Raw genomic sequence first — 144,179 nt, 5'->3', positions numbered from 1 at the left:
CTGGGATTACAGGCGTGAGCCACTGCACCCAGCCAGTATTAGCAAGTTATAGAAAAGAGTTCCTGTAATCCCAGCACTTTGGGAGGCGGAGGCAGGTGGATCACAAGGTCAGTAGATTGAAACCATCCTGGCTAACACGGTGAAACCCCGTCTCTACTAAAAATACAAAAAAATTAGCCAGGCGTGGTGGTGGGCACCGGTAGTCCCAGCTACTCAGGAGGCTGAGGCAGGAGAATGGCATGAACCCGGGAGGCAGACCTTGCAGTGACTGGAGACCTTGCCACTGCACTCCAGCCTGGGCGACAGAGTGAGACTCTGTCTCAAAACAAAGAAAAAGAAAAGAGTTGAGGAGCCGTTAATTCTTCCTAGGAGCTAGTAAGGAAAAGTCACCAAGAAGACAACATTCAAGTAGGGCCTTAAAAGATAGAAGTTCAACAGACAAAGGAGGAAAGGCTATTCAAATCCAAGAAAGAAATAGCAATGGCCAACTTACAGGCATAAACATAAGAATTTTGAGAAATGCATACATTTCAGTTTAGCTAGGTGGGGATTTGGGGGTGGCCTCATTACCACTGGTTGGAGGTAAAAGTCCCAACTCTCCACTTGGCCTTGTCTGACCGTTCCACCTGAGAAGGGAGGGGCACCTCTTTGCCACTAGGTACAGGTGAAATTCTGTGTTTTACATGTGGTGGGCTGACAAGGGTGAGAGGCAAATATTAGAAGAGGGCCTTGTTACTGTCCATTGAGGATAAAAGTCTAAGCTTCCCCCTCTGTCTTCTCTGACATGAACCCAGAAATGGAGAAAGGCAGTTGGGTGGTCTCATTAGAACCTGGCCTTTGCTGGTGGGGTGGGGGTTGGGTTGTAGTTTTTTTCCGGTGGTACTTATCTGGAGTAGAGATGTTATCATCTAAAAATGTTCTGTCTTGCAAAGCTGCTCCTTTCCCAGTCCTTTGACTAGACAGAGCAGGCTTTTCCAAGGGCTTTAAAAAAAAAAGAAAAAATGCTGTGCCCATCAGCATTTCTGGGTTGCCAGCTTTTCCAGTACCCAATCTGGGATATGTAAGAGAAAACCCAGGGAACTCACTACTGAGTATTCCTTGGGTCCCAGGTCCTTAGATGGTCTGCCTTCTAGTCACCTTTCAGATTCTTCTTATGTTTGTTTTATGTATAATGTTTTACATATAGTGTCCAGGGTTTTTAGCTGTACCTAAATGAAGGAATAGGGAAAAGTAAATATACTCTATCTTTCTGTAAGTGGTGGTCTGAGGTCAATTGATTTGTTACAAAGCTGCCAGGGCAATGCTCTGTGAAAGCCACCATTAAAAGAATGCAACAGTGGGCAACAGACTGAGAGAAAAATACTTGCAGAACGCTTATCAAACATAAGACTTGTATCTAAGTAAGAAAACAACCCCATTTAAAAATAGGCAAAAGACACTTCACCGAAGAGAATATATAGATGGCAAATAAGCACAAGAAAACATGCTGAACATGATTAGCCATTAGAGAAATGCAAAGTAAAATCACAATGTCAGAGCTGGGTGCAGAGGCTGTCTCCAGGTGCTGAGACAGGAGAATCACTTAAGCCAAGGATTTCAAGGCTGTAGTGTGCCGTGCTTGTGCCTATGAATAGCCACTGCACTCCACCCTGGGCAATATGGTGAGACCCCACCTCTTAAATTGAATAAAATCATAATACAATACCACTACCCACCTAACAGAATGGCTGAAATAAAATACACTGACAACACCAACTCCTGGTGAGGATGCAGAGCAACTGGAACTCTCATACATGACTGATAGGAATGCAAAATAGTATGGCCACTCTAGAAAGTAGTTTGGCATTTTCTTATAAACTTTCAAACAGTTACCATATGACTCAGCAATAATATTCGTACACATTTTGCCTAGAGAAATGAAAAAGTTCACATAAAAACATATATGAGTGTTTAGAACAGCTCTGTTCATGTTCACCAAAAACTAGAAATAACCAGATGTCTTTCAGTGGGTAAACAAGCAAACTGTGGTACATTTATGCAATGGAATACCACTGAGCAATAAAAAAAAAAAGAGGTAAGAAACACACAAGAAATTGGGTGAATCTCAAAGGCATTATTCTGAGTAAAAGAAGCCAATATCCAAAGATTACATATATATGATTCCATTTATATGACATTGTCCAAAAGGTACAAATATTGCAACAGCACACAGATAAATGACTGCCAAGGGTTTGGAGTTGGGGGAGGGTGATGGAACTGTTCTGTATTTTGATTGTAGTGGTAGTTATAAAAACTTCGTTAAAATTTATAGAACTGCCAGGCACAGCACTTTGGGATGCTGAGGTGGGCGGATCACAAAGTCAGGAGTTCGAGACCAGCCTGTCCAACATAGTGAAACCCCATCTCTACTAAAAATACAAAAAAGTAGCCAGGCGTGGTGGCAGGCACCTGTAATCCCAGCAACTCTGGAGGCTGAGGCAGGAGAATCGCTTGAACCCAGGAGGTAGAGGTTGCAGTGAGCTGAGATCATGCCATTGCACTCCAGCCCAGGCAATAGTGCGAGACTCCATCTCAAAAAAAAAAAAAAAAAATTATAGAACTATGTTCCCCAAAAAAGTGTTTTTCTTACTGCATTTTAATTAAATTTTAACATATGTTAATTTAACATAACAGTGGCTCACGCTTGTAATCCCAGCACTTTGGGAGGCCAAGGCGGGCGGATCACGAGGTCAGGAGATCGAGACCATCCTGGCTAACATGGTGAAACCCCGTCTCTACTGAAAATACAAAAAATGAGCCGAGTGTGGTGGCAGGTGCCTGTAGTCCCAGCTACTCAGGAGGCTGAGGCAGGAGAATGGCGTGAACCTGGGAGGTGGAGCTTGCAGTGAGCCGAGATCGCGCCACTGCACTCCAGCCTGGGCAACAGAGCAAGACTCTGTCTCAAAAAAAAAGAAAAAATTCTATACCATAAAAAGTATGTGATGCTGTATGTAATATTTTAGAATTTATTTACTATTTTTATTTATATTGCTAAGAGTCATCCATATTATCACATGTTGCTGTGGTTCATTTATTCTAACCGTTGTTTTTCCATTGTGTGAATTTATCCATTTTTTCAGCCATTCTCCCATTGATGAACATTTTGTTGTTTTTGTTCATGTGAACAGTTTGCTCTGAATATTCTTGTTCATGCCTCCTATTGAAATTATGCATTTCTCTAAGTCATTTGAACCCAAGAGTGAAATTGTTGGGTCAACTTTTCTCCTAAAGTTAAATATTCATGTGTTCAATTTTACGAGAAAATGCCAGGCCATTTTCAAATGTTAGACATAATATTTGACACTGTGAGAATGAGAATAAGAGTGTAATAGTGGAAGTATGGCGATCAATATTTGGGATGCTCCCACTGCACTATGCCCTTTATCCAAGAGACTTTGCCCAAATTCCCTCTTTTTTAGAAGCCTCCCCTCCTCCCACACCAGCCACAGTGAGTTTTCCTCCTGTAGGTTCCCAAGGCACCTGTTTCATGCAACACTTTAGGTAACTATCAGACTGTATTGAGATAATAATTACTTCTAGCAGGTAGGGAGCTTCTAGAAGGCATAGGCCAAGAGTCTTTGTATTCTCCATGCCTAGGACCTACACGGACACAATAAATATTTCAGTAAATGAACATTCTTCCTCAAGTCTATACCCCTACTTTCCCAGTATCAGATAATGAATGAAATTTATTCTTTCTTTAATAATATAGAATATAATTGCTTGTTTCCATGGTAGTTGCCAATGCCAAAGCTCCTTGAAGGAAGGAACTATACCCCTTTTTTATTATATCCAGCCTTTAATATAGTGCTTGGCAAATTGTAGATGCTTGAAAAGTGTATTGAATATATTTAATAAATTGAACCTTGCAGCATTTTAAGAGTGTTTATTCACAGCCTGGGCAACATAGTAAGACTCCATCTCCACAAAAACATTTTTAAAAAATTACCCAGGTGTGTGGCATGTACCTGTAGTGCTAGCTACTTGGGACTGAGGCAGAAGGATTGCTTCAGCCCAGAAATTTGAGGTTACAGTGAGCCATGATCATGCCAATGCACTCCAGCCTAGGCAACAAAGTGAGACCCTATCTAAAAAAAAAAAAAAAAGTTTATTCTGAATGTCAGTTACCATGATCTAATGCTGGAGATAAAATGTAGAAGATTTAGCTACTAATAAATATGCCCTGATGACCATAGAACGTATTCATGCATATGGCTTAAAAAACAAAAATAAAATAATTCTTGGATATCAAAGGGTGAGATTTCATTTATATTATATAAAGTTCAAAAGCAGTTGAAAATAATCTATAGTGATAGAGGTCTGAATAGTAAATACCTTTGGGGAGTTACCACTAGAGCATGTGGGAGCCCACTAGGATGCTATCAATGTTCTACATTTTGATCTGGGTAGGGGCTATATGTATAGATATTGCATATGTAAAAGTTTATTAGACTACAAAAATGATTTATGTGCTTTATATGGATTGTATCTCAATAAAAGTAAAAAGCACTATAATGGTGGATTCATGGCATTATACATTTGTCATAACCCATAGAATGGACAACACACAGAGTGAACCCTGGTGTAAATGATGGACTTTCAGTGAGTGATGATATGTCAGTGTAAGTTTATTGATTGTAGCAAACATACCACTTTGGTGCAGGATGTTGATAGTGAGGCAGGTTGTGCATGTATGGAGATGGGATGTATACAGCCTCCTCAATTTTGCTGTGAACTTAAAATTTCTCTAAAAAATAAAGTTGATTAATTTTTTAAAAATTAAAACAGGGCAGGCATGGTGGCTCATGCCTGTAATCTCAGCAGTTTGGGAGGCTGAGGCAGGAGGATCACCCAAGCCCAGGAATCTGAGACCAGCCTGGGCAACATGACAAAACCCTGTCTCTACAAAAAAAAAAAAAAATCCATGTTTGTTGGCATGCACTCATGGTCCCAGCTACTTAGGAAGCTAAGGCAGAAGGATCACTTGAGCCCAGGAGGTGGAGGCTGAAATGAGACATCCGTGTTTATGCCACTGCACTCCAGCCTCAAAAAAAGAGAGAGAGAGAAAAGAAAACAAAAAGCCCATCTATACCAATAAGGCTTTGTTTTTCTTTTGGTGACAAACGATGAATGAATGAATGAAAGGGTTTAAGAAACAATGGATGGCCGGGCGCGGGGCTCAAGCCTGTAATCCCAGTACTTTGGGAGGCCGAGGCGGGTGGATCACGAAGTCAGGAGATCGAGACCATCCTGGCTAACATGGTGAAACCCCGTCTCTACTAAAAATACAAAAAAACTAGCCGGGCGTGGTGGCGGGCGCCTGTAGTCCCAGCTACTCGGAGGCTGAGGCAGGAGAATGGCGTAAACCCGGGAGGCGGAGCTTGCAGTGAGCGAGATCGCGCCACTGCACTCCAGCCTGGGTGACACAGCGAGACTCCGTCTCAAAATAAAAAAAAAAAAAAAAGAAACAATGGATTAGCTGGACATGGTGATGTGCACCTCTAGTCCTAGCTACTCAGGAGGCTACAGCAGGAGGATGGCTTGAGCCCAGGAATTTGAGCTTACAGTGAGCTATGTTGTGTTTAGATGACAGAGTGAGACCCTGTCTCTTAAAAAAAAAGAAAGAAAATGTTTGTTGTTCACTAACTGAAAAGTTCTGGGATAGTTTTGGCTTCAGGCATTACTGAATCTAGGGATTCAAACAGAGCTAGTCTTAGTATCTCCTCACCTCTGAGCTCTGCCTTCTGTGTTCGCTTCATAATCAGGTTCCATCTGTTGGTTCCCAGCAGCCCCAGTTTTACATCATGCACCCTGCTTACAGCCTTAGCAGAAAAGAGCACCTACCATCTCATGAACAGTCTTACCAAAATCTCCTTGCTCTGTTGCTATGGGCTCCATCTGGGTCACATGCCCATCCCTGAACTGTAGACAGGGGCATGTAATGCCCTGATCTGCCAGATCTGAACCACATGTTACTCTGGGGAGAGAGGAAGCGATGTGGGTAAAGTCATTTATTCCCAAAGGACATGGAGTGAGTGTGAAGGTGGGCTTGGTTTCCCTTAGGAAAACTGGGGTACTGCTGTCAGAGGAAGGTGAAAGAATGCTGCAGAGCAAAATCACAGTCGCTCACTGAAATACACCATGGAAATGTATAATAAGAGTCGCTCAAATGTTCATACCCTTCTATGGGGCTCAGAACACACTACCCCAAAATATGGCATTTTGGCATATTGAATATTTAAGCTGAAGGAGCTTGAGAAAATGACTGATGCAGGAAGATCTCTCTGACCTCCTCCCACCCTTCTCCCTGAAGCAGGTCATAGGACCCTCTTAGCACTTGTGAGAGGTGCTATCCCTAACATCCTTTTCTCCAAGATGGAGGGACACCAAGAAGAATCTGAACAAACAGACCTTGCTAAGTTTCCCCTGGTTTATTAACCTTAGTTTATATCCCTTTCGTCCTATCATACTTTTCCAGTACTTTCTACTCTTCATCAAACCTAGCATGAAAATGCTTAGGTTTAACTATTTATTTGGGTCTTTATTTCCTTATGATGGCTCCTATATCATGTAAAACTTACATTAAGTAGATTTGGATGCTTTTCTTTTGTTAATCTGTTTTTTGTTACCAGGACCTCAGAGCTTAGAAGGGTAGAAGGAAAAGATATTGTCCTCTGCTGTACCTTTGCTATAGGATTCCTATTGGTGGGAATAATCCAAAAGATGGAAAGAGTTATATTTACAGGGATTTGAATTTCAATGCTATCAAAAACTTGAAGACAACCTAATTATCTTGCAATAGAAGAGTATTTACCTATCCCAAGCATCTACTCAGTATGGAGTCATTTTAAATTAACATTACAAATAATTGACATCAAGGAAAATGCTTATGATATGCATATGCATGTGAAAAGCATATGAGGGCCGTGCGCGGTGGCTCAAGCCTGTAATCCCAGCACTTTGGGAGGCCGAGACGGGTGGATCATGAGGTCAGGAGATCGAGACCATCCTGGCTAACACAGTGAAACCCCGTCTCTACTAAAAAATATTTTAAAAACTAGCCGGGCGAGGTGGCGGGCGCCTGTAGTCCCAGCTACTCGGGAGGCTGAGGCAGGAGAATGGCTGAGGCAGGAGAATGGCGGGAACCCGGGAGGCGGAGCTTGCAGTGAGCTGAGATCCGGCCACTGCACTCTAGCCTGGGCAGCTCCAGAGCAAGACTCCGTCTCAGGAAAAAAAAAAAAAAAAAAAAAAAAGCATATGAAAAGCATATGGATATGAATATAAAAACAAAATGGAAGAGGCCGGTGTAGTGACTCACACCTGTAATTCCAGCACTTTGGGAGGCCGAGGCAGGTGGATCATGAGGTCAGGAGTTCGAGACCAGCCTGACCAACATGGTGAAACCCCATCTCTACTAAAAATACAAAAATTAGCTGGGTGTGGTGGCGTGTACCTGTAATCTCAGCTACTCAGGAGGCTGAGGCAGGAGAATCGCTTGAACCAGGGAGGCAGAGGTTACAGTGAGCTGAGATTGCGCCACTGCACTCCAGCCTTCGTGACAGAGCGAGACTGTCTCAAAAAAAAAAAAAAAAAAGAAGAAAATACGTCCAAACATCAGCATATTAGGGTAGTGGAGCTATGGATTATTCTTTTTTCTTTTCTCTATTTCCAAGTTTCCTTTTAGGTATTTATATTATCATTATAATGTCATAATGTATTTTGTGAAACTCTATCTTATTAAGAATATTTCATTCTCCTAAATATGGAGTAGAGCCAAAATAAAGAAACCGTGACATCAGCCAACTAATGATTCTGGCTAAGGATATAGAACCTCAGAGTTAGAAGAAACCTCAGAGATATTCCACTGTAACTGCCTCATCTTACATAAGAGACGTCTGAGACCTGGAAAGGTGAGGTAATTTGTTCTAAGTCATGCAGGAACCAGGAAGCAGGTCTCCTAATTTTCAGGCTAGTATTTCTTCCACTGATTGAGCCAGTCAATTAAGTTTTAGAACTTTTTGAGATTGCTTTCCTGAAAATGCATCCTCAAGTTCAAGTTGATATCCATTCTTTCATTACTAATTCAGATTAAACCGGCTATTATTGCTTTTGTTGGGAAAGTGATGTTTTAGAAATAGTATTTAAAACTAATATCATGGCCTTTTAGGTCCTTCTCCTTCACATCCTTGCACATGTTTCTTTATAAGCAATTTACTGAATAAATGCAGAGGAAGCCCAGATCTGACTAAATTAAGTGGACCAATGTAAAGTCTCTTCACTTTTGGGGGTATCAGCTTCCTCATTTATTCAAAGAATGAGCACCAGGCCCCATTCCATGCTAGGCCCTGGAGACATGAAGATGAATAAGGAACAACCTTTAGGCCAGGCAAGGTGGCTCACACCTGTAATCCCAACACTTTGGCTGGCTGAGACAGGAGGGTTGCTTGAGCTCAAGAGTTCCAAGACCAGCCTGGGCAATATAGTGAGACCCTGTCTCTACAAAAAAATAAAAAATCGAGGCCAGGCGCAGTGGCTCACGCCTGTAATCCCAGCACTTTGCGAGGCCCAGGCAGGTGGATCACCTGAAGTCAGGAATTTGAGACCAGCCTGGCCAACATGGTGAAACCCCATCTCTACTAATAATAAAAAAAAAAAAAATAGCTGGGCATGGGGACACATGCCTGTAGTCCCAGCTACTTGGGAGGCTAAGGCAAGAGAATCACTGGAACCTGGGAGGTGGAGGTTGCGGTGAGCTGAGATCACACCACTGCACTCCAGCCTGGGCAACAAAGCAAGACGGTCTCAAAATACACACACTCACACACACACATATATATATAAAAAGTATCTAGGCATGGTGGCACACACCTGTAGTCCTAGCTACTCAGGAGGCAGAGGCAGGAGGATCACTTGAGCCTGGAAGGTCAAGGCTGCAGTGAGCTGTGATTGTACCACTGCACTCCAGCCTGGGTGCCAGAGCAAGACCCTGTGTATAAAAAATACTAAAAAGATACAACGTTTATTCTCCTGGGGCTCATAGTTGAGTGGGGAAGATGGGATGGGAAGATAGACATGCAGATAGCTGTATACATTATAGAAGAAGGTAATAACACAGGATGTTCCTAAAGGTGCTGTGCTATGAGACTAGGGGAATAAAAAGAAGGATTCTTTCTATCACAAAAGGCTTCATAGCAGAGGTGGTGGCATTTGAGCTAGACCTCATAAAGTGAACAGCATTTTACTAGGCAGAGTAGTGAGGAGAGAGTATCAAAGATAGCAAGGCAGAGGAAATAGGAAAAACAAAGGCATGAAGACATAAAAAAAAAAGTACACATAGAATGGGGATCTCGAAAAGCAAGATAAAGGATGTTAGACTCTTAGTGGTCCTCAACTGGGAGTACTTGTCAGAATAACTTGCAGAGCTCTATTAAATTTTAGAAGATTGTGATGTACATCCTTGAATAAAAACCTTACATGGCCACTGAAATCTTATCTATGCCCTAGAACTTTTTGGATCTATGTTTACCATAGTACCACCACACTTAGTACCACAAGTTATTACCATTTAATCCATGTTGGAACCCAAGTGGCAAAAACAATGCCTGTACTCTGGATGGTGAATTGACACTGATGAATGGCTTGATCATCAGAAAACCAAAGGGGATTGCAAATGAAAATAGAAATAAAGACATAGTCTCACACACTGAGTTTTCCCCAGTTCATTTTTTGGGGAAAAAAAAAAAAAGCCCTGTTTTTAAAGGTTCACCCAAGTGCTAAGATGCCTCAGGTGAGGAGTTGATGATAATCAGTAATTATCCAAGGTGAAATTCAAGATATTTTATAAAGATGGAAATAATAACCCTGTCAGAAATGGAAATCAGCTATCATGGGGTATGGGGCTATAAATCCAAATATAATATCCAACTTGTCTTCACCTCAGAGAGTTTCCAGCTGTTGATGACGTTCTGCTGTGATTTGCCAGAGATGAAGTGCATTTTTAATAAAACTCTGCTCCAGCCAGCTAAATGAAAGGCTTGGAGCCATACTCTCTTTCAAGAAGTGTTGAGCACTTGTGAAGTCTGCAGAGAAATGGTAGAAGGTGTCCACTTTCTTGTCAGTTCCAATTAAGATCTTTTCTTTGCAACCCCAGAGTTGAGCATTATTTTCTAAGCGAGCTAATGGAAGATCAAGTCAGGTCTTTCTCGGGTTGAAAGGACACTTGTTGAGATGCTATGGGCTTTAAACTTACTGCTCCAAGTCCAGTAGTTCAAATTCAAGCCTTGCTGAAGGCAGAGGTAATAAAGGAACACACGCTTATGGAGAGCCCAGGGAGTATATATGTGTCAAGAAATAATTATGGGAAGGAAATGGTCCAAATAATGCTTGAATATGTGCATAAACACGCACACACACACACACCCCTTGTGCTGAAACATACAAGGCAACCAGTAGTAATGGCAGTTATCTCACCAGATCATAATTAGATTGGAGACTCCTTGGGAGCAAGGACTGAGGCTTTTTGAGCTCTGAATTCCCCAGCAGTGTTGAATTGATGATTGGCCTGTTGAATTTGAGAAGACAGTGGTATGGGCATGTGGCAGTGTCTTCCCACAGTCCCACTAGACTGCCTACAATGCTTCAAATAAGCCTTGCCACCTTCACACCCTGCCCTGTGGCTGTACCCCTCTGATTACTCCTCTGCCAAGCACCTTCTTGCACCTCTGTGGCTTTCAAAGTCTGTCAAATTTCTTCTTGTTCTTCATAATCCATCTCACTGTCTTTTGAAAATAATTCTCCAAGCACAAGGGGGAGCAGAAAATGTTCTTGGAAGTCAGAGAAATCTAGATTTGAATCCCAATTCTACCTCTTTCAAGTTCTTAAACAAATTACATTACCTCTTTGTGCCTCAGTTTCTTCCAGGTGGGTTATGGGGAAAATTTATTTATTTATTTATGAGATGGGGTTTTGCTGTATTGCCTAGGCTGGTCTCAAACGCCTGAGCTCAAGCAATCCACCCACCTCGGCCTCCCAAAGTGCTGGGATTACAGGTGTGAGTCACTGCACCTGGCCAGTTTTAGGGAAGATTTAATGTGATAAAATATGTAAACTACCTAGCTCAGTGACTGGCACAGGATAGATTATCAGTGCATGATTGTTAGGCTTATTCACCTTCCTCTGTGAAACCTCAGTGCTTAATAACTGTTAGTTTCCCCTGCCTATACATCCTTTAACATCTCTCTTAGGTTTCTTCCCCTACTCTACCACCCCTGTATCAGCTGTTGCCCCCTCCTTTTTTCCATAATCCCTTGTTTATGCCTCTTTTCTAGCACTATATGCTGACTTGTGCTGTAACTCATTGTGTTACCCTCCTGGGTAGCTGAAAACACCTCAAGGCACTATCTCCAGCAACTAGCAGAGGGACTAGTTTAGGACAGACATTCCATAAATGGTTTTCTAATTGAAATATAACATTTAATCCAGCTTTCCAGAAGATAAAGTGAGCATGTAACATGTCTTCTCCCAGCAAGTGCTGAATGGTCTAAGTAGCAAAGAGAAAGTTTCCCTGCAATTAAGTGTTTCAGAGTTGATTGCTGTCTATCCAGCCCAAGTAAGCAGAGCCTCAATTTCCAGATGTTTTTGTTTCTCCCACTTCCAGTCTAGCCAGGCCAGAGGAGCATTCCCATAAGGGTAACCCAATATGTGCTTTTTGATGATCTGATTAGAGTGTGAAATACTTTCTTTGGAGTAAATGCACAAAGTGAGGTTTTTCTCTGTTTTTGTAACAGACTAAAGGTGACGGAGTGGGAAAAATCGAAGCCAGAGGAAAATCTATCATACCCCAAGAGATGAAGAGCACACAAAGCCAACACAACAGATATTGTCCTGGGTCAAAACTTCAAAGCCTGGGCCACAAATGACTATACACCTTTGAAGTGACCATAGGAAAAGAAACAGAAGCAAAAGCAAAAGTTTCCTAGAAGCTGTTCTTTGCAGTGATACCTGTACCACTAAAGAACCTAAAGCAACCTGAACATCAATCAACTGAACAAATATTTTCTGAACTACTAAATGCAGGGCACTGGAGTTACAGATATGTTGGTGAAGCTAGACTTCTGACCTTAGTCCATTGTTCTAGCTATTCGATTACCTTCTTTTTTGTTTTCTTTCTTTCTTCTTTTCCTTTCCTTTTCTTTCTTTCTTTCCTTTTCTCTCCTTTGTTTCTTTCTTTCTTTTTCTTTTCTTTCTTTCTTTCCTTCCTTCCTTCGTTTTCTTTCTTTCTTCCTTTCTTTCTTTCCCTCCTTCCTTCCCTTCCTCCCTCCCTCTCTCCCTCCCTCCCTCCCTCCCTTCCGTCCTTCCTTCCTTCCTTCCTTCCTTCCTTCCTTCCTTCCTTCCTTCCTTCCTTCCTTCCTTCCTTCCTTTTCTTTCTTTCTTTCTTTCTTGACAGGGTCTTGCTGTGTCACCTAGGCTAGAGTGCAGTGGCAACATCTCAGCTCACTACAGCCTTCACCTCCTAGGCCAAGCGATCCTCCCACCTTAGCCTCCCCAGTAGCAGGATTACAGGTGCACACCACCATGACTGGCTAATTTTTGTATTTTTTGTAGAGGCAGGATTTCATCATGTTGCCCAGGCTGGTCTTGAACTTCTGTACTCAAGTGATCTGCCCATCTCAACCTCCCAAAGTGTTGGGATTACAGGTGTGGGCCACCACATCCAGGCTTCAATTACTTGTTTCACTCAGTGTTCATCTAAGGAAACAGAACTACTATGAAGTAATGCGTAAGGAATTTGTTATACGAATTAAAACTAATACAGTTGTGGGTGCAGCTGGGAAAGTGCCACTCTGAACTTGGAGGGAGGCAGGGATCGATGGAGTCACTGAAGAAGTCAATCCTAGCAGCCAAACACACTCAAAGGTTGTAAAGGGGCTGCAGAGGAGGAGCTGATGGAGACATCTACAGAAGGCTGTGGGTCCACTGCAAATGTCTGGTGCTAGGTTTGGAGCTACGATTGGTCAACAGGGTCAGCAGTCAGGAAAAGCTGGATATGGAGTGGAGGAGAGTGAACTTGCTCGTGCCTCCTCGCCTCTTGTTGTAATGAATCCCCATGATCTTCAGAGAGCAGTGGCTGCTGATTCACTTTTGCCTCCCAGATCTCGAGCAACCATCACTGTTTTGTTTTGTTTTGTTTTGTTTTGTTTTTTTAGACGGAGTCTTGCTCTGTCGCCCAGGCTGGAGTGCAATGGCATGATCTTGACTCACTGCAACCTCCACCTCCCGGGTTCAAGCAATTATTCTGCCTCAGCCTCCCAAGTAGCTGGGATTACAGGCACCCATCACCATGCCCAGCTACTTTTTGTATTTTTTTTTTTTTTTTTTTTTTTTTTGAGATGGAGTCTCGCTCCATCACCCAGGCTGGAGTGCAGTGGTGCGATCTCGGCTCACTGCAAGCTCCGCCTCCCAGGTTCACGCCATTCTCCTGTCTCAGCCTCCCGAGTAGCTGGGACTACAGGCGCCCACCACCACACCCGGCTAGTTTTTTTTTGTTTGTTTGTTTGTTTTTGTATTTTAGTAGAGATGGGGTTTCACCATGTTAGCCAGGATGGTCTCGATCTCCTGACCTCATGATCCGCCCGTCTCGGCCTCCCAAAGTGCTGGGATTACAGCCATGAGCCACCGCGCCCAGCTACTTTTTGTATTTTTAATAGAGATGGGGTTTCACCATGTTGGCTAGGCTGGTCTTGAACTCCTGACCTTGTGATCCGCCCACCTCAGCCTCCTAAAGTGCTGGGATTATAGGAGTGAGTCACCACGCCCAGCTGCAACTATCACTCTTAACCGACTTTAACCTAGAACCATACAGTTGCATTTTAAGCAATCTGACACATATAAATTTTCTCCATAACCATAAAGTGATTTCTGTCTTCTCCCAGTTTCCTACAGTGGGAAAAAATTGGACTTATAAGTCTAACAGTGCTAGGCTCTAATTCTGGGCCTGCACTTCTGTAGCTGTCTGACCTCAGGGAAATGACCATTTCTGTGCCTTAATGAATCTGGAGCCCTTCCTCTGTGCTATCATAGTACCCATGTGCTGCTTTCTGTTGTGTATATATTTCATTTTATTCTCATTATCTATTTATGTGTCCATTTCCTCCATTAGACCTTAAGCTCAAGCACATGGGTCATATCTGATTCCTCTCTATATTTATGATGCCTGACAGTGTCTGGCACAGAGTAGATGCCCAGTATATGTTTGCTGAGAAAATTAGTTCTTGAAACAGAGAAACTCATCAAACTATCAAGCTGGTAGCAGAACCCAGTACTAACATATTAAGGCAGTGAGACCCACCTCTGTGTCTGTCACACTCTCAGCACCCTGAAAAATCAGGCCCCAGACACCCTCACCTCATCCACAGCTTATATCTTAAACCATTCACCGCATTTCACTTTCAAACCTGTTTTAATTATCCTGATTCCTGAATCCTGAGCTTGACCTCTGTTTATGACCTGCTATCACCTCTTAGACCTTCCGATGTTCAGGCTTCTGGCTATCTTATTTGAATTTTCATTTTTCCCATCTGATTAAATACTTTCACTTTCTTGGCATATTTCTCACCCCAAACCCTAGGTTCTCAGGTCGGAGACTATGAAAGTCCCTGCCCTCAGGGAGTACTCAGACTGGTGAACAACAGACAAGGTGACCAGCAATTCCAGGATGGTATGGTAAGAGATCTGGATGAAATAAGTTTAGGGTACTATGGAAGCATAGAAAGAATGAAGAGCACCTAAACTTAGAAAGAGAAGGGTAGTTGTCAAAAGAAAGTGTGGATTGATCTGAGTAATGAGAAACTGCATAGGAGATTCCCAGGCAGAGAAAGGGAGAATATGCATTGCAGACAGAGACCAGCAATGCAGAGGTATGAAGACAGGAGAGATCAGGATGTGGGCACCACAGGTGGGTTGGTGTGGCGAGAAGAGTGTGAACGTGCAGTTGAGAAGTGGAGGGAGATGAATAAATGTCAGGCGACGGATGGCTTGAGTTCTAAGCTAATGAACTTAGACCTGACCCCGTAGGACAGAGATGGTAAATTATCAGGATTTGGCCCAGAGATCCTCCTTTGTTCGCCCCACATACTTTTTTTACATTTGCTTTCCCAGTATTTTAAAACTGGAAAATTTTACATAAAATTCTGGGTTTCCAGCTTCTGTGGAAAAATCAGGTGATCCGGCCACACTAGGCTGTCATTCGTTGTTTGTCCTTCTTAGGTGCTATATGTGTTTTGTAACTCGCTAGTCTGTACCACACCTCTTTGTCCTCATACTCCTGCACTTTTGTTTTTCTTTAGGGGGAGAAATATTTCTCACTACCAGTATCTCTGTGAAAAGTAAGGAGTTGAAGGTTAGAGTCAGGCATTTCAGAAAATGGGGAACAGCATGTTTCTTTGTAGAAATAAAGAAACAAAGTATATCCATTAAAACACTGCAACCTTCTCTTAAACCACTTCTTTTCACTTGTTTATGTTACCTACAGGATTTGCTGTATAAAGAATGATGACTTCACCAGGCCACCTTACTTCCATAAAAGCTTGTGATGCTCACAGACCGTCAAGCAGGAATGTGCTGGGTATTCTAGTCTTAAAGAAGGTGTAGGAGACATGTACATGTCTGGCCAGAGATTGTCAAAGACTCTCAGAGTCTTTGGCCAACACTGACTCTGAGAGCCTCAAATAAGTGATGAATCAAGTAGAAAGAAATTGGGAGGACACAAGAAAGAGCTCGTCGGGGGCCACAGGCAGCTAATGCAGCCAGTGACAGAATAGAGGAAATGCAGCATAACCCCCAACTCCAGGATCTAGGGCCTAAAGGCCAGAGCCACTCCCTGTAATCATGCAGAACTCGCCCACCTTCTCTGTAAGAGGGTTGCTGGGTCCTTCAGACTCGCCCCTGCTTCTGCCTGCCCCACCCTCACATCCTGGGACTGCACCGCACTTCCACTAATCCGAACCCTCCTGCCCTCCCAGAGTCTTGAACCGCTGCTTCTGAGCTCCATGTAGCTGGTGAAAGGAGGCTGCCTTGGGCTCTTTGGGGGCCTCCTGTCTTCAGTGATGATTCTCTGCAGCTCAGCTCCTCTCCCCATGTAACTGATCCCAGTCCTCTGGTTCTGTCAGCGCCTCTGCTGTGTACACTATGACATGTGTGAGTTCCCAGCTGGGTGGGAACCCTGAGTGAGGTGTGAGTTTCCTCCCAAGCCACTGAAGTTGGCTTTCTGCAGTAAGCCAGACACTTGGGCTCTGCTGGTCTTAGAAACAGTGTTTTCACTACATGGTCAGGGAGAAGGGATCCCCTAAGTCTTCAAATTGATCTCTCTGCTCCCCCATCTTTTCCCACCTCAATTCTGCTTGTACCCATGGAATTACTATACATTAAAACATAATGCTAAATATGTCATGTTTCTAATCAAAAACCTTGAGCAGCTCCTCATTTCCTACCAAATTCAAACCAAGTTATCTGCCCTGGCATGTTGGACCTGTCCCAGGCTGACCCCAAATGCTATTTTCTAGGCTTATCTCCCACTATAAATAACAAATGCTGCCAGGCACAGTGGCTTATGCCTGTAATTCCAGTATTTTGGGAAGTCGAGGCAGGTGGATCAACTGAGGTCAGGAGTTCGAGACCAGCCCGGTCAACATGGTGAAACTCCGTCTCTACTAAAAATACAAAAATCAGCTGGGTGTGGTGACACAGGCCTGTAATCCCAGCTACTTGGGAGGCTGAGGCAGGAGAATCACTTGAACCCAAGAGGCGGAAGTTGCAGTGAGCCGAGATTGCACCACTGCATTCCAACCTGGGCAACAGAGTGAGGCTCCGTCTCAGACAAACAAATAACAACAAAAAAATGCTCCAGCCAAAATTTCACTTGGCCTTCTCTGCAAGCAAGGAGATTTCTTGCCTTGGTTCTTTTCTTCCTTTGTGCCCAGCTGTCCAAAGCCTACCCATTCTACAAACTTCATCTCAAGTCACCTCTCAAAACTCCTAATGGTTCTAGTCGCATGTCGCTCTTGCTCAAGGTACCTGCCATATATTGTTCTCCTTGTTTAACCCTAGGTATAGTCTATTTCTTTTTTTAATTATGGCCACACACCTTAGCCTTTTTGCAAGGCTGAGCTTAGACAAAAGGGGTTATGTAATCACCTGTATCACCATTCCTTGGACAGGGCCTGGTGAATGCAAGATGCTCAGAAATATTTCCTTGAATTGTGTTCATTCTTCCTGCCATATTTTTTGGTGGATTCAAAAAAATCTACCTTCCTACCTCTCCATAATCCTCAACTCTTCACAAAGGAATGGCTCTTAACTGTCATTGTGTCCAGTCTTGCATTTGATGATAGGTATCTCTTCCTGACATCCCTGCCAAGAGAGGATGCCAAGTAATTTCCCACTAGAGCAGATGGAAAAGTAGTGAGACCCATCCAGGTGAGACTAAATACCTGGGCAAGAGAGAAATTTCACACACAAAGTCATCAGAGTTAGTCTAATTGTGTCTCACTGGGGCCTGGATGTCCCTTTTTTTTTTTTTTTTTTTTTTTTTTTGGAGACAAAGACTGGCTCTGTCACCCAGGCTGGAGTGCAATGGCGCCATCTCGGTTCACTGCAACCTCTGCCTTCTGGATTCAAGTGATCCTCCTGCCTCAGCTTCCCAAGTAGCTGGAATTACAGGCGCCCGCCACCATGCCTGGCTAACTTCTGTATTTTTAGTAGAGACGGAGTTTAGCCATGTTTACCAGGCTGGTCTTGAACTCCTGGCCTCAAGTGATCCACCCACCTTGGCCTCCCAAAGTGCTAGGATTACAGGCATAAGCCACCGTGCCTAACCCAGGCTATCCATTTTGCCAGATGTTCTCAAGCCACAGTAGTAAGAAAGGCCCAGTCCACTGGTAACAGAGGACCAAGACCAAGCCAACTCAGGCGTCATTTGCAATCATCCTCCCCTGCATTGTGTAGCTAGCCTACCTCATCCCATGGGGAGTGATGGGACATAATATTTTAAGTACCATACATCATAGATTCAAGTTTATTGGAATTTCATCCCATAAATTAGGAGGCAATAAAACACGAAGGAAGGAGCATGGCCTTTGGAGCCAGCCAGACCAGGTTTAATTTTCATTGTTTTGCTTAGTATGATGTGGTTAAGAACTCCAGAATTAAGCAGAACCAGGTTGAAATGCTATTATGCCATTTCTTATCTCTATAACTTTGGGAAAATTACCCACCTTCTCTGAGCCTTCATTTTCTAATATGTAAAACAGGGACAATAACACTATCCTCATGGATTTTTGGTGAAAATTAAATGAGAAAATACATGTGTGTCAGCTAGGATGTCTTTAGCTCCAAGTAACAAACCAAAACTCGAAATGGCTAAAACATGGCAGAATACACAAGGAAAATGTATCATCTCATATAACAGGAAGTCTAGAAGTAAGGAAGTTTCAGGATTGGTTAATTCATCAAAAACTCTTCTTTTCATCTTAATGCTTTTCCAACCTTGGTATATAGCCTTTTCTAGGCTGGCTTCCCTCATGGTCATAAGATGGGTGCCACGGTTCCCAAATTTATATCCAGATGCTACAATATACAAAGCAGAAAATGGTCATCTCTTCCTTTTGTGTCTTTCTAAAAATAAGAAAACCTTTCCCAGAAACATCTCACTGATACTCTCTCCCACATCTTTGGCCAGAGCTGGGTAATAAGCCTGCCTTTAATCCAATCGCTGACAAAGGGGGAATGGGATCACCATGATTGGCTTGGCCAATTATACTGGAGATAGAGCCCCTTTTCCTGCCAGATGAATTGCTGGGTAAAATTAGAATTCTGTTAGCAGAGAAGAGGCAGGATAGCTACTGGGTAGGCAAGCAACAAGGTCTGTTACAGCATGGAATCTGGCACATGGTAAGCATTTAAGCATTTAACTCTTGTTATTAACTCTTACTAGCTGTATGAACTTATTCAAGTCACAAATCTCATAGATTCCCAATTTCTTAATGTGAAAATGGGAGTAGGATTATCAGCTTTGTTGGATAGTTAAAAAGTTAAACAAGATGACACATGTGAAATCTTCAGAGCTTAGTAAATGATAGCTACTTATAGTTGTATATAATTATTGCTAGAGCACTTGGGCAGCAGGCTGACATCTTCAGCAAAGGTTCCTGGGGTTAGCACCAGGCTGAAAAGCTCAAAAACATGAGCACTAGAAACTGTACATACTCAATTTTCTATAATTGTGATTCTGTGTGTTAATTTGCCAGACCTTAATCCAGTTGCCCGTGCCCATTAGTTCTCCCTTCATGTAAGGAGATCCAGTAAGAAAATGATTTCTGCTAGGTGGTCCTCTGCCCTTGCCCCTAGAGGGCACTAAAGGCAATCCGGCCTCTCCTGCTGGATTTGATGGCCCAACACCAACATCAACTGATCCAAGATCCCTCTTCTTGGGCTTTGAGCCCTCAACTCAGGATGGGAGCTTGATTCTTCATAGCACCCAGGGCTATAACTGTGTCAGACCCTGATTCCCATCCCAGCTCTGCCACTTATGAGCAGTGTGACCTTAGGCAAAGCACTTAACCTCTGTTTGTTTGCTTGTTTGTTTGTTTGACAGAGTCTTGCTCTGTTGCCCAGGCTGGAGTGCAGTGGCCCAATCAAGGCTCACTGCAACCTCCACCACCCAGGTTCAAGCGTTTCTCCCACCTCAGCTTCCTGGGCAGCTGGGAGTACAAGTATGCACCACAATGCCCGGCTAATTTTTGTATTTTTAGTAGAGACTGGGTTTCGCCATGTTGGCCAGGCTTCTCTTGAACTCCTGACCTCAAGTGATTCTCCCACCTCAGCCTCCCAAAGTACAGGGGTGAGCCACCATGCCCAGCTGCTTTACCTCTCTTTGAATATCATCTGCTAGACCTGTAAAATGGGGTGCAACCTCATGTTTGCTACCTTTCCCTCAAACTCAGGCCTCTGGTCACTTGAAATGATCTGACATTACTGAACAGATCACAGTATCTCCCCCTCCAAGCCTTTATAGATTACTTTCCCTTCCGGAATCAATGCCAACCCCATTTCATCCTCACCAATCAGGATGGGGTTTAGGAAAGCATTTCCTCTTTCTCCACCTCCTGCCCACAGCTCAAATGATCCTAAAGCACCTTGGACTTACTTCTTTTGTTCTTTTAATGGTTTATCAGTATTGTTTTCAATATTTTTATTGATACATAATAGATGTATATATTTTGGGGGTACATGTGATAATTTAATACATTCATATAATTTGTAAAGATTGAATCAGTATAATTGGGATATCTGTCACATTAAATATTTGTCTTTTCTTTATGCTATAAATATTCAAATTATTTTCTTCTGTTTTGAAATATATAATACATTATTGTAAACTATAGTCACCCTACTGATCTATCTAACACTAGGTTTTATTTCTTCCATCAAACTGTGTGTTTGTACCCATTAATCAAGCTCTCTTCATCTCCCTTCCCTCCTGCTCTTCCTGTCCTCTGGTAACCACCAATCTGCTCTCTATCTTCATGAGATCCAGTTTTTAAGCTCCCACATACGATATTTTTCTTTCTGTGCTTGGCTTATTTCACTTAACACAATGACCTCCAGTTCCATACATTTTGCTGCAAATGACAGAATTTGATTCTTTTTTATGGCTGAATAATATTCCATTGTGTATATGTACCACATATTCTTTATCCATTCATCTGTTAATGGATACTTAAATGGATTCTGTATTTTGACTGCTGTGAATAGTGTTGCAATAAACATGGGAATGCAGGTATCTCTTTGATGTATTGGTTTCCTTTTGGATAAGTACCCAGTCCTGGAATTGCTGGATCATATGGTGGTTCTATTTTTAGTTTTTTATGGAACCTCCATAAAGTTTTCCATAGTGGCTGTACTAATTTACATTTTCACTAACAGTGTATAAGGGTTCCCCTTTGTCCACATTCTTTCCAGCATTCATTATTCCCTATCTTTTTGATAAAGACCTTTTTAAAAATATTTATTTATTTATTTATTTTTATTTTTATTTTTTTTTGAGACAGAGTCTTACTCTGTTGCCCATGCTGGAGTGCAGTGGCACAATCATGGCTCACTGAAGCCTTGACTTCCCAGGCTCAAGCAATTCTCCTATCTAAGCGTCCTGAGTAGCTGGGACTACAGGCATCCACCACCATGCCCAGCTAAGTTTTTGTGTATATTTTGTAGAGACAGAGTTTCACCATATTGCCCATGCTGGTCTCAAACTTCTGGACTCAAGTGATCCACCTGCCTTGGCTTCCCAAAGTTCTCGGACTATAGGCAGGAGCCACCACACCCAGCCTATAAAAGCCATTTTAACTGGGATACCTTGCACGTATTGCTATAATTGCATTGCTCTCCCAGGATGGGAACTTTTACTTGTCTTTCTTAACCACTAGGTTGTGAGACCACAAATTAAGAGGAAGGTCCCTGGACTTACTCATTGCTTTATCCTCAGAAAAATAAAGAGTGTTGAAATGTCATCACTGCAGTGAAGTGTTGTCAGTGAAGGGGAGCTCTAGTTTCCAATGAAGTTCCATGGGTGTTGCCTGGAGCCCCAGTAGCACCATGGAATCATTCACCTCCCTCCCTTCTCACCCCTGGAATCCCAACTTCAACAAATAGCAAGATGATTTCCTTCCTTGGGAGCTATCCCAGCAAGTGGAGCATTTCAATAAACAAATAATAAGTGTGGAACAAATGGAAGAGGGAAATGTGAGACCCCAAGAGGAGGATTGGAATGAGACTTGGCAAGAGGCTGTGAATACATCCAAGGCTGATAGATTTATTATTGAGAAGTTTGTTTTTCCTCATGGATCTTTCCTACCTCCAGTATAACAGCACGCAGGGCGGGACATAAAGCCAAAGTGATCTGGAGGAAGCAGGACACCTAAATTCATTTGACTTGGAAAGAGCTTTAAATTTTTACATTCTGTCTTCAAACACAGAGTTTCCCAATGGTCTTAGGGGGATGCGTGTACATTTATGCACATGTTCATCCTAGATTTTTGTTTCTTTCTCACAACATGCACACACATACATGCACACACACTTGGATACGCAGAGATTGATTTTTTAAAAACAATCACATTCCCATGCTTCTCCAAGAAATTAGGTAGAAAAGAGACCCTTAAACTTCTTTTTTAAATTTTTTCTGGAGCTCAGGAGGATTTAGGCATTCCAGATTCTCATATTTCTCCAAGGTGAACCAAATGTTTCACTTCCATATTTCAGGGTCCCATTTCTTCCCATTTAATGCTCTAACTTTCCTGTAAGAAACTTGAGGCACCTGTGATTTCTACGAACATTGTAATTCTGCACCCACAGGATTAAAATTTGGGTTTGACTTTCAATGATCTTAGTCCCATAGCTATAATAGATTATATATTATATAATTAATGTCAATATTAATATAATTAACCTATTTATATATAGTTTTGTATATTAGTTATAAATACATATATATTTTAAAGCTATAATGGAAGCTCTCTGGTTCTCTGAACACGCCTAGAACTGAGAGTTTAGAATGCTGAGCTTGAATTTTTTTTTTTTATAAGAACTTTGGCACCGTCAGAAGCAACTGATTCATCTTAAAATCCTTGGTCACAATTCTCACCTTAGTAGTGCATTTCAGCAGCCATTTGGTCTTCCAAAGACTTGCCTTTGAAGGCATTTCATCCCAGTTATTCACAAGGTGCTAGTTTAAGTAACTTTTGCTATTGCGTGCCATGGACTGCCGTGGACAGTTGTTGGGAAATACAGTTTGCCGACCTCCAAATATCCTTGTATATTCTTGTTTGTCCCAAACAGCAAGGACTAACCATTTTCTGACCCTGAATAGTTTATATAATTAGTCACAAAAGCAGTTAGGTAGGTAGGTCAAGGTGACCACAATGTGCAGCAATTCGCTCTCCAGGGAAAGGAGACTGGCTTGTGAACTGCTTGCTATAAAAGGTTCTGCCCTTAGCCCACGATTCCTTGGTGACATGACAGCCCCAAGGCACGCATAGCTGCCATCTGGGCCATTGTATTGACTCGTGGGATTTGAGGGCAAGGAAACTCGCTCTACCATGCTCTTGGCCCTTTTGTTTGCTATACTATCTTTTTCTGATCCACTGGGTCTTGCCTACTTTCAGCTCCCATAGAGTTGTGTCAAGCCAATTTGGAGTCCTGTTACTCTTTGTCATCTTCCATGAGGTTGGAACTCTTCCCTGATACAGTATCCCATTTTCTACTGGCAATGAAGTCATCATTGAATTCAAGCCCACTCAGGTCATATTACAATCCCAGATTCCTATCATGGAGGGTCAGTTTCCCATGACCGCTTTCATATCAAGTATTATATCAGCAGCTTCCTGTCAGGAAAACACATCATTCTAGATCTGTGCTGTCCAACACGGTAGCCATTAACCACGTGTGGCTATTAACATTTAAGTATTAAAATTAAGCAAAATTATATGTTACAAATTATATATCTTGAACAGGGCTCTGGGGCCCCTGGCTATATGCCAGGTACTGTCTTTTTAGTAACTGGATCTGATGGATCCTGGGAAGTTCCAGGGAATTCTAAGAGGCAGGGGGAGGGGGTGGGCGGGATGGCTGGTGCAGTGGCAACAGGGTACCCAGGGAGCTTGGGGGTGGTTACTATTTACTAGCCAGTATAGAAATATTTCAACACTTTAATAACCAATACAGTCGAACGTACCTAATGCAGTCCTGTTGGCCGGGGTTATGACTATGTAAATGTTATTCATAATTAAGCCATATAGGGGTCTGTGAGTATATTTCCATTCTTGTTAAGATTTCAGTTTCTCCTACATTAATAATTGCCTTTTTGTTTTCTTTTGCTTAGTTTCTGTATCTCCATCACTAAGTCTTCTCTCAAATTCTTTGAAAGAACAGTATGATGACCAAATCTGTCAGGTCCAGCTATATCTCAGGCATTATGATGGCTTAACTATGGCTATCCATCAGATCCAGCTACTAAAAAGACAGTACCTGGCATATAGCCAGGGGCCCCAGAACCCTGTTCAAGAGGCCAGCGTTTGTTCAGATCAGTCAGTTTCTGTGCCAGTCAGCAGCCTCCAGTCCCTCCTGGGCACTGCCTTTGGCTCCCCTAAAAAGGCTGACCTGAGCCTTGCTTGCTACACCTACCTGGCCCAGAGCCCCGCATGAGAACCATCCTGAGACTGTTCTGGTGCCACCTGGCTGCCAGGTAATAGCCAGCTACCCTCACTTCCCACATATCAGCCCCTGTCCCTGCGTGTTCCACCTGCCCCCAGGAGGCTCAAACCTCACCAGGAGAGACAGCAGCCCCGGAAGAGATGTTGGTATCTCAGAGGACAAATACATTTTAATGACTTCTGTGGTCATAATGTATAAACACTGCAAAATGATTAACCAAAAATTGTTAAATAATTGTAGATACAATTATATTAGATAATGGAGGAGGGAAGCGCTATTAGAGAAACCTTCCATTGTTCAAAGTCAGTAGATAATGTCTGAACCTTGGTGTTTCAGGAATACCCTTAAAAAAAAAAAAAAAAAAGACTAGGTCTATAATAAAAAGTGACGAACTCTGCTTGAGGGGATTGGAACTGGTTCACAGAGAAAGGGGTGTTTGAGCTGGGTCTTGAAGAGAGTATAGAAGTTCTCAGTTCCACAAAGGTTGAACTCTAAGGTGAGTGGGTATCTTAAAGGAAGAAAATTCTTGGGCAAGGGTGGTGAAGAATAATAGGAAGTACAAAGGCACAAAAGCATGGGAGCATCATTTTGGGGACAAACAATGAACTGTCCCATGGAGTGAGAAGTTCAGGAGCCATGTTAGGAGAAGACAATGGTAGAAATAAAGCAGAGACAGAAGTTTGTGACCAGAGCCCAGCAGCCTCCAATGTAGCCCAAGTGGTCCCCTTCCTCAAATTGGTGGCAGCATAACAGGTACAAATCCGAAAAGCAATTTGGAAATACACATCAGAAACCTTGAAAATGTTTCTATCCTCTATCCCAGTGATCCTACTCCTGGGGATTGTTCCTGAGAAAATACAATTTTTAAACCATAGAGTGAGCAGCACACACTGGTATTTTTTTTTTTTTTTTTTTGCATCATTATGGGAAATAGTGAAAAACTGCACAAAAACAAAAGTTTCATCAGAGGAGAATACTTAAGTAAAAGATAGCAAATTCACCCAGTGAATAATAAATATGCAGACTGGTATGCCTGTCATAATTTAGGTGGGCTCACCCAGCGGGCCTGCTGGGCCCAGTACCATAGGATGGTACTAATGCCATCCCCATCTTACAGATGCGGCTCAAAGAGATAGAATGATCTGCTCAGGGCTAGCTGGCTTCAAAGTAGAGGAGCTGAGATTCCAACCCACGTCAACATGATGGCAGAGCAGTCGGTGCTTTTCCTCTGCCACATGATGCCAGTTGTCGATGATGATCATGTTACCTGTGGAAAGTCCCTTTACATGACCCCTGGCATATTTCTTCAGTCTTGGGAGAACAATGCTAAGCCAGTGTGGACACGAGGGGCTGGCAATAAGTAGCAAAAGAGAAAAAAACTGTATGATACAAGGCTAAGCAATAAAAACAGAATACGTAGTTGTATCAGAAATAAAAGCGGTCAGAAAAATTATGCTCATGGACAACAGCAGGAAGGGGTAAGGAGAAATGGAAACAGATAATGTGTGAGTGGGTGCTCTCTTTCCTCTTTCTCTTATTGAAGTTTCCGTTCTTAACACTGTATTATTTGCACAATAAAAAAACAATTCACAATGAAAGATAGAAAGACAGAAAATACGAGTCCCGGGGGTGGCCCACGGCCATGCCTTGAGTCCAGCTGCAGCTCTAGGATTTCCAAAGCCATTCTGACAGCAGCACTCATAAAGAAGAAGCTAGTTCCTTTTGGATGAAGGGGGGAAGGAGAAAAATGTAGCGTGTGACCCATGCCAAGAGGCTTAAGTTCCTTGCCATCATGCTCCAGGGTTGGTGTCATTGCCACATCTGATCAAGCTCTTACCCTGGCTGGGGAGGTGTGCCTGTGACCTGGCACTTCCCAGTTCAAGAATTTTTGCATCTAATGGTATTGTTGATCCCTGTTCATTTGTTTCACCTCTGCTGGCTGGGGCTTGGGTTTGGCTTTGCTGGAGGAAGGGCCAATGTGGGATTCTCTCTAACTGAGGAACAGAGGCCAAGATGACTTTAGCCAGCAAAGAGAACAGTGAAACAGCAACATTTATGCCTGGGGTGCAGTGATTTTTCTTTGGTTCATGCTCACACCCCATACCTCATTTGATTTTATTCTACCCTTTAGATCACCATTCCTTTCCAGATTTCATACATTTGCCTATGCTGGTCTCTCTGTCTGGAATGCCCTGTCTCATTCTTCCTGACAGAGCTAAGCCCTGCCCATCCTTCAATACCACTTCATTGATGAACCTTTTTCCAATCTCCTTTTGGGGAATGAATCATTCTATCCTCTGGCTCCCAAAACACTTGATTTGTATCTTTCCTATGGCAATTGCATTTGTCTACAGCACATTATAATTATTTATGCCCATGTCTGTTTCTCCTACTAAATGGTGAGCTTCTCAAGGTGGCCAAGAAATATGTCTTATCCAACTCTGATCCCTCACACAATGTCTGGCATGTGGTAGGTGCTCAATCAATGTATGGAATGACATTAATTTACAATGGTTGAATTCTTCCTCTTTCTATGCATGGGCTCTCTGGGAAAGCTGTTGAGATTATAGGCAGATGACCAATTGGTTTTTATGTCCATTTGAAAGAGGCAGGAAGAGGAAGAGAGTTAAAGCTATCTGTGGATCCATATTCCAGAGATTTCAGCCAGTGCTCCTTAGGGGGATGATAACTGGAATAATAACTAACACGTGCAGAGGCTCTTACTTACACTTTCACACCCATTAACTCAGTTGAGTCACACAAGGGCTCATGGAGGTAGGTTGGTTGGGCAGTATTTGGCCTGTTCCAGTGTTACAGCTGAGGAAACCAAGGCTCAGAAAAATGAAGTGATTTGCAAGATTACATCAACTCAAAGTAGGGCTGGGACTCAAACCCAGATCTGTTGACTCCAAATTCCATGCTCTTGGAAATGCTGAGGTGACAAGGGCACAAGCAACTCTTCTCCTTGATAAAGGTTTGCAGAAGGAAGAAAGGAAGCCTGTGGTTAACCTTGATGAAGTATACTTGCACCAGGCCCCAGTTGTTACCCTCATACATATTTACCTCTCATCCAGGGCAGAGACCATGCCTTCTCCATCATTTCTCTCTCCAAAGTTCAGGTCTTTGGCAAGCCTCACACTTTTGCTGGGTCTTGATTTTCAGGTCTAAAATGAGGAGGCTGAGCTAGAAGTTTAAATTGGGTCACATTCACACTGGCACCCAACACAAAGCCTGGCGCACAGTTTCCATCACCCTCTCCATGGATGACTCCCAGTTCCAACACTAGAGGCCTCCAGGACTCCAGCTGACATGATGCAGTGTGTACCCTGCACGTTGCAGCCTCTTCCCAGGCTGGCTGTGGAAACTGAGCCTCCTCCAGACAGCAGGGCTGCTCCGCTCACGCGGATCAAGTCCGGAGCCTCATTAGTCATGTCAGATGACATAGTTAACACTTGGGGCCGGTACAGCCAGTTCATCAAAAGCTCCTATGTGCCTGGCTCCATCACCGCAGCTGAGGAACTACTGTATGTGGAGTAGGCAGTACATCAGAGGAACAGCGCCAGAGTGCTTCCAAATTGGTTTTGATTAATTGCATAGACCTGTCTTTAATTGGTGCCAGTGCAGCAGCCAGAGAACTTATGGGAAAGCAGGATGTTATGCTTTCATTCCCTGAAGTCCCATAAAGCAATGAAAGATGAGGAACAGAATCACTGCTCGTTGAAAATTCATAGACCGTGCAGACCTAGAAAACACAAATAAGTATCTGAATTGAAACCTAACCTCATTTTCCCAACTCATTGGAAGCCATGCATGTTCCCCTCTGCCCTGCCTGCCTGCCGAGATATGCAGCTGAGCAAAAGGTGTGATTTCTAAGAAACAAGTGCTTTAGCACAGAGACAGCATCCTCACCGCTCCCTCCTGGAATCGATGCCTGGAGGTATTTGGGAAGGTGCCTCCCCTCAGAAACGCCTCTCTTCAGCCCATCTCCATCCTATGAACTGTTACCAGAGACTGATTCACTTTGGGTGAAGCATTCATTCACACATTCATTCTTTCTTTTCTACCTCTTGGAGATTTAAGACATATGTATTGACCACGTACTAAATACAAAGCACTGTTCTGGTGTCATAAGGAATATAGTAGAATGAAAAAAACAAAAAAAAAAAGATGCTTTTCCCAGGAAAATTATTATATAGGAGAAAAGAGAGGACAGATGAACTGATGCATGATGAGTGACATCACATAAAAGAGGAACCATTGGGATTTGGCATCAAGAAGACTTGCGTTCAAATCTCAGTTCTGTTTCTTCTTACTGAGCCACCTCAGATAATCACTTTAATTCTCTAAGTTCCTCTCTTTTTGGGAGGCTGGAGTGCAGTGGTGCAATCACAGCTTACTGCAGCCTCCAACTCCTGGGCTCAAGTGATCCTCCCATCTCAGCCTCCCGAGTAGCTAGGGCTACAGACATGCACTACCACACCCAACTTTTTCTTATTTTTTTTTTTTTTTTTTTAGAGATAGGGGTCTTACTCTGTTGCCCAGGCTGGTCTTGAACTCCTGGGTTCAAGTGATCCTCCTGCCTCAGCCTCCCAAAGTGCTGGGATTACAGGCATGAGCCACTGAGTCTGGCCTGAGTTTTAATTATAGAATAAAATAATGATACTTACTGCACATGTCGACTGTGAGACTTGTAAGAATGAGCAGGGTGGAAAGTACCCAGCACAGGGCCTGGCACTGATCAATAAATTGTTGCCAATTCCAAATAAGCATCACTAGTGAGGCTCTGATAGGGTGCTGGGTGACAGTTCAGTATTCAAGGAACAAACTATTACTGATCACAGACTCTATGCCAGGTTCTATCCTGGACATTAGGGATTTAGATAGGAAGCTCAGTCCTGCCCTTGAATGAGACTGAGGTCCACTAGGGAGTCACAGTGATTTAAGGTGGTAAGAATGGCAAAGTGTCACAGGTGTGTTCACAGAAGTCTACTCAGGGAGCAGTGAGGAGAAAAGGAGATACGGGTCACCTCTACCTGGGAAATCAGGATAGATTCGCCTAAAGAGGCAATGCTGGAACTACGTCCTGACACATAAGAGGATTTTCATTTATAGATAAAGAAGGAAGCATTTTCCATGAACAAGGCCACAGTTTCCTTCCTTTTGTTCCTAGAGCAATCAGGGGTTACCCCCAGAGAATCTTGGAATTAGCTGTTCTCTTTGTATAGAAAGTTCTTCCCCTAAATTTTCCCAAAGCTGGCTCCTTGACATTTATAACCCGATATTTTATTTTTTCGTTTGTTTATTGTATATCTCTCCTACTAGAATGACAGGTCCGTGAGAGCCTGAGATCCTGGCTATATTTTCCTCCACTCTGTTACCACATCTAGAACATTGCCTGGCATATAGTAGGCATTCAGTATACATTTGTTGCATAAATAAACAACAGGAGGCACAGGAGGGCATACTGAAATTGAGGACCTATTCTAAGCACACTGCCTGGCACGTAGCGGACACTGAATTTTCTTTCGTAAAATTAAATAATGGGAAATGCCTGAAGCATAGGCCAGAGGAACTGAAGTGGAAGGTAATAGAAGAGGTGGCCTCTGAGCTGCACCTGGGAAGAATGACAATGTGATAGGGATGCTAGGAAGGGGATCGGGAGGATTAAATCATAGAACTTTTAAGTCCCTTCCAATCTTGAGCTTCTGAGAATTTCTCCCGAACAAATAATCTCTTGTCACCCTTCCTGATCCCCTCACTCACACCCCTCCTTTCCACTCCACCCTGTCTGGAGGCTGTAAGGACATCTGACGCACCATTTCCTGCCAATGTAAATCATAGACTGCTGTGTGATACTCATTCGCAGGTTTTACCATCCCCAGATGGAGATGGCCCCAAATCTCAGGGTGGAGGCCTCAAGCAAAGCCAGCCTTACCACAGGGTGGCAAATAAGGGGGAACTGTTTACCCACCAGCACCTTCCTGGCCCTGCTCCCAGATAATTTTATTTCCTCTGGTCCTGGATCTGCTCCTTAGTTGGATGCACCTCAGTTCACTTGCTGGAGCACTGATGTGTGACTGTTTAACTGCTGCTGCTTCCTGTCCCAGGGATCCTGGGCTTCAGGGAGCATGGGAAAGAGACAAGAAAGAGAGCTTTATATGAGGTAAGCCTTGACAGTAATCATAAAAGTCAAAGACTAACTTACACTTAGATAGTGCTTCACAGTTTACAAAGCCCTAGAGGACCCCTATTCATCCTTCAAGGCCCAAACAAATGTTACCTCTTTTCACTAACCTTCAACTCTCCCAGGCAGAGCTAATCCTTTCCTCCACACTTGATAAAACCTCCATGATAGCCCTTACTGCTTTGTAATAAACGTATCTGTGTACGTGTCTCGTTTCCTCCACTAAACCATCAGAACCCTGGGGACAGATCTCTTTTCTCCCAGTAAAACACATTTCTTTCTTTCTTAAAAAGTAATTTTAATGTTCATTATACATATTTTCTAACTATAAAAATAATATTTACAGTTATAATAATAAAATTATATATATAAAAGCATAATGAAGCAAATTGAAAATCACTTATAATTTCATCACCCAGATCAAACCACTGGTAACGTTTTGGATATATCTTGAGGGCTTTTTTTTAGCATACAGAAAGTAAAAATGGGACCATATAATGCATGTGGTTTTATAGTCTGATTTTATCACCTATCTTATTGTGAACATCTTCAAACATCATTGACAGTTCTTTAAAAACATCATCTTAAATAGCTGCATTATTTCTTTTTCTTTTTTCTTTTTTTTTTTTTTTTGAGACGGAGTCTGGCTCTGTCGCCCGGGCTGGAGTGCAGTGGCCGGATCTCGGCTCACTGCAAGCTCCGCCTCCCGGGTTCACGCCATTCTCCTGCCTCAGCCTCCTGAGTAGCTGGGACTACAGGTGCCCGCCACCTCGCCCGGCTAGTTTTTTGTATTTTTTAGTAGAGATGGGGTTTCACCGTATTAGCCAGGATGGTCTTGATCTCCTGACCTCGTGATCCGCCCATCTCGGCCTCCCAAAGTGCTGGGATTACAGGCTTGAGCCACCGCGCCCGGCCAGCTGCATTATTTCTCTTAATGAGTATGCCATAATTTTCTTAACAATTTCTCCATTGTGGGGTATTTGGGTTATTTCCTTCTTTTTACTATTTTCACAAATAAGTCTGCAATGAATAGCTGTTACATAAATCTTTGTCTGCATCTCTGTTTTCCTAAGAAAGATTCCTAAGAAATCTTCCTAGAAGATTCATTCCTAGGTCAACTGGTTTAAATTTTTTTTTTTTTTTTTTTTTTTTTTTTTGAGAGGGAGTCTTGCTCTGTCGCCCAGGCTGGAGTGCAGTGGCACGATCTCAGCTCACTGCAAACTCCACCTCCCGGGTTCAAGCGAGGCTTCTGCCTCAGCCTCCTGGGTAGCTGGGATTACAGGCATGCACCACCATACCCAGCTAATTTTTGTATTTTTAGTAGCGATGGAGTTTTACCATGTTGACCAGGCTGGTCTCGAACTCCTGACTTGTGATCTGCTCACCTTGGCCTCCCAAAGTGTTGGGATTACAGGTGTGAGCCACTGCGCCCAGCCCGCTTTAAACTCTTTAAAGCTTCGTGATGCTCATTGCCAAATTGCTCTGAGAAAAAAATATCAATTTATAAATTTCACCAACGCAACAACATGTCTCACCTGACCAACATTATAATCCCATTTGTATCTTTACCAAGTCCAGTGTCCTTTTCACAATGTCTCACAAGTTAAGTAATTTTTCTTAAACACAGCAGAAATTATACAACCAAACTTAGAGGTATCCTCTTCCAAGATGTCAACCTGGGTGGGCATATTTATTTATTTATTAATTCATTTTATTTTTTTGAGACAGAGTCTCACTCTGTAGCCCAGGCTGGAGTGCAGTGGTGCTATCTCGGCTCACTGCAAGCTCCGCCTCCGAGGTTCACGCCATTCTCCTGCCTCAGCCTCCCAAGTAGCTGGGACTACAGGCGCGCACCTCCACGCCCGGCTAATTTCTTGTATTTTTAGTAGAAACGGGGTTTCACTGTGTTAGCCAGGATGGTCTCAATCTCCTGACCTTGTGATCCACCCACCTCAGCCTCCTAAAGTGCTGGGATTACAGGCGTGAGCCACCGCGCCTGGCCCGGCATATTTATTTAAACAGTGCTTCCACTGCTTTAAACATTTCTTTTTTATTTGAAAATTGGCTGCAAAGCAGACAACACATTTTTTTGCATCTAAATTACAATACTCTCTGTCTTCAGGGAATGATTTTTGATTTTTGGCAATAGTCAAAAGTCACTTGAAGTTCGTGAGATGAGAAGCTACAGCTGGGTTTGGGGTCAGAAATGAAGTGCAGTATTACAGTAATGAGATTGAGGTCTTTTGCAACTTGTAAAGCAAGTCCCAGAGGAGTTCTGGGCAGTAGTGGCATCATCAGAATAAAGGCTGAGCCTTTTAGCATGACCATTCCAAAGCGGCTGCACTCAGGTGGAGGAATGACTCTAGCACACAGTTATGGAACCTCCTCTCATGACTTCATCGTTACTCTGTGGATAGCCCCAGGACCAGGTGTCAACTTATTTCAGAACTGAACTCCAGGCCAGGTGTGGTGGCTCACATCTATAGTCCCGGCATTTTGGGAGGCCTAGGTGGGTGGATTGCTTGAGCCCAGGAGTTTGAGGCCAGAGTGGGCAACATGGTGAAACCCTGACTCTATAAAAAATGCAAAAATTAGCGGGCATGGTGATACATGCCTATAGGCCCAGCTACTCAGGAGGCTGAGGTGGGAGGATCACCTGAGCCCAGGAGGTAGAGGCTACAGTGAGCTGTGATTGAACCACTGCATTGTAGCCTCAGTGACATAGGGAGAGCCTGTCTCAAAAAAAGTAAAAAAGAACTGATCTCCAGACCAGGCATGGTGGCTAATGCCTGTAATTCTAGCACTTTGGGAGACTGAAGTAAGAGGATCACTGGAGCCCAGGAGTTCAAGACCAGCCAGGGCAACATAGTGAGACCCTGTCTCTACAAAAAAAAATTTTTTTTAAATTAATTAGCCAGGCATGGTAGCATGCACCTGTTGTCCTAGCTACTTGGAAGGCTGAGGCAGGAGGATCACTGGAGGCTGCAGCGAGCTACAATCCACTGCACTACAGCCTGGACAACAGTACTGATCTGATCTCCTTCCCTCTTCTTTCTTCCTCAAGTCCACTCGGACCTGATGTGACTCCAAGACAATATTTTAGAGGGGCAGTTTAAGGGGAGGGCGGAACATGGCATGGCAATGGAAAGAGCCTTCAGACTTCAGTCAGAAAGAAATGAGTCTGTTGTGTGGCTCAGCCTGTGCCTTTTGCCAGCTGTGTGATAGGTCCCATTAGTAAAGGAGGATGCTACCTACTTCCAAGGACTGTTTGGGAAAATGGAGAATATACATATAACCACACGTAGACACACAAACACGCACAGGCATACCAAATAGCTAATGCTTATTGAGTACCGACTCCATGCCAAATACATACTGTGCTTCCTATGCACATGGCAGACCCTGTTGACTGGCTACCCAAAAGTCATTTGCTCCTTGTTACCTACCACTGCAGCTCCCTTGGGCCAATGAGATTTAATAGAACTCTGCTGGGAGTTACTGGGAGAGCTTTTGCTTTCCTGATGAAACAGGACTGCTGAGTCTGAACTGTCTGTGCCTCCCAACCCCTGCTTGCCTTGAACTTGGAGGTGAGGGCTGGGTGTCACAGTCATCTTGTAACCAAGATGGAAAGACCAAAGTAGCACCTTTGGAATTCTTGTTATGCTAGAAAATAACTACCTATTTAAGTCACTGTTAGTTATCATTACTTGCAGCTAAAAATATTGCAATATACATGCATAAAAAGTGTCCACACATAATCAATGCTCAATAAAGGGTAGCTATTTATACTCATTAAAGTTCCCATCCTGTAGAGACTTGAAATGCCTTCTTTTTCTTCAGTTAGACCTCAGTCATCCCCATTGATCCCCTGCGCCTTTGCAGGGCACCTACTCAGGACCAGGCTTTGTGCAAGATGCACAGGGTAAGAGGTGCCCCCAATCTAAGGAAGGAAGTGAAAAGCCTGAGAGTATGCCAGTCTCTGCTAAGACATGGCCCAAACCCAGAAGGACTCAACAGGTAAGTCCTACCGTGGCCTGGGCTTCCTCCTTCTGCCTGAGGCAGACCAAAGATTATGCGTGGGATGCTTGGTACGTCCCCTTCACTGCCCACCTCCTGCAGAAGCTTGGAGATGCTTCTGGGTGGTGGAGGAAATGCTTATTGACTTCCACATCTTTCCAGCCAAATGCTCCTACCAGGGGCTCCCAGTCTCAAGACAGCCTGGCTTCACCTGCTTGCTGTTTACGCCCATAGGAAACAGCAGGAATCTTTTTCAGAATATTTGCTCCAGCAAAAATTGTCCATAAAGGCTAACAATGGAGAGAAGGCAGACGTACTGAGCTACCTTTTAGATGCCTGGATGTCCCACATGGGATTTTATAGAGAAACAGATTGAACACAAAACCTATTTCCGCACTTAAAGTTGTATGGCTTTAAGCAGTTTAGACAACTTTTCTGAGCTTCAGTTTTCTTATTTGTAAAATGGAGATGGCTGGTCCAAAGGTAGTGAGTTATCTCAATCGATTGTTCACAGTCAATCACAGATTGAACTCCTCGTTCTACTCCTTCCCTCTTTCTCACTACTAAACTTAACTAGTCTAAAATAAATAAATAAATAAACAAACAAAATGGAGATGTGACAGCCAATTTTGTGTGTTCACTTGACTGAGTCCTGGGGTACTCAGATAGATTGGAAAACATTATTTCTGGGTGTGTCTGTGGGGATGTTTCTGGAAGAGATTAGCATTTGAATTGGTAGACTGAGTAACGAAGAGGCACCCCTTCATTAGGATGTGCATGGACATCATCCAATTCATTGAGGACCTGAATAGAACAAAAAGATAGGAGAAGGGCAAATTTGTTCTTGCTTCTTGAGCTGTGACATCTATCTTCTCCTGCCCTTGTGCACCAGCACTCCTGGCTCTTCGGCCTTTGGACTCAGACTGGAGTTTACACCTGGTTTTGGCTGGGCATGGTGGCTCATGCTGATAATCCCAGAGCTTTGGGAGGCCAAGGCAGGAGGATCCCTTGAGACAAGGAGTTCAAGACCAGCCTGGGCAACATAGTGAGGTTCCGTCTCTACAAAAAATAAAAATAAAAAATTATTTGGGCATGGTGGCACATGCCTGTAGTCCCACCTACTCAGGAGGCTGAGGCGGGAGGACTGCTTGAGCCCAGGAATGCAAGGCTGCAGTGAGCTAAAATCGTGCCACTATACTCCAGCCTGGGTGCCAGAACAATATCCTGTTTCTAAACAAACAAACAAACAAACAACAAAACCCACTAAACTCTAGTTCTCAGGTCTTCGTCTTTGGGCTTGGACTAGAACACCACCATTGGCTTTCCTGGGCTCCAGCTTGCAAATGGCAGTTCAAAGGACTTCTCAGCCTCCATAATCACAATAAATCATATGACAGAATAAATCTATTTACATATATCTCCTAATGGTCCTATTTCTCTGGAGAACCCTAATACAGGAGATTATGTCTACCTCCAAGGCCGGGAGTGGTGACTCATGCCTGTAATCCCAGCACTTTGGGAAACCGAGGCAGGCAGATCATGAGGTCAGGGTTCCAAACCAGCTTGACCAACATGGTGAAACCCTGTCTCTACTAAAAATACAGAAATTAGCCGGGTGTGGTGGCACGCGCCTGTCTCCTTTTCATGGAAGAAAAGCAGACTGCCCTTTCTAATAGTGCGATGTATTTTATCCCATGTATTTTATATATCTATATATATATAAATAAAATAGAAGGCATAATAAAGGATAATAAAGGAACAGAATAGTATGGAGGAGAAAGAGTTGGGAAATTTGAAAAAGAACCATATAGAACTTCCAGAAATAAAAACATAATTACTAAAATTAAAGACTCAAAGATGAGTTAACCTACATATTCGAGCTAGCTGAAGAGGGAATCTGAAGAGACATTTTGAGGACATGACCCAAAATGGAGTAAAGAGAGATAAACAGAGAAAATCTGAACAAGAATTTAAGAGAAATGAAGAATAAAAAGAGAGAGCCAAACAGATGTCTCATAGGAGTTCCAGAAAGATTTAACAGAGGGACCGGGTGCAGTGGCTCATGCCTGTAATCCCAGCACTTTGGGAGGCTGAGGTGGGCAGATCACCTGAGGTCAGGAGTTCGAGACCAATCTGGTCAAATGGTGAAACCCTGGCTCTACTAAAAATACAAAAATTAGCCAGGCGTGGTGGCGTGCACCTGTAATCCCAGCTGCTCGGGAGACTGAGCCAAGAGAATCACTTGAACCCAGGAGGCGGAGGTTGCAGTGAGCTGACATTGCGCCATTGCACTCCAGCATCGGCGACAAGGGTGTGAGACTCCATCTCAAAAAAAAAAAAAAAAAAGGGCTAGGCGCAGTGGCTCACGCCTGCAATCCCAGCACTTTGGGAGGCTGAGGCAGGAGGATTATCTGAGGTCAGGAGTTCAGGACCAACCTGGCCAACATGGTGAAACCCTGTCTCTACTGAAAAATACAAAAATTAGCTGGGCGTGGTGGCAGCTGCCTGTAATCCCAGCTAATCGGGAGGCTAAGATGGGAATTGCTTGAACCTGGGAGGCGGAGGTGGCAGTGAGCAGAGATCACGCCAATGCACTCCAGCCTGGGTGACCAGAGCGAAACTCCATCTCAAAAAAACCCAAAGATTTAACAGAGGGAATGGTGGAAAATCATTATTTAAAATATTATGGGGTTCTTCAGAGAAACAGGAAACAGAACCAACAAGATGTGTGTGTGTGTGTGTGTGTGTGTGTGTGTGTGTGTGTGTACAGAGAGAGAGAGAGATTTATTATAAGGAATTGGCTCACGCAATTATGGAGGCTGAGAAGTTCCAAGATCTGTACCTGGCAAGCTGTAGACCCAGGAGAGCCAACAGTGACTTTCCAGCCTGTGTCCAGAGGCCTGAGGAAAAGGAGAGCCAGTGGTGTAAGTTCCAGTTCAAAATCCTGCAGTCTTGAGACCCAAAAAAAAGAGCTGATGTTTCAGTTTGAGTCTGGAGGCAGGAAAAGACTGATGTCCTATTTCGAGCAGCCAGGTAGGAGGAGTTTCCTCTTACTTGCAGGAGAGTCAGCCTTTTTGTTCCATTCAGGCCTTCAACAATTGAATGAGGCCCCTTCGCATTATTAGAAAGGGCAGTCTGCTTTACTCAGCCTATTGATTCAAATGTTAACGCATCCAGAAACACCCTCCCAGACACACCCAGAATAATTGTGTGACCAAATATCTGGGCACCCCGTGGCCCAGTCAAATTGACAAATACAATTAACCATCATGAATTATTGATAATATTCCAAAACTGGAGAAACATACCAAGACAGTAAATAAACAGTCCAGGCACGGTGGCTCATGCCGGTAATCCCAGCACTTTGGGAGGCCAAGGTGGGTGGATCATTTGAGGTCAGGAGTTCGAGATCAGCCTGGCCAACATGGTGAAACCCCATCTCTACTAAAAATACAAAAATTAGCCAGGCAGTGGTGGTGCATGCCTGTAATCCCAGTTACTCAGGAGGCTGAGGCAGGAGAATCACTTGAACCTGGGAGGTAGAGGTTACAGTGAGCTGAGATTGTGCCACTGCACTACAGCCTGGGTGACAGAGTGAGACCCTGTCTCAAGTAAAATAAAATAAAATAAAATAAAATAAAATAAAATAATAAATAATTACATGACTAGTCACATACTGATGAAACTGCAGAACCACAAGGCAAATACAAAAGTCTGCAGTGACAAGGGTCAGATTATCAAAAGGAATGTTAACTACAATGAAATCAGCTTTCTCATCAGCAACATGGGAACCAGGAGACAGTAGGATAATATCTTCAAAGTGTGCACAAAAAACAGATCTCAAACCAGAATCCTATACACAGTCAAATTAACAAGTGAGAGCCAAACTTACAGACATTTTCTGATGAACAAAGACAGTTTACCTCACAGAAACTTGCTGGAAGTATTTTAACACATTAACAGATACACTTCTATAAGAAAATTGAGGCCGGGTGCGGTGGCTCAAGCCTGTAATTCCAGCACTTTGGGAGGCCGAGACGGGTGGATCATGAGGTCAGGAGATCGAGACCATCCTGGCTAACATGGTGAAACCCCGTCTCTACTAAAAAATACAAAAAACTAGCCGGGCGAGGTGGTGGGCGCCTGTAGTCCCAGCTACTTGGGAGGCTGAGGCAGGAGAATGATGTAAACCTGGGAGGCAGAGCTCGCAGTGAGTTGAGATCTGGCCACTGCACTCCAGCCTGGGCGACAGAGCGAGACTCCATCTCAAAAAAAAAAAAAAAAGAAAAGAAAAGAAAATTGAATTCAGGCTGGGCATGGTGGCTCATGCCTATAATCCTAGCACTTTAGGAGGCTGAGGTGGGAGGATCGCTTGAGGTCAGGCGTTCAAGACCAACCTGGCCAGCATAGCAAGACCAACTCCATTAAAAAAAATTTTTTTTAAAGAAAATTGAGGCCAGGCACAGTGGCTCACACCTGTAATCCCAGCACTTTGGGAGGCCGAGGCAGGCAGATCACCTGAGCTCAGGAGTTCGAGACCACCCTGGGCAACATGGTGAAACCCCGTCTCTACTAGAAATACAAAAAATTAGCTGGGCGTGGTGGTGTGCACCTGTAGTCCCAGATACTCGGGAAGCTGAGGCATGAAAATCACTTAAGCCCTGGAGGCAGAGCTGCAGTGAGCTGAGATTGCACCACGGCACTCTAGCTTGGCAGCTTGGGTTACAAAGTGAGACTCTGTCTCGAAAGAAAAAAAAAAAAAAAAAAAAGAAAATGTAATGCAGAAAGAAGTAGTAGCATGTAAGGTGTGGGATACAAGTGAGGCACTGAAGCTAGATCTCATCAGCCCAGATAGCAGACTGTTAAAACTTTCAGGAATTTTGAGAATTGGTTGTTACACAGTCATTTTCTTTCTTTTCTTTTCTTTCTTTTTTTTTTTTTTTTTTGAGACAGAGTCTCACTCTATGACCCAGGCTAGAGTGCAGTGGTGCCATCTTGGCTCACTACAACTTCTGCCTCCTGGGTTCAAGGGATTCTCCTACCTCAGCCTCCCAAGTAGCTGGGACTACAGGCACAAGTCACCACGCCAGGCTACTTTTCATACTTTTGTAGAGATGGGGTTTCACCATGTTGGGCAGGCTGGTCTCAAAACTCCTGACCTCAGATGATCCACCTGCCTCAGCCTCCCAAAGTGCTGGGATTACGGGCATAAGCCACCTCATCCAGCCCATTTCCAAAAATTAAATTATGTAAACTTACAGTTAAATGAATCACTTTAAATATAAAGGTCAAAAATCCTTACAATACATGTCTTAATTATTTTACCACATTATGCTATTATCCATGCAACTTTTATTTGTATCTCCTGTGTTTATACAGTAGACATACTATGGAATGGTGTACTGCTCTGCATCTCTTCCCAACTCTACATTCAATGTGCCACATTGGTAATTTGAATATTTACACTCTAGAAATTAACAAATGTTACAAATCAGAGATCCCCAAACCTACCAAATGAAAACTGGTGTTAAATATTTACCAGCATACCACTGAATACAAGAAATAATGAATTATTTATGAATACCACTCCTAGGTGTATACCCAAGGGAATTAAAAATATATGTTCACAAAAAACTTGTACATGAACATTCATAGCAGTATTCTGCATAATAGCCAAAAGGTGAAAACAACCTAAATGTCCATCAACTGATAAATAAATAGAATGTGGTAGATCCACACAATGGAATGTTATTCAGCCATAAAAAGGAATGAAGGGGCTGAGTGTGGTGGCTCACTCCTGTAATCCTAGCACTTTGGGAGGCCGAGGTGGGCGGATCACGAGGTCAAGAGACCGAGACCATCCTGGCCAACATGGTGAAACCCCGTCTCTACTAAAAATGCAAAAATTAGCTGGGCATGGTGACACGTACCTGTAGCCCCAGCTACTCAGGAGGCTAAGGCAGGAGAATCGCTTGAACCCTGGAGGTGGAGGTTGTGGTGAGCTGAGATCGCCATTGTACTCCAGCCTGGGCAACAAGAGCGAAACTCCGTCTCAAAAAAAAAAAAAAAAAAAAAAAAAGGAATGAAGGACTGACCCATGCTCCAACATGGATGAACCTTAAACACATTCGGCTAAGTGAAAGAAGCCAGACATAAAAGGCTACATATTACGATTTCATTTATATGAAATCTCCAAAATAGGCAAATCCATGGAGACAGAAAGTATATGAGTGGTTGCCAGGGGATTAAAGAAAATGAGGAGACTGCTAATGGGTAGGGGGTTTCCTTTTGGAATGCTGTAACTGTTCTAAAATTAGTGGTGATGGTTCTACAATTTTGTAAATATACTAATGATTTTATTGGATATGAATTATATTTCAGTAAAAAGAGAGAAAGATAGGCAACAAAACTGGTAGGCAGGTTTATAAATCTAAATAAACACTGGCTGTTAAAGCACCTAATTTGAGCCCAGGCATGGTGGTTCATGCTTGTAATCTCAGCACTTTAGGAGGCCAAGGTGGGATGACTGCTTGACCCCAGGAGTTCGAGACCAGCCTGGGCAATGTGATGAAACTCTATCCCTACAAAAAAGTACAAAATTAGCTGGGTGTGGTGGCATGCATGTGCAGTCTCAGCTACCTGGGGAGCTGTGGTGGGAGGATCCCTTGAGTCCGGGAAGCATAGTTTGCAGTGAGCCAAGATCATGCCACTGTACTCCGGCCTGGGCAACAGGAGTAAGACCCTGTCTCAAAAAAAAAAAATAAATAAATAAAATAATAATAATAATAGCACAGAAACATTAAAAGGATGGGAAAATATACTAGGCAAATGCTAAGCAAAATAATGCAATATTGACAGATTTTAAGTTGAAAATAATTACTAGGGAAAAAGAATCATAAGATAATGATAATGACAAAAGGAAAAGTTGACCAGGAAGATATATCCCAGAACCTCTGAGTACCACCTGGCAACACTGCTTCCAAATATACAAAGCCCCCTCAAGTCTTCAGCATGCATGTAAGGAAACTACCAGAGGCCAGAGAAAGAACTACCTAAAAGGATTAGAAGGAACTATTTTTGGAGATCACACAGGTCCACTTCCTATTCCTAACATCTAGAGTGGCAAGACATATTTCATAAGGTTTCAGGTGCCCTCAACACTGGGGCAAAATTAGCCCTAGACTAATATTACTCTGGTCTCATCTAACAAAGCTTAAAAGTAGTAGCCAAAAACTGTTTCCAAAAGTCAGTCAACTGAAACTGAGGGAGATAGGTAAAATTGGTAGATAAAGTCATTAAAACCATTATAACTGTATTCCATATGATCAATAACCTAGAGAAAAAAATTGAGCGTGTTAAGTAGAGACATGGAAGATATCAAAAAAACCCAAATTCTGGTAGCAATACACTCATTGCCCATATCTTCTAAACACCATTCTCCAATAAAATGAACCAGGGCTAGAGAGAAATCGAGAATAGAGAAATGGCTGGTCACAGGTGTGGAGAGGCAAAAAACAAGATAATCTTGGAGTATATTGTAGTACCAGAAGGTAAGGACGTGCTAAGAAAAAACAAAAGGTTACGAGCACATCAAAGGGACACAGAAGCCAACCTGAAAAAACATCCAATGGCCAAAGCTGGAACAACTTGAGCAACAAAATAAATAACACAGTATGGGATTATTACTCAAAATATAAAACAGACATACATGAGTCCAAACATATCCATAGAGATAGAAAGTTGATTAATGGTTGCTGGGGCCAAGGATAAGAAAGAATGGAGAATGACTGCTTAATGAGTATAGGGTTTCCTTCTAGTGTGATGAAAATGTTCTGAACTAGATAGTGGTGATGGTTGCACAGCACTGTGAATGCACTAAATGCAACTGAGATGTACACTTTAAAGTGGTTAAAATGGTGAATTTTGTCATATGAATTTTACCACAATAAAAAAATTACCAGAAAAATCCCTTCTTTCATTCATCTATCAAACATTTATTGAGCAGTTCCAGGCAAGGTTTATTCTGGGTGCAGGGAACACGGAAGAATCAGATGTGGGCTTGGCTTTTAGGAGGTCCTGGGCTGGTAGGGAAGAAAAACATCCTGCAAACAACTAAGTTCAGTTAAGTGTTACAGTTTTCTTGACGTCAGAATGTGCATTGCTACAATCAGATATTATCTCACCCCAGTTAAAATTGCTTTTATTCAAAAGACAGGCAATAATGAATGTTGGCAAGGATGCGGAGAAAAGGGAACCCTCATACACTGCTGATGGGAATGTAAATGAGTACATCCACTACAGAGAACAGTTTGAAGGTTCTGCAAAAAACTAAAAATAGAGCTACCATATAATCTAGCAATCCCATTGCTAGGTATATACCCAAAAGAAAGCAAATCGGTATATCAAACAGATACCTGCACTCCCATGTATTTTTGCAGCACTATTCACAATAGCCAAGATTTGGAAGCAGCCCAAGTGTCCGTCAACAGACAAATAGATAAAGAGAATGTGGCATATGTACACAATGGAGTGCTATTCAGTCATTAAAAAGAATGAGATTCTGTCATTTGCAACAACATGGATGGAACTGGAGGTCATTATGTTAAGTGAAATAAGCCAAGCACAGAAAGACAAACCTCTCACTTACTTATAGGAGCTAAAATTAAAATAAATGAACTTATGGATATAGAGAGTAGAATGATGGTTACCAGAGGCTGGGAAGGATAGTGGAGGGTGGGGTGGGGGGAAGAAGGGATGGTAAATGGGTACCAAAAAATAATTAGAAAGAATGAATAAGATCTAATATTTGATAGCACAGTAGGGTGACTATAGTCATAATAATGTAATTGTACATTTAAAAATAACTAAAGGAAGCCTGGGCGTGGTGGCTCACGCCTGTAATCCCAGCACTTTGGGAGGCCAAGGCAGGCAGATCACCTGAGGTCAGGAGTTCAAGACCAGCCTGGTCAACATGGTGAAACCTTGTCTCTACTAAAACACAAAAATTAGCCAGGTGTGGTGGCGTGCACCTGTAATGCCAGCTACTCGGGAGGCTGAAGCACGAAAATTGCTTGAACCCAGGAGGTGGAGGCTGCAGTGAGCCGAGATGGCACCATTGCACTCCAGCCTAGGTGACAGAGCAAGACTCCTCTCAAATAATAATAATAATAATAACTAAGAATATAATTGGATTGTTTGTAACACAAAGGATGAATGCTTGAGGTGATGGATACCCCATTTACCCTGATGTGATTATTATACATTGTATGCCTGAATCAAAATATCCAATGTACTCCATAAATATATACACCTACTATGTATCCACAAAAGCTAAAGCTAAAAAAATAAAGAATGTGCATTGTACATGATGGTGGGGGAGGGCAGCTGCTTCACTGAGTGGGTTGGTGGGTGGTGGGGGAGAACAGCAATGGTGAGACTGAGGCTTGAGTCCAAAAGGGGAGTTTGCCAGGTGGATGGCAGCAGAGAGGGATTCCAGGCACAAAGTGGGGCATGATTGAGCAAGCTCAAAAAGTTGGTGTCCAAAGCCTCCAGTTTTCAGCAAACTCCAAGCCAAATAGCATAGGAGCAGTGTAGGGGATGGTCTTCAGACGGTGAGGTGAGAGGTGGGTGGCCACCCCTGTCCAGTTGCAGTAGGTGACAGTATGAGATGTTGGGGAAACCACATGGACCTGCTCAGGGTCAAAGAAAGCATGATTCCAAGATTGGGTCACTGGGTGGGTGGTAGGTACTGCCCATCCTTAAGGTGAGCCTGCAGGAACATTCTGTTCAGGAGGTCAAAGTAGAATAAAATACACAGTCCCCTAATTGTATCCCCTCATACTACACCCATCACCTCATTTTATGTATTCTACAATTTTTAATTTTTTTATTTATGCATTGGAAACCAACTTCCCTTTTCCTTGGGCTTCCTGTTTTCATGTTTGAAATATATGTTACTATGGAAATGTCATGGCACAGTATAGTGGCATTTATAAGTGAAGTGTAAAGAATTTTCAGAACATCTAGAAACATAAGACTGGGGTTTAGGGATATAAGTCCTAATTATGTGATAGCATTCATGACTTCAGACACTGTGTCATGAATATAAGCATACTCAGAAATCTGAGACAGCACAGAGGAGATAGTCGAGAGCTTTATTAGGATTTATGTGCCCAGATTTTTAAAAACATATATGAGACATATTAAAAACACAAAACATAACACACTACTTGGGAAGAACATCTGGAAAAAATGGATGACAGAATGCCAACATTTACTTACGAATACACACCTCTGGAAGGACCAGGGGACCTGGACACCCTAGAGAAATTTGGTAAAACCCTCTGCACCACTTTCTATGCCATAAATATGTTCCTTAAACATTGTATGTAAACCAACTGTTGGTAAATCATTTGTTAAATGCGAGGGTGAGCATGATTTTAAAGATACTGTAAGAATGTACATTTTAGTAAAGGAAATAATTACTGATGGAGTAATAGAAAAAACTCACGGATTGAGTGAAGTTCAAGGTCGTTCATTATTATCCTGGCTCTGCCACCAACTAAATGTGTGATTCAAGAAAATCATTCAACCTCCCTGGGCCAATTCCCTCATCGAGTTTGGGTTGTAATCCTGAATTTTCACTTATTAGGTTCTTAATGCGAGGTACAGGGGCACTGGCCCACAGCCTCAAGTCCAGTTTCTTCTGAGAGGTAATATTACACACTAAATCCTTGTGGACAGAGCTCCAGGCTCTCTTACATAAGAAGAGCTACAGTTACCATCGTTCTGTGTTTTGCTCCTTTACAGTCCACTGTCTCATTTTCACAATCACCCTCAGTTGATGATTACAACTTTTTGTTTCAATTCTTTACAAAAGTTTGTTCCTCAGCTCTGTCCTCTGAGAAAAATTGACAGTCTAAGGTAGAAATCCTTTCTTGGTGCTCCTCTCAACCTCTGGCCCCTTCCCTAACCCACAATGCTGGGCACTGCCCAAGGACAAGGGCTGTACTCTGTGCCTAGTGCAGGCCCAGGCTCAAAGAAGGAATTCAGCAAATGACCGCTGTTTTTTGTTTTTGTTTTTGTTTTTGTTTTGAGACAGAGTCTCACTCTCTCGCCCAGGCTGGAGTGCAGTGGTGTGATCTCAGCTCACTGCAACCTCCACCGCCCAGGTCCAAGCAATTCTCCTGCATCAGCCTTCTGAGTAGCTGGGATTACAGGCGTGCACCACCACGCCCAGCTAATTTTTGTATTTTTAGTAGAGACGGGGTTTTACCATGATGGCCAGGTTGGTCTCGAACTCCTTACCTCAAGTGATCTGCCGGCCTCAGCCTCCCAAATGGCTGGGATTACAGGCGTGAGCCACTGTGCCCGGCCTGGCTGGCTGTTTTTGAAGGAGGAAGCTGAGGCAAGGAGATGGGTCTGATGAAAGACCCGAACCCTAGGAGTGGACTCCTGGCTGCTTCTTTAAACATTTCTAAACTTTCCAAATTTTCTACAATGGACAAAAATATCAAAACCGCAAAGCATTAAACTCTCCTTTTCCTGGCTTTCTGTCAATGCCCTTGTCTCCCATAAATAATGCAGTAGGCAGTTTCCTTCTAATACTGCTAACTTTGCTCAGTGCTCCAGCGTTTGGCCCAGGAAATAGGGCACACATCTTTTCTTTAAGAGAAACAGCCATTTTGGTCTTCTGGTCTGTTTTGCTTAAATAGCTATGACACTATGCATTTGTCTTTGTGGACTTAACACCTGCCATCCTGCCCCAGGCAAAGACTCCTGCCAACTGGCTCCAGAAAAGGTCATTTATCAACAGTGTTTAGGCACCACCTTGATTAATCTGCCATACAGGAAGTACAAAACACCACTGTAAGAATTCTTTTGTCTTCTTAAGCAAAAACAGGTTTAGGCCTTAACTGGCAAGAGATAGAAAGCTATGAGTCAGGCTTCTTACCGACTACCACCACGTTGTAGAGTAATTCCGGAGCTGTTAGGACGCCTCAAGAAACAGAAGAAATTATTCTCTATTGAGCACTTACTCCATGCCAGGTGTTGTGCTGTGTGCCTCATATACACCGTTTAATGTAAGCCTCACATCTAATAATCACTATCTAACATAGATATTTTTACTAATTTATCTTATTTCTTGTCTGTCTCCCTCACTGAAACGTGTGCTCATGAGGAGGAACATTTCTTGGGGTCTTGTTTATTGTGTCTACAATGGCATCATACACAGATAAGCACTCAATATTGTTGAAATGAACAAAATGAACAACTCCATGAGACAGATGGTATTATTTCCCTTTTACAGATGAATTAACTGAAGACTTTAGATGGTACAAATGAACTGCTCAAAGTCACATAGCTAGTTAAGAAGCCAGAACTGAAACCCAAGCCTCACTCGCTCATTCTATAGACCAGAGGACTTATACTTAGATCTTAAAGAACTCTTTCAGCTTGGCAATTATATGAGCTATAGGCCTATAAAATATGTATTTACCTTGTGTACTCATTTGGAGGTTTAAAATTTCACTAAGGAGACATTTAACATTTTTATAACAATCATTTTACTAAAGCAAAGATTAAGTACACATTTTCCCAACATAACAATTTCACCTATGGATAGGCATTAGCTACATGATTTTTCATTTTAAAACCCCACAATGATTATTTTTCAGACATAAATAAAAAATACACTGGTTCTGGATGCTAACAAAATCACATTTGCAAACCTTAAGAGTTTGGTAACTTACAACATTAAGATGACTAATGATATGTGTGCGTTATTCTCAGTATAGAATACCCAAAATTTCAGTGTACATCTGTGTTGCTTGAGTGTCCCAGTATGGGAGGAGGTAGACTTGGCACATCGAAAGTCACTGCTATACTAAAGAATCATAGGAAATCTCAGGGATTCTTCAGAGAATCAGCTATTATAAAATCCATCTCAAGAATTCATTTTGTGTGAGAACGTGAGAATGAAATGCAAAGGAGGTTAATTTTACCCAGGAGAGCATTCATATCCTTTTCTACTTGTCAGAATATATTTGATTCATAAATGGTATTTTACCTACCTAGGACTACATCACAAGAGCATGCCACACATGGTGTCTTCCCTTAACACTTTGTGTTTTTTTGTAGGGATTATGGTCACATGGTCATATGGTCTCTTCTCCTCCTGGGCAGGTCCTTTTCCCTTCTGGCCCAGCCTTGCTGCCAATACAAGATCATACAGCCTCTGTGTCCACCCAGCCAAGTTAATTGTTCAGGGACCAAACTAGTGATCTGGCCTCAATCTCTCCACTGCCAGCTCTAGATGCTATTGATTTTTACTGGTAATACAAGTAATAACATACTGGAGAAATTTTTTTAAAGCATAAAACCAGGAAAACCCATAATCTAACTACCCAGAGTTTGCCTATCCTTTCCATCTTTTTAAAAGACATTTTCTGGATTTATACATACAATTTTATATATCACTCTTTTCACTTAACACTACAAGTACTTTGCCATGCTGTCAAATACTCTTCAGAAACATAAATTATAATGATGGCACAACAGTCTACTGGATAGTCATACTGAATTTACTTAACCAATTTTCTACTGGTGGACTTTAAGATTGTTAAGCATTGATTTTGCCCACATTTTAGACTATTTCTTAGGACAGATTCCCAGAAGTGGAATTAGAGGATCAGAGGATCTAAACATTTTTAAAGCTCTTGATAGATACTGCCAAATTGCTTTTCAGAAAACCATTGCCAGTCTACACTTCCAACATTGCCAGTGTGTTTTTCTACCAATATAGATCTGTCTAAAGGATAATAAAATTTAAATGAAACACGCAGTCCTCAAATTATTAATGCAGCTGGAAAGGCATCAAGACCAGAGCACAAAGGCATGTGGCAATGGTCATACCTATTTCCAGGTATGCAGTTAACAATGGGTTAGTGTGCACACACGGAATAGAAATTTTGCAAGAGTGAAGAGTAATATAATTAGATTTCAGACCATCTAATCCAAGGCCTGTGTCTATTTTGTCCACTGCTGTATCCCGGCACACAAGATAGCATCTGGCACATACAACCACTCAATAAAAGTTTGTTGAATGAATTAACACAGAATCTTCTTTCAGATGCAATCTTTCAGCAGCTGTAGGGTTTAGTTACTCCTGAACTCACAGGAAACATGACTGGCTGGATCAGACACTCTTGTAATGGTCTGTTCAATACTGAGATTCTATTACAACTTTGGAAAATCAGTTTAAATAAAGGTGACACAATAAAGAGATCTCTAGGGGAAAAACAAATACACTTACCTAAAAGGACACATCTCAGCACCAGTTGCAAGGTGCAAATACACATATGTATCTGTAATACTTATGTATATTTGCAAGCATGCAAAAAATACATTTCAGTGAGTTTTGTCATCTCCATAGTACACACTTTAATAGGTGATAACATAAGCTTATTCAAATGCTGCCCATGGTCAAATCATTTTTGGGACTACCTTCAGTTCATTCTATTATTGTTGGTTGCAGCTTGGCATCAGTTTCAGTGTTGCCAACACTGGTTTTGATATTTTACATGGGAATAATATAGGTGGTTTTATAATATCATTTTTAGTCAAAAACAGCACAAAATTTATTTTGTGAACCAGAATATTTCAAGGTAAAATAGCCAATCATTCAGCTATAGTTTACTCTCCTGGCTCCACAGATTCTCTCCAATATTCCACAATTTCCTTTTTTTCGTTTGAGACAGCGTCTCACTCTGTCGCCCAGGCTGTAGTGCAGTAGCACAATCATGGCTCACTGGAGCCTGGACCTCCTGGGCTCAAGTGATCCTCCTACCTCAGCCCTGCAAGTAGCTGGGACTACAGCCATGTGCCACCATGCCAGGCTAATTTTTGTATTTTTTTGTAGGGACAGTGTTTCACCATGTTGGCCCAGGTTGGTCTCGAACTTCTGGCCCCAAGCAATCTGCCCACCTCAGCCTCCCAAAGTGCTAGGATTACAGACGTGAGCCATCGTGGCTGGCCCACAATTTCTACATAATAAATTGCCAGATCAATGTGGCATTAATAATGTTATTGACGGAAAATAATCATCTGTCATTTTTATATACACACTATATACACTAGACTGGGGGTTATGTCAAACTATAGTCCATGGGCCAAATCTATCCTGCCATCTGTTTTTCTATGGCCTAAAAGCTAAGAACATCTTTTTTTTCTTTTTGAGATGGAGTCTTGCTTTGTTGCCCAGGCTAAAGTACAGTGGTAAGATCTTGGATCACTGCAGCCTCTGCCTCCCGGGTTCAAGCGATTCTCCTGCCTCAGCCTCTCGGGTAGCTGGGATTACAGACACACACCACCACGCCTGGCTAATTTTTATATTTTTAGTAGAGACGAGGTTTCACCATGTTAGCCACGCTGGTCTCGAACTCCTGACCTCAGGTGATCCACCCACCTCGGCCTCCCAAAGTGCTGGAATTACAGGTCTGAGCCACCGTGTCCGGCCTCTTTTTAACATTTTTCAATGGTTTAAAAAAATCAAAATAGTATTTTGTAAAAACTATATAACATTCAAATTCCAGTATCTACTTATAAAGTTTTATTGGAACACAGCTGTCCTCATCTGTTTCTGTATTAACTATGTCTGCTTTTGCACTAAAATGTTTAGTGGCAAAAGAGACCATATGGCCCATAAAGACTCCTTTACACAAGTTTGTTGACCACTGGACTATGCCCAAGTGAGTCCTTGGAGGGGACCCACTGGAGTTCCCCACTATAGATTTTTTGTTTCCAGATACTCATACTGGGAAAGGGGTGATACACTAGGACAGTATTTGCAAGGATCTGATAAGGGAGACACTCTAGAACATAAATACATGATGGTTACCTCAGAAAAGATATAAACGCCTAGTAAAATCTGGGTGGGCTGATTGAAGAAGAAGCAATTGGAGAATGCAGGGTAACATACACAGTTTAGCAGCAAAGGTAGGCTCTTATTGAGTCACATGGGACCCTGCTGAGACCCAATCCCAAAGAGCCCAGCGAAACTCGCTGGTGATGATGTCTGCAAATAGCAGGGAGGCTGAGCAACATTTGTAATGCAATGACAGACAATTTCCCAATAGTACCCCATTCCTTTATCAGGTGTCCTCAAGTCATTTAGCATCCAGATTTATCCAGGCATTTCCAAAGGCAAGTCTAGACTTTGACGAAAAAATTGATCTGAAAAAAAGGTTCTGGGAAGGAAGCCCCAGGTAAACATTCTTCCCCAAATGATAACACTTCAATGAGGACTCAGTGAGGATCAGAATTCAGAAGATAGCAGAACCCTCCACAAGTTTTTCTAAGTCACAGATTTGGTGAACATTTTATTCTTTCTCTTTTTGATCATTACTAGTGGGGCAAATGAAGCAAGGTAGGGTGGGGTGATGGAAGGGGAGAATTGCATAAAATCAGTGTTAGGATGATCTGCCCCGGAAGGCATGTATTCCTCTTAGACTCTCAACTGTGGCATAAAACATTCCATGTGGACTTTGAATTAGAATGAGTGTGGGGGCGGGGATAAAGATCAACCTGAAAGCCGAAAAGAGTCATTGACCGATGGTGTTAAGCTTCAGAAAGCTTGCAGATGGCCAGCTCTCCTACTGACATCCCACAGAAAGCCAGGCTTGATCTCCTGTGGTTAGGTGGAGCTTCTCCTGCCAGGGAAAATACAGCTGCTAGGAGAATGGGCTTTGGATGTTATAGCTCTGAAAAAGTTTCATGACTCTTGCTACTTTAGAGGTAACCATATTGCCTCCTTGAGAAACTGGTGACACTGGATGCCTCTGGGGAGTGCAACTGAGGGTGGCTAAGGTGCCCATGTCCCTTAGAAAAAACAAAATAAATAAATAATTCCCCCATGTCACCCCACCCTGCTTCTTGAAGACAGGAAGGCAACCCAGGGCCAGGGCTGGAGCAGACAAATTTCCTTACTCAGCAGCTGACACAGGGAGCTGAAAGAAGGATCCAAAAAATCAGAGAGAAGAGTTGTAAGTTAAGTGGAAAACCATGACCCAAAAGTCAATTCAAGGATCAGCACACCAAAGTGACCAAAAGCAGCTACTGAAGATGTGACCCAGGACCAGAAAACAAAGCAACAAGGAAAGAGAGGAGTAAGAGCAAAATGGTGGAGAATAAACTGAGAGGTGTCTGAAAACAGCCAAGGACAAGAGTCTGGGGTGTGACAGACACATAGCTGGATGTGTAAGACTACTGGACCAGGAGCTCAAGAGGCCTAGGCAGCAAGGTGCAGGCCAGGGCAAAATGTGGATCAGTAATAAAATAGATTTGGTGGGTGGGCACATTAGAAGTACTCATATAAGAACTTTCCTATTTGGGGATGCCTAGATCATGCTCTACCCTTGGGTTTAGAGATTCTGAGCAGCCAAATGTGAATGTTTTGCTCTGGATAAGTCCTTTTCATTATAGCCAACTGGAACCATTTGAATTCACACTCCTAATTACCTGCTTCTGGCTGCTGTGTCTAAACCATAGCTTCTGGTACTCTACACTCCACCATAGGTCTTGGTCCAGCATCATTGGCACGGTCACACCAGCCGTGTTCATAGGACTGGAATAAAATCCAGAAGTAAGTTGTCTCAGGACCTCTGTTTTATAACGGGTTAGAAACAACTCCTGTAGGTATGGTTGTAGGATCCTGGCCTGGGTCCAGGAGCATATAAATCTGTAACAATTACCACTGGGTGGGCCTCAGCAAGGATTAATATGAGGTTCAGCAACAAAGCTGCAAGAACTAGTGGTGGGGACTTTGTTCCTAAAGTGCAGTGTCCCTGGTGCCAAGTGCTTGTGGGCAACCTAGAGCTGCATCTGATGTAGGAAGACTTAATGGTCCTGAAATGGAACGTCTAGAAACTGTTAAGGAGCTGGAGATCTATAAGCTGTTGCTTGGTTTAAGAGTTTTCTTACACAGTATCTCGTCTTCATGGGACAAGGTCTAGCTTTCAAAGTGCCTCAAAACTAACAGGTGTTGATCCAGCGCAGTAGCTCACGCCTGTAATCCTAGCACTTTGGGAGGCCGAGGCAGGTGGATCACCTGAGGTCAGAAGTTCGAGACCAGCCTGGCCAACATGGTGAAACTCCGCCTCTACTAAAAATACAAAAAAATAGCCGGGTGTAGCAGCGTGCACCTGTAATCCCAGCTACTCGGGAGGCTGAGGCAGGAGAAACACTTGAACCCGGGACGCAGAGGTTGTAGTGAGCCAAGATCGTGCCACTGCACTCCAGCCTGGGCAGCAGAGCAAGACTCCGTCTCAAAAAACAAAACAAAACAAAAACAGGTGTTAATGAGGAACTTGTAATTTTTGGAGGTGAGTAGAGAAAGTGAAAGAACAGCACTAAAAGTAACTGTGATGAATGAGTGTTGTGCCTCTACTATCAAGCAATATTGTCTAAGAGGAGCTGTTATATGTAAAAATCCTTGAGTAAAACAGAGACTGGCCAATTCTCTGAAACGCTATTACCAAACCCCTGCCCCCTGAATGTTTCTAGTCTATGTGGTATTACTTGGAACCCACTTGGGAAAAGTTGCATTCCATAAATCTGGCAGAGGCAGGAAGAGAAGACACAGAGTTTGAATTTGCAGAAACTGCTTGTCGGAGTCCAAATGGAAAATCACATATCAAATTAGTTGTTACAAACCTATTCACAGACTCAGGGGAAGCAATTTAATAACAACTGGCATAGAGTTGGAGGTATAGGAGAGGAAGCAAATTATCCCAAATTGTTCATCCGCTGCAACACCATTATCTTCCTCTTTGAACTTTGTTATTTTAGCCAATAGTGTCATCATTTTTCCTTTTTTTTTTTTTTTTTTTGAGACAGTCTAGCTATGTCACCAGGTTGGAGTGCAGTGGCACAATCTTGGCTCACTGCAACCTCTGCCTTTTGGGTTCAAGCGATTCTCCTGCCTCAGCCTCCCGAGTAGGTGGGACTACAGGCACGCACCACCACACCCAGCTAATTTTTATATTTTTAGTAGAGACGGGGTTTCACCATGTTGGCCAGGATGGTCTCGATCTCTTGACCTTGTGATCTGCCTGCCTCAGCCTCCCAAAGTGCTGGGATTACAGGCGTGATTCACTGCATCTGGCCAGTGTCATTTTCTACCGATGCAGGTTGGAAGCCTCATGCTGTTCCACCTGCCCTGGAAGCTTTCCGTAATGTCACAGCCCCGTCTCACCCATCCTCATGGGTCCAGTTCAAGAACCATCTCATCCATGAAGCTCATCAGCCCTTGGAGATGTTGTTCATAACTTTCACATTGTCAATGCCCAGCAGTGTTCTAAAAACAGCAAGTTCTCAAAACTATAGGCATTAGTTACTAAAAACAGGCTGCTGTGTGGGAATCCACACGTAGGCAGCAGATTCCCTTAATTCAGGGACTAGACAGCCACCTGGTCTTCCTCCCCACACATCACGGCCTAGGGCTGGGTCCCTGGGTTTCTATTTTCTAGGACCAGATACTCATCTTCCAACAGAGGAGATACCCAAATGAGTGGAGATCCAAAGAATAGGACCAGAATGAAACAAACCCAGCTCTTCCGTGAGATGTAGGCCTGTGAGAAGATCAGTATTGGTGGCCAACCCCTGATTCCTAAGGGGTGCCCACTGAGTCATCCGGACCAGATCAGCCCCTAGGCCCAGCACTGTTCAGTAACACCAGCATGCCACTGCATTATGTACCATACCTCAGGCCCTGACTGCGAAGCAGGCTGAAACTGTAAGCCTTCTTTTGGGGTCCTCCCAGAAGAGCATGCCTCCCTGGGCACAGAGATACAGATTCCAGGAGCTCCTGTTCCTCTCTTCTCACTGGCATGATCCTCTGAGGCAGAATGTTGAGAACAAAGGAACAGGACAGCCACAACAAGCTAAGGTCTGGGCAGAGAAGAAATCCAAACTTGTTGAGCAAAAGAAATCAAGAACAAGCAAATACCAGAAGGGAACAGCCAGAAGTTTTTCAGTTATGAAGAACAGCAAGGAAAATGGTCCAATAGTCCAGCAAAGAGTAATGAGGAGGGCCATGGTACATAGGGAGGAGTAGTGAAGACTGAAAAATAGGTGAGCAGCCAAAGAAGGTGCCTAACAGTGAGGCAGCACCCTAGTTCTGGTTCAGCTAACTCACATTCCTCTCACCATGGGGTGAACCAATCCTCAGCTACCCTGGGGGGAAGGCTTGTTGAAGATGAGGCCTGCAGAAGCTGGCTGGCAGGGTAGTGGACTCTGGGATGGGATACGGACAGGGGCATTTCCCCATCAGCCTCACCCTGGAGATAACTCCATGTTTCAGAACCTGTTACCTTTTTCCTCAAACATGAGCTTTTTTTCCTAGTTTCCTTTGAAAGATTGGACTGAAAGTCAAGTTTTCGTGGTTTAGGCTCACCCTTCAAAACACCCGAAATAACTTTTGCAGAAACCTTCCTCATGTTCAAGTTTTCTTTCAAAATGAGCCTAACAGTTTCTTTGTCTAAATTTAACTCTTCGGCCATCATCCTCACGGTTAACTGCCTGTTTGAACAAACCAAGTCCTTGACCTTCTGGATATTGTCATCTGTTCGGTGGGTGACCGGACGCCCACTTCTGGCATCATCTCGAACATCTTCCCGTCCTTCTTTAAACCTTTTGTGCCAGTCAAAAACTCTGGCCCTTGACATGACTTCTTCCCCATAAGCTTCTTTTAAAAGATGGTGGGTCTCACTTGCAGACTTGTTCAATTTCACGCAAAATTTGATACTGATCCTTTGTTCTAAATAGCGGTCACTCATTCTGGCACTGAAAAACACAGGAACGCTAAGAGGCCACGACTGTAAGGAAAAAACGGACAGATCAATCTTTATAGGCCTGCAGGTGTAATTATATCGCTGTTCTTGCTCTTCTAGAAGCCTCGCCGGGAAAGAGTAATTGCTTTTATGAATTTTTGTCCCTCAGCTTCCAGTCGAGGCTGGGGAGATCCGTTCTGGGAAGCTAACAGGGCCAACAGTCGCTGCAAAGCTGGGAAAAATTAAATCGCCTACAACCACTGCATCCAACCAGCGCACGCACATCTGCCGAGAGTTTGCCAATCAGTCAACAAGGTTGCTCCGATTCCGCGGCCCTTAAGGAGTATATGGCGAATTCTGCAAGAAAGGCCTAAGTGTTGGCAAATTAAGCAAGCAAGAAGAGATGCATCGGTGATGTAACGTGCAAGCTCGCCCTAGATCTGCAGAAACCCGCGCACGCCAAACCTACCGGAGCAGCCAGGGTATCGCCTGCTCTAGCGTCCCGGGAGACAGGCGCGCATGCGCAATTCTCCTCCCTCCGCGGATTAGACTGTGCGCAGTCGCACTGCGGCAGCGCGCGCCAGGTCCCGCCTCCGCCTTGCCACACCCCGGCAGGCGCGCTTCTTTGCGCGTGCCCGCCTGCGGAGAAGGCGGAAAGGAGGGGCGGGGGAGGAAGGCTGAGGGAAGAGAGGGCACCCCCGGGCGTCAGGGTGCATTGTGGGAAGGAGGCGGCAGCGTCTCGGGCGGGCGGGAGGTGCACCAGCGGCGGCGGCGGCGGTAAATCCTCCCGGCCGCTCACAGCACTGTGGAGCCGCGTCCCCAGCCCGGCCTCGGACCGCGGCACCCCTCCTGGCCCTCGCGGCTTCTCGCCCGCCCGCCCCTCCCCCGCGCGTCGGCCCTGCCGAGCCGGCCGGCCGGCCTGGCTCCCCTCCTCGGCCCCGACGGGCGGGCGGACTGCCCTGAGGAGGCGGGGAGGGGAGGGCTGGGCCGGCCGGCGGGCGGGCGACGATGCCGAACTTCTGCGCTGCCCCCAACTGCACGCGGAAGAGCACGCAGTCCGACTTGGCCTTCTTCAGGTTCCCGCGGGACCCGGCCAGGTAAGCGGCGGGCATGGAGCGGACGGCCCAGGCCCACCTCCGCGGTGAACGCTGCCAGCCGCCGGCCGCGGGCGGGCTCCTGGGCTGGCTGAGAGGGGTGCAGGAGGGGGGCGCAGCGCACTGCCATCGACCCCAGCGTTGGACCGAGATGGGGAGCCGGCCCCAAGCCATGGGCGGACGGGCGTCCGGGGACCTCGGAACACGTGCGCTGGTGGGGGCTCTGCGCGCAGGGCACCACCCCAAACACGAGGGAGCTGGGGCGGCGCGCGGACGCTGGATGCTGTGGGTTCTCGCCGTGGCTCACTTGCTGTGTGACCTCGGGCGAGTCGCTTTCCTCTCTGGCGTTAGTTTCCTTAGCTGTCAAAAGAGAGCAGGACTCTGTGGTTGTGGCCATTGGGGCCCTTCCGTCTCCTTGCCACCACCCCCGGGACAGTGTTTCTGTTTTGAGTCCCGCTACCTTCTTTTATCTTGTCATAACTGCTCTCTCCTTCGGACTTATCATTGCACGGTTCAGGGTTCATTTTATGGCTGTCACCGTTACTCATTTTCTCACTTGGTTATTGTAGGGATAACAGGGTGTACGCGTGAGGGCGTGGGAATTGGTATTGGAACCTCTTCTTTCGGATAACCCCCACACACTGACTTATATTTAGGGAATGATAGCATAGGGACTGTGTTTGAAAGGCTGACATGGTTCATAGGCCTGTCTTGTTGGTTCATTCATTTAAAATAAATGCCTATGTGCCGAGCGCAAATGTTAGGTGCTGGGAGTTCACAGGTGAATAAGGGTGTCACTGCTTGCAGAAAGCTCTCAGTCCATTAAGGGAACAGGTACAGCAACGGGCGATTATAATGTGTATTATTTATTTATTAGTTCAATTAATTATTGAAGGTCTACTTGTTGTGAGCGGTGGGGGTTACAGATGAACAAATCGAAGTCCTTGCTCTTATGAAGATTACATTCTAATGGGGGGGGGGAATAAACAAGTGAAATCATAGTGTGTCGGATGATGATAAATACTGTGGAGAAAAATAAAGGTTAGAGGGTAGGGGAATAAGTAGTATCAAGGGATGCACAATTGCTATTTTTAATACAGTGATTAGAGAAGGCCTCACTATGAAGGTGAATTTGAGCAAAGACCAGGTGAAGGGGCCAGCTATGGAGATACCTTGGGCAGCAGCATTCCAAAGAAGGCAAAGACAGGGCAGCCAGGAGTCCAGGGAGAGGGACTGAGAGAGAAGTGAGATGAGACCAGAAAGGTGTGTGTATGATAGGGGCAAATTCTTTAGGTAGGACCTTGTAGGTCTTGGAAGGCACTATGGTTTTTATTCTGAGTGAAATAGGAAGTCATTGAAGGGTTTAGAGCAGAGACTTAAATTTTAACAGGATCAGTGGCTGCTCGTTAGATTGTGGGGTGAAAGGTGAAAGCCGGAAGACCAGTTAAAAGGCTGTTGGAATAATCCAGATTAGTAGAGGAGGAGGTGGTAAATTTGAGATATGGTTTGAAGGTGAAGCCCACAGGATTTGCTAATGGTTTGGAGGTAGATTGTAAAAGAAAAAGAGAACTCAAGGCGACTTCAGGATTTTAAAAACCTATGTTGATCAGGTTGGTCTTGAACTCCTGGCTTCAAGCAATCCTCCTGTCTCAGTCTCCCAAAGTGCTAGAACAGGCTCTGAGCCACCACACCCAGCCGACTTCAAGATTTTTAACGCGAGCATTTGCTGAGATAGGGAACACTGGAAAGAGCAGGTTTGGTAGGGGAATACTAAAAGTTTGGGTTTGAGAGGCCTGATAGACATTCAAGAATAGATGTCTAGGCCGGGCACGGTGGCTCACACCTGTAATCCCAGCACTTTGGGAGGCCGAAGCAGGCGGATCACTTGAGGTCAGGAGTTCGAGACCAGCATGGCCAACATAGCGAAATCCTGTCTCTATTAAAAAATACAAAAATTTGCTAAGCATGGTGATACATGCCTGTCCAGCTAGCTACTCAGGAGGCTAAGACATGAGAATTGCTTGAACCCGGGAGGCAGAGGTTGCAGTGAGCCGAGATCGTGCCACTGCGCTCCCATCTGGGTGACAGAGCAAGATCCGTCTCAAGAAAAAAAGAATAGATGTCTTTCTTCATACCATATACAGAAATGAACTCCAAGTGGCCTATACTTTTATTTAGATCAAAGGCCTGAATATAAGAGCTGTATCATTAAACTTTTAGAAAAAATACAGCTAAATCTTCATGACTTTAGATTTGGCAGTACATTCTTGTTTGTTTTTTGTTTTTTTTGAGACAGAGTCTTACTCTGTTGCCCAGGCTGGAGTGCAGTGGCACGGTCTCAGCTCACTGCAACCTCCGCCAGCGGGGTTCAAGCAATTCTACTCACTCAGCCTCCCAAGTAGCTGGAATTACAGGCGCCCATCACCATGCCTGGCTAATTTTTAAATTTTTTTTAGTAGAGACGGGGTTTTGCCATGTTGGCCAGGCTGGTCTCGAACTCCTGACCTCAGGTGATCCGCCCACCTTGGCCTCCCAAAGTGCTGGGATTACAGGCATGAGCCACCATGCCTGGTTGGCGCCACATTCTTAGATATGACACCAAAATACATGCAGTAAAAACAAAAATAGACTAATTGGACTTCATCAAATTTAAACTTTTGTGTATCAAAGGACGTTACCAAGAAAGTGAAAAGAATGGAAGAAGGTACTTGCAAATTATACATTTGGGGTCTAGTATCCAGAATATATAATGAACTCTTTCAATTCAGCAACAAAAAGACAACCCAATTTTAAAATAAGCAAAGGACTTCTTTTTTTAAACAAAAGATACAAATGGCCAAAAAGCACATGGAAAGATGCTGAACATCACTCATTATTAGAGAAGTTCAAATCAAAACCACAAGTGGCAGTTAGACGTAGAATTACCGTGTGTCCCAGCAATTCCATTCCTAGGCGTATATCCAAAAGAATTGCAAACTGGTATTCAAAAAAACCAAATGTACACACATTCATAGCAGCACTATTCACAATAGTCAAAAGGTAGAAACAAGCCATGTTTATCAGTGCATGAATGGATAAACAAAATGTATATCAATACAATGAAATATTAGCCATGAAAAGGAATGAAGTGCCAGTACATGCTACGGTATGGGTGAACCTCAGAAACATTATGCTAAGTGAAAGAAGCCAGATACAAAAGCTTATATGTTGTATGATTCTATTATATGAAATATCCAGAATAAGTAAATCCAGAGAGACAGAAAGCGTTATCAGTGGTTGCCTGGGGCTGGGAGAAAGGGTATGGTTTTGATTTGAACTTCTCTAATAACGAGCGATGTTCAGCATCTTTTCATGTGCTTTTTAGCCATTCATATCTTTTATATAAAGAAAGAAGTCCTTTGCCTATTTTGAATTTGAGTTGTCTTTTTGTTGCTGAATTGTAAGAGTATTTTATATATTCTGGATACTAGACATACAGGGTTTCCTTTTGAGGTGATGAAAATGTTTTAGAATTAGGTGGTGGTGATGGTTGCAGAACATGATGAATGTATTAATTGCCATTCAGTTTTTTACTTTAAAATGGTTAATTTTATGTTATGAGAATTTCACCTCAAAGAAAATAGATGTCTTGAAGAGAGAGTAGGATATACAAGTCTGAAATTCAGAGACTTTCAGACTGGAAATTGTAAATATGGGTGTTCTCAGTTGATAGAGGGTATTTAAAGCCATGGTACGGGTTAAGGTTATCTAAGGAGTGAGCAAAGAGTGGATCTGAGGATTGAGTTGTGGGGCATTCCCAGTGTTTTAAGTTCTGAGGCATGGGAAAGAACTCGCTCAGTAGAGTGAGGAGTAGCCGTTGGGTTCCATGGAAACAGAGGAGAGGAGCATCTTAGTCTGACTTGGCCTTGCCCCATTATGCATTATCTTCCTTTTTCCCAAATTTTAGTCCAAAGACATTCTTACAGATTTATTTCACTTCCATAATGAGGGCACCCCTAGTCAGTTCGGGACCACAGGTAATTTGTGTTAATATGTTGTGAATCCTGTTTTTACTACACTCCTTAAGGGGAATATGGTCTATAGGGGGCTACAGTTTCAGATTTGAAAGAAGTTTTTAGATCTAGTGAAATCTCACTTGAAATACTGGAATTTTCTCAATAATAGTGACTTTTAGTCATTTTTAGGGTTATTATCCTTTTGAGAATCTAACATAAGGACTCTTACCTGAAAAAACAAAAACAAACATAGACACAATTTAGCATTCGAAGACAAAGGTGTTTATGGACCTTTATAGGCCCTGTGCGTTCCTGACAGATGGGCATCTCTGCCCTGGCTAAAACACCTCTAATGACAGTCCTCCCCTTTGTGAGAAGACACCTGATGATCCTGGACAACTTTGGCTGTTGTTTCTTCCCTGTATTGAGTGGACATCTGCCTCCTGTAATTGAGGCCTTGGAGGTCCTGGTTTTGTCCCCAGGATCATGCTAAGTCTGTGCCCTTTTCAGTGTTAGACTCCTTTGAATGCTTCAAGACCAAATCATGAATTTCTTTTTAAAAAGATGTTTATTGAGATACAATTCACATATAGTTCACCCATGTAAAGTGTACGACTTGGGATATGTACATTAATTTTTAAAATTTTGGTAAAATACATGCAACAAAATTTGCTATTTTAATCTTTAAATGTGCAATTCAGTGGCATTAATTACATTCACAGTGTTGTGCAGTCTTCTCCACTATTTCCAAAACTTTTTCATTATCCCAAACAAAAACTGTAACCATCAGGCAATAACCTCCCATTCCCCTGCCCTTCCAGCCTTTGGTAACCTCAAATCCACTTTCAGTCTTTATAAATTTGACTGTTCTAGGTTCCTCCTATAGGTGGAATCATACAATATTTCTCCTTTTATGTCTGGCTTAACATAATATGTTCAAGGTCTTTTTATCCAAATGAGACCTCCTTGTACTACATGATTTCAAGTTCTACTGTATTTGATAGTTTCCTTTTCACTGTGCCCAGAGTTATTTATAACAAAGAAGTAGTTTCCAGAGATGTTATTGAATTATAACAGTGTTTTTAGGGTTATTAGTTCTAAACCCCACCCACATCTTTTCTTCCGTAAACAGGTTGTAGGGAAGGTTGATAAAAGGTGACACTGCCAATCTAGTCTTCAAATGTTAGCATTGTTAACTAACAATAAAGATGAATATATTTAATGCTATTAAAACAGTACATTTCTCAGTCATCAGTTATAAATCCCATGCATGCTTTTAGAAAAAGCTATTTAGAAATAATTTAAACTTCAAGAGTAATTAATAAAGTGTATGGTGTGGAATTTACATACCATAATAGTTCTTACTGTTTTAGAAAAAGTGGCATTAATATGCTTCTTTTTTTAAAAAGTGAAATAATATAATCAACCCAGCTTAGGTCAGTGACAGGGTTTAAGTAAAAACAAACAAACAAACAAAAAACAACTGCCTAAATCTTGATTGCTCCAGCAGGGTGGCTTGCCTAATGCCAAGGCTTGCCACTTTGAGGCAGCTCACAGTGGAGCTTTTCCTAAACCAGGAGAAGGTGCAGGTAGAGCTAATGAATTGCTTTGATTAGAGTGAGTTGGGTGTTGAAGCTCTCTTCTTCCTCTTCAGGCAGCTAGTACTAACTCACCCAAGATGGGTGAGGGCTTCCAAGGTTCTTCTGGCAGTTTAATCAAGGCTGATTGAGAGTTGATGTACTCTACTTTGTGAAATGTAAAATCAGTGGTTTTCTGGGGACTCAGGAGGGTGCCTATTTGGGCTGCTATAGCAAAATACCTTAGACTGGGTGATTTTTAAACAACAGAAATTTGTGTCTTATAGTTCTGGAAGCTGGGAAGTCCAAGATGAAGTCACCAGCAGATTTGACATCTGGTGAGGGCTCGCTCTCGGCTTCTTAGATGGTACCTTCTTGTTGTGTTCTCACATGGCGGAAGGGGCAAATAAGGCTTCCCCTTCATGACCTAGTCACCTCCCAGATGCGCCACCTCCCAACACCACTGCACTGGGGATTGTTTCAATATGAATTTTGAGGGGACGCAGACATTCAGACCATAGCAGCCCCCAAGACCCTTTCAGGGAGTCCACAATGTCAAAACTATTTTCATAATAACACTGATACTATTTCCATTTTTCATATTCGGTCTCTCAGGAGTGGACAGTGGAATATTTGGAGTGCTACATAACATGATGGCATCATTATTTTGATAAATTGTGTATTGTGTCTTCTAGAATTTTCTAAATATGATTATTCAGATCTGGGTGTTTGATAGACATTTTCTCAGAAATAAACAAGCCTGCCACTTCAAGGAGAACAACTGATAATTTGAGCATTCAAGTTGAAAATTAGAATTTTGGAAAATTTATTGCCACTGTGAGCTTGGCAGCTCTCTAATACTTGAAGACTTTTCTGGTGAGATCACTGATGATACTGATGTGGGTTTTTTCTACATATTGTATAATTAATTGCGTTAACATTTATATGGTATGTATAACTCACTGAACTAATATTTTCCAAATGACCAATTTATGGTTTTACAGAGACATACATGGATAAAAGATCTATTTGAAGTGCAAGATAGACTGGGATTTTTTATGTACTAGGGCATGAAAAAGCTCATTGGTCTGGTCTCAGATTTCACATTTCAACTAATCTTGAAGAAACTACCACTTGTGGAGAATTCACAATTATATGGAAAAAAGAGGAGTATTGTAATAACCTTTTTAACTGCATATCATTATGAGGCTAGATTTTCTTCATATATTTCAACCAAAACAACATATAGTAATAGATTAAATACAGAAGCAGATGTGAAAATCTAGCTGTGTTCTGTTAAGCTGGACGGAAGAGATTTGCAAAAATGAAGCAGTGTAATTTTTCTCACTAGATGTTTTTGTTTTGGAAAACGTAATTTTTTATTAAAACATTATTTATGTTAACATATTATAAGGTTGGTATTTTAATGAATTAATGAATATTTTAAAAATTTCTCTGATAAATGTTGTTAGGTAAAATCCACATAAACAAAAGGTCTTTGGAGTCCTCAATAATGTAATAGTGCAGAGGAATCTGGGGACTATGAAGTTTGAGAATTGCTGCTCTAAAACGTGAGCAGCAAATTTCAAACTTTTTTTTTTGAGGGGTCTTGCTCTGTCACTCAGGCTGGAGTGCAGTGGCAGGAGCATGGCTCATGGCTCACTGCAGCCCTAACCTCCTGGGCTCAAGTGATCTTCCAGCCTCAGCCACCCAAGTACCTGGGACTATAGGTGCCCGTCACAACCCCCGGCTAATTTTGTTTTTAAATTTTTTGTAGAGACAGGGTCTCACCACGTTGCCCAGGCTGGTCTTGGACTCCTGAGCTGAAGCAATCCCCCCTTGTTCAGCCTTCCAAAGTGGTAGGATAACAGGTGTGAGACACCATGCCCAGCCTGAAGTACTTTCATATCAACTTATTTAATCTTTCAAGCAATGCTGTGAGTTGTAATAATAGTACTTCTTTTTTTTTCCTTTTTTTTTTTTTTTGAGACAGTGTCTCACTGTCACCCAGGCTAAAGTGCAATGACACGATCTCCACTCATTGCAACCTCTGCCTCCTGCGCTCAAGCAATTCTCCTGCCTTATGCTCCCAAGTAGCTGGGACTGCAGGTACATACCACCATGCTTGGCTAATTTTTGTATTTTTTGTAGAAACAGGATTTCGCCATGTTGCCCAGGCTGGAACAGTATTTATATACTGTATTCTTTGTGACAGACACTGCTCTGTTATATTTCTCTGTTATATATACATTATTTCATGTTACCCTTGCAGTAAATTTTGAGGTAGTCCTTGCTTTACAGATGACCAAAGTAGGTACAGAGAGGTTAGCTAACTTTTTAAAAGGCCCTGTAGGAATGTCTAAAACCTTAAGAGTAGGACGGGATAAAATGTGTATTATCCAAACTTATTTGACCATGGAAACTTGTTTTTTGTTTGTTTGTTTGTTTGTTTTGTTTGTTTTGTGTTTTTTTTTTTTTTTTTTTTTTTTTTTTTTTTTTGGAGACAGGTTCTTACTCTGTCGCCCAGGCTGGAGTGCAGGGGCACAATCATTGCTCACTGCAGTCTCCATCTCCCAGGCTGAAACAGTCCTCCCGTCTGGGCCTCCCAAGTAGCTGGGGACCATAGGTGCACGCCACCACACTTGACTAATTTTTTAATTTTTTGTAGAAACAAGGTCTCCCTATATTGTCCAGGCTGGTCTTGAACTCCTAGGCTCAAGTGGTCTGCTTGCCTTGACCTCTCAAAGTGCTGGTACTATGAGCCACCATGCCCAGTCCTTTTTTTTCTTAATGGAACAGTTCTGACTGGGCATGGTCACTCATGCCTGTAATCCCAGCACTTTGAGAGGCCGAGGCAAGAGGATGACTTAAACCTAGGAGTTTGAACTTACAATGAGCTATGATTGCACCGGTGTGCTACAGCCTGGGTAACAGATTGAGGCCCTCTTTTTTTTTTTTTTTTTTTAAAAGGAACAATTCTTTGACCAGGATTCCTTGGAATACACTTTTAGAAGTGCTGCATTAGTAGGAAACCATTGAGGGAAAAACATTAAAAACAAAACAAAGAAGTGGTCAGTGATGGTTGACTAGTGCTGAACGTGTTTAAGGTGTGTACAGAAAGTGGCTGCGTGCAGTGGCTCACACCTGTAATCCCAGCACTTTGGGAGGTTGAGGTGGGAAGATGGCTTGAGCCTGGGAGTTTGAGACCCACCTGGGCAACATAATGACACCTTCTCTCATTACTTTAAAAATGAAATAAAAGATAGGCCAGGCACGGTGGCTCACGCCTATAATCCCAACACTTTGGGAGGCTGAAGCGGGTGGACCACCTGAGGTCAAGGGTTCAAGACCAGCCTGGCCAACATGGTGAAACCCTGACTCTACTAAAAGTACAAAAATTAGCCGGGCATGGTGGCGGGTGCCTGTAATCCCAGCTTCTCAGGAGGCTGACGCAAGAGAATAGCTTTAACCCAGGAGGCAGAGGTTGCAGTGAGCCGAGATTATGCCTCTGCACTCCAGCCTGAGCAACAAGAGCAAGACCACCTAAAAAAAAAAAGAAAAGTTAAAAGTGAAATAAAATCTGTACAGAAAAGTGACCATTGGATTTGGCAGAATGGGGTCATTAGTAATTGTCTTGAGCAGTTTCAGTGGAAAAGGGATAGAGCACGAGCCTCCTTGGCATTGATTTAGGAGACAGTACAGCAAGATAATTGGATGCAGTCCAAATGGATGCTTTAACAAGTTTTGCTATAAAGAGGGTCAGGATTAAGAGAGTTTTAAAGATTGGAGACATTAGGGCATGTTTATACTGTGGGAATAATATAGTAAGATAAATGTAGGGAATTCAGATATTATATATGGAGAGGCGGAAAGTCTTAAATACCTAGAATTTTCTGGGTGCATACGTTTTCATACACATATACCCACATACGTGTACACTTGGGAGTCAGGAAAAGCTTCCCTCAAGAAATGACATTTGAGCTAAGATCTGAAGGCTGAGTCATAGTTAACTGTGCATAGGAAGTGTATAAAAAGCAGCAAGAAGAATGTAGTAGGCTGAGTAAACAGCACTGGGAAGGCCCCAGGATAGAAGTGAACACAACTGTTTATCCTGAGAGTATTGAGAAGCCACTAAAAGCTTAAGCACGGAAGAGACATTCTCAAATTGGCTTTAAAAAATACTCTGCATCATGGAGAAGGGGTTAGAGAAGGGCAGATGACCAGTTTGGAAGAGATACTAGTAGACCAGGTAAAAAATTGTGGTAGCTTGAACCAGGGTGTTATTAATGGAGAGAAGCAAATGGATTTGGGGAGTCATTCCACTGTGCTAAGGGAAAGTCTACAGAATCTGGAGTATAGGGAACAGAACGGTGACAGGGAGAGCTGGGAAAGGGGAGGCATTGGTAAAAATTTGAGACAATTATATAAGTGGGTATATATGTATATAAATATATATACATGTTCATAATACACATATGTGAAAAGACTTATTGTGGTTATATATATATATATATATATATTTTTTTTTTTTTTTTTTAGACGGAATCTCGCTCTCTTGCCAGGCTGGAGTGCAGTGGCGCGATCTTGGCTTACTGCAACCTCCGCTTCTTGGGTTCAAGCGATTCTTCTGCCTCAGCCTCCCGGTCATATATAATTTTTATAATATTATTCGTGTAAAAACGTATACACAGAAGAGCTACGTGCGGTGACTCATGCCTGTAATTCTAGCACTTTGGGAGGCCGAGGCAGGATGATCACTTCACCCAGGAGTTTGAGCCTAGCCTGGGCAACATGGTGAAACCCCATCTCTACAAATAATACAAAAAATTAGCTGGGCGTGGTGGTGCATGCCTGTAGTCCCAGCTACGTGGGAGACTGAGGTGGGAGAATCGCTTGAACCCAGGAGGTGGAGGCTGTAGTGAGCCGAGATTGCACCATTGTATTCCAGCCTGGGCAACGGAGTGAGCTTCTCTCTCTCTTTCTCTCTCTCTCAAAAGAAAAAAAAAACCCGAAAAACATATGCACGGAAGATCACAGATGGTAACTGTACATCATGTTGGATTTTTAGAGTAACATAGCCATGAAAATTTCACCGGGATTTAAAAAAAATACAGTATTACTAGCATCCCAAACTTCCTCTGCTCCAAGGTCCTCCCAGCCATTATCCCATTCTCCCCAGTGGTAGCCACTGTGACTTCACATACCTTGAATTAGTTAGGTTTTGGGGGAAAGAGGGAGAATGAATGGAAGCTTTATTGTTGTTTGAGATATAGAACATAAACAGCACCTCAGTAGCCTCTTTTGTGCCCACTACCAGTTGTTACCCTCCCCAAATGTGTCTACTATTCCATCACTGTGTTGAGGCAGGGCCAGACCACCCCATATTCAAAGATTTACTAGAAGGTCTTACAGGACTCAGTATATGGTTGTACTCACAGTGAAGATTTATTGCAGCATTGTAGTAAGGATACACATCTGGATCATAAGGGAAAAAGACACAGGCACAGTCTGAAGGAATTCATGTAAAGGCTTTCCTATGCTCTCTCCTTCCCATGAGGGGTCACCCAGAGTCCATTTTTCCCCAGTGGTGGAAATGTAGCAACACATGTGCCGTGTTTCTGTGGAGAGAAGACCGTTAGAGACCTAGTGTCCAAGGTTTTCACTGGGGCCTGATCACATAGGCAGCCTCTGCCTGGCATGTAATAAAATTCCAGATTCCTAGAAGGGATGACAGGTGTTCAGCATAAATCATGTTGTTTGCACAAATAGTCTAGGCACATTGAGCTGATTATCAGTTAGGAAAAGTTTTATTTCCGTTTACCAACCGAGTTCCCAGATACCAGCCCAAGGTCCTTAACAAACAGGCCTTTCTAAGGACAGCAGCCTCAGGCCTGCTGTGTTAACTCTTTTTCTGAACAATCACTATAAATGAGTTTTGCCTATTCTTGAATTTCATATCAAAGGAATCCTGTAGTATGTACTCCTGGCTGCTTCTGCTTAACATTACATTTGTGAGATTGTAGATAGTTTGTTCATTTCATAGCCAAGTAGTATTCCATTGAATAACTATACCACAATTTATCCATTCTACTGTTGATGGGCAAAGTTATTTCACCTTCTCCCCGATATTTGGTATTACCTCTTTTACATTGCAGTCATTCTTGTGGGTATGTAGTAATTTGTCATGGTTTGTTTTTGTTTTTTTTTTTTGAGACGGAGTCTTGCTCTGTCGCCCAGGCTGGAGTGCAGTGGCGGGATCTCAGCTCACTGCAAGCTCTGCCTCCCAGGTTTATGCCATTCTCCTGCCTCAGCCTCCCGAGTAGCTGGGACTATAGGCACCAGCCACCTCGCCCGGCTAGTTTTTTGTATTTTTTAGTAGAGATGGGGTTTCACCGTGTTAACCAAGATGGTCTAGATCTCCTGACCTCGTGATCCGCCTGTCTCGGCCTCCCAAAGTGCTGGGATTACAGGCTTGAGCCACTGCGCCTGGCCTGTTAATGGTTTTAATTAGCATTTCCCTGATGGCAAATGAGATTGAGCATTTTTTTCATCTATGTATTGCCATTTTTATTACCTTTTTATTATAAAGTGCCTGTTCAAGACCCTTTGCCAGTTTTTATGTTGGGTTATTTATTTGTAGTTCTTCATATATATTTTGAATGCGAGTCCGCTGTTAGATATATGTATTGCAAATATCTGACATTTTGTGGTCTACCATTTCACTCTTAAATGGCTTCTTTTAATGAAGAAAAGTTACTAACTTTAAAGTAACCTAATTTATAAATCTTTTCCTCTAGTGTTTGTGCTCTCTGTTGCCTTAAGAGATCTTTATTCCAAGGTCATGAAGATAATCTCCTGTGTTACCTTTTAGTGGCTTTATTGTTTTACCTTTCATATTTGATCTACAATCACTTGGAATTTATTTTCATGTATGGTGTACAAATGGGAGTTAAGATTTGTTTTTTTAATGTGGATATTCAACTAACTCAACCCTATTTATTGAAAAAGAAAACTCCGTATTTGCTGCTGTTCAAAGCTACCTTTAAGTATCTGTAGTGCCCTGTTTTGTTTCATTGTTCTGTCCTTCTGCCAGGAAGTAATAAACTTTACAGTAAGTCTTAATATCTGGTAGTGTAATTCTTTCAACCTCCTTTTTTTTCTCTCTCTCTCAAGATTGTCTTGGTTATCCTGGGTTCTTTAAATTTGTGTATAAAAAGTTTTAGAATAATTAGTCATTTCTTTCTCTTGCTCTCTCTCACAAACTTATTGGGCTTGTGATTATATTGAATTAGTAAATGGGTTTGGGGAAAATTGACATCTTTATAATTTAGTGTGCCAGTTCATAAACTTATGTATTTATTTAAGTTTGCTTTAAAAAGATTATTAGAGGTCTTGCGCATCTTTCACTAGATCTATTCTTAAGTAGTTCATACAGAAAGACAGGTGTATTTAATTAGGCTGTCTGCCTGATGCCCATTCTGTTCTTGATTGTCTGAATAAGAGTTGCTGTTGATATCAGAAAGCTGCTTCAACTTAGTTCAGAGGTAATATGTACAGTATTGCTCTGTGTGGAAGGTCTCCAGAGATTTAAGAATTTAAAAAACAAACAACTGTAGCAGTATGGCAGATTATTTTATAGTGAAATAGTTTTTATACTTAATATTTGGATTTTGAAACATGAAATGTTTATAATCATAATGTACAACTGTGTACAAGTGTGATGAAATTGTGAACATCTTAGGCATCATTACTGTGAGCAGTGTAATACTTGTTGGTCAAATGAAATGCTGTACAATTTAGCTGTAGTTTTTTAAAAATCATAGCATTTTACCATGATTTTACATTTTTAGAATAGAATTAAGTGTCAGGGGCAGGTGTGTTGGGGAAAGGTGGACAATAGTGTTAAAACATAAAAAAAAATATATTGTGATGTAATTATAAAGGAATATGTTGGGCCGGGCGCGGTGGCTCATGACTGTAATCCCAGCACTTTGGGAGGCCAAGGCGGGCGGATCACCTGAGATCCGGAGTTCGAGACCAGGTTGGCCAACATGGTGAAACCCTATCTCTACTATAAATACAAAAATTAGTTGGGTATGGTGTTGCACACCTATAATCTCAGCTCCTCGGGGAGCTGAGGGAGGAGAATCGCTTGAACCTGGGAGGCAGAGGTTGCATTGAGCTGTGATCATGCCACTACACTCCACCCTGGGCGACAGAGTGAGACACCATCTCAAAAAAATAATTTGTGACACTGTTTATCCACGGCAGGACTTTTATTCTCAGAAATTTGAGGGATGGGCCGGGCACGGTGGCTCACATCTGTAATCCCAGCACTTTGGGAGGCCGAGGTGGGTGGATCACCTGAGGTCGGGAGTTCGAGACCAGCCTGACCAACATGGAGAAACCCCATCTCTCCTAAAAATACAAGATTAGCCAGGTGTGGTAACACACACCTGTGATGCAAGCTACATGGGAGGCTAAGGCAGGAGAATCGCTTGAACTCGGGAGGCAGAGGTTGCAGTGAGCCGAGATCATGGCATCGCACTGCAGCCTGGGCAACAAGAACAAAACTCTGTCTCAAAAAAAAAAAAAAAAGAAATTCGAGGAAAGATCCGGTTGTGACTTTAGCAGGTTACTTAATATTTCTGTGCCTTGGTTTCTTCATCTGCACAAGGGAGATAATAATAGTACCCATCTTTGGAAAGGACTTAGAACAGTGTCTGGCTCATAATAAGTGCTTATTATTAGTTTTTCTGAAAATATTTAAGCACTGAGAGGGCATGGACTTTGTCTTGTTCCCTGTCTTCAGTACTTTTTGTGTACTGGATTGTGTAGACACAGTCCCTGCGTTCATGGAGCTTGCAATCTAGTCAACACATATTACTATAGATAATAATTTGTGTTCATAGGAAGATAAACGAATACAGCCTTTATGCTTCCCTTAGAAACTAGTTATTTAAAGAACATCTAATTACTGATTTTCAACAGTGACAGTGTTGTTTCGTTTGCTTGTTGAAGTTGAAATCCTGAAGGGAATGTTAGGCTGTTAGCCTTGTGGCTATGCAACTTTCTGCTTGTTCTACTGATGGTTGGATCTTCTCTGATGTCTGGAGTTGGAAGATGCCGGTTTCAGTTCTAATTCTGCTGCTGATTTTGTACTTGCCTCCAAGCAAGTTACTTCTTAACCTTGTCTGTAATTGAAGTGTTGTTACTAAATGATTTCTAAGGTTTTTTCCAACTGTTATTTTGTTATTAATAAAATTCCCCAAATTATGTTCTCAGGGAGGGGAGCAGGAATCCGTTGTTATTAATATATGTTTGCCTTAAAACTGCAGGCTGAAATTTAAATGCTGAGCTCATTTTCATAATTGTGTTTTGGTTTTATTTATAGATGCCAGAAGTGGGTGGAGAACTGTAGGAGAGCAGACTTAGAAGATAAAACACCTGATCAGCTAAATAAACATTATCGATTATGTGCCAAACATTTTGAGACCTCTATGATCTGTAGAACTGTGAGTAATAGAAGAGCTTGGTGTCTCTCTGTTTGTCTTGATTTCTCTCTCTGTCACTCTGTCTGGTTGGAAATGTAAGTATTTGCCAATGTTGGAAAGTATTCCTATATCCTGCCACTTTAAGATGAAGACAGATTTGGAGCTGAATAGTATCTGTTTTGTTCTTAAAATCTGATTTTGCCAGTCACCTATAATCCCAGCACTTTGGGAGGCCGAGGCAGGAAGACCACTTGAGCTCAAGAGTTTTGAGACCAGCCTGGGCAACATGGCCAGACGCCATATCTACAGAAAATACCAAAAAAACTAGCCAGGTGTGGTGACGTATGCCTGTAGTCCCAGCTACTTGGGAAGCTGAGATGGGAGGATCACTTGAGCTTAGGAAGTCAGGGCTGCAGTGAGTTGTGTTCATGCCGCTACACTCCACTCTGGGTAACAGAATGAGAGCTTGTCTGGAAAAAAACCCAAAATGATGAAAAAAGAAAAAAAGAAAGAAAGAAAAACTCCTCTGTGTCTGATGCCCCATTTCTATTCACCCGAGGTAACTACTTTTTTTTTTTAAAGACAGTCTCGCTTTGTCACCCAGACTGGAGTGCAGCAGTGCTCTCTCAGCTCACTGCAACCTCTGCCACCTCCCCCACCTCCTGGGCTCAAGCGATTTTCTCTCCTCAGCCTCTCAAGTAGCTGGGATTACAGGCACGTGCCACCACACCCAGCTAATTTTTGTATTTTTAGTAGAGATGGGGTTTCACCATGTTGGCCAGGCTAGTCTCAAACTCCTGACCTCAAGTGACCCGCCCACCTCGGCCTCCCAAAGTGCTGGGATTACATGTATGAGCCACCACACCCGGCTGAGGTAACCACTTTTAAATATTATTTAGTTTTCAGAAAAATTTTAGATGATTATAAAAGTATATATTTAAGGTAAAGTTGGTGTTTTTATTTGGAGCTCTTTAGAGCTTTTTTATGAGTAAAATTTTCATCTTGGAATGGAGCTCTTGTTTTCATGTTTTTGTATGTACTATTAGAACCAACTCTTAATTTTTATGTGCTAGATGTAATAGTAAACAAATTATCCAGGTAATATGGAAAAACATTTCCATCAATAGTATGTAATTTCATATCAAGACCAGTTAATTGTGTGAGCTTGGCCAAGTCACTTCCCCTCTCTGGGCCCCAGTTCCTAATAAGGAGATTAGACCAGGTAATTCCTGAGTTCTAAGATTTTTAACCCTCTGTGATTCTCTTGCTGTGATTTATGAAAGGCACAAATAAGGCAAATTTGATTGAAATGAAGCAGAATTGTTTCAGTGTAACTAATGTAACACCTCAGATATTGGGATAGACATAAACTTGATTCGAAGGTACACTATATGTTGTTATGCAGCAATTTATTTTGATATTTTTTTCAGATACATTTTGCAGAGGCATCAGAAAACTAAAGAATGATTGGGTTATTTTATTTCTCAAAATTAATTGAAGCAGATACTTGTGAAGTCATTGGGAGGTGAGCCAGTTCCGGTTCAACAGTTTAATCACAAATATTTGAGGAATATTTTTGCCTTAATTTGTTAAGAGGGTAATAATGATCAACCGAAATAAAACGTTTCATATGTTTAAAAGGCAAACTACTTTTATGTTCTTGACATTAAGTAAAAATATCCCAAATTATTTTAAATACATTTGCCATATGCATTTTTGCATTTTTATTTTAGTAATAAATATGGTCTCTTAATTAGATAATTCTAACCAGATTGTGAGAAATTTAAAGCATAGTTCATTCTTACATTCTTTAGAGAATAGAACAGAAAGATGAGCCAGGTTTGCTTTTTTAATTTCTAAATGATTCTTCAATCCTGAATAAATGAATCCGAATGTGAGAAAATGTTCTTTCTATACATCTAGGAGATGTTATTAAAAACTGGATTTCTGGGCTGGGTATGGTAGCTCACGCCTGTAATCCCAGCACTTTGGGAGGCTGAGGTGGGCGGATCATTTGCGGTCAGGAGTTCGAGACCAGCCTGGCCAACAGGGGGATACCCCTTCTCTACTAAAAATACAAAAAAAAAAGAAAAATTTGCTGGGCATGGTGGTGCACGCCTGTAATCACAGCTGCTCAGGAGGCTGAAATAGAAGAATCGCTTGAACCCAGGAGGCTGAGGTTGCAGTGAGCCAAGATTGTGCCACTGTATTTCAGTCTTGGTGACAGAGTGAGACTGTGTTTCAAAAACGAACAAGCAAACAAAAACCCCTGGATTTTCTGATATCCATATCTAAATGTTTAAGAGTTTTGGCTTTATTAGTTTGACATTGAAGATCTCATCAGTGGCAAGGCACAGTGGCACGTGTCTGTAGTCCCAGCTACTCAGGAGTCTAAGGCTGAAGGATTGCTTGAGCCTAGGAGTTCAGAGCCAGCCTGGGCAACATGATGATGAGACCCTGTCTTTAAACAAACAGACAAAAAAAAAAAAATCTCATCAGTAAACATTCATGACTACTGAATTTGGCCTGAGCCAAATATTTTATTATTTTGATGCTAGAGTAAGATTATTGTTTCATGCTCAAACCTTAATTCAGCAGTTAAAAATTAAATCTTGATACTGCGATACTTGATATCATAAGCAGTAATTGAATATTGTCTTCTTTGGCATGTGTCCTTGTAAATATTTATATTTTTCTTATTTTTATTATTATTTTTTGAGACAGGGTCTCGCTCTGTTGCCTAAGCTGGGGTGCAGTGGTGCAATCATGGCTCACTACAGCCTCGACCTCCCAGGCTCAAGCAATCCTTCCCGTTCAGCCTCCCAAGCAGCTGGGACTACAGGCATGTGCCACCATACCTGGCTAATTTTTGTATTTTTTGTAGAGATGGAGTTTTGCCATATTACCTAAGCTGGTCTTGAACTCCTGGGGTCAAGCTGTCTACCAGGCCATGGCTTCCCAAAGTGTTGGAATTACAGGTGTGAGCCAACATTCTTGGCCAAAATAAATATTTATAAAATGTCATTTTTTTCTTTCACATATTCTGTTTTCCGATCTATAATGTCTTTGCTTTATTTGCAAATAGAAAATCATTTGATTTGACTTTTAAAAATTTGTTAAAATGTTTTTTCCTCCCCTCCTTATTTAATAATTGGTAAGATATCGAAAGTTGATTGTGTATTTGTATTTGCTTATTTTGGGGACATTTGCTCAGTGTGAAAGATGGGGGAGCTTTGAGTATAATAACTTGTACCCCCTTCAGTGATTGTGTCCCTAACCAATTCCTCATTCAGCCTCCCTGGTAGATTCAGGATCATGAGCCCAGAACTAGAAGTTGAGGGTTACTAGGAAGTCAGAGAATCATCTTTGTGCTTTCTGTTATGGCATGGAATTGAACTAGAAAATATTGACTCTGAATAGAAATTCATCCCAAATGTGTTTAACAACTCTTTGGGTACAACCCAAGATAGTGTGTTCCATTTAGATACATGTTTTCCCTTCATGTCTTCCTGACCTCCCTTCTTTGGGTGAACAAATTTAGAAGTTGTTATTTTTGTTTGGCATGTTCTTTGAACATGCTTAGATATTTTGAAATAATCACTGCTTCCAAGAAAGCTTGTTTAAATGAAGTATGTTTTATCTTTATCATTGCAAATTGAGGAAGAAATTAAAGGCACTATTTCTTTGGACTGTCTGAGAGGAGTGTAATAGCAGTTATTTATTACTCTCCCTCTTAATAAGCTTCTTGTCTCTTACCCAGCCTCCTCAGGGCTGGCAGTAGGGCTGTTACCATCTAAGTATATATCCAGCTTCTAGCCAAGTTGGATGAAATTAACAGGAAGTAGGGTAAAGTATGATCATTCTTTCATAAGATCATTAGGACTTGAAAGAAATATAGAAATACCTAGATTATCATTTGCAAAAATGTGATTATGTATATCAGTATCACTTGTGGTGTGAGAGCTGGTTTCATGTGGCACATGAATCAATTTTTATTTTAGAAGTTTTGTAGTATGTGTTAAAAACATAAAATTTTTAAAAACGTAAGATAAAAACATCAGATCATTCTGCCTACAGTTTTTATTACTTAAGACAGTGTGAGTAGATTGTGTAAAAATACAGATGGTAATATAACTGAAATGGCAAGCATTATGATCGTTAAGTATGTGAATAATTTCATTTTGGGAAATGTTGAAATAGTTCCATACCAGAATTTTATTCAGAAGAAGAAACTGGGGCCCAAAAAGGGAAAGTAATTTAGCCAAGGTGTCTTAGTGAGTCATTCACTGGTAGAGTTTGGACTAGTTCCTAGGTCTCCTGGGTCCCAGTCCAATATTTTCACTGTACCTTGATACTTCTCAGTAATATTAGCAAAAGTGGAACATTAGGTAAAATAGGGATGCATTATTATGGAACATACAAGAGTGCAGATTATTTTGGGAGACTTGTACCTCCTGTAGATTGTGGGCTCTTGGAAGGACAGGAAGATAAAGTAGCTGGGATGCTGAATTAGAAACAGATACGCAAAATGCAAGCACATTTTATGTTTTATGCCTACCTTCAATTCAGTTTCTTAATTTATAATAAGATTGCCAGAAGGGCAAATGCAGGTACAGTTGGAAATAGTAGACTGACCTGAACTGACATCAAGTTCTATAAGCCTCTATACTTTAGAGCTGGAGTTGAAGGAATATTGTGGAGGTCATTAACATAGAATTTTATTGATATGTAATATATTTATAAGGATCATATCTGAATTAACACATTTTTCTTTTTCAGAGTCCTTATAGGACAGTTCTTCGAGATAATGCAATACCAACAATATTTGATCTTACCAGTCATTTGAACAACCCACATAGTAGACACAGAAAACGAATAAAAGAACTGGTATGTCTGTGTACTTTCAGCTTTCCCACCTTCCCCCATAATACTGTGAAATCAAATATGGATGCATTTATGTTAAATTAATCCAAGTTACTCTCTATTTCAGAAGTAATGTAATGGGAAATAAATGTTATGGTAAATAGTAGCCTGGATGTGAGATGATGAGTTTTAGTATTTAAATTGGAAAATCTCCCTCAAATTTAGCCAGTTGATACTGTTGAGTTGGTCCAGAGTGTGCTGTTAATTATAGGCCACTAGCTCATTCCCTTCTGGGGAAGAAGGAGAAAGCTACCTTTTCTTTTGTAGTAAGGAAAATAGAGCTGAGGTGTTTCCAGAGTTCAGCACAAAGGAATAAAGAAAGGGAAAGTGTAAAAGTGGAGACATGGAATGTTTTAAAGATAAGGCTTCTGTCACTATTAAATATGGACAGAGTTTAGAAAAAAAACATCGAAATCTCTGTTTATGGCATAATTTACACAATTCTTATATTCCTTAGATATCCTTCAGTTCTGAGGATTGACACCTATCTGTATTTTGTTGACCTTAGGTGAACGGAAGTATAGTAACTCCTTAGTCCATGGCTTTCTGTCATCATTGCCACTAGCAAGGCCCTTATTTTGCTTTATTATTTTTCCTTCTTCACCCACTATTACCATTACCATTCCTTCCCCTGCCAGTTGGTGTCCATGCTAATGTATTTAATGTATGTCCTATCAGTTCACCTACTGTGTGCTTTTTAAAGATAGCATTTATCTAATTTTCCTTATTCTATGCTTACCATATTTAGATATTTTATCCATTTGGAGTTTGTATGACATACAGTAGGGATCTATAATAACTTTTTCTCCTTGTAGAGAAACTGTTTTCCCAACATGGTCTGTTAATCCTTCCTTTCCTCTACTGGTGTAAAATGCCACCTCTGTTATATAACAAGTTTATATAAGGCTGTTTTGGGGAGTTCTGTTCCATTTCACTGTATTATTTGTTTGCAGCTATACCGCACTGTTTCATTACCATGGCTTTGTAATATATCTAACTTTCAAATAAGGTGATTGTTTAACTCTTCTTTTTCTTAACTATTTGTGGACCTTTATTCCTCCATATGAATTTTTTTTTTTTCCCTAGACAGGGTCTCACTCTGTCACCCAGGCTGGAGTGCAGTGGCATAATCTTGGCTAACTGCAACCTCCACCTGCCGGTTTCCAGCAATTCTTCCTGCCTCAGCCTCCAGAGTAGCTGAGACTACAGGCCCTCACCACTATGCCTGACTAATTTTGTGTTTTTGGTGGAGACACAGTTTTACCATGTCAGCCAGGCTGGTCTCGAACTCCTGACCTCAAGTGATCTGCCCGCCTCGGTCTCCCAAAGTGCTGGGATTATAGACGTGAGCCACTGTGCCTGGGCTTTTGAATTTGAAAGTCCTTTTGTCAAGTTCTCCTAGAAATGATTTTGGGATTTTCATTATAATTGCTTTGAATTGACATCTTTACAATATTAGCAATTATAAATTTATTACTAGTTTATTACTAGTTTAGTATTACTAATGTTAGTAAATGAATATTACTAGTTTACTATTACAGTATAAACTATTGTAAAGTATTAACTAGTTCCATCCATGAATAGAAAAAAAATCCCATAAAATACCTATCAAGTAACAGCAATCATTGACAAAACTAAATACTAGTTTTTTGAAAAGAATATTAGAATACTTTTAGGAGTACAGAAAATGAAAAATTTTGAGGGCTTTCGTTACAGTTCTTTAAATGACAATGTATACATGCTTCCTTAGATCACTTGTAAATACATTACGGTTCTTACTGGTATAGATGATATATTCTGGTTGAAATTGTTTCCAGCACTTTTGAAGAACTTCTTTTTAAATTAATCCTAATAAGTCTTCTGAGTTTTTCCTCTGTTACTGATTGTATCATCTGTAAATAAGGAGAAATTTGTCACTTTCAGTTCTTACTATTTTAATTTTTTCTGTTGCCTGCCTTGTTTAGTCAAGATCCCTTGTACTATGTTGAACAATTCTAGTAATGTCATACTTGCCTTGCCCCATTAAGTATAATGTTTGCTCTTGGTATTGTTAGATAGTTTTTATCAAGTTAAGAAAATTCCCTTCTACTCCCATATTCAGAGTTTTCTTGTTTGTTTTTTGTTTGTTTTCTTAAGACAGGGTCTCACTCTGTCACCCAGGCCAGAGTGCAGTGGGGCAGACACTGTTCACTGCAGCCTCTGCCTTCTGGGCTGAAGCAGTCCTCTTACCTCAGCCTCCCAAATAGCTGGGACCATAGGTGTGTGCCATCATGCCTGGCTTATTTTTTTGTATTTTTTATTTTTTATAGATGCGATCATGCCATGTTGCCCACTTTGGTCTCAAACTCCTGGGCTCAAGCAGTCTTCCTACCGCAGCCTCCCAAAATGCTGCCATTACAGTAGTGAGCCACCACACCTGACCTATATTCCGTTTTTGTATTTGACTTGTCACATGCTTTCATTGCATGTATTTAATAGAAAAGTTCATTTTTTTCATTCTTTAATGCAGTGAGTACTAATGGATTTTCTGTGAACCATCTGCATTTCTGTAATGAATTCTAGTTGATTGCAATATGTCTGTTTACTTTTATATACCATTGGATTCAATTGGTCAGTATTTTATTTAGGATTTTACATTTGTGAATCTTGGCCTGTAACTTTCTTTTCATGTACTGTCATTATCCAATTACAATATCAAGGTTCTATTAGCATCATAAAATAAGTTGGATATCTTTTTTTTTTTCTCTTAGAAAAATTTGTATAGGTAGATGTTAACTGCTCTTGAAAGTAAGGTAGAATTTGGTAAAACCATTAGAGGGCTTGGGGTGGGTGAGGGAAAGTTTTGATTGCCATTCTGATATCTTTATTGGTTTTCTCTTTCTTCTTGTGTTTTGTTAATGTTTGTAATGTTGTAAGTTTATGAAACTTTAATAATCTTTTCAAAGAACCAGTAGTTTTGTCAGTGATTGTTGTACTTGTGAACTCTTATTGGTTTTCCTTGATTAGGTTGATTTACTTTTTGACTCTTTTTCTAGCTTCTTGAATGTTTAGCTCATATTTATGTGTATTCAAAGCTGTAAATGTGTCTCTTAGGTCCATTTTAGCTATACCCCACAACTTTAGACAGATAGTGCTGTCATATCTGGCTGTAGGTATTTTGTAATTTCTCTATTTTGTTAACACAGGATTGTTTTTCTTAGTTTCCAGATGTGGAATTATTTTAAAAAATGATTTGATATTTTAAATTTTAAATGTTATTAAGAGATACATAGAGGATACATATAGTCTATGTGATGTTGATTCTTTCTGATTTTTTTGCATCCATTATTGCTATTGAAGTCTGTGCCAGCCTGATTCTTGTTCCTTTTTAGGTAATCTTCTTTTTCTCCCTCAAAGCTTTTTAAAAGTTTTCTTTATATTTGACATTTTAAATTTTGCTAACCTATATCTAGATGTGAGTTTTTTTCTTATGTACCTTAATTTGTCATCTTACAGCTGAGGACTTACATCTTAAATTCTGAGAAATCCTTAGTTTTTATTTTTCGTTATGCATTTTCCCCTCTATTTGTTTATTTCTATTTTCCTGGGACTTCTCTTAGATGAATACTGACACCTACATTACAGTCCTCCATATCAGCTTTCTTCTTGGTGTCCATGGAGGACTGATTCCAGGACCTTCCGTCAGAGAGCAAAATCCACAGATGTTTGATTCCCTTATATAAAGTGGTGTCGTATTTGCATATAACTTAAACACATCCTCCTGTGTACTTTAAATCATTTATAATACCTAATACAATGTAGTGCTATCTAAATAGTTGTTATATTACATTGTTTAGGGAATAATGAGAAGAACAAAAGTCTGTGTGTTCAGTATAGACACAACCAAACTTTTTTTTTTTTTTTTTTGGAGACAAGAGTTTTGCTCTTGTTGCCCAGGCTGGAGTGCAAGGGTGCAATCTCAGCTCCTCACAACCTCCGCCTCCCGGGTTCAAGCAATTCTCCTGCCTCAGCTTCTCGAGTAGCTGGGATTACAGGCATGCGCCACCATGCCCGGCTCATTTTGTATTTTTAGTAGAGACGAGGTTTCTCCATGTTGGTCAGGCTGGTCTCGAGCTCCTGACCTCAGGTGATCCTCCCGCCTCAGCCTCCCAAAATGTTGGGATTACAGGTGTGAGCCACTGTGCCCGGCAGAACCATCCATTTTTAAGTAATATTTAGATTATTTATGATGCTTAATACATTTGTTTGTAACACCTAGTACAATGTAAATACTATGTAAATAGTCATGCTGCGTTATATAGGGGAATAATGAGAAAAAAGTCTGCACATTTTCATGATAGATACAACCATCCATGTTTTCCCCAGCATTTTCAGTGCATGGTTGGTTGAATCTATAGATATGAAGTATAATATGTATCAGGATGAGGAGCTCAATCACTTGCTGTCCTGTAGCTATCATTTCCCTGTAGTCTGTCCCTCAGAGAGCCTCACATAATCTCACAGCGCTTCACATAATCTCACAGCAGGCATACTCTTCCTGACCCGCCATCCTTACAAACGTGCAGTCCATAGGATAAGGAGGGGATGTCCAGGTTGACCAGCCTGCTGATGTTTCTTGTTATCAGCACCATGTCCATTGCTGCCCAACAGGCATCCTGCTGTCTGTCACTGGCATTGCTGCTTTTCTGCCACGGAAAACAACAAAGTGCCCTATGATTTAAGCATTGTAGAGGGTTGGAAGGAAAGTAAAGGATGCAGCTAGAAAGTTCTTCCTTTGTCTAACCCTATTGGTGCCACTTGGCCTACTATGCTCTGTGTATGCTCTGTGTATCTCTTCCATGCTGGTACTCTTTCACCTTCTCCTTCACAGGGATTTCTCATCACTTTTGTGTTGAGTCCAGAGATTCAGCAACCTCCTTCTTATGGGACATCTCCAGGGTTAAATTGGGAAGCAAGATGATTTGCGTCCTCTTGAATTTAACTCCAAGTGCCATGGTGTATTTTTGTGACTTTCATTAGCCAGGAAACACTTATAACCCAAAGTTACGGTGATTTAGGTAGAAAATAAGTAAAATGATGTATTCTTTTTTCCCTAGGACTTTGTTATAACCTTGGAGTCATTAACAGCTTATTCTGATTTTCTCATTGTCGGTCTGTTTGAAGAATGTATACTCTCTATATAAAGAATTTATGCTCTTGAAAGAATTAAATTGACTCAGACTAGGCATTTGTATTTGTGAGTCTAAGATGATAGACTAGAGGTCAGTTTTTTAAAGATGATTTGTGTTTTTTGTTTTTTTTTTCTTTTTTTTTCTTGACATTTAGAGTGAAGACGAAATAAGGACACTGAAACAGAAAAAAAGTAAGTGATAGTGTTAATGACTCAACTTCTGAATGCCTTTTAAAAAGGCCTTGACCTGGTAAGGACAAATAAATATGTTCTGTGTCAAAAACCTACCTTGAGAATGGATGTAAGAGTGTGCTCAACTTTGTCCTGTGTTTTGAAATTATGAGAATAAAGTCTAATTTTAGTTTGTCTTTATTGAGTGATGCTATGCCACACACTATGCTATATGCAGGCCTCACAGAGGTGACGCCTTCTCTCTCAGTGTGGTAGAGGGGTGGCAGGCACACAGTGCTCCATTGTAGGGAAGGAAGGGCAACAGTAGAGGCATGCACTGAATCTCTTTTCTGTCCACCCAGTTGTGGTGCGTAATGAATTCTTGGTAAATGTTTAAGGACTAAATGCTGTGGGGACACATAGTGCCACTGGCAGTAGTGGTCACAACAGCCTTTCTGTAGGTGCTGATGCCCGAATTATGTCACCAAAGGACGAGGGCTAGAAGCTGTTTTTCTTCTTGTCAGTTATTAGTTACTTCTCCTCCTCTATTTCTTCCTCCTATTGCTGCTGTTATTAACATAGCATTTTATTGAGTGCTTACTGATGCCAAGTCATTGTTCTAAGTGCTTTACTTGTATTAATTCATTTTATTCTCACAATAGCCTTGAGATAAGTACTGTTATTTCCCTCTTCATAGATGAGGAGATATGGACTTAGGCAAAGAGAGGGAAAGGTGTTCTGTGCATGAAACAGGGTGGTAGATTTGGGGAACTACACTCATTTTAGTGTTGTTAAAGTTTGTGATAACCCATTACGGTTAGAAAATGAGCCTGGAGAGGACCCCAAAGGCCAGAACTTGCAGACTTGTGGGCTGTTAGCAATAGGAAACCACTTAGGGGTTTGTAAGTAGGTGATAAGAGGGACCTGATTTCCATGGTACATAGAGTACTCTGTTGGATTACAAAAGGTAACACTGGAGGCAGGGAGGCCAGTTGGGCTGTCAGCTGACCAAATAAAAGTTGAAAGGTCTTGAATTAAGGCAATGGTAGAGAGAGTAAAGAGAATAGATTCAGGGAACTTAAGAAATTTGTATACCTATGACACCTAGGAAAGATGCCCAAAAGAAGAGGGACTTGACTTTTCACTTTGTACTCTTTGCTCTTTAATGAACTTCTTTTTGAAAAAAAATAAAAGCAAGGGAATTAGTACTAGTTAATTGGAAGTAGAGAAACAATGGAGGAGAGAGGGAGAGAGCCAGACAGGCAGGCGTCCAGGAAAACCTCTTGCTTTCTGGCTTGGGAAGCTTCCCTAGAATAGAACCACTGCTGTGTCACGTATGATGAATAGCAGTGTCATCTGATTTGAGGAGGGGTGAGGGAAGGATGCTCCCTGCATTTTGCTGAACCCTTATTAAGCTCTGAAGTATGGCTCACACAGGCTCCAGTCAGACTAGATTTCCCTTTGTACTTGGACAGCCTGCTTCCCTCTTCTACCTTAGTGCTTTTGCTGGAATAATTCTCACCAACTGAAATGCCCTCCTTGTTCATGTCCCTCTTATTTATCCTTGTCATCAAATGCAACTTCTGAATTTTTGTTTCTCCCTGCCGCCCTCCACAGTCTTTTTTCTTTTTGAGATGGAGTCTCACTCTGTTGCCCAGGCTGAAGTGCAGTGGCACGATCTCGGCTCACTACAACCTCTGCCTCCCGGGTTCAGACGATTCTCCTGCTTTAGCCTCCCGAGTAGTGGGAACTACAGGCACATGCCACCACGCCCAGCTAATTTTTGTATTTTTAGTAGAGACAGGGTTTCACCATCTTGGCCAGGCTGGTCTCAAACTCCTGACCTCATGATCCATCCACCTCTACCTCCCAAAGTGCTGGGATTACAGGCGTGAGCCACCGCACCTGGCCATAGTCTTATGTTCTAAGAACTAGGTTTTAACTGTGACTCCTCAGATTTGGATTATTTTCCTGCAGACACCAGTGACCTGTATGACTATGGACAGGGCATTTAGCCTGTAGGGCCTCAGTTTTCCTATCCCCTATGAAGAGATTAGGCTGTGTGATATTCTAATACTAGCCCTAAGAATTACATTAATCTCCTTTATATTATACTGGTTTGTACAGTTGTCCCATATCTCCCGTATGAATGTGTGGCATCATGGTTTGATAAAAACAGCATCAGCATGGACCTTGGAGTAAGACACACTTGGATTTCAACTTTACTTCCATTCTTCTAACTGTATTTGTGATCTTGGGGAAGTTTACTTAGTGTCCTCATTTGTCAAGTGGGGTTGATACCACCTGCCTGAAGAGAGGGTAATGTGATGCATATAAAATACTAAGCACAGTAGTTTAGTAATTAGTTCTGTCCCACTTTGTTTTTCTGAGGGCATGGACTGTCATTCATTACATATGTGGAATGTCTTGTTAAGTGTGTTTTAAAAATTAGGCTGGATGTGGTATCTCACACCTTTAATCCTTGTACTTTGGAGCTGAAGTGGGAGGATCACTTGAAGCCAGGAGTTCAAGACCAGCCTGGGCAACATATTGAGACGCCCTTCTTCTTCTTAAAAAAAAAAAAAAAAATTATTCCTATCTTATAACAGCGTTTACATCTAGGATTAAAATATATCTGTTTATACTGTCTCTCCCACTAGATTGTGTCTTATCTTAGTGTCTTATTTTAATCTCTATCTTAGTCTTTAGTCTAGTAAATGCCCTATGAATATTGAATGAATGAGTTTGTGGATTTTAAATATTTAACCAAAGGTGTAATATTTTTTGTTTTGTATGGTTTTTCTTGAGCCTGTTTGTAACATTAATTCTTTGTTTTCCAGTTGATGAAACTTCTGAGCAGGAACAAAAACATAAAGAAACCAACAATAGCAATGCTCAGAACCCCAGTGAAGAAGAGGGTGAAGGGCAAGATGAGGACATTTTACCTCTAACCCTTGAAGAGAAGGAAAACAAAGAATACCTAAAATCTCTATTTGAAATATTGATTCTGATGGGAAAGCAAAACATACCTCTGGATGGACATGAGGCTGATGAAATCCCAGAAGGTCTCTTTACTCCAGATAACTTTCAGGCACTGCTAGAGTGTAGGATAAATTCTGGTGAAGAGGTTCTGAGAAAGCGGTTTGAGACAACAGCAGTTAACACGTTGTTTTGTTCGAAAACACAGCAGAGGCAGATGCTAGAGATCTGTGAGAGCTGTATTCGAGAAGAAACTCTCAGGGAAGTGAGAGACTCACACTTCTTTTTTCCATTATCACTGATGATGTAGTGGACATAGCAGGGGAAGAGCACCTACCTGTGTTGGTTAGGTTTGTTGATGAATCTCATAACCTAAGAGAGGAATTTATAGGCTTCCTGCCTTATGAAGCTGATGCAGAAATTTTGGCTGTGAAATTTCACACTATGATAACTGAGAAGTGGGGATTAAATATGGAGTATTGTCGTGGCCAGGCTTACATTGTATCTAGTGGATTTTCTTCCAAAATGAAAGTTGTTGCTTCTAGACTTTTAGAGAAATATCCCCAGGCTATCTACACACTCTGCTCTTCCTGTGCCTTAAATACGTGGTTGGCAAAATCAGTACCTGTTATGGGAGTATCTGTTGCGTTAGGAACAATTGAGGAAGTTTGTTCTTTTTTCCATCGATCACCACAGCTGCTTTTAGAACTTGACAATGTAATTTCTGTTCTTTTTCAGAACAGTAAAGAAAGGGGTAAAGAACTGAAGGAAATCTGCCATTCCCACTGGACAGGCAGGCATGATGCTTTTGAAATTTTAGTGGAACTCCTGCAAGCACTTGTTTTATGTTTAGATGGTATAAATAGTGACACAAATGTTAGATGGAATAACTGTATAGCTGGCCGAGCATTTGTACTCTGCAGTGCAGTAACAGATTTTGATTTCATTGTTACTATTGTTGTTCTTAAAAATGTCCTATCTTTTACAAGAGCCTTTGGGAAAAATCTCCAGGGGCAAACTTCTGATGTCTTCTTTGCAGCTGGTAGCTTGACTGCAGTACTGCATTCACTCAATGAAGTGATGGAAAATATTGAAGTTTATCATGAATTTTGGTTTGAGGAAGCCACAAATTTGGCAACCAAACTTGATATTCAAATGAAACTCCCTGGGAAATTCCGCAGAGCTCACCAGGGTAACTTGGAATCTCAGCTAACCTCTGAGAGTTACTATAAAGAAACCCTAAGTGTCCCAACAGTGGAGCACATTATTCAGGAACTTAAAGATATATTCTCAGAACAGCACCTCAAAGCTCTTAAATGCTTGTCTCTGGTACCCTCAGTCATGGGACAACTCAAATTCAATACGTCGGAGGAACACCATGCTGACATGTATAGAAGTGACTTACCCAATCCTGACACGCTGTCAGCCGAGCTTCATTGTTGGAGAATCAAATGGAAACACAGGGGGAAAGATATAGAGCTTCCATCCACCATCTATGAAGCCCTCCACCTGCCTGACATCAAGTTTTTTCCTAATGTGTATGCATTGCTGAAGGTCCTGTGTATTCTTCCTGTGATGAAGGTTGAGAATGAGCGATATGAAAATGGACGAAAGCGTCTTAAAGCATATTTGAGGAACACTTTGACAGACCAAAGGTCGAGTAACTTGGCTTTGCTTAACATAAATTTTGATATAAAACACGACCTGGATTTAATGGTGGACACATATATTAAACTCTATACAAGTAAGTCAGAGCTTCCCACAGATAATTCTGAAACTGTGGAAAATACCTAAGGGACTTTTAAAAACAGGCTTTCTTATATTTGATACTTGGAAGAAAAGCCGTAAGGTGTATGTAGGCCACTTAATCACTAAATATCTTTGCCTATAGGACTCCATTGAATACATTAGCCATTGGTAATCTACCTGTTTAAATGGCCCCTGTTTTTGAACTCTCATGCTTTGAAGACCTACCTGTCCTTCCAGAAGAGAACATTGAAAGTGCCATGTTTCCTTCTGTGTGATCTCTGTTGACGGCACTCTGGAATTGTTTTAGTTAAGTCATTTTAGACATAGCATTTATTATCACTGTGGCTCTCTACTTGTTGGGTGTTATGAATTCTTTGAAGAAATACATTTTGAAGAGGTGTGGGAGGAAGGAATACATTTTATAAAATGGTATAGTGAAGCCCACAATTGATCTTTGACTAATAGGAGTTTTAAATGTGCTAAAAATCTATACTGGACAGTTACAAGAAATTACTGGAGAAAAGCTTGCGAGCTCGCCAAACAAGGATTTCAGTGTAGATTTTGTCTCTCTCGAACTTAAAGGAACAAATGACAAAGTTTGAATGGAAAGGCCTGCTGTTGTTCCACATCTCATTGTTGCTGTTTACATTCCTTTCTGGAGCCTACATCTTCCTAAGCTTTTTAGCAGGTATATGTTGAACACTTCTGTTTCATGGTTGAGACAGAATCAGAGGCCATGGATACTGACAACTGATTTGTCTGTTTTTTTCTGTCTTTTTCCATGACTCTTATCTACTGCCTCATCTTGATTTATAAGCAAAACCTGGAAAACCTACAAAAATAAGTGTTGTGGTTTATCTAGAAAAATATGGAAAATATTGCTGTTATTTTTGGTGAAGAAAATCAATTTTGTATAGTTTATTTCAATCTAAATAAAATGTGAATTTTGTTTAAAGCTTAGGCATATTATTTTTGGTGGGGTCAAAACATTCTTGTGTAAATTCTCTTAAAAAACTTTTGATAAACTGCTTCACAATTCAAGATGAGTCTTTTGTATGTGGTTTACTAATTGGGTTATAGAAAAAAACAATTAAGAAAGTATTAAATGTAAGGTTCACCCAACTAGGTGTTTTTTTTTTTGTTTTTTTTTTTTTTTTGATGTACTGTGTGGGCCCTGATATAAATTGTCAGTTTGTCTTATTATTGCTGGCTAAAATGAATGCAGAGGTGTTAATGAATTATTGTATGTTGGGAGTAAGTGTTCCTTGAGTTTCAGAAACCAGAGTGGTGTGTATTTGCTGGACTGCTGAGAATGATAGCTCACAGTCCATTTCTCTGTCCTAGGAAAGCCCACAGACGTGTCAAATCAAGACACATTATGCATGCAGCTTATCAAAAAGGTAAGAGTTTATCTTGTAGCCAGGGCTCTAAGAGATGCCTCTGTCCTTGTCAGAAAGAACTGATCAAGTTCATGATGGCAGGATGACAATGAAGGAGACACAAAGCTGGTGTTTCAATATATTCATCCTGTTCTTAGGGCACTTAAGAGTGGTGTGACCTTGGCAGGTTATTTAACCTGCGTCAGTTTCCTCAACTATAAAATCTACCTTAAGGTTGTGCTATGAGGGTTAATTTATCATCAGTGACCTATTGCTGCTTAACATTACCCCCAAATTTAGTGGCTTAAACATTTAACCATTTCTCACAGTTCTGTGGGTTGCTTGAGTGGTTCTTCTGCTAGTCTCATCTGGGCTCTGCATTCAGCTGGGAGGGTGGCTGGGGACTGAATATGATGACTGGGCCTCTCCATGTGGTCTTTTATCTTGCGCTATGTAATGGTGGTCTCAAGAGTACCAGGAAAGCAAAGGCAGTGGTTTCAAAACCTGGACTCAGTAATTCAGAGCATCACTTTCACCACATTCTTTTGGTCCAAGCAAGTCACTCGGCCGGTCTGGATTCGAAGGATGAGGAAATAGACTGCTTTTGTTGGGAGGAGCTACAAAATAATGGCCCCCTTTTCAGTCTGCCAAATAATGTATTCAAAAATATTCATTCAATAAGCATTAGTTAAGCTTTTGAGATGCCCATCATTTGTTTTTATAATGTAAGTATGTTCTCTAATTTGGGAGTCTATTGGAAGCTTAAAAGCCTAATTTATTAAAAGATGTTTTCAACAAACTGATCTTTGATGGTAGATTGAATCAGTGGTAATCTCACTGATGAAACAGGTTGTCTTTTGCAAGATTAGATAAAATTTAGAAAGTGGTAGGGTCATGACCATTTATTCCACAAATATAAGTTGAATGCTTACTGTGTGCCAGGCTTCTTGGCTAAGTGCTGGCAATACCCAGTACATTTTCTGACTCACCAAGCTTACAGCCTAGAGTTGGCCCGTAAGTACATCAAATTATACATACTTACAACTACACACACACAAACTTCATAGACTTCAGTAAATCAGATTTATTGAAATTAAAGGAAAGGAAAATAACATACAGAGTATCCACAAAAGCCTTGTACAGTTTTTTTTTAAAATAAGGTCTGTATCATATCTAAATAGTTTGCAAATGTACTAGGAAAGACATTCAAGATTTGGCATATCAGAGGAATTTTTGCTTTTGACATACCTCATTTTTTTTTGGAAAAAAAGTTACACAGTTGAAGCCTGATCTAGGATGTGTGACCTGTGAAATAAGTGGGAACAAATGCTTTATTAATAATTCGATGTAATTTTCAGTTAATTCTTAGAATAATTCCTGCGAGGTAAGTAGTAGTTGGTTGGGTTGAAAGAGCCTTCCTTCTGAGACAAGTTCCTCTGCAGTAACTTAGTTGGATCAGGTTTATTTCTGTTTGATATTAGGGGCAGCCACTTTTTAAGTGCTATTTTAAGTAAGTCATAAAACAGGAAAATTGTACTTGCAGTGTTTATTAATACTTATATGTTACTTTAGAGCTTACAAGGCACTTTGAATGATCTCATTCAAGTTCTCGGAGAAACTCAGATATTAGCCCACTTTTTTCAGTTGAGAAATCATGTTCACAGAGATGAATTAATTGCCTCAAATTATATGGCAAGTAAGTGTCAGAGGCAGGTACTTCAGTCCAGTACTTCAATATTGAAATTGATTGTGAAAGCCATTTCATTCTTAAGGTTTGTAAAAGGAATATTTGCTTTAGGAATAGATTCCTTTTATGTTCTTGCTTTATCCATTGCCAGCTTTCAGCACAGCATCTCTAAAATGCACTCATTATAGTCGACATGGGTTTCTTGCAAAGAAAAAAAAATGGAGCTTGAAACTTCTGAGACTTTACAAACTGGGTGTAGAAGTGCTGCCACCTTTGTTTGGCTGCCAAAACACTACCACAAAGGACTAGATCCAGGTCCATTTATTTCATGCGAGTGGATGCAGCTGTCTTGCCATGATCAAATGCTGCTCTGTAGCCAGCTTTTTGTGGCCAGAAAAAGTAAAGTAATTTTTAGTACAGAGTAGCATAAAAATATCCACAAGATCAGTTTCAGGAAACAATTACTAGCTTAGAAGTAACAATAAGTGTGGTCTATAGGTTGACTAAATGGCAGTTAATTTCCAGACCTTTTTTAAATGCCCCTTATTTCTCACCATGAATACTATATAAATAGAATACACTACCTGCCACTGTATTTAGTTTCATAAATTATTTGGACAGGGTGAACAACAGACTTCAAAACTATGTAGAGGTAGTAAATCTCCTTTTTAATGAGTTTGAATTTACAGTAGTAGTTTAAACATCTGGAAGTTTAAAGTCTTAATTCATTCCAAATGTTCAACAAGGATGTACTTTAAAGAGGATATTGTAATTGAGGGATCAAGAAAACTGTTGACTCAATCTGAGGCCTTTCTACTTTCGTCTGTATACATTAATCACATACAGCTTGAGAGGTTGACAGTTCAAAAAGAGAAGAGATGGACCCAAATATCCAAGTTGGCATGCTTACATGAGTAAATTTTAAGAGTATAGTTATAACAAGGGTGAAGTTTAAATGTTGGTAATTAGCAATCTAAGGATGCAGTCAGATAGTGCTGCTGTGTTCTTTGCTGCTTATGGAAATGAGGAGGGTTTTTTGAATTGTTACTAAAGCTGGGCTTAGAGGAGTCAAAACTTTTGACTTCTAAATTGTAATTTTGATTAATGCATCTCATAACCCAAGATTCTGGTGTGAAGCCAGCACCTAGCACGAGACCAAGCATTCCTTTAGTGCACACTTACTGAGTTTCTACTGGATGCTTGTTAGGTGTCAGTTTTCTCACACCAAAACAGGGTTGTAGCAGCAGCAGTCATCATCGTCCACAGCGGCAGCTGCTGCTAACAGTGCTCAGCATATGCCAGCTATGTGCAAAAACACTTTTTTATAGTTTCTCATTTAAACTTCTCTACTTTATGCTCTACTTTATGAAGAAGGTACTGTTATCCCCATTTTACAGGTGAAAACCTAAGAATCAGAAGGTCACACAGCTAGTGAAAGGTAAATCCAGAATCCCAACATGATATAATGATTTGCAAATCTAGTTTGTTGTTAATTGTATTTGCTTCTCATTCTAATTTTGAATATCATATTGAACACCTATGTTGCTCAGTCTGTTTGGCATCAGGCACAAGGCTGTCATGGATACAAATGTGAATGACATAGAGCCCATGCCATGGATACACAGGAGAATTAAGATTGACCCCAGGCCCCCAGTGAGCTGAGTCACATGGGAGAGCCAAACAAGCAAGCTGGAGTCTGCCAGGATCAGGGCTAAAGGTGGGGTAACCCTATAATTGGTGGTCCTAACCAAAGTACTTTCGAGCATGTAAGGGGGCACTATTAATAGTTGTGCCAGACAACAGATAAAACAGACTGTCTAGAGCACACCACAACTTTTGTTCACCATAGCTAGAGGTAAACTCGGTGTGAGGGGAGCACAGAGGAGAGTGCCCTGACTGACTAGAGGCAGTGCCCTGGATCAACAGAGTGCAGCATGTGTGGTGTGTTGTCACCCTCGCAGGCCTTAGTCTAGATGCCAGTTCCCCTGGGGGCTTCCTCATCCCTGAAATGTGGGTCAGGGGATCCTTATCTGTGACTCTGAGGTGTCTCCCAGTTTGCAGCTCAGAGTAGTAGACAGCATTGAATATAGAAGGTCCAAGAGGTAGGCAACAGCCTTTGCAGAAACCTATAAAAACAGCAATATTTGTTTCCCCATATATTACCTCATTAAGTTAATGAGTGATGGTGGTGTGTAAAACTAAGCCAAATTCACCACCATCATTGCCAATATAGGTCCAGTTGAAACATGTTTGAAGCCACTGAGAAATTGGCGTTTGCTAACAGTAGTTGGACCTTTGAAAGTGGTGTGTACTGTGCAACTTCATGACCCCAAATATTAGGTTAGTCTCTCACTTCCTTCTCAGTGAAAATGTAGCTTTTATATTAGTATTAGAAGTATACCCATATAATGTGTGATTCATCCTCCACTCCCCACCTACCCCCAACAACAACAACAAAAAAAACCTCTGATACTCAGCATGCTATTTCAGGTTAAGGTACCTGATACATAAGTAATAACGTCTTCCTCACACCAGTATTACACACGTTGAACTAAATTCTTCATGGTGGTGAGTTTTAGAGCTGGAAGGAGTTGTGGAAACTTTGTAGACAACTCATTTGACAGAGGACTGGAGAGGACGGCTTGCTCAGGATCGCACTGCTTGGTGATGGCAGAGGCTGGGGGTGAGCAGAAGTGTCCTCACTCAGTCCTGTGCTCTGTCACAGACGTAACTCAAGATGGAAAACCTGAAAGAATTATTTCTTGGCAGGTGAGCAGTGTCTGCCCTTTAAACTTAGTGTAAATGCTAATCCCGTAAGTACGTCAGCTTTATAGGAGAGAGATTTATTAAACAGGCCAGGGTCTGGGGTTCTTGGCACCATTTCTGTTTTGTGTTACCATAAAATTTGGTTTTAAAAATATTTGGTATTGCTTACATCTTTTTTGGCAAATTCCTATTGTTGGTATGATTATTTTTCTTTAGAAGAATCCATGTGATTAGATTGTAGATTTGCAAAGCCTTTTTTTTCCTAAAAGACATGTTGAAAGCTTTTTTTATAATTGGTTTGTGGAATTTGGACATCCTTTTATTAATAGCAGCTGCTATATATTGAGCACTTACTATGTACCAAACATCGTTTCAGGTACTTTGTAACAGTCATTTAGGTTCACAATAATCAGATGTTACTATCTCCATTTTGGGGATGGGCCAGAGAGTAAATGGCTTGTCCAAACCACTCAGTGGTGGAGTGGGATTCAGACCCTAACCAGCTGATTCTGGTAGACTAGGCTGCTCCTCAAAGAGGAAATACCCACCTTTTTACAAATGAGTATGGAAAGACTAGGGGGAAAGTACACCAAAATACCAGTTTGTTTCCAGGTGGTGGGACTATGAGGAATAACAACTTCCTTTCTTTGACATTTCAATTTTTCAAATTTTATATATATATATATAGCCACCTTGAAAAAGATTAAATAGCATTCTGAAACAGAAAATTCAAGATTACTTCATGAAAACATTTTTCTTCTAGTATATTTGTTACTACTTTTCCAGTTCCATTTAACACACATCATGCCAGGTATCACGCTAGGTGTTTTGGCTGCAAAGATGAGACATTGACCCTGTTGGCAAACTTAGGCTGCTAATTCGTCAGGGCCCAGCTCAAGTGTCCTATAACCAGTGCACTCCTATGTCTGGCCCCCAGTTAGTTCTCACCGCCTCTCCTGTTACCTGCCTAGTGTAAACCATCATCATCTCTCACTTTATCATTCCCTACAAGGTTATTTTCCACCCAACAGGCAGAGTGATTGCATGGACCTCCTTTTCTCCGACCCCCACACTTAGACCAGAATCCAAGCTCCTGACCATGACTCTTAAGGCCCTATGTGAGCTGGGCTATGCCAACTTATAGATTCTTCATTCTGCCCAGCTATTAATGGTGGTCTTTTTGTTTCATCTACTCACTAAGCTCATTGAGAGAAGCTTGTTCAAGGCCTTTACACTTGATGTGCCTTGAAAGCTGTTGACCCAGTTAGCTCCTAGCTCATTTTTTGTACCATTCAGGTCTTTGCTTAAATGTTATTTCAATGGAGAAGCTTTCTCAGACTACCCTTTGTAAAGTAGCCTACCTTTCCTGGAAATGATTGGTCTTCTCACACTAGTATGTAAGTTCTACAAGGGCTGGGACTTTGTCCTGTTTACTGGTTGTATTCCCAATTGGTAAAACAGGACCTGGCATGTAATAGTTGCTCCGTACTTGTTGAACAAATGGTGGGTTCTAGAGCCAATGGGAAATTCACAGTGGCTAGAGGATTGGAGGCGAGGAAAGCAACCAAAGTGAGGATGGAAAGGGATTTAGGGGCCAATCCATGAAAACCTAGAAAGTCCTGCTCAGGAGTTGGCCTGGTCATAGAAACAGTGCCCTTCGCAGGTGAGATGCATATGGCAGAGTACAGCCTACAGTTTCTGGGCATGTTTAGAAAGTGAGAGAAGAGACCGGGCGCAGTGGCTCACGCCTGTAATCCCAGCACTTTGGGAGGCTGAGGCAGACAGATCACCTCAGGTCAGGAGTTTGAGACCAGCCTGGCCAACATAGTGAAAACTCGTCTCTACTAAAAGTACAAAAATTAGCCAGGCATGGTGGCAGGCGCCTGTAATCCCAGCTACTCAGGAGGCTGAGGCAGGAGAATCGCTTGAACCCGAGAGGCGGAGGTTGCAATGAGCCGAGATTGTGCCACTGCACTCCAGTCTGTGCAACAAGAGCGAACCTGACCAAAAAAAAATGAAAACAAACAAAAAAAAAAACACAAAAAGCAAACCCCACATTGGCCACTGTTAATCATAATTAATAACATCTGTGATTTGTATAGTCTTTCTTCCAATGCGTTCCAAGTCTTGAGACATGATCCCTTTGGTCCCCCAGGCCCCTGCCACAATAACAACCTTGGCATGCGACTCACCACCCTTTGCTGCCATATAATACCCTCCTATTTATCACCCGTCTTACCCCTTCCTTTCCAAGTGAAATAATTTCTGCCTTATTTTTTCTTCTCTTCCTTCCCTTCTCAAACCACAACCCATATAATTTTCATTGCCCTCTTTAGAACCTGCTTGTGTCTCGGCTCCCGCCTTTTTAATACAGAAGGGGAGCCAACCTGAAACAGTATGGATGAACAGATGTGCTTTTTAAATCACCCTCCATACATAGTGGCATCTTCTTCTGGACTGCAATTCCTTTTCCAGCATACAGTCTCCTTGAAAGATAGATGACTAAATGCAAAAGTAGCTGCTTGTGCCTTAAAATCATTAGCAATCTTAGTGCTCATTTGAGGTTAAATTCCCTACCCATAGCATGAGATTTATCCATGTGCTTAAATAATAGAATTAAAGGATTGATATAATGCTTCATATAATGACGCTTACACTTAGGAAGGAATATATTTATTGTGTGCCTCCTGTATGCCAGGCACCATAGATCCACAATTTGATGAGGCTGATGTATTATTCCCATGAGAGAACTGAATTTAAGGATCATTTGTCTGAGGTCCGTGTCTGCCTAAAGCCAGAGGCAGTGCTCTTTGCCCTGCACCACACAGCCAGCCTCAATCCCACAGCACTCGAAGGTACACCAAGAGTTTGCACAGACATCTTGTCATTTCAGTCCTCGTAACAGCCTGTAAGATGGCAGTGTCATCCCCAAGTGGCTTGCCAGAATGCGGCACTGCTGGGATGGACTTTATGTCTCTTTTCCTCCAGCTCTGTGGCTTGCTTTCTTTCTTGTTTGTTTGTTTTTTGTTTTTGAGACAGGGTCTCAGTCTGTCACCCAGACTGGACTGCAGTGATGTGATCATGGCTCACTGCAGCTTCCACCTCCTGGGCTCAAACGATCCTCCCACCCAGCCTCTGTAGTTGCTAGGACAAACTATGCACGCCATCACTCCCTGCTAATTTTTGTATTTTTTGTAGAGATAAGGTTATGCCATGTTGCCCAGGCTGGTCTTGAACTCCTGAGCTCAAGGGATCCACCCACCTCAGCCTCCCTAAGTGCTGGGATTGCAGGCATGAGACACCGCGGCTGGCCAGCTCTGTGGCTTTTTGATTTGGAGTCTGGTGCATAGGGTCCTGTGCATGTCACTGTGGTGGGTGGAGGGATTTGAATCTGGCTCTTGAAGAGTTAGAGCATTGGTGGGAGATGCTGGAGGAGCCTCAGCCCCGTGACATCGATAAGAACAGAGACATGGGTCTAGAAGAGGCTGTTGTCCCTTTCCTGCTAGAGGAAGTAGAGACAAGTGTGACTGGGACCTGGAAGCATCAGAGTGAGAAAAGGGTCAGGGTTAGACAAAATAGCAGCAAGGAACCAGAGAAAGCAACAAGGAGGGTGTCGGGAGACCCCATCTAAATGCTGTCACTTTGAAGTGGTGAGGCCTTGGGTAAACCACTTTACCTCTCTGAGCTCATATATTATAGTTTTTATTGTGGACTCTATGGGTAAACCTCTTCACATCCTGGAATGCCACTTTCTCCAAGGAAAGGTCTGGCTAACCGGACTGCTCACCAGCTGATTGTGGTTAACTATCCCACAACAAGCATGAAATATTGGTGTGAAGAACCCAGAGACTACTTATCTTCCCCACCCTTCCATTGACCTTGAGACAAATGGGCAAATTGCCAACCCTCTTTGGGCCTGTCTCCTCATCTGTAAAGCAAGGATGCTAAAATATCTCATGATGAGGGAGAAAGCATTTAATCAGCTTTATGCAATATTGTTACTAAAATGCTCTGACAGAAAAAAGGCTTCTAGATGAAATTAGAACAGGGTGAGATATGCGCCAAGGGTCCTGGAAAGGCTTCTTGGAGGAGTGTGGTGTGAACTAGGTCACAAAGACTAGAAAGGTCAGCAGGTAAGGACGCAGAACTGGTGTGGACAGCTAGGGCAGAGGCCAGGTGTCCTATCAGAACAGGAGGGCTGCTGCTCTGTCTCTTCCCTTCCATCTGACCCCATCAGCATCCTCCACTCTCACAGCTCAAGCCCATGAGTCTCAATTCTAAGAGGCTATTGGTGGAGACAAACTTTTGATTACATGATAACTTTTAGGGAAATGAAAAAATATTTCAACTATAAACATACACTAGTTTTATGTTGCATCTCAATTTCAAAACCATTGAACTGTGGGGATAAAATGTGTCTTAGAATTGAAAAATACAGTTATCTCACTTCAGAATGAATACTACCAAAAAAAGTCATGTGGACTTTGGAACCAATGTTCAAGTTTCTGTTCTGTCACATACTAGTTTTATGATTCTGTGCAAGTCACTTGATTTCTCTAGGCATCAATGCATTTTTAAAATGGTCTATAAATTGACTGGGCATAGGAGGTGAGCAGTTAAGGTTGTTTGAGTCTGAATGTTGATTCATTTTGGGAAGAGGTCTCCAGGAACATATTTTGTCAAATTATGGGTTGCCATTGAATAACTATATGTTGTTATTTTTAGAATAGCATAACACAGACCAACGGTTCTCAACTGGGGGCGATTTTGCCTCACCCCCACCCCCCGGTGACATTCGGCAATATCTGGAGGCATTTTTGATTGTCACAACCATGGTGCAAGGAAGGGGTACTGGCTTCTAATGAGTAGAGGCCAGGGGTGCTGCCGAACATCCCACAGACAGCCCCACAACAAAGACACCCCCAAACAAAATCTGGCCCAAAATTCCCACTAAGGTTAGGAAACCCTGACATCAAGGTGAAGAACATAGATTGTGGAGCCTAACTGCCTTGATTTGAACCCCAGCTCTGCCATCTCTAGCTGTGTATCCTTGGGTCAGTTGCTTCACTTTTGTCCTTCAGCATCTTTATCTGGGAAAGGAATAATAACTGTCTTCCACATACAGTGGCTGTGTGGATTACTAGGACCTACTGCAGGTGGAGCATTTCAAGCAGAGTCTGGCATCCAGGAGGCACTCAGTGCCAGCTCTTATTTCAAGTACTCAGTGAGCACTAGACTTGGTGAAACTACCTGGTGATCAGTACCAAGACTTCAGATAAGATACTTAGTTTCTTCAGCTGTAAAAAAAAAAGCAAAAACAAAAAACAATGAAAAATCACATTTCGGGAATCAAATGAAATCAAGAATATGATAGCACTAGGGAAACAGTGGAAAATCTTACAGATACACTTGTATCATTATTATTGCCTCAAACTCTTTCCAGTAAGAGAATGTTCTGGGGTGAAGCAATAAACTCTCCCGGGCCAGGCTGTAACTCAGCAGAAGGGACAGCCAGAGAGAGGAGGTGCTCAGAGCAGCACGTTGCAGGCCCAGTCCTTAAGTGCATCCTCAGCTGTGAGTCCAGGAAATCGCCTTTATTGCTCTGTTATGTGCAAACTGCGCCCCAGCTTCACATACCACTTTCCCCAAAGGAGTGCTTGGCAAACCAGCATACACACCCTCTCTGCAGACTAAACTCTGGGAAAAACAACAGCATAGATGGAAAAAGAGTGCCCTATAAGTCTTTGGCCAGGGATCTCTTCCTGCTCCACCTCTGTCTTCTCTGGCCCCAGTTTTCTGAGCTCTTGGATGAAGGAACTAGATTGCTGGCCTGAACTTCAAGGCCTGCTGGAGCCCTTGTTCTAGCCACACAGAACTGAGTGAGGATTTTTATTATTTTTAGTAGGGAACAATTATCTAGCAGGAACAGTGTCTATCAGTTTACATAAAGTTGTGTTGGTGGGGTGTGGTGGCTCATGCCTGTAATCCCAGTACTTTGGGAGGCTGAGGTGGGAGGATTGTTTGGGGCCAGGAGTTTGAGACCAGCCTGGCCAACAAAGCAAGACTTTGTCTCTAAAAAAAAAGTCTTTTTAAAGTTGTGTCTCAGAAGCACCTCATGAAACATTGGGTATTATGGCCATATTGTTGATGATGATATGGCCATAATATCATCATCACTGAGGCCCAGAGATCCTGAGCAACTTGCCCGGAATGCATAGAGTCAGATCCATATCACTCTTAACCAACACACTGCAGTACCCCAAGCCAGAACAAGTAAAGATTTTGGCAAACACTAGGCACTTAATACTTGTTAATTTAGTTTAATGAATGAATACAAGGGGAAATGACAAAGTAGTTTGTTCCTTATTGAGCTCTGTCTACCCCGTCTCTCACCACGTCATCTCCTCTCCTTGTCTCAGCTCCCAGTGCCCACTCACTCTTGCCAAGAGCTCTGCACCCTCTCAGCAACAAGTAAAACTATTCTTTTTTGTTTTGTTTTTTGAGCTGGAGTCTTGCTTTGTCGCCAGGCTGGAGTGCAGTGGCGCAATCTTGGCTCACTGCAACCTCCGCCTCCTGGGTTCAAGCGATTCTCCTGCCTCAGCCTCCTTAGTAACTGGGATTACAGACACCCACCACCATGCTCAGCTGATTTTTGTACTTTTAGTAGAGACGGGGTTTTGCCATGTTGGCCAGGCTGGTTTCAAACTCCTGACCCCAGGTGATCTGCCCACCTCGGCCTCCCAAAGTGCTGGGATTACAGGCATGAGCCACTGTGCCCAGCCAGTAAAACTGTTCTTTAAGGGACCTTCAGTGACAAGTGCAGAGAACCGTCCTTCTCACTATTCTATTTGGTGAGCCTGCTCTGTGCCAAGCCCTGAGTGGGCTTGAGGACACAGACCTGAGTCATCCCTGACACTTGCTCTGAGGGAAGTTCACATCTGTGGGAGGTGAGTGGGAGTGAGTGGGAGACTGATGAGAAAACCGGCTTGTTACAGGATAGCACGATAAAAGCAATCCTTGAAGGGGAAAGGCTGGGGAAAGGCTCGGGAAAGCCTTCCCTGGAGCAGGCGGAGGTGGGGTGGGGGTGCAGTGAGACTTCTTTTAAAATTTGCACACCTGTATCTGACATGTACTGGGCCACAGCTGCCCCCTGTCATCATCACAACTTATCCTACATTCAGTGTCCTGACACCACATGATGGAAAAGTAAAAAACAGTCTCTGTCTAGCAACTCAGAATCAGAACTGGGAAAAGGAGGAAAGTAACAGCTGCTAGGGACCTCCTATAGGCCAGGCACTTTAATCTACTTTAACTTATGACTAGCCTGTGAGATAGATAGACCCATTGTAGAGTTAGGAGGAAATGAGGTTCAAAGAGGTTAGACAATTTGCTGATGGTTCCAGAGGAAATTGCTTATAAGGGTAAGTAGGTCAGGCCAGGTGCTGTGTCTCATACCTGTAATCCCAGTACTTTGGGAGGTTGAGGCAGGCTGATTGCTTGAGGCCAGCAGTTTGAAACCAGCCTGGGCAACATGGTGAGACCTTGTCTCCATTAAATTTTTTTTTTTAATTCCCTGGACATGGTGGTGCACTCGTGTGGTCCCAGCTACTAGGGAGCCTGAGGTAGGAGGATCACCTGAGCCCAGGAGGTTCAGGTTGTGGTGAGCCATGATTGTGCCACTGCTCTCCAGCCTGGGTGACAGTGAGACCCTGTCTCAAAAGATAAAAATAAATAAAAAACAATAAGGCCTCTCCATTTTGGGTCCTTTTGGAGGTCCACTCTCTTATGGTCCCTGAGAGGGGCAGTGTTGGGGTGTCCAGTGAGCTGCAGAATCTGGGTGGGAAGTGAGTACAGCCCAGTTTCCACACAGCCCTACCAGATTCTCTGATCAAACGAACTCAGGTGCCCTCTCCTCTGGAGTGCCCGTGGGGATGGTCTAAAGGACAAGAACAGGCAATGCAGAAAGGCACTCCTAGATCATTGTCCAGTGGTTGGCAGTGTTCTTGGTGGGGCTCAGACAAGAATGAGAGACCAAGGGGAAGGTGGAGGAGAGGGACCTTTCAGCTGTTTCTGGGGGCTGCCCAAGAGCCACCAACAGGCTACTGTGGGAACCTCAGTCCAACCTGTAGAGCTCAAGCTCCTGCCTAAACCACCCACAATGAGTAGAATTGTGGACACAGGAATAACAAACTACCGCATGCCCTACTCATTAACCCAGTCACAATCACTCCCAATGATCTAATTCTCCACTCACCCATCCACCTATCACTTCCTCCTCCCTCCTTTCAGTCATTCCCCTATTGCACTCAGTAATTTATTTCTTTCAATGAGTGTCTAGGGACACCTGTCAGGCACCTCAAGCACTTTGCTAGGATCCAAGAAGCCTTCATCATGGTGCAAAAAGCATGAGATTCAACCCTTGACAGATGACACAGAACTTTGGCAGAGAGAAACGAGTTAAAACAAAAGCAGTCCTGATGGAAAGAATGGTGGGAGCTAAAGCAGAGAAGTATTAAAGTCTAGGAGAAATGTTGGTGATCATTTGTCATTTACTTTGACAGAGCAGTGTTTCCCAAGAATGTTTGACCATGGAGAATCTCAGATCAGTGGCCTGAGGAATGCACTTCAGGAAAAGCTGGGAGGGGTGTGTATGTATGTGTGTGTTGGAGAACAGGAAGGTGAGGGCATTTGTACTTGCTCCTGGAGGTGGTGATCCCCAACATCTAATCCACAGAATACTAGTCCTCAGGGATGCTGTATTAGTCTGTTCTTGCATTGCTATAAAGAACTACCTGAGACTGGGTAATTTATAAAGAAAAGCGGTTTAATCAGCTCATGGTTCCACATGCTGTACAGGAAGCATGGCTCGGGAGGCCTTAGGAAACTTACAATCATGGTGGAAGTTAAAGAGGAAGTAGGCACATCTTACATGGCTGGAGCAGAAGGAAGAGAGAGAAGAAATGGGGAGGTGCTATGCACTTTCAAACAGCCAGATCTCATGAGAACTCTGTCACAAGACAGCACTGGGGGATGTGCCTAAGTCATTAGAAACCACCCCCATGATTCAGTCGCCTCCCACAAGGCTTCCTCTTCAACACTGTGGATTACAATTCAACATGAGATCTGGGTGGAGACACAGAGCCAAACTGTATCATTCCACCCCTGGCCCCTCCTAAATCTCATGTCCTCACACTTCAAAACACAATCATTCCTTCTTAACAGTTCACTAAGTTTTAACTCAAAAGTCCACAATCCAAATTCTCATCTGAGACAAAGCAAATCCTTTTCACCTATGAGCCTATAAAATCAGAAGCAAGTTAGTTACTTCTAAGATACAGTGTGGGCATAGGCATTGGGTAAATGGCATTTCTCCCATTCCAAAAGGGAGAAATTGGTCAAAATAAAGGCCCATGCAAGTCTGAAACCCAGCAGGGCAGTCATTAAATCTCAAAGTTCCAAAATAATCTCTTATGACTCCATGTCTCACATTCAGACCACATTGATGCAAGGGGTGGGCTCCCAAAGCCTTGGGCAGCTCCGCCCCTGTAGCTCTGCAGGATATAGACCCCTTGGCTGCTTTCATGGTCTGGTGTTGAGTGCCTGTGGCTTTTCCAGGTACAGGGTGCAAGCTGTTGATGGATCTACCATTCTGCTGTCTGGAGGATAGTGGCCCTCTTCTCACAGCTCCACTAGGCAGTGCCCCAGTGGGGACTCTGTGTGGGGGCTCCAACCCCACATTTCCCCTCCACAGTGCCCTAGTAGAGGTTCTCCACGAGGGCTCCACCCCTGCAGCAGACTTCTGCCTGGACATTCAGGTGTTTTCATACATCCTCTGAAATCTAGGTGGAGGCTCCCAAGCCTCAACTCTTGCCCTCTGTGCACCCATAGGAAGCTGCCAAGACTTGCTTGCACCTTTTTGAACATTAACCTGAGATATAGCTTGGCCCCTGTTAGCCATGGCTGGGATGCAGGGAGCAGTGTCCCAAGGTTGCGCAGGACAGCAGGGCCCTGGGCCCAGTCAGCAAAACCATTCTTCCCTCCTAGGCCTCCAGGCCTGTGACGGGATGGGGTGCTGCAAAGATATCTGCAATGTCTTGGAGGCATTTTCCCCATTGTCTTGGCTATTAACATACTTTAATGTAATTAATAAGTAAAGCTCCTCTTATGCAAATTTATGCAGCCAGCTTGAATTCCTTCCCCGAAAATGTATTAAAATGTGTTTTCCTTTTCTACCACATGGCCAGGCTGCAAATTGTCCACATCTTTGTGCTTTGCTTCCCTTTTGAATATAAGTTCCAATTTCAAGTCATTTCTTTGTTTATGCAGGTGAGTGTAGGCTTTTAGAAGCAGCAAGGCCACATCATGAAAGCTTTGCTGCTTAGAAGTTTCTTCCACCAGATACCCTAATTCATCTCTCTCAAATTCAAAGTTCAAGTGATCCCTAGAGCACAGGGGCACAATGCTGTCAGTCTCTTTGCTAAAGCATAGCAAAAGTAACCTTTACACCAGTTCCCAAAAAGTTTCTCATCTCCATCTGAGACCTCTTTAGCCTGGACTTCATTGTCCATATCACTATCAGCATTTTGTTCACAACCACCACCCCCATGATTCAATCACCTCCCACTAGGCCCCTCCTCCAATGCTGGGGATTACAATTCAGCATGAGATTTGGGTGGGGACACAGAGCCAAACCACATCAGATGGTCTGGAAAAATGGTCCTAGCAGCAAGTGTAGAGAGCACCAGGCCTCAGATGGGTTCATCAGACACAGCAGCATGTTAAAGGCCACCCCACCCCAAGCCTATGCAGCAAAGACACTTGAACATCACTTAACCCTGCATGTACCAAACTTATTTCACCAAAAATCCCTTTGTGTCAGGGAACATCTTTATTTGGGGGAGTGGGGAGTTGACTGTTTTTTGTTTGTTTGTTTGTTTTTGAGACAGAGCCTTACTCTGTTGCCTAGGCTGGAGTACAGTAGCGTGATCTCGGCTCACTGCAACGTTTACCTCCCAGGTTCAAGCAATTTCCCTGCCTCAGCCTCCCGAGTAGCTGGAACTACAGGTGCGTGCTGCCACACCTGGCTAATTTCTGTATTTTCAGTAGAGATGGGATTTGGCCATGTTGGCCAGGCTAGTCTCTAACTCCTGACCTCAGGTGATCTGCCCGCCTTGGCCTCCCAAAGTGCTGGGATTACAGGTGTGAGCCACTGTGCCCAGGTGATTGACTGTTTTTTGAAAAAGCTATGTGCTTATAGTATTAATATATTCCAAACAGTGCACTAGGGTACACTTTGAAGCATTTTCCTCCCACCCTTGACTCCCTCAGTCTCCAGTTTCCTTCTCCAAAGGTGGTCATTTGTCTCTCTTCTGTATCCTCCCAAGTTCCAGGCCAAACAAGGATGTATGGGCATGTTTTCTTTTCAAAATGCAGGTGGAGGCAGCTCATAAACACATCTCTACTGCAGGTATTTTAAGGGCTTCCGGTGCAAGGCAGTGTTCAGCAATGTTTTCATGGGGACACCTCCTTTGGCTGGACCTGAGGAATGAGGAGGAACTATCCAGGGGTCCTAAGGATGTATCATAGTGCATTTAGCCATTCTTCCAGTGAGGGGTATTGAGATAGTTTCTAGCCTTCTGTTAATCTAAACCAGGTTTGGCAATCTATGGATTCCTGACCAAATCCAGCTCAGCTCTTGTTTTTTATGTACCTTAAGCTATGAATTTTTTTTATGTTTATAAATGGGTTTGTTTTGTTTGTTTGTTTGTTTGTTTTGAGACAGTTTGGTTCTGTTGCCCAGGCTGGAGTACGGTGGCACAATCTCGGCTCACTGCAACCTCCACTTCCCATGTCCAAGTGATTATCGTGCCTCAGCCTCCTGAGTAGCTGGGACTACAGGTAGGTGCCACCACACCCAGTTAAGTTTTGTATTTTTGGTATAGACGCAGTTCCACCATGTTGGCCAGGCTGGTCTCAAACTCCTGGCCTCAAGTGATCCTCCTGCCTCAGCCTCCCAAAGTGCTAGGATTATAGGCATGAGCCATCACAACAACCCTATAAATGATTTTGAAAAAATAATATTTTGTGACACGTGAAAAGTATACAAAACTTAAGTTTCAACGTTCATAAATAAGATTTTATTGGAACACAGGCATACCCATCAATTTATGTTTGTTTATGACTGCTTTTGAGCTGCAGCAGCATTGTGGATTAGCTACAATGAGACCATATAGTCTGGGTATGGTGGCTCACACCTGTAATTCCAGCACTTTGGGAGGCCGAGGCAGGCAGATCACTTGAGCCCAGGAGTTCAAGAGACTGTATAGTTCTCAAGCCTAAAATAGTTACTGTCTATCCTTTACAGAAAAAGGTTATTGACCTCTGCTTTAAACAATGCTGCAACAAATATCTTTCCCCATTACTGCAAACATGTAAGTAGATCTCTCATAAATAGCACATTTGATCTAAGCCAATCTGAGAGACATAGCTCAAAAAGCACATTTCACTGATTTTAGTTAATTTTTCTTTTATTTTAAGTGAAGTTAAGTAAGCATCTTTTTAAACACATAAAAGTGTTGGGCCATGTGTGATGGCTCACACTTGTAATTCCAGCAATTTAGGAGGCTGAGACAGGAGAATAACTTGAGCGCAGGAGTTCAAGACCAGCTGGGTAACGTGGTGAGACCTCCATCTCTACTAAAACTACTATCCAGGCGGGGTGTGGTGGCGCATGCCTGTAATCCCAGCATTTTGGGAGGCGGAGGCAGGCGTATCACTTGAGGTCAGGAGTTCAAGACCAGCCTGGCCAACATGGCAAAACCCCGTCCCTCCTAAAAATACAAAAATTAGCCAAGCGTAGTGGAGGGCACCTGTAATCCCAGCTATTCAGGAGGCTGAGGCAGGAGAATCGCTTGAACCCAGAAGGCAGAGGTTTCAGTGAGCCGAGATTGTGCCACTCTTGCCTGAGTGACAAGACCAAAACTCCATCTTAAAATAAAATAAAATAAAATAAAATAAAATAAAATACAAATAACTGCCCAGTGTGGTAGCACGTGCCTGTGGTAGCTACCAGGGAGGCTGAGGCAGGAGGATCGCTTGAATTTGGAAAGTCAAAGCTTCAATTAGTCATGATTGTGCTACTGCACTCCAGCTTGGGTGACAAAGTGAGACCCTGTCTCAAAAAAAAAGTATATATATCTATATATTTATATGTGTGTGTGTAGCATATATATATAATGTGTGTGTTTACTCTTTACTGTAAATTTTTTTTTCAATTTGATAAAGAATATGGGTCAGTTGTGGTGGCTCATGCCTGTAAACCCAGCACTTTGGGAGGCCAAGGTGGGTGGATCACTTGAGCCCAGAAGTTCAAGACAAGTCTGGGCAACATAGTGAGATCCTGTCTCTACAAAAAGTTTAAAAATTAGCCAGGTGTGGCCAGGCAAAGTGGCTCACACCTATAATCCCAGCACTTTGGGATGCCGAGGTAGGCGGATCACGAGGTCAGGAGATCAAGACCATCCTGGCTAACACGGTGAAACCCTGTCTCTACTAAAAATACAAAAAATTAGCTGGGCGTGGTGGCGGGCGCCTGTAGTCCCAGCTACTCGGGAGGCTGAGGCAGGAGAATGGCATGAACCCAGGAGGTGAAGCTTGCAGTAAGCCAAGATCGCACCATTGCACTCCAGTTTGAGCGACAGAGTGAGACCCTGTCTCCAAAAAAACAAAAATTATGAACAAAAGTATTTTTCTTATTGCTTTACATAAACAAGGAGGAATTAGCATTTTTGTCTGTCTTGCATCCAAATGTTTTCTCCATTTGTTACTTGACTGACTGATTTACTTATTTATTTTTTCATGTAGTAATGCTCGACTTGTCCGTGAAGGGAAGGTGGGTTCAGGTGCTGACAGCGAAGGGGATGGGGGACCTGGGCCAGGCAGGCAATACTTGTTTCTGGATCCCCTACCTTGTTCCCAGCCCTGGCCCAGGCACTGGGGTCCAGCGGTGAGTGAGGTGGGCAGAAGCTCTGACATCATGGCACTGATGGGTAAGCAGGGCAGTACTCAGCGCAGGTGTTACAGGGACACCTCCCCAGCTGGACCTGAAGAATGAAGAGGGACTTCCCAGGGGTCCAGGCTGCAGCGGGAGGGTTCTGAGCAGTAACTCATACAAGGCTAGACCTCTGAGAGATGGAGGTTTCAGAGTACAGGTTCTTGGAGCCTAAGCTCTACTGAGTGGTGATGAAGCACCTGTTATGGCCATGCATGAAAGGCAAGGACAGGAGTCCCAGGAGTCTCATTGAGTCTCTGAGGTGCACAGAAAGCTGCCCTGTGAGGGTCTAGAGAGTTTCACCTCTTTGCATAGGGGAGGGAAGTACCTCTCAGGGCTGAAGCTACCCTGCCAGCAGAGACTTACACTCGGGTCTGAGGGGTTAGAATTGGCCGGGGCAGAGGTGAAGCATTGCTTTGCTCCAGGAACAGCAAAGGGCGTGAGGACAAGGCTGGCCTCTCCTGGAAAGAAGACCTCTCCCTGCCCTTCCACAGCCCTAGCCTCCACTTTAGTGCTACCTCTCCAGAGTATCAGAGGGACAGACAACTACGCCTCCAAAGACCAAGCGGCAGCCTGGGAGGGGAGGAGGGGGCTGGAGGAAGATGTGGCTGGAGGGTGAGACCAGCCCCTCAGGCCTTGAACGTCAGGCTAAGCCAGCAGCCTGCCAGCCGCTCCCCTGCCCAGAGCTCCACTCCCAGAGCTCCCTGCAGGCGATGACAAGGATGAGCGGGGAGGCAGGGGGAGAGCCAAGAGCTCACAAAGGTTCTGCTGTGCTTGGCCAGGAACTCCGCCAGAGCCAGCTTGCTTGCTTGCTTGGAGGGAAGCATCTGATTTTAAAAGGTGGTGGCCCCGGGGTTCAGGGCCAGGCCTGCTGGCTGCCATCCTACACAGCAGCCCCACTCCAAACTCTCCATCCTGGGGCGTCCTCATTCCTTTTTACTTTGGTGTTCCCAGTTAAACCCAAGTAGAACTCCACAGCTTTGGGCAGAGGACTTACGAAGCAGCAGGGGCCAGTGCTCACACTTGGGACTCTTAAGTCACTGGGGGACCTGTAGGACCAACCTGCTGGGGACTTCATGGAGAAGGAGGTGCGTGGAGGTGGCCCTTCACTGAGCACTTGCTGTGTGCTGAGCGTTGGGCAGGGCACTTCATTTATGGGGTTCCCTTTTCATCCTTTAAGCAACTGTAGGTATTATTGTCTTTATTTTACAGGCAAGAAAAGAGGGTCCTAGAAAGGCTAAGGGGACTCACCCAGGGTTACACAGTGAGTCAGTGGTAGGGCTAGAACTCTAACTCAGGTTGGCCCCACCTGTGAATCCAATCTGTGCTTAACCCCTACACTGCTTTGTGCAGGACATAACCCTGTCTTGCATGTGTCTGGCACAAAGTGAAGGTCCCATCATGTTGACTTTATGATGCACTTTCTCAGCTGGAGCTGTGGGCCTCACAGCAACCCTTCAGGGTCAGTAATGCTTCTCTCGCTTTCATGATGTGCAAGCTCAGGCTTAGAGAAGTTGAGCAACTTGCCCAAGGTCATACAGCTAGTCTCAGAGGGTCAGGGAAGTCGGGGAAGTTCAAAGAAAGGTGGGGTAGAGGGGGTTTTCCCAAGGAATGACAGGAATGTTCAAGGAACTGAAAGCTGGAAGTGTCTGTGAAAGCTGCAGATCTGCTGGCAAACAGTGGGGCTGCTCATGGAGTAGTGAGCCCAGGCCCTGGGTAGGGGTGTTGGGGGACTCTCACCCAGCAGAAGAGCAGCCATCAGACACCTGGGCTCGGGATGCCTGCCTGGTCCCTTGTGTTACTTGGAAACGTCAGCAAGAAGGGCCCTTCACCGGGCATGTTTCTCTTCTGTCAGATGAGGGCTACTAAACGAGGTCTTTGATTTTTATTGTTCAGCAGTGGCATCTTTCTTTTAAATAGTCTTGGCTGGGCGCGGTGGCTCACACCTGTAATCTCAGCACTTTGGGAGGCCGAGGCGGGTGGATCACCTGAGGTCAGGAGTTCGAGACCAGCCTGGCCAACATGGTGAAACCCCCGTCTCTACTAAAAATACAAAAATTAGCAGGGTGTGGTGGCGGGCACATATAGTCCCAGCTACTCAGGGGGCTGAGGCAGAAGAATGGCTTGAACCTGGGAGGCGCAGGTTGCAGTGCGCTGAGATTGCACCACTGCACTCCAGCCTGGGTGACAGAGTGAGACTCCATTTCCAAAAAAAAAAAAAAGTCTTAAGTTGAACTTCATTCGTTTGCCCATTCAACAAATATTGAGACTTTCAAGGCACCTGGAACATATGGTTTACCAGACTGCTTCCTGCTTCGAGTGTCTCTGACACGTGTTACAGAATTAAGGGTCCCTACGCCTCCACTCAGCGTAGGAATGGGCCGCCTGGCTGCTATGGGCCCATGCCCTCATTTGGGAGCTCCTTAACCATGGTGCTCAGTTGAAAGGTTCCCTGTCAGAGCTGAGTATATTCATATATTCACAATTGGCCATTTCACAGATAGGGTGGGGAAGGCCCAAAGAGTGGGCCAACCCCTGGGTCCCCTGAAGCAGCCTCTTTATGGCATCATTAATCAAAGAGGCTTTGTGCAATCAGTGGAGACTGGGCGTGTCCATGATGAGAGAGAAGCAGCGAGGAGGCACGGGTGAGCAAAGCCCTCCAGGCGGGAAAGAGGCCCGTTTTGCAGAGGCCAACTTCCTCCCTCCCACCTGGCAGAGCCTTCCTAACAACCTTCCCTCCTCCACCCACACCCGCCAGCCTCTGCCCAGAGCCAGGGTGTCAGTTTGGGTTTGGTGACAGCAGCCCTGAAGGAGGTGTTGGATGGTTGAAGCCCTCCATTGTAGCAGCTCTGGCATCTTCCACGAGCCTCGCCTCGCCAAGTCGTCCTCCTGCCAACTGGAGAGTGGCTGGCTCCTGAGGGATCCTCTCCAACTAGGTAACTCGATTCCCTGCAGCCCAGCATCAGCCCAGCTCTGGCCACCAGGGCCGGAGCTCTGAAAAGTTTACCTCCAACATGTCAGGGAGCAGTTTTCAAGGTCAAGGAGGGTGGCCACCAGGAGCTCCTCAGCCAGGGTGCATGGGGAGAACACAGGACTGGTGGGCCAGGTTCTAGCTCCAGTTCTTCACTAACTTCCTGTGTGTCTTTGAATATATCACTTCCTCACTCTGGACCTCTTCTCATATAAGGGAGCCTGACAGAAGGTCCCCGAGTGCTTACAGATGGACTAACTGGTCAGGGTCTTCTTGGTCTGCAGCATCCCTTTCAAATAAAGACCTGACTACTCTGTGCCTGATGATCAGGGTGCCCAGTAGCTGTGAGCCCCCCTCACCTGGCCTCCTTTCCAGTAGTAGGGAGAGCAGGGGCTGGCAGCTGCTGTCTTGGTTCCCAGCCTCTCTCAGGAGTCAGAGAACATTAGAAATTCAGTGGAACTACACTGGGTGTGGCTTCCACTTGCCTTATGATAACCAAGTGAAACTGGATTTTTCTCAACTACTATGAGAAAGCTTAAGAACGAGCTATTTACAGGATTCCACTTAGCATCTGAATCCCTCAATTCACAAAAACCAATATGTGAGTAACATTGTGAAGTGACGCTTTTGGTTTTCTCCCCTAGAATGTTACTATCATACATGTAAAGCATGCTATTGTAATTTCACCTACCGTTCACTATTCACTACCTTTTCATAAGGACCAACTGGACTTTACTGAGATTATGCTTTTCCCATTTTGCATAAAAAAATTTTTTTTAGATGAAATAGTGGTGCAATAGTACAGGATAGTTTTCCTTTTTTAAAATTTTTTTGAGACAGAGGATGGAGTCTTGCCCTGTCTCCCAGGCTGGAGTGCTGTGGCACGATCTCGGCTCATTGCAACTTCCGCCTCCTGGGCTCAAGCAATTCTCCTGCCTCATCCTCCTGAGTAGCTGGGATTACAGGCGCCTACCACCATACCGGCTAATTTTTGTATTTTTAGTAGAGATGGGGTTTCACCATGTTGGCCAGGATGGTCTCGAATTCCTGACCTTAGGTGATCTGCCCACCTCGGCCTCCCAAAGTGCTGAGATTACAAGTGTAAGCCACCACACCTGGCCTAGTACATGACAGTCTTTGAGTAACTTTTCACAAAGTCTAATATGTATTCAGAATAATCACACTCCTAAATGTACAGCTTCATGCTTTACCACTAAATGAACACACCATGGAACCACCTCCCAGATAAAGAAACAGAACATTATGATAGTTCTTTTTTTAATGTTCTTTCCTTTTTTTTTTAAGCAAACTTAAAAAGCTGGTAACTTTACGCTGGTCACCTCCTCTTCATTTAAATTTTACCAGTTGGTAAAATCTAGAATTTGGAGACGTTCTGGGCTAGCTGATCTAATAATGTCCCATGCAGTGCTGCTGGAGCCCTTGGAGCCATTATCTCCTGTGACACAACAACCAGAGGAAAGCAGACACGGGCCAGGGACCCACATCACCCCATCTCAGGCGATAGGGAGAATCTGGCCCAAACATCCCCTCCAGATTCAGCAGAGTTGGCTGCTGGATGCCAGGGCCAAGGCGCAGTGATGAGGAGTGGCTTTGGAAGGGAGATGCTGGGGAAGAATCAGTCCTCCCACCCAGGCCTCTTTTGCAGCCTCTTTTCATCAGCTGTTACTTTTCCCTTCCACCTGCCCACCCCAGGGGCAGGTCTTCTGGACACCTAGGAATCCTCAGGTGCACACTGTGCATCACCATTGCCATCTCCTCTCCCCCCACTCAATTCTCAAGTCACAGCTCCGAGACCCAGGAAGCATTCTCTGACCCTTTTTTTCTCTATTGATAATGGAGAAACCCTGGCATCTTTCTGAAAGGTTATGAGATTTGTTCAAAATCACACAACAGGCTGGGAATCCAGGAGGCCACATCCACTCAACCAAGGCAATGCACATTTGTCAAGGACTTGCTTTGTACCCAAACATAGATTAAGGTGATTCTAAGGAAGAGGACCCTTTCTGTTCAGTAAGTCTTACGTATCATTATGCTCAATAAATACGTGCCTGGCCCTCACTAGGTGTTGGCCATTCATGCATTCAGCAAATATTTTATTGAGCAGTCTCTCTGTGTCACTAGGCTGAACTCACTATCTTTGGGGAGTTCACAGCCTGGTTGGAGAAACGAGACCAGACAAAATATCTACAGTCAAAGCTAGACGTGATCACAGTAATGAGAGTGGGATACAGGGGAAAGGGGAAGGAAACATCACATGAGATTGTGGGGAGCATGGAAGGCTCCTCAAAGCCATGCATTTGAATTGGCCCTCGATGGATGAATTGTGTTCCACCTACTCAGCTAACTTAGCATCCCAGTGTCCCCAGAATGTTCCTCTCCTGCTAGCCTTGCTGAGTTGGCCAGTGTCCAGCTGGGCCTTCTGCTGAAAATAATTGCCCCCCTGCCAAGAGTAGCCCTCACTTAAGGGCCTGTTGTTACGCAATTTAAATATTTAGTTGTACATGTGTACAGTTTAGAAAATCTGTAAGGCTTGTAATGGAAAGCAGCAATCCCCCTGCACCCCTCCCACAACACACACACACACACACACACACACACACACACACACACACACACACAAATTTTCTGCTTGACATAGGCTACTGCTTTTGACTCTAAATTATTTGCTTATACTGCTACTTCTTGATTTTTCAGTTTCTTTCTCTTTCTCTCTCTCTTTCCCCTTACTCTCTCCACACTCACATGTACATTTTGTGTCTCCCTACTTCCTCTTAGTATCACAAGTTTGATTGGAACAGCATTCATGTTTTCATTATCAGGCGACGTGCTATTGACAACTGGGCTGTGTAGTATTCTATAATTATTTTTCCTTCCCTGCATAACTATTGTGGTTATGCAATTCTCCTTTCAATATGTTTAAATGCATTGGCTAGTCTACCAATTTCATCTTCCTGAAGAAGTCCCTCCCAGAGTCTTCCACCATGTCCCATTAGGATGAATTGTCTTCTATTGCACAATAGAATAGAATGGCCTGGGGATTCCTTTGCCCCTATTCTTTGTTACATTTTCTCTTCCTTGGATTCCATGTTTTCCTCTTTCTTGGTTAACTCCCTCATTTCTGCTGAAGCACACGCTCCAGAAGCTTCCTCAGAAAGCATGCAAAGATAATTCACATGACTAGAAATGTATTCTCTCTTCACCCATGATCATCAGTTGGCTGGGTGGAAATATAACTTTCTGGGATGGAAATATAACTTTCTTCAGAATTTTGGAGGCATTTCCCTATTGTCTCCTAATTCCCATCTTGCTATTGAGAAATCCAATGATATTCTGATTCTTAATCCTTTGTATGAAGCCTTCTTATTTACTCTTCTATCTGGAAACTTTTATGATCTTCTCTTTGTTATCAAGATTCTAAAATTTTGATGTCTTGGTGTGAATCTATTTTCATACATTGTACTGAGTCCTCAATGGGTTATTTCAGTCTGAAACTCATGTATTTCAGTCTCAGACATTTTCTCTAATCCCTCTTTCTAGAATTGCTGTCATTTAGGTGTTTAATCACCTGGAGTAGCCCTCTAATTAATTTGTCTTTGCTGTTTTCTGTCTCTTCCTTTTCCCTATATTTTCTCAAATTTATCTTCCAACCATTCTTTTGAGTTTTTTTCATCTTTGGCTATTGCATTTTTAATTTCCAAGAGTTCTTTTTTGTAGCATCCCATTCTTGTTTATGGATGCAATATCTTATCTCTTAGGACATTAATTATAGTTTTCTTTTAAGTCTTCAGTCTTCAGCTTTTTGTAGCAATACCTTATTTCTTAGGATGTTAATTATAGTTTTAAGTCTTTAACTTTTTGCATAGTTGCCATCTTCTAAGTTCCTTTGTTGTTTCCCCCTATTGTTTTGACTTCTTTTTTAATTAGAGGCTTTTCTCAATGCTTACTCATCTTTTGCAGTCTGTTCATATTTAAGAATGAGACACTAGAATAGATTTGATACCCTCTGAACATGATTGAGGCTGTGCACAGGGATCTAGTTGGGCCATTCCATGTCTTTTCTTTTGTGCTAGTCAAAACAAAAGCTCCACCAATCTCCTGCCTGAACTGTTCTACATATCCTGTCTGGAGTATTAGTATTTTGCCAAGAGACAGAGTATCTGGAAATCTGATTGTTTCCAAGCAATCTTTCTGTTTTTAGCCTCCCCCGCCTCCGACCCACCCACTTTCCAGAAGTACCTGGTACAACCAATTCCTGAACCATTTGGGGGTTTAACAGTGTAAATTGGGCTGATTTTCAACTTTCTTTATTGCCTTTTAGGATTTAATCAGTTACCTTTCTTTGTTGGCTGTGTCTGGTTTCCAATATTATGATAAATCCCTTTACTGTTGTTTTAGTTGGTTTCAGGGAAGACCACAGTGTGAGCTCCACTTGCTATCTTTATTCTAGTTCCATTTTTAAATGGGCAGCAACAACACATTTCAGAGCGGGAAGTCTCTGTTTATAAACATTGACAGAGACCGGAACCAGAATATGGAAAAGGGCCTAGAGGGGCCCTTCCCCACCAGTTCTTTACCTATTAAGACTCTTGGCTCTAAAAGCCCAGGTCAAAAGCCACTCCTTGCAATGCCTTCCTCAGTCTCCCCAGCTTGTATTTGTTTTATTCAACTTAGGCCAACTGAGTGATAGATATTACAGTACTTTACAGACATTATTCCATTTAAACCTTTACACTCTAAAGTGTTAGAGGTTTGGAGAGGTGGATGCACTGACCAAGATCCCACAGCCTTCCTGACCACTTCACAGGTGGAAAACTGAGGTGGTCCCACGGCCAGAGCTAAGAAAGGCGGTGCTGATTCCTGGGCCCCCGCTGCTCACTGCGTCCTCTGGCATCACAGTAGGCCAAGAGCAGCTCACTCTTAGGTGGCCACAAGAATCACGGGGACAGTTTACATTTACTGAGATCGTAACAGCCCAAGGGGTTCACCTTGCCCGCTGCCTAGACAGAGCCAGTTCATCAAGACGGGAATTGCAATAGAGAAAGCGTAATTCAGGCAGAGCCAGCTGTGTGGGAGATCAGAGTTTTATTATTACTCAAATCAGTCTCCCCAAGCATTGGGGAGCAGAGTTTTGAAGGATAACTTGGTGGGTCCAGTGTGCCAGGAGCGCTGATTGGTCAGAGATGAAATCATAGGGAATGGAAGCTGTCTTCTTATGCTGAGTCAGTTCCTGGGTGGGGGCCACAAGATCAGATGAGCCAGTTAACTGATCTGGGTGTGCCAGCTGATCCATCAAGTGCAGGATCTGCAAAACATCTCAAGCACAGATCTTAGAGCAGGTTACAGAGGGTCAGAATCTTGTATCCTTCAGCTGCATGACTCCTAAACCATGATTCCTAATCTTGTGGCTAATGTTAGTCCTCCCAAAGCAATCTAACCCCCAGGCAAGAAGGAGGTCTGCTTTGGGAAAGGTCTGTTACCATCTTTGTTTAAACAATAAACTATAAACTATATTTCTCCCAAAGATAGTTCAATCTATGCTTAGGAATGAACAAGGACAGCTTGGAGGTTAGAAGCAAAATTGAGTCAGTTAAGTTAGATGTCTTTCACTGTCTCAGTCATAATTTTTTAAAGGCAGTTTCAAGATCTCTCAGTAAATGACAGACCTGAGACTTGAACACATGTCTCTTCCATGCAGCCTTTCTGACATAATTGCTGACTTTGAGGAGCCCCAAAGGTGGAGTTCATATTTTGGTGAAAAAATGGCACGTGTACTGCAGAGTCAGCCCTGGGCACATAAAAGGAGCACCAAATGGGGGTGAAGGAGTGGTGTGCAGTTCAAAGGAAAGTGTGCTTCCTCCCGAATAACCAGGACTGCCTTTGCAGAGGTGGTGGCATCTGAGTGCATCACCCCACAGGTTCAGGATGGCTTCTTTTCTTGCCTAGGGGATGGGCGGTGACAGTGAATAATAATGATGGTGGTGGTGAAGTTAGTAAAGCACTTTTACTCAGATCTCTTTGATTTTACAGAACTTTGTGGGCTGAATGTTATCTTCACTTTAGGCAAGATAAAATCAAGGCACAGAGAAGTTAGTCATCCAGCAGGAAAGCCTGGGCTTCAGGGTCCAGGCCTGTCCCTTCCAAGTCCTCGCTCTCTGCTTTAACCAGGCAGAGGGGGAAGCTTCCTATTCCAGAATCTCTCTTCACCAGTGCTTCGCAACATGTGGACTATTTACTTGCTTTAAAGAGCTGATTTCCGGGTTCCATCTCAGACCTACTGCGTCTTTGGGAGATGGGGCCCTGGAATCTGCATTTTAACAACTGTCCCCGTGATTCTTGCGGTCACCTAAGACAGCTGCCCTTGGCCTACTGGGATGCTGAAGGGCGCTGTGAGCAGCTGGGGCCCAGGAACCAGCACCGCCTTTCTTAGCTCTGGCCATGGGAACACCTCAGTTTTCTGCCTGTGAAGTGGGCAGAGTCGAGACTCCGAGGGTGCCGTGCCCCGCCTGCCGCCCCGACAGCACCGGCGAGCGCAACACCTGCCTCTCTCCCAGGCTCCCTCCCACTTCTCCGTCCCGCCCGCCCGGGTGGAAGGAAACAGCTGGGGGCTCTTCGCTTCCAGGCTGCGGTCGCCTCCTCTTGGGCTGCGCACTGGCCGAGGCTGGGCGGCTCGGGGCCGCTTTCCGCACGCGCCGACCCCTGCCGGGGACCGCAGGGGACCCGAGCGCGCGGCGCTTTCCGCCCGCCGGGCAGCCTCGCCCCCGCCTGCCCGGCCAGCAGTCCATAAATATTCCCGAGGCCTGGAGGGGGCAGAAAACGCCTTTCCAACGCGTCTTCTGGCCGTGGTCCACCTTTCCACTCGCGGAACCCTGCGAGGAGAGGCCTGGACACCAGTCAGTACCGCGCCCCCGAACCCTCGCCCTGCGCAGCCCGAGGGTACAAGCGTGGGCCTTGGGGGGCGGACGTGGGCAAGGCAGGCGGACACAGACCCAAGGTGGGGGCTGGAGGAGGGTGCCCCACTCAATTCGGGGCTCAGGGAAGGCGTCCTGGAGGCATTTCAGCAAAGCTCCGAAAGATGAACGGATATGATGGACAGAGGGAACAGAATATGTAAAGACCAACAGGGTGGCAGTTGGGGAGATTCCAAATATTGTGTGTTGTCACAACACTGAGTTCAAGGTGTAGTGGCTCAAGATGGGGCTGGAGAGAGTGGGGAGAGCGTCCCGAGCAGGTGCTTGGAAAACCATGCTGGATGGGCGGCTCTGAGGGATTGTAAGCAGGACCCTGACTGGCCAATCATTTGCTTGCCGGGAAGGCCACTCTGACTGGTGTGGGAAGGGGACTGGGAGAGTGGCAGGGGAATGGGTGAGGAGGCTGTAGGCAGAGGTCACAGTGCCTGCACCCAGGTGACAGCAGTGGGAATGTCTCCCTCCTGCCAAACCCTTCTTCCTCATTGGTCCAGCTTGGACCCTCTTCCAAGGCCTGGCTCAGTGCCCCACTCACCACCTCCAGGAAGTCTTCCCTGCTCCCTCAGGGTCTCAGAACGCCAAAGCCTGTATCTGATTATTTGCTGCCTTGCCTTTGGAATTAATCTGTGTGCATCAGCCTTCAAGGGAGCTGGGCATGGTGATCAAGACCACCCGAGAACCCCAGTTCTACTGCAGACATGTGAACTGGGAAAGTCTTTCATTCACTCTGAGCTCACTTTCTTCCTCTGTAAAATGGGGAGAATGATCCCTCCGTTGAAGGATTCTATATGCCTGGCATATGGGTATGCTCAGTGAGTGAGCTTTTTCTCCACTAGAGTTGGTCAGCCCGGAAACCAGACAAGGGCCCTTTGAGTGTCTCCTGAAACTTCTCTAGGGCTTTTAGATAGAAGTAACAGTGGATAGCAGTGATTTTTAAGGCCAAGGATTGGAATACCGGAGTCCCTGTGTGACTTCAGGCAAGTCAGGGCCCCTCTGTGCACTCTGGATAACAAGGGGGCAGGCAGGAGGACTCCTACAGTCCCTACTGCTGCTCTTTTAGGTGTTACCTTTCTGGTGGAGTTCTTTGGGTTTCCTTGGGAGGCAGAGGCACCTAGAAGGCCAGCCCAGAGCTGAAGATCTAAGATGACAGATTGCCAGGGTCCTGGCTTGGAGCAGCTACAGCAAGTATCCAGGCATGGGAGCAGGTATCTTGGGCACAACACGATCAGATGCGTGTGAGCAAAGCCATGGGATTTGGGTAGGTCCCAGATGAAGGAGCCATGAGTGGTGTCATCACACCCTTCTCTTTGCCCAGATGAAAGTCCAGTGAGCCACCCATGGTTATGTGGCAAGCTCATCGCAAGGCACTTTGGCTAACAGGAAGAGCAGGAACAAAGTGGTCAAGACTCCCATGTTCAACTCAGGTGACCTAAGTCTGTAGTGAGGTAAAGCACAGGAAAACATCTAGTCCAATGGCACATAGGAGATGCTTAATAAATGCAAATTTATTGAACACCAGACCTTATACTGAGAAGCAGTGGGTCACACACAGCCTCTTCCCTTGAGCTCAGAGCCTGGGGAGAGCAAGAGATGGGTACAGACACATTCCTGGCCTATGCAGGGACAAAGGACAGCACAGGAACTATGGGGACCCAGAGGAAGATGGGATTGAACTTTTACCCAGAACAGGCTCTGTGCTCAGTAGTGAACTTGGGGAGAAAGGTATATTAAGGAAGGTTTCATGGAGGAGGTGACTTTGCTCTGGCACTTTTTGTTTTGTTTGAGATGGAGTCTTGCTCTGTTGCCCAGGCTGGAGTGCAGTGGCACCATATCGGCTCACTGCAATCTCCACCTCCCAGTTTAAGCGATTCTTCTGCTTCAGCCTCGGAGTAGCTGGAACTACAGGTATGTGCCACCATGCCTGGCTAATTTTTGTTGTTTCAGTAGAGACAGGGTTTCACCATGTTGGCCAGGCTGGTCTCGAACTCCTGGCCTCAAGTGATCCACCCACCTCAGCCTCCCAAAGTGCTGGAATTACAGGTGTGAGCCACCATGCCTGGCCTGCACTGGTTTTTAAGCCAAGAAGGCAGAGAAAGTTATTTCAAGCAGAAGCAAGAATATATATGGGGGGCTGGGAGCGGTGGCGCACGCCTGTAATCCCAGCACGTTGGGAGACCGAGGTGGGTGGATCATGAGGTCAGGAGTTCGAGACCAGCCTGACCAACATGGTGAAACCTTGTCTCTACCAAAAAACACAAAAATTAGCCGGGCATGGTGGGGTGTGCCTGTAATCCCAGCTACTCGGGAGGCTGAGGCAGGAGAATTGCTTGAACTTGGGAGGTGGAGGTTGCAGTGAGCTGAGATCGCATAATTGCACTCCAGCCTGGGCAACAGAGCGAGACTACTCCATTTCAAAAAGAAAAAGAAAAAAAAAAAAAAAAGAAGAAGAATGTATGTTGGTCGGTGCAAAAGTAATTGCGGTTTTTGCCATTGACTGTAAAGGCAAAAATCGCAATTTTGCACCAACCTAATACAAAGTCACAAGACTGGGGAAAGCGTGGAATGTTCAAGGAGCTGGTGAGTATTTTGCTGTATAGGAAATGGGGCATCAGAGGTCAGCAGAGGCCCGGATGGGAAGAGCCTTGAATGCTAGCTAAGGAGCAAACATGGTCTCCAAGGGCAGTGAGGAACCATGAAAGGTTTCTGAGCAAGAGAATGATGTGGTCATAATCCATTACAGATGGATTCATCGAGCCATCTGGAGAGACCTGGGGGTGGCGGGGAGGGAACTGGGCCAGTGGCCCAGGTAGGAACTCTTAGCTGTGCTTCAGTCCACTGGGATTTATTTAGGTCAGAGCCGGGCTCCTGGGACTGGTGGCCTCTTCCCACATGGACAGTAGGTGGCGCTGCAGCTCTGTGTATGCAGCCTCCAGGGTGCGGCTACCTGCCCTCACCTAGGTGGGTCAGACCCTTTGTCCCGCTTGGCCCTGGGGCTTGGGTTCCATCTCCAGGGATGAGGCTTGGAGGGGTAGGATGGGGATGGGCTTTGCTCCTCCTTCTCCAGAAGCAGGGAGGCCACTCGCTTTACAGAACCACAGGATGTGTGAGTAGAGAGGGCCTCCAGGGACTTTCTGGCCCGTGTCCTATTTCACGTGTAGGTAAACTGAGGCCCCCAAGGGGGAGGGGCTTGCCTGAATCACGGAATGGGTTAGTATCTCGGGGGCGGTTCCAGTGCTTGATGTGGGAGGTTATCCCATCCCTTTCCCCTCCTAAATCCCTCCCGTTTGCCTCCTCTTGCCCTCCCCATTGGCCCCTCTCCTCTCAGTTCCCACCATCCACCTGGCCTGGACCACTGTCCCAGCCTCCTCACAGATGGCTGTGTTGTCTCTTCCATGCCTGCCCGTGCCTTTCCCCACCCCATCCATCCCCCACCCAACCCAGGGATTTCCATCACACACAGATCCAATGGTCACCCTCCCCTGTTAAACCCTTCCCTGACCCCTCATCATCCCTAAAGGCTGCTTAGTTTGCTTGGCAGATGGGGATCTGCTCTGGGCCCCCAGGTCTCTGCTCACCCTGGCCCTCATGCCTTATCTGTGCCAATCCTACTGTCGCACTCTTACTAACCCTCCATGACTCAGTGGGGGCCTCCAAGGTATGGGGGCTTAGGTGCCCCTTCTGGGCTGCCATAGCTGTGACCACACTGTGTGAGTGAGGGTCCCTGCTCCCATCTTCTCTGCTGAATCACCCAGAGCACATCCAGGGTGGGGACCCTGGCACCTGATTCACATTGCTCCCCGTGGCATGGGGCTTGGCCCCCATGGGAGCTTTGTGCTGTCCTTTTGGATGAATGTCTGAATGACAGGTGCACTCTGAGAGGATCCTTACCAGATCATGGTACACTGCCATGGGCCAGGCGCTGCGCTGGTACTTCCATGCACAGCCTTGCAATCCTAACAGCAGCCTTGGTGGGGTCACACTAGAATTACTAACTCTGTTTTGCAGAAGAGGAGAGTGAAGCACAGAGAGGAGAGATGACTTGCCTAAAGTCACACAGCAAGTGAGTGAATAGAAACCAGGCTCACCAGGCTGCCTGGCATAGCAAGACCTCAGGCAGCTAAAGGGATGGGCTCAGCGTGATGGGACGGCTCCCAGGAGCTACAGGGCAGCAGGGGCCAAATCTCCCAGAGTCTGAGCAAAGCTAATGTGGAGCTATCAGGAGGCCACTCAGGTGCCTGGGCCCTCAAGAAGTCAGGTTCCCTCCCTGTTTTAGAGCATGGGAAGTCTCCAGTTGTTCCAAGTCAGGCAGGGACCTGGGCAGACTTGAGTACCAGAAGCACTTCTATGGCTGCTGTGAGGTAGAGACCAGCAGCTGGAGGCCAGCCAAGAGGCCGACCTAGTGATCCAGGGAGAGGCAAGGCTCAGTGGGTCAAGCAGCACATGGTCTGGGATCAGGCCTGGCCAAAATATTAATACCAAGGCCTTCCAAGGGGCCCTGTGGTCAGTAGGCTGGGTGCCTGGAAGCAAGAAGTAAGCAGCGATGGGGCTGCCCATGAAGATGGGTGGGCAGAATGTGATAACGAGCTGGGCGCCGTGGCTCTCGCCTGTAATCCCAGCACTTTGGGAGGCTGAGGTGGGCAGATTGCTTGAACCCAGGAGTTGGAGACCAGCCTGGCCAACATGACAAAAGCCCATCTCTACTAAAAATACAAAATTTACCTGGGAGCAGTGGCATGCACCTGTAGTCCCAGCTACTGAGGTGGGAGGAATGCTTGAGCCTGGCAGGTCGAGGCTGCAGTGAGCCGAGATTGCACCACTACACTCCACCTTGGGTGACAGACTAAGACTCTGTCTCAGAAAAAAACAAAACAAAACAAAAAACCATGGTAACAAACTGCAAATATTTGTTGCAGAAAAACCCAGGAGCATGGAAGGGCAAAAGCAGAGGCCAGCAGAGTGCTCAGGCTTCTAGAGCCTGACACTCCCAATGATGGGAGTGTCTTCAACTTGTTGCATGACCTTGATCTTATCCCTGTTCCTCTCTAGGCACCAATAAGGGAAATTTTAGCCTGAAGTCCCCCAAGGGGCCTCTATATCTGGGTGCCCAGTCTTGATGCTACATAGAAGTCAGAGGTAGAAGGGCCCTTGGTGTCTCAGGCTCAGAGAGGGATTGGGTCTGCCCACATCCCACAACGAACACAGGCCCAGAACCAAGAACTCCTGATTCTCAGTCTGCCTTGTTTATGGCACAAAGCACACTCCCTCCTGCTCTTCCAAGGCGAGTGTTCGGGTCCTTTAGGGAGCCCTTTGGTGGTCATTTGGTACAGCCTCTTTGGCTGGGCAGCTGCAGCTTCTTCTTTTTTGTTTGAAACAAAAGTCTCGCTCTGTTGCCCAGACTGGAGTGTAGTGGTGTGATCTCGGCTTACCACAATCTCCATCTCCCAGGTTCAAGCAGTTCTCTGCCTCAGCCTCCCAAGCAGCTGGGATTACAGGCACCTGCCACCATATCTGAATAATTTTTGTAGTTTTAGTAGAGACGGGGTTTCACCATCTTGGCCAGGCCGGTCTTCAGCTCCTGACCTCGTGATCCACCCGCCTCGGCCTCCCAAAGTGTTGGGATTACAGGTGTTAGCCACTGCGCCTGGCCCATCTTTTTTTTTTTTTTTTTTTTTTTTTTTTTGAGACAGAGTCTTGCTCTATCACCCAGACTGGAGTGCTGTGGCGCTATCTTTGCTCACTGCGACTTTTGCCTCCGGGGTTCAAGCGATTTCTTCTGCCTCAGCCTCCTGAGTAGCTGGGATTACAGGCACCCACCATCATGCCCAACTAATTTTTGTATTTTTAGTAGAGATGGGGTTTCGCCATGTTCACCAGGTTGGTCTTAAACTCCTGACCTCAAGTGATCCACCCGCCTCGTCCTCCCAAAGTGCTGGGATTATAGGCGTGAGCCACCGTGCCCGGCCTGCAGCTTCCTGTTTATTCCCAGGAGGGAGCACTCAGGATGCCTTCCTGGTGAGCGTGCTACAGAACTTCCTTTCATCTACCCTGTGCCCTAGCTGCAGCCATCCTTCTTGGGGGTGTGTTTGGGGCAGGACAGTGTGGGGAGTTGCTGGGGAGTGTCTGCTCGGTGGTGATGCCCAGTGCAGTCTGATGCCCACCTTCCTATCACCACTCCTGCCAGCATCACACCACTTGGTGAGGTCAGCCTCTTGCTGGGAGGCTGCCTCTTAGGGGTCCCTTGGGGTCCTGGTCAGGGCTTCTCCTTGACTCATCCAAGGGGTCCAGCCACTTCTGGAAGGTAAACCTTTCCCCTGGATCATCAGTCTCAGGGCAGGGTGCCTCTTCCAAGCACCACCCAGTTCTGAACAGCAGGGCCTCTGGCACTGGTCCTTAGCTGTGGGCTGCAGTGAGAGTCCCTGCTGGTTTCCTGGTGGGAGAAGTCAGACTGGCCCCTGGGATGGTGCCGCCAACTCCCGCCAGGGGACATGAGGGGTAAAGCATCATCCCAGCTCGAGTGGGGAAGTCAGGCGAGTATTAGCATGCCCCAGAACCTCTCCTGCTGCCTCTGGTCCTGCCTCATCCCTGAAACTCCCACTCCCTGCCCAGGGAGGTGTGTGGAGGGTGCTGCTCACGAGAGGAGACACACTTTTGCTGAGCCCCTGCCTGGTGTAAAGGCCTCTTCCACCAGAGTCCTCACAGCCGCTCCGAGAGGTGGAGTGTTACCATCCCCATTTGACCAGCTGAGATCCCGAATTGCCAAGCCACTAAAAGTGGAATCGGCACTTGAATGTCTTTCATAATCCAGTTTCTCACCTTTTCCTAAGCTGTCCTTATTCATGCATAGGGAAGCAATATTCATTCATTGTTTTTTTCTTAAAGTGACTCTAACTGGTAGGAATAACTAACACATAGTAGGGACTCAATCAATACTTGTTGTGAGCAAATGAACTAGCTGTTAGGACTGGGAGCTGCTGAGATGACTGCCCTTCTTGGCATTCAGCACCGGCCCTGTTGGAAACCACACTGTGTGGAGAGAGCTGCCGATGCAAGGGGAGGCTCCGCTCGGGGACCTGTGGGCACAGCGTGCTTGTCCCACCACCTTTGAGATGTAGGCGAGGCAAATCTGAGGAGCAGGAAGACAACCGGGGATTAGGGTGGGGCATGAATTAGTTGGCGGAGGGTGTTTCCTCTGCGAGTTCCCGTCATCTCTCTGTACTCCCTGCCCTGCTGGGATGTAGCCCTGGAGCCCCTCTTCTCCTACAGACTCAGCCTCCTCCAGGAAGCTTCCTTGCACTGGAGCCTGGACTGGGCCTTGCTCTGGGCTCCCCAGCCCTTGTGAATTGTTGTGACACAAGTTCCATGTTGTCATCGACTAGTTATGTGATTGTTTCCCCATCAGACCAGGAGTTCCTGAAGGCAGGGGGTTGTTTGATTCCTCTCCGAGTCTGCAGCTCCCACGACAGGGCCAGAAGGAAAGGTTGTTGAATGAATGAATGAATGAATGAGTAAAACAAGTAGTGCAAATATCCCTAGCCTGCAAGCCTTGGGCTTCAGTTCTGCCACCAGCTGGCAAAGCCCCATTCCACTCTGGTTTCACATGCCCCATCTGTACTCTGTGGCCATGGGACCCTCCAACTGCCCCTGAGAAACAGGTAACGAGGGAGGGACTAAGTGCCACTGGCAGATGCTCAGCTTGAAGCTGCCTCCCTGTGCTTATCCCCTCAGCCTGAGCCCCGCCTACCGGGGGTGGAGGAAGGGCCCATCAAATTGCATTCCCCTCACGCTGCGTTGCATTGCCTCATCTCAGAAACGCTCCATCTTAGCTCTCATCTCTCTGCCCCAAGCAAGCTAGCTTGGCCAGCAGACCCGCTGACATCAGCCAGGACTTGCTGGGGGCCAGGGTTGGGGGCCAGGCCCTGTAATCCGCCCACAGGATCAAAAAGCTTCTACAATGCTCTGCAGGTTTCCAAGCCTGTGCCACACCCAGCCCAGCCTCCCCACACCCCAGAGGGCTGGGCTCTCCATCATCATTCTGTTACCCACGGAGGGAGGGGCTGGAATGTCCCTGAGTGCCCACTGACCGGTGGCCCAGCTGGGAATCTGGACTCAAGTCTTAAACTCCAAACTGCTTTATTTTAATCCCTAGTGGCTATCTCAAGGTGTGAATTTGGGCAAGTGGGTGATTTCCTCTGGGTCTCAGTTTCTTTTTCTGTTTCAGGGGGATGGCTGTTGCCCAGTACTCCTGAAGGTGCCTGGAGAGGTGGAGGGGCTGCTGGACACTATGGAAAAGGCACCAGCTGGGAGCCAGACCCTGGCTCTGCTTCTCTCTGGCCTCAGCTCTCTATCTGTAGAGTGAGGGGCCTGGCTGTCCCTTGTTCCTCCCCACTTCCTCCTCACTCTTGCTTCATCACCCTCACAGTGAAGGCAGTAGCAAGAGGAGCATCCTGTGCGCTGGCTATTTTTCAGGCCTGAGTTGGGCTATGGGCATCAAGAGAGGGCCCAGTCTCCACCCTTAGGGAACCCATGGATGTACAGGGGAGGACACATCTATTTGTCATCCATCCATCATAGGTCATCTATCCATCCATCCATCTATCCATCCTCACATCCCTCTGTCCCCCCATCCATCCCCCCATTCTTCCACCCATCCCCCACCATCCATTCGTTCATCCATCCACACACCTATCCAGCCAGCAAATGTTTACCCAGCATGGTCTCTGTCTCAGGCCTAGGCTGTGTGGGACTGCAGAGCAGACTCCCACCGGGTCCTTCCTTCAGAGACTCACAATCCACCTCCAAGCTGCCCTCACATCTCAGCCCCCAACCTGGGCACTTCTTCCCAGGTCCAGATCTCACATCTCACAGACGCCCTGACTTTGCCCTTTGGGTGTCCCACAGGCTTTCAAACAAGAACACTTGATTTGTTCCCCACCCTACCCGCTATGTGCTTCCCTCGCAGGTTTCCCCAGGTCAATAAATGGCCCCGTGATCCATCCAGGGCTTAAACTCTACACATCTTCCCAGATTCCTCTCTCCTCTCACTCACCCTTGACACCAAAACAAGCGAGCAGTAAAATCTGAGGATACCGCCTCCAAATAAGCTGCTGTTGCCAATTCTCCCGTCTCCACCATGGCCACAGTCACAGAAGCATACTCACACTGGGCCATGACTGTCTCCTCTCACCCCTCCTCCACCGTGGTAGTGAGACCTTTCCAAACGCAGACCCAACCCTGTCTCTCTCTGCTTAAAACTCTTTCAGGCTCCCATTGACTGGAGGCTCAGGCCATGTTCCATGGGGCAGTGTCCAGCTGTGCCCACCTCTCTGGCCTCATCTCGTGACACCCTGGGCTTTACACCCAGCCTTCTTTCTGCTCCTCAAACTCCCGCTTCAGAGCCTTTGCCTGTGCCTGGAAGAATATGTCCTTCTGCCCCTCCGTCTGCTCCTCATGGCAGCCACCGCTGACCAGTGTCTTCCCTCCCGTCAGCTCTCAGTTTGAACAGCACTTTCCTGGGGTTATTCTCACCTGAACCTCAGTCCAGTAGGTTCTCCTATATCCCTTCTGACTGCCTTCCTTCCTCCCTTAAGACCATCCTTGGCCGGGCGCGGTGGCTCATGCCTGTAATCCCAGCACTTTGGGAGGCCGAGTCAGGTGGATCACGAGGCCAGGAGTTCGAGACCAGCCTGGCCAACATGGTGAAACCCCATCTCTACTAAAAATACAAAAAGTAGCCAGGCGTGGTGGTGGGCACCTATGATCTCAGCTACTCGGTGGTGGTGGGTACCTGCGATCTCAGCTACTCGGTGGTGGTGGGTACCTGCGATCTCAGCTACTCGGTGGTGGTGGGTACCTGCGATCTCAGCTACTCGGTGGTGGTGGGTACCTGCGATCTCAGCTACTCGGGAGGCTGAGGCAGCAGAATCGCTTGAACCTGGGAGGCGGAGGTTGCAGTGAGCTGAGATCGCACGACTGCACTCCAGCCTGGGCAACAGAGCAAGACCCCGACTCGAAAAGAAAAAAAAAAAGACCACCCTAACATCTCTATTTCCTGCCTGTCTTCTTTCTGTCCACATTTGTTAAGTGCCTACCATATACCTGGCATGAAAATACAGTGATGAACAAAAATAAGCAGGGTCCTGGCCCTCAGGGAGCCTGGATTCCAATGAGGGAGGCTTATGTTGGCAGAGAAATGCCCAGGACATAGAGACAAATTGAGACAAGCATTTGCTACTTCTCACGTGGGATTGGTCACAGATTGGCTTCCCTGAGAGGCAGCCCCTGGCTGGCTGATGAGGGTGTCCCTGGAATCATCCCTACTAAAGGGAGGGGAGGAAGCAGGATGCTGTGATAGTCGTATGAAGCCCTCAGCTGGCCCCCGGGGGAGCTCTGGACCTGAGACAAGACTCAAAGTTGCCCTAGTTTGAGGTGAGGGGCTGGGTCTCCCCTCCCTGCAAGCTGGTCAGTCATCGGTGCAGGCTGCCCCTAGAAGAGGGAGCGATCTTGGCCAAGGCAGCTTGCTTCAGCAGAGCTGATCTCACCGAAGTGCTGACAGCTGGGAGCTGTCTTCCTGCACTCCCAGCATTTCATTTCTGAAGAGGGACCTAGAAGGCCTAGCATCTCACACGGAGGCGTGTGTCATCACCCATGCGTGGCATGTGGGGAAACTGAGGCTCACAGGAGTTACAGGCTTTCCTGTGGTCATACGGCTCACTCATCAGCCTTATAATTGTCTCTCTGCTTCCAAACTTCTCCTCCTTTGGCAGCTGCTTCCCCCCTGGGGAGCCATGGAGGCAGCTGAGCACTGGAGAGGCTGAGGGGTACTCAGAGAATTCAATAATCCAGCACCGCGGGGGTGGACTGGAGGAGCAGCGAGGGCTGGTTCCTCTGCCAGGTCTGCTACTTGGCCTCACCTGGTACTTGGAGGGGCACTGCAAATGCTGCCTCTGGGGGCCATACATTGTGTATAGAGTGTAGGGGCTCTTGGGCCTCACCGATTCAGAGCTGTCCTCACGATTCGGCCCCCGGTGGCATCCCTGGCCCCCGTACCCCTCAGAGGCACAGCCTGGGTACTGGCCAAGAGCCTGCAGGTGATGTAAGTGGTATGATTGAGGGGGAAGACAAGTGAGCAGAGCTGGGCCTGCTGTTCCCAGGACTGTGGGTTAGACAGGCTAAACAACAAAACAAAACAACACCCCCGGCTCCCCAGCCCTCTGTTACTGTTTGCCAAGCACTTCCCCAGGTGCTTTACTTACACTGCAGGTCATTCTCACAACACTGTAAGGAGGGACAATTTTTTTTTTTTTTTGAGATGAAGTCTCGCTCTATTGCCCAGGCTAGAGTGTGCAGTGGCATGATCCTGGCTCACTGCAACCTCCGCCTCCCAGGTTCAAGCGATTCTTGTGCCTCAGCCTCCTGAGTAGCTGGGATCACAGGCACCTGCCACTACACCTGGCTAATTTTTGTATTTTTAATAGAGATGGGGCTTTGACATGTTGACCAGGCTGGCAGGAGGGACAATTTCTTAGCCCATTTTAACATAGAGACTTGAAAAGCTCTAGTGACTTGCATGGTGATGTCCGGCTGATAAATTGTGACGGGAGCAACTCAGGAGGTAGAGAATTCTTGCTCTGTCGCCCAGGTTGGAGTGTAGTGACATGATCATGGCTCACTGCGCCTCAAACTCCTGGGGCTCAAGTGATCCTCTTGCCTCAGCCTCCTGAGTAGCTGGGACTACAGGCATGCAGCATTGTGCCTAGTTTTTTTTTTTAGACGGAGTCTCGCCCAGGCTGGAGTGCAGTGGCGCAATCTTGGCTCACTGCAACCTCCGCCTCCTGGGTTCAAGCGATTCTCCTGCCTCAGCTTCCCAACTAGCTGGGACTATAGGCACGTGCCACCACGCCCGGCTAATTTTTTGTAGTTTTAGTAGAGACGGAATTTCACCATGTTAGCCAGGATGGTCTCGATCCCCTGACCTCGTGATCCGCCCGCCTCGGCCTCCCAAAGTGCTGGGATTACAAGCATGAGCCACTGCGCCCAGCCTAGTGCCTAATTTTTTAAACAGTTTTTGTAGAGATGGGGGTCTCACTGTGTTGCCCATTAACCTCTCCGAAGGCTGGCCTGAGCACTAAAGCCATTAAATGGGTGTTAATACCAGGAGCAGTGCTAATCAATGCTGTCTTTCAGGATGCTGCATGGTCCAGATGGCAGGGGTTAGCACAGGCCCAGGCTCTGGAGCACAAAAGCCCTGCAAAGGTCGGCTGCTCTTTCAGGAGGGGTAAAGGAATGGGCAGGCAGACCGGGAAATCCTCAGCCTCCCTAACCGCTTTAGGGCCTATGGGCCTTACCTGTTCCTGATGAGACTGTGGCAGTGCCTGGGCCCCCTGTGGGTATGTGGTATGCACACTTGCATTCATGCATGAGTGTCCTGCTTCTGCCTCCAGAGCAGGGCCCCCTAGAGCCCCCAAGCCATGTATCCCCTTCAGACTGGGCCTCAACCAGTGGATTCATGGTGCCTGATTGCTTAATGAGCTTGGCATCAGGGTACAAATAATTGCACCACAAGTTATGCAAATCTAATCATAACAACATTGTGCTGGGCAACTTGCATTCTCTCAGCTCTCAGGGGCCTTAATCCTGGGACAAAACTTCCGTGGGAACCACACCGTCCCACACCCTGCTACTTTTCTGAAATTATAACGACAACGTGTACCTTGGCCTCAGTAATCACAGTTGCACAGAGGGCTCTCTGCTCCCGTGCCACCTGCGTCTCACAATAGGAATGAGCAAACGTTTATGGAGTGCTTACTGTATGCCAGGCACAGTTCAGATCACCTTATGCATATTAATGGATTCAGCCCTTCCAGTAGCATTATAAGGTGGTCATTATTGGATTCTGTGTTTCATAGATGAGGAAACTGAGTCTTATAACTTGCCTAAAGTCACGTAGCTACTAAAGGAAGAAGTCAGAAAATTTTGCAAGAAGGGAAATTGAGGCACAGAAAGGTGAAAAAAGACTTGTCAAAAATTTTAGAGTATTTGGGGGTTCACCCAGGTGTCCTTGGACCTCTTCAGCCATCTTCTAGGTCCGTGAGGGTCGGACCGTCACCCTGATATGTGGCTGTGTGTGTGCTGGGGGGTGGGGGGTGGGCTAGGGCCTCCTTCTGGGAAAGTCAGGGGATGTAGCCAAGGCAAAGACCTATTTTAAGGCCCCCCCTGCCCGCCCTGTTCCCCACACAGCCCCTCTGCTGAGCCAGGCTGCAGTGGCCCAGGGCCTGGGCCAAGCGTGGAGAGGTTTGTTCCATGAGCAGAGGGAAGTCTTGGCTCCAGGACACTTTACACCCAATGAATTACTTCAACGCTAGATTAGGCTTGCAGGCTTGGAGCAAAGTGATAATAGGACCCAATTAAATTAATTTATATGGACTCTATGCTCCAGCCCCTCCCTCAGCCATCGGGGGGGCCGGCCTAACCCACCCACCTTGGCCCCCAGGCCCAGGCTCAGCCCCCAGGGAGGTTAATGTGGAGGCTGCGCCCTCGCAGTGGGAAAGCCAGTCCCCAGCATCGGAGGGAAAGGCCAAGGCTGTTTTGTTTTCAGTCTGATGTGCAGGTTGGGAGAAAATTACCTTAATTAAATAAAGACTTGAAGAAGCTGATTCCTGGTTCGAGGTGAGGTCTGGCAGGTCTGGCTAAGGACAAGCTTCCCAAGGTTCCAGGGAGGAACCTTGACAAGATGATTTGGGGTGGCCTTGGCTTGTGGCCAGACCTCAGTGCCTCACTCTCCCCGGTGAGGGGACCCATGGCTCTTTCTGCTGAGTGGGCAGGTGCAGGGGAGAGCTGGGCACCTGGGCCACAGGTAGCTCTGCTGCAGCTGGTTGTGAGGACATCCTCGAACCCTTCCCAGGCTCAGGATAAAGCCCACCTGCTTAATGTGGCTCGCAAAGCCCCCACTCACCTGGCTTTCCTGCTTCATCTCCTGGTTATCTTCCTTCCGCCTGACTCCCACCCTACATTCTAGAGAGACTGAATCCACCTGCAGCTCCCCGGCTGGGCAGGGCCTTTGCCCATGCCCAGGACCTCCTCTTCCTCACTTTCCCTAGACAGCACTCGATCCTCTCCCCACCCCTGCACTTAGCACTTGGAATGTGTGGTCTGTCTTGCCAGGAAATGACTAGGAGGGCAGAGGCAGATACCATCAGCACCAGGCCCCAGGGCCAGGCCAGACTTGGCATGGAGGCGGCATCAGCGGAGGTGAGATAATTTGAGTGTTGCGGGCAGCTCTCCTGCTGTGACTCTGCCCCAGTCCCTAGCCTGGGCTGGGTCATCACTCACCTGCACAGGCCGCACTAGATGAAGAACCAGGTGCCTTGCTCGTGACTCAGCTGCTGGCCTGGGACAACTTATTTCCTTTCTCTCAACCTCAGTTGTCCATTCTGCAGAAGGCAAGACATGGTGTCAGGGACCCCGGGGCCCTCCTGCATCTGATGCTTAGTGATTCTGCAGTTTCTGGTGTGGAAGTCTTGCCCTACCAAGCAGAGGCCAGTGTGGATACTGGCTTCTGAGAGCCATGAAGGTGAGGAAGACAGAGGACGGCATCAGGGGAGGTCCCAGGCTGAGCACGGCAGCGGGGCTGGGCCCCATCCCGCAACCATCCATCAGTCTCACTGTGCTGCCCGCTTCTGCTGCTGCTCGGACACTTCACTTTGGGATCCAGGCTGCCATCTGTAGGACTGGCAGCTTCTGCCAGGCTCACATGGCTCTGGGCCCAGAGAGGCCCCCCAGGGGTTGGAGGTAAGGAGTTAACCTCTCTCCTTCACCCCACCCACCCCTGTTTTTTTGACTCTTGATCCAGGGCTTGAACTTCATCCTGTGGGGTGTAGGAGCTTGTGCTAAGCAGGAAATGGCCTGATCAGATGGGGGCAGGCTATAATCCTGTCTGGAGATGCCCCCAGGTGAGGCCCCTCGGGCAGACCCTTTACACCCAGGTCAGGCCTACCGCTGCCCTCAGCATGGATGGACCACTTTGTCTCACTCAGACTTTCCAGCAAGTCATTGACTCTCTAGAGCAGGGGGCCAGCCGTGGAAAAGCCCGCCTTCGCCACCTTTCCCACTCCTTGAAGGATACAGGGCCGTTTGGGGGTTGTAAATTTATGGTGGAAGCTGAGGGCCGGTGCCTGCTGCAGGCAGCTTTTGAACCTTAGCCTTCCACTCAGCACCCACCGAGGCCTTTCCTCCAGCCAGCGCAAGGAGGAGGCCCTTGGCCTGGAAAATAAAAGGCCTCTGTGGGGAGGCAGGAGCCTGAGTAACTCTCGCTGACCCTCAGCTCACCCCTCCAGGGCCCCAGAGGCAGGTCTTGCAAGCTCCACTGTGGGGATGCCTGACCCGAGGGGGAACTTAGTGCCAGCTCAGGCTCTTAAGTCCCCACAGGCCCCCTCCTCATCTGATTGGCCTTTTTCTTTAGTAAGGACATCTAAATGGATGGGGATTTACAGCTTGGATGCCTGTCCTCCCAGCTCGGCCTTCTCCATGCCTCAGTTTCCTCTTTTGTAACAATAGAGGATTCGATGTAGTCATCTTTCAGTTTTATTAGGGGTCTAACATTACAGCAAACTCCACGTTCCTTTCTGGGTCCCTCCTCTGTGCCAAGGCCACATCAGGAGAGAGACGCCAGCGGTCATCTGGGGGGTGTGTGGGGGCTAGGGATGTGGGTGGTAGTGGAGACTATGGTGGGAGCAGGGAGGGGGCCTGCAGCAGCCCCTGTAGGCAGGAGGCAGTGAAGACTTCCCCAAGTGGGTGAGAGTTGAGTTGAATTTTTGATGCATTCATGTATTGATTAGACAGAGTGCCTGCTATATGTCAGAAAACATAATAGGCACAGATGGTGCGTGCGTGTATGTGTGTGTAGCATAACTTTGAGTGGAGCCTGGTCACCTTCTCTGGCTCCACTTTAAAGTTATGCTTCCACACTGGTCACCACCCCTCTCTAGGAATCTAGTCAGTATGGAGTAGATTGAGAAAATCACCTCCCTGGATTTGGGTACAATATCTCTATTGAGGTGGCCAAAGAGATCAGTAGTTATTTGGCAGCCTGTCTCACTCGGCTGCAGCAGGGAGACCCATCCACTTTGGCTATGCTCTCAGACATTTTAAGATTTGTAGAAGAAGCACAGAACATTCCAGGGAAGCAATAAATCCTTGTGGGATGAATGAATGAAGTGTCTGATTTTTGGCTCATGCCGGCCCCGAGGAGGGAATCTGGAGAGTTAGGGGGCACAGAGGAATCTTCAAGCCTGGGGGTGGTGTTACAGTTTTTCCTTGGGAGCTCAAAATACTTCCTGTCTTTCCATTCATCATTCTCCCCAGCCTGGTGGTTGCCTTCTGCCTTCACAATACCACTCTTTGGGGGATGGAACAGCAGGCTGATAGACTCATGGAATCTCAGGTAATCAGTACTGGGAAGGCCTCTACAGAGAGTCCAGTTCAACCTCCTCTGCACAGAGATGGTGAAAGTGAGGCTGGAGTAGAAGGAGGCTGGCAAGTTTCCTAGAGTCACCCAGGGAGTCCCTGTTGGAAGGCGGTGCAGGCAGATGGGGAGGACCACATTGGATGGTGTGAGTGCCGGCAGCCTCTACTTGTGGGGACAGCTGGCTCACCCTGTTTACAAGATCTCTAGGTTAGCCCCATCCAGCACCACCACCCAACAGCCCTGCAGAAACGCAACACTCTGGGCTCAGTGACCCTGGCAGAGTTCTCCTCCCCCAGGGCCCGCTGGAGAACCCTGGCAAGGGAGTGTGGGAAAGCCCTCCATCCTGGGGTGCGATTTCAAGGCTGGCACAGGGAGGGGCCTCCAGCTCAGGCTCCTCTTCTGGCTTTGCGCCTGCTCTCTGTGTGACTCTGGGCCTCAGTTTCCCCATTTGTGAAATGACGGCACCCAGCTGGATTCTGAAGCCGCTGATCTCTCATGCTGCTGTGTATCTGAATGTCTTAGCAGGGAGGAGTCTGCACTCGCCTTCAGCATTTCCTGCCTTGGCACACGCCAAGCCCCCTATCTAATCCTGGGGTCCCAGGCCTGCCCTCCAGGGAGAAATTGCTGTGATTTAAGGTTCCAGATTTCCTGAGCCATTAGTGTCATGATACTTTATACCTGGGCCTTGATGGCTTTTTAATTAAAAACGAATCCCTCCCAATCCCTGGTTTTATGTCCGTCTCCGGGAGCCTGTGGAGGTGCCCTGCTCCGCCTGATGCTTTGCGTATCCCTGGTTTCTGCTCTTCTGTTTCCTCCCTTGAGTCCTCAACTCCCCTTGTTTTAGGAAGAGAAGGGTCTGGGATTCTTTATGGACTCCTTCTTTGTGTTAGGTGCTGAGGCCCCAAAGTGCACACCACGGATGCTCAGCACCACAAATGTTAAGGTCTCTGTGTAGGATAGAAGAAAGGGATGGCCCCAAACCAGTTCTATTACTGGCACCCACCTCTAGCCCAAGCATGAAAGGAGGCAGGGACTGGAAGGAGAGGTCTGGTGTGCAAGGACTGTCCCCTTCCTGGCAAGTCCTGGATTTGGAGGCAGAGGGACAGGTATCTGATTTGCACTTGAAACACCATCTGGAGGCTGGAAGCTGGAGGGAGAGAAGAGGGGGCTGCAGGGGCAAACCCTTTCTGCCAGAGTTTGGCAGGCAAAAGCCAAGTTTCCTGTGAGTCAAAGTAGACACTCTGGAATGGAGTGGGGCTCAAACCATGCAGCAAGGACCAGTCGGAGGAGTCTGCTGCTTGCCAGGATCAGGGAATCCCAACAGAAAGCATCTGTGTGGGGCTGAAGGGAAGACTGAAGACCTCAGGTGGGCTTGAGGGCGGGGCTGGGGAAGTCAGCGCAGGAAGAGGAGGCGTGCCCAGGCCGATGAATTGTGGGTTGGAGGTTCTTAGCAAAAAGGGGTCACTGAAGAGTCCACAGGACACAGGACACCCCAGAGACAGAAGGCTGGCATTTGGACACTGACACCCTGAGAGGACTCCCCTATCCTGGATTCAGCAGTTCCAGGTAAGACCCTACTGGTGTTCCACACTGCCCTCCACTCCTCATTCTAGGCCTGACTGTGGGCAGAGGGCAGCATAGAGGAGTGGAAGGAGGGAAGAGAGGAAGAAACTGAGCCCCTCCCCACCCAGCAATGGAAGCAGGGAATGGGCCTGAGCTGGGGGAGGCGGAACTTTGAATTGGGCATGAGATTAAGCTCCCGGAGTCAGACTAGGTGCACCTGTGACCAGCTGAAGATGAGCCTGTTCCTTAATACTGAACACAGAGCAGGGAGATGCGGGTCCACCCTAGGTCCTTTCTTTTTTCTTTTTTCTTTTTTTTTTTTTTTTTGAGATGTAGTCTCACTGTCTCAGGCTGGAGTGCAGTGGCACAATCTCGACTCACTGCAACCTCCACCTCCTGGGTTCAAGCGATTCTTCTGCTTCAGCCTTCCGAGTAGCTGGGATTACAGGTGTGCGTCACCATGCCCAGCTAATTTTTGTACTTTTAGTAGAGATGGGGTTTCACCATGTTAGCCAGGCTGGTCTCGAACTCCTGACCTCGTGATCCGCCCGCCTCGGCCCCCCAAAGTGCTGGGATTACAGGCGTGAGCCACCACGCCTGGCCCTAGATCCTTTTCAGGGGTGGGGAGGGAGATCCAATAGGGCAGGTTTGAAAGATGGTAGTGAGCAAGCACAGTGGCTCACACCTGTAATCCCAGTACTTTGGGAGGCCGAGGAGGGTGGATCATCTGAGGTCAGGAGTTCGAGACCAGCCTGGCCAACATGGTGAAACCCCATCTCTACTAAAAATCAAAAATTAGATGGGCGTGGTGGCGCACACCTATAGTCCCAGCTATTCGGGAGACTGAGGGAAGAGAATCGCTTGAACCCTGGAGGCAGAGGCTGCAGTGAGCTGAGATAGTGCCATTGCACTCCAACCTGGGGAACAAAGCGAGATTCTGTCTCAAAAAAAAAGAAAGACGGTAGTGAAAAAGATTTTTACTTGCATGCCACAAAAAGTTTTTCACTTGCATGCCACTGATTCGGCCTGTTCCGTATACCAGTTACACACACACTATTTCATTGAATCTCACAGTCACCGGTTTTATCATTTCAAGTTACAGATGAAAAAAATGAAGGTTGAGAAAAATTCAGTGACTTGCCCAGGGTTCCTTGATTCAGCATCTGAATGGATTCCAACGTCTGAGCAGAAATCCTTCTAGCCTAATGCTTTTTCTCAACCCCTGGAGACTCTAATTCAGGAGCTCGGGAATGGAACCAAGGAATCTGCATTTTCACAAGTGTCTAGGAGACTCTGGCACAGGTAGGTGGTCCAGGGAGCATGTCCTAGGAAGCACCACCCTCACCTTGATGCCTTTATGGTGAGAATAACATTGTAGGTGACAGGGTCGGCTCCAGAGTGCCCAGGCATGAGGGCACTGTACCACCAGGGAAATCTGTGCACCTCAGCAGGCAGGGCCCTGGGGTTCCTTCCTTCAGTTCTGTGAGCTCCTAGGCTGCTCACTTCTCCTCCGCCTCCCAGGCTCAGCCACCTCATCTGAAAATGGCAATGATAGTGGGTGTGGAGGCTGGGCATGGTGGCTCACTCCTGTAATCCCAGCACTATGGGAGGCCGAGGTGGGCAGATCATCTGAGGTCAGGAGTTCGAGACCAGCCTGACCAATATGATGAAACCCAGTCTCTACTAAAAATACAAAAATTAGCCAGCTGTGATAGCATGCACCTTTAATCCCAGCTACTCAGGAGGCTGAGACAGGAGAATCGCTTGAACCTGGGAAGCAGAGGTTGCAGTGAGCCGAGATCGTGCCATTGCACTCCAGCCTGGAAAACAAGAATGAAACTCCATCTCAAAAAAAAAAAAAAAAAAAGAGATAGTGTGTGTGCGATGTTTGCAGAGCACATTTGCACTTGGGCTTTGTAGATGTCCAGCCTGGAGGACACTCCTCTTGTCCCACGTTTTCTGTGCCTTCCAGTCCCCATTCATGTCGCGTGAATGAATGCATAGCATGTGCCAAGAATGATCATTGCGGGGGCTCTAGAACCAGACTTGGCAAGTTTCAATTCCAGCTCAACTACTCCTTAATTGTGTACCTTTGGGGCAAGTTATTTCTCTCTGTGCCTCAGCATCCTCATCTGTAACATGGGATATTGTTGGCACCTATGTCACAGATAGTGGTGAGGATGACTTGGATTTGTTTCTGTAACTCAACTGTGTGTAACGTGCAATACGTGGAGGCTCGCCCTCCATAAATGCTAGCTATTCCTATCGCTATTATGGATATTAGTAGTAATAGTGTTACTTGTGAGACTGAAGCATGCCAGCTCCTCAGGGAAGGGGGACTTGGAGGAAATGATCGGTCTACCTGGGGCCAGATCAAAGCTCGGGGGTTGCCAGGTATGGCTAGAGGACAACAAAGCAGATGTTTCCGTTGGAAGTTCCTTAACAATCAAGGAACAAGAAAGAATGTAGGGTCGGGAGTGGTGGCTCATGCCTGTAATCCCAGCACTTTGGGAAGCTGAGGCGGGCGGATCACCTGAGGTTAGGAGTTCGAGACCAGCCTGACCAACATGGAGAAACACAGTCTCTACTAAAAATACAAAATTAGCTGGGTGTGGTAGCACATGCCTGTAATCCCAGCTACTCGGGAGGCTGAGGCAGGAGAATTGCTTGAACCCAGGAGACGGAGGTTATGGTGAGCCAAGATTGGGCCACTGCACTCCAGTCTAGGCAACAAGAGTGAAACTCCGTCTCAAAAAAAAAAAAAAGGAAAGAATGTAGCTGGGTTGGGAAAGGCCCCAGAGAGAACTGGGACATGGCGACAATAGGATGTGCCCATCTGTTGGGTCCATGGTTGGTGCCATCATACCTGAGGGGCAAAGCAGGGAGAAAATCATAGCACCCGTTGGGGACCTCTCTCGCCCAGTCCCCACAGGAGCCGCATGCAGTAGAAATAGCTGCTCTGCATCTCAGTGCACAGATGAGGTGATTGGGACTCACTTGCTTCAGGTCACAGGGCGGGTGGCAGAAGCAGGATTCAAGCTGGGGATGACTCTAAACCTGTGCCTATAACCATGGCCCTCCTGGGAAGGGAAGCAGAGGGAGGCTGCAGTTCTCCAGCGGCCCCCGCCACACCTCTGTGAGAGCCATACGGGTGGGCGGCGCGGCCACTCCTTCAGCCCATCCAGCACCTGGGCCCTGGCTGGGTTGATACATTATTTCCTTGGAAAGCCGGAAGCTGCTAAGAATCACTGCAGGTAGAATCCCTCTCTGGGTCCTCTGATGGCCCCATCCGTGGTGACAGCCATTCCCTGCCTCTCTCAGGCTGCAGGGGCAGCAGGGTAGGCAGAGGGCGTTATCTCGGCGGCCCAGTCCCATGGGCCTGGCAGCTTGTCCTTTGGTTTTGAGGCCCAGTGCTCTCCAGCGAGCTCAGGGTTCCCTGGGTCAGGGGATCCCCAGAGGTCTCAGGACCTGGAAACCATCTAGAGCAACTTTATGGTGCTGCTGGGTTCGCAGGGCCCATAAAACACATTGAGTTTGAAGCCCTCAGTTTCCATGTCTCCCAGGCACAAAATGAGCGGAGCAGGAGCTGGGCACAGGGTTTTGTGGGGCAGCTCCCACGCTCAGGCCTGCTGTGGGTTGGGGGTTGAGACTGGGGAACCTGAGAGCCAGCCAGGAAACAGGCACCTGCCAGGCGTCCTGCCAGTCCTCACAGCCCGTGAATCAGGTGCGGAGGATCATTCCTTTCTAAATAACATTTTTTGGTTTGTTTTGAGTTTGTAAAATCATGCTATATTCTTATTCTACAGAACATGAAACTGAGACTCAGAGAGGTGAAGTGACTTGAAGAACAAGGTGGCCCTGGAGACAAGAAAGAGGAGGAGAAAGAATTGACCCAGGCCGGGCTGTTCTGGGGACCACCCCCATCCCAGCTACAGGGGGAGGCTCTTGTACCTAAGAAATTGTATCCATCACTGAGGTCCCCCACCTCCAGCCTTTATATGAAAGAAATAAAGTAAACATGTTTTTAGGCTGCAACGTGGGGGAATTTTGCATCAAAACACCCTTGACTGCAGACAGGTCAGGGGAGGGCACCTAGGGGATCCACCCTTCATGCAGCCACGCCATGAGCTGGTGGCAGGCTGGCCTGGGCCCATGGGGCCAGCAGGGAGTGGGAGCTGGTGTCTGGTGTGGAGGTCAGAGGCTGGCCCCCCGGCGCAGCAGAGGGGTACTTGTCAGCTGGCTAGATCGCCGGCCTGCAAGCACATCGCTTCTCCTAATGCAAGTCATTTCTGGGCCAGGCGGCTTTGTGGGAAGAAGCTCAGACCAGAGATACTAGCTCCTCAGGAGGGAATCCTGGCTGCAGCAGTCCTGACCAATAGCCCTCCAGGAAGTGATTTTTCCACCCCTGCCTTGATGGGGCACATGCTCCCTCCTCCCAGGGTAACCTCATGTGGGGCCCATCTGCCTGGGAGAAGATGCTTCCAGACACTGGTTCAAACGTCTGACTTCCTGTGCCTCCTTTCTGTTGATCCTCACTTTGCCCTCTGGGACCCCACTCATTCATTTGTTCATGTTTTCCTTCAGCAAATACTGAGTCCAGTGTGGGTGGAGCCTGTGTCTGCCACTCCCTCTGCCCAGGCAGCCCCTCTGTGACAGGAGTGCTCTGTGTCCTCTGGAGGCTGCCTCCACTCTTGGTCCGTTCTTTCTCTGCTCCCACCTTCCTACAACCTGGCTGCCGTCTGAACAGTCAGCAAGACCTGTAGGAGGCCGTGGTCAGAGAGCAGGGCCAGAGCCCCCAGCTGGGTGTGAGGGCCTGGGTTGCAGGCCCAGCTCTGCCTCTGCTTTCTGCACCCCTCTGTGGTCTTGTCTGTAAAATGGGAATTCAAAGCAGATGGTCTTGAGGCTCATCGCTCTTTACCCCTTAAGGCTCTGTGCAAAGGCCACCTCTGGCCCTCTGACCCCAGCTCAGATTCTTCCAGTCTCTGCTCTGAGAACGGCTACCTCATCTTGGCATTGACTGTGTAGGAGGCACACCTGCCCTGGCAGATCCCTGAAGATTTATCATGTACCCCAGCCCCAACACTGGGCTGGGCACAGAGGAAGGTTTGGGTAACATGGGCCTGAACCGAGAGGTGGGTGGCAACAGGCAGAACAAGAACACCCACTTCCAGGGTGGGTGGTGGGGCTTAAACTCCAACCACAGCTTATGATCTCTGTGACCTTGAGCAAGTTTTTAACTTCCCTGGGCCTCAGTTTCCTCACCTATAAAATGGGGATAACACTCCAGAGGAAATTAAATTATATTTTCTTTCTTTATTTTTGAGACAGGGTCTCACTCTGTGACCCAGCCTGGAGTGCAATGGCACGTTTGTAGCTCACTGCAGCCTCCAACTCCTGGGCTCAAGCCGATCCTTTCATCTCAGCCTCCTGAGTAGCTGGGACTACAGGCATAAGCCACCATGCCTAGTTAATTTTTTGATTTTTTGTGGAGACAGGATCTTGCTGTGTTGCCCAAGCTAGTCTCAAACTCTTGACCTCAAGCAATTCTCCCAACTGAGCCTCCCAAAGTGCTGGGATTACAAGTGTAAGCCACCGAGTCCTGTTGGTGGTTACATTATATAAATATGTTTCATGTATTGTAGATGCTCAGTAAGCAGCTATTGTGTTATTTCATTTTGCCCATATAAGGCCAGGGGGTTCTCCATCTTACAGAGGTATCTGTGCGTTCTATGGGAGTATGCCCACAGATTGCAATTGTATTCAACTCACCTGTGTGCCCAGCCTTTCCACCGGGCTCCTAACCATGCACAACAGGCTTCAAGGACTCCGTAGGATGGTGTTCCACAGTGGGTAGGCATATGCAAACCTGTCCCCAGTGTCCGAGGAAACCGAGAGGCTAAAGCTGGCAAATTCAGTTTCTTAGAAAAATGTAATAGGGTCTGACAAACGGAAGCCATTGTGGTGTCTCGGGTGGCAGTGAGACAAGATGGTGGATCCCTGCACCGTTATCCCCCAAAGACCCAGGCTTATATACCATAGGGAAAGGGCATCTGTGATTCAGAAGGGATGTGTAGGACAATCGAAGTACCATAACATCAAGGTTGTTTTGGCCTAAGGGCAGGATTTACAGTAAGTGTGCACTCTTACATGAGGAACAATGGAGAAACTGGAAATCTTAGAGGCCTTCCCAGAACAGGGGTTAATCAAAAGTCAACATGGTGTATCAGCATCTGAGATGGAGTTGCTTTAGCCTGCACAGGTGGGGAGCCAAGCAGCTGTGTGGCCAGCATCTGGCTGGTGGAGGCAGACAGGCCTTGGAACACTCTGTTGTTAGAGACTTGGTGGCTGGCACGGGCAGGCTTAGTGGGGCCAGGCTGCCTACCAAAGGTAGGGCAGGCTTGATTGCTTCCCTCGACCCTCCAGGCCTGGCCCAATTAAAGGTTCTGCCCCACTAGACTTGGAGCCCCAGGGTTGAGGAACTTGTGGGAGAGAGGAGGTCTCAGCTTGGGACAGGCTCTGCACCCAGAGGCCCCTCCCCTTCACAGCCAGTTTAGTTCATTTTCCAGCCCTTTCCTGAGCACCTACTGTGTGGCAGGCCTGCCTGGAGGCTTTGCCCATTATCTCAATGACCACTGACTTGCAAGCTAACGATCATTGTTCCTTTTTTTAAAAAAAAAATTTTTATTTTATTTTATTATTTTATGTTATTTTATTGAGAGAGAGAGCCTCATTCTGTTGCCCAGGCTGGAGTGCAGTGGTGTGATCTTCGCTCACTGCAACCTCTGCCTCCTGGATTCAAGCAATTCTCCAGCCTCAGCCTCCCGAGTAGCTGGGATTACAGGCACCCACCATCATGCCTGGCTAATTTTTGTATTTTTGTAAAGAAGGGGTTTCACCATGTTGGCCAGGCTTGTCTTGAGCTCCTGACCTCAGGTGATCCCCCCCACCATTGGCCTCCCAAAGCGCTGAGATTACAGGTGTGAGCCACTGTGCCCGGCCCATTGTTTCTGTTTTAGAGATGAGGCTCAGAGAGGGGAAGTGACTTGCCCAATGTCACACAATTGGTAGGCAGCAGGGCCAAAATTTGAACCTGAGTGTGTGTGATTCCAGAGCCCAGGTGGGCTCTGCCACACATCCTTAGTGATAGGTTACCACACAGGACATCCTTTCTTTCCTCCTCCCTTTCTGCCTTCCTGCTCTCTGTAAACACGTAGTAAAAACTTGAACTATCTGGGGAGTTGCTGGACACACAGACCCCTGCCATGGAGGAGCTCATCTTCTAGTGGGGAAAACAGACAGGGGCTGAGAATTATTCTGTGAGACACAGAAAGCAAGAGAATTGTGGGGAGGGCTGCGCTAAGGGAGAGCACATGTTTGGAGAATCTTCCATTCAACAAACTTTTATTAAACCCTTAGATTAATTTATTTCTTGCTTGCCTCATTCCAAAAGGGAGGTAGCATACAGACATATATAGAACACAACCAGTTTTTAAAAGGAGAAGAGACAATCAGGGCAAAAAATAAAATAATAAAATAAAATAACTAGGGACCGGGTGTGGTGGCTCATGCCTGTAATCCCAGCACTTTGGGAGGTCGAGGCGGGTGGATCACTTGAGGCCAGGAGTTCGAGACCAGACTAGACAACATGGTGAAACCCCATATCTACAAAAAAAAAAAAAAAAAAAAAAAAAAAAAAATTAGCCAGGTGAGGTGGTGTGCACCTGTAATCTCAGCTACTTGGGAGGCTGAGGCACAGGAATCATTTGAACCCAGGAGGTGGAGGTGGCAGTGAGCTGAGATCGTGCCACTGTATTCCAGCCTAGGTAATAGAGCAAAACTCTGTCTCAAAAAATAAATAAAATAAAATAAAATAAGTAACAAGGATGCAAGAGGTAAGGTTAGCTCACAAAACACCTGCTGAGAGGTTCTCTAAACGTTAGCCTTGAACACAGCTCTGAGCTTTCCAGAACCTCGCAAGACTGGAAGCACAGCACTGGTTTCTATCTGGTTCATAGCATTGCATCCTGCTTTCCAAGAGACTCTTAGGCAGAACCCCAATTCATCTGTCAGATACAAGGGAAAGCACCCTGGTTGAAGGGAAGGGAGGAATGCTTGGAGTCCCATCTGTTCACCTTCCCTTGACCATCTTGGCTGCTCCCAGCCCCTCTGAGGATCCTGAGGGCTCAGTTTAAAATTACCAAGCTATGCTCTTCTTTGTCCATCAGATAAAAAGTGAAGGAAGCTAGGGGAAACCCAGATGTTGCTGACGCTGAGCCTGATTGCGCGTGGGCTTGAGTTCCTACTTCACGCCAGGATCCTGCTGGGCACTGGGGACTCAGATGAGTCAGGCATGTCCTTGCCAGGCCTGATGGTTAACACTGTAGAGAACCCTAGCTAATACACCAGGGATCCTCCCTCTTTGGTGGGAGAGATAGGAACATTGGCTGGCTGAGTTGTTCTTGCATGTGCCCCTGTATCTGGCTCCATGTGTCTGTTTATCTAATTGCAAAATGGGGAGGGGACGTTGGGTTCCACTGTGGGAGGAGGGGGAAAACTTGGACTGGAGTCCTGGCTAGATTAATAGGGCCAAGTCAGAAATTTCCAACACTATTGAGCACTTACTATGTGTTAGGCAGGATTGGATCCAGTTTTGGGGGACCCTGAAACTTGTAATTCTGGGTATCCTCTTTAAGAAGAAAAATATATGCCAGGCACAGTGCACGACCATAATCCCAGTACTTTGGGAGGCTGAGGTGAGAGGATTGCTTGTGCCCAGAGTTCAAGACCAACCTGGGCAACATAGTGGGACCCCATCTCCACAAACAAAAATTAAAACATTAGCCAAGCAGGGTGGCATGTGCCTGTAGTCCCAGCTGCACAGGAGGCTGAGGCAGGAGGATTGCTTGAGTTTGAGGCTGCAGTGAGCTAGGATCATACCACTGAACTCCAGCCTGGGAAAAAAAATAAAAACATAAAAAGAAAAGAAAAGAGAAATCGAATTAAAAATGACAAAATCAAGTACAAAAGTGAATATTTATTTAGGATGAGAAAAACCACAATTAATTACAAATTTTTAAATGCCAAAAAATACCATAAACATCACCAAATTCTGAAAATATTTTTTCTTAAGTGCCAAAAATAGCTCTATAAATGCTTTTCTCTTATAAATTTGAACTATATACTCTTCGCTTCCTGATACTGTAACTTATTAATAATTACAAAAATAATAAAGTTATTATAATAACTTACACAATATTTTCTTTCCTTTTTTTTTTTTGAGGTGGAGTCTCGTACTCTGTCCCAGGCTGGAGTGCAGTGGTATGATCTCAGCTCACTGCAACCCTCGCCTCCCAGGTTCAAGTGATTCTCCTTGTCTCAGCCTCCCAAGGAGCTGGGATTACAAGTGCCTGCCACCATGCCTGGCTAATTTCTTTTGGTATTTTTAGTAGAGATGGGGTTTCACTATGTTGGCCAAGCTGGTCTCAAGCTCCTGACCTCGTGATTCTCCTGCTTTGGCCTCCCAAAATGCTGGGATTACAAGCATGAGCCACTGCGCCTGGCCAACTTATGTAATATTCTCTATAGAAAGAATAGAAAGATAATTCCGTCTTTTTTCATGTGATTGATTGAAACTAGTGTATTATGATTGACAGCTGAGATGCATAAAATATGCAACTTCAGACACAAATACACTTGCTATTTGTTCTACTGCTGTAGGGTTGTGTCCTACGAATGTAGAGCTCTGGCAAATTCTATTTCACATGATTCCCATCAAGAAGAAAACATGGATGTATTTATTTACTTTTTATTTATTTTGTCTGTTTTTGTTGT

At 44.7% G+C, this 144,179-nt stretch overlaps 2 protein-coding genes across 4 annotated transcripts; one reads left to right on the top strand and one right to left on the bottom strand.

The window, feature by feature from the left end:
• Positions 1-26,781: 26,781 nt before the first annotated feature.
• GVQW3 (GVQW motif containing 3) lies at positions 26,782-55,839 on the bottom strand. 3 transcript variants are annotated; one of them, XM_050756462.1, is made up of 3 exons: positions 55,802-55,839; positions 54,874-55,689; positions 26,782-28,045 (listed from the first exon to the last, which is right to left on the bottom strand). In XM_050756462.1, the coding sequence occupies exons 2-3, from the start codon at positions 55,336-55,338 to the stop codon at positions 27,806-27,808; spliced, it is 705 nt and encodes a 234-aa protein (XP_050612419.1). In that variant the 5' UTR covers positions 55,339-55,689; positions 55,802-55,839; the 3' UTR covers positions 26,782-27,805. The 3 variants fall into 3 exon arrangements, with proteins under 3 accessions (XP_050612419.1, XP_050612418.1, XP_050612417.1); XM_050756461.1 differs by lacking the exon at positions 26,782-28,045 and adding an exon at positions 47,047-51,213; XM_050756460.1 differs by lacking the exon at positions 26,782-28,045 and having other exon boundaries at positions 50,630-55,377; positions 55,802-55,832.
• A 234-nt stretch (positions 55,840-56,073) lies between these two features.
• THAP12 (THAP domain containing 12) lies at positions 56,074-87,439 on the top strand. The gene is given in 6 exon segments (XM_050756142.1): positions 56,074-56,429; positions 71,393-71,513; positions 76,272-76,379; positions 81,741-81,777; positions 84,597-85,018; positions 85,021-87,439. Coding segments are annotated over 6 exon segments (2,286 nt in total). The 5' UTR covers positions 56,074-56,340; the 3' UTR covers positions 86,530-87,439.
• The last annotated feature ends 56,740 nt before the right edge of the window (positions 87,440-144,179 follow it).

Source organism: Macaca thibetana, chromosome 14, assembly GCF_024542745.1.
Source record: "Macaca thibetana thibetana isolate TM-01 chromosome 14, ASM2454274v1, whole genome shotgun sequence".
In the NCBI taxonomy this organism is placed as follows: Eukaryota; Metazoa; Chordata; class Mammalia; order Primates; family Cercopithecidae; genus Macaca; species Macaca thibetana.
This window is presented reverse-complemented; position numbering and strand designations above follow the sequence as displayed.

Coding starts and splice junctions, on each gene's coding strand:
- GVQW3 (XM_050756462.1), bottom strand. CDS start 55,338: ATGAGTGACCGCTATTTAGAACAAAGGATCAGTATCAAATTTTGCGTG. Junction 28,046..54,873: donor GCTCATGTTTGAGGAAAAAG/GTAACAGGTTCT, acceptor TGTGTTTTCTAG/GTCTGCACGGTCTATGAATT.